The sequence below is a fragment of the Phyllobates terribilis genome, unplaced genomic scaffold (assembly GCF_046119375.1).
Source record: "Phyllobates terribilis strain yellow unplaced genomic scaffold, ASM4611937v1 Scaffold_9__5_contigs__length_417890890, whole genome shotgun sequence".
NCBI lineage: Eukaryota > Metazoa > Chordata > Amphibia > Anura > Dendrobatidae > Phyllobates > Phyllobates terribilis.
The window spans coordinates 385,920,664-386,042,559 of record NW_027362769.1 but is presented as its reverse complement, the minus strand read 5'-3'; the positions used below and the strand labels follow the sequence as shown (position 1 = coordinate 386,042,559).

The following is a 121,896-nucleotide window of genomic DNA, read 5'->3' as shown; positions in this document are numbered from 1 at the left end:
GAAGTCAGATTTCAGCTCTGCAGTGTAACGAACCCATACGTTCTAGATAACTGTTGTCCGAATGCGCATTTTGGCTGACCGCTATCTTTCCGGGTTCGCTCATACACAGGATCGTTCATGCGTTCTCTACAGGGAGAGAGGAGTAAGTCGATGTCTGATTCTGTTTTTGACTTTTTCAAGCAGAATCCGTTTAATTCTCTTCAATTTTGTGGAAATTTTGGAAGAGTTTTTCTTTTCCACCTGATGCGTTCTTTGGAGCCTTTTGATTGGACAGCGCCTGGTTTGGAGAGGAGGTTTTTTTTAGGATCCACTTCACAGAAGTGACGAGAACTTTCTTTTTTTTTCCTCCCAGGTGTTTTGCAGAAATTCGTCAGGTAAAAAATAAAATAAAAAATGTTCAAAAAATTCCTCCTGGAAACTGCTCCAAACTTGTTACATTAAGTCAAAAGGCTTCCAAAAAATACTGAGGAGAAAAAAAACGTACAAAACCCCCCACAAGGCCCACCGTATAGCAGGGAAAAACACTTATAAGAAACAAAACAAAAAAGGAACAAGTCCTTCTAGGAGAAAGAGGTTTCGGAAGGAAAAACTGGCTGATGTTGTGAATAGTCTGAACTCTGCTCTAAATTTGACTTTGACTTTTCTTGAAAAACTCGTTGGCGATTTCTGCGTCCAGAATCCTCGGTTTGTTCTGTTCAGGTGAAATCGCAGAATCCTCCATTACTGACATTACAGGGCGTCCCGAGTACTGCGACCAGCCCACGGCCGGGAGTGATGTCCTGCAGGGTAATGGGTGATGTCCTGCAGGGTGGTGGGGAAATGTCCTGCAGGGTGGTGGGGAAATGTCCTGCAGGGTGGTGGGGAAATGTCCTGCAGGGTGATGGGTGATGTCCTGCAGGGTGGTGGGTGATGTCCAGCAGGGTGGTGGGGAAATGTCCTGCAGGGTGGTGGGGTGATGTCCTGCAGGGTGATGGGTGATGTCCTGCAGGGTGGTGGGGAAATGTCCTGCAGGGTGGTGGGGTGATGTCCTGCAGGGTGATGGGGTGATGTCCTGCAGGGTGATGGGTGATGTCCTGCAGGGTGGTGGGGAAATGTCCTGCAGGGTGGTGGGGAAATGTCCTGCAGGGTGGTGGGGTGATGTCCTGCAGGGTGATGGGTGATGTCCAGCAGGGTGATGGGTGATGTCCTGCAGGGTGATGGGTGATGTCCTGCAGGGTGGTGGGTGATGTCCTGCAGGGTGATGGGTGATGTCCTGCAGGGTGATGGGTGATGTCCTGCAGGGTGGTGGGGAAATGTCCTGCAGGGTGGTGGGGAAATGTCCTGCAGGGTGGTGGGGTGATGTCCAGCAGGGTGATGGGTGATGTCCAGCAGGGTGATGGGTGATGTCCTGCAGGGTGATGGGTGATGTCCTGCAGGGTGGTGGGGAAATGTTCTGTAGGGTAATGGGGTGATGTCCTGCAGGGTGGTGGGGAAATGTCCTGCAGGGTGGTGGGGTGATGTCCTGCAGGGTGGTGGGGAAATGTCCTGCAGGGTGATGGGTGATGTCCTGCAGGGTGATGGGTGATGTCCTGCAGGGTGGTGGGGAAATGTCCTGCAGGGTGGTGGGGTGATGTCCTGCAGGGTGGTGGGGTGATGTCCTGCAGGGTGGTGGGGAAATGTCTTGCAGGGTGGTGGGGAAATGTCCTGCAGGGTGATGGGTGATGTCCTGCAGGGTGGTGGGGTGATGTCCTGCAGGGTGATGGGTGATGTTCTGCAGGGTGATGGGTGATGTCCTTCAGGGTGATGTCCAGCAGGGTGATGGGTGATATTCTGCAGGGTGATGGGGCAATATCATGCAGGGTGATGGGTGATGTTCTGCAGGGAGATGGGTGATGTTCTGCAGGGAGATGGGTGATGTTCTTCAGGGTGACGGGTCAATGTTCTGCAGGGTGACGGGTCAATGTTCTGCAGTGTGATGGTGCGATGTTCTGCAGTGTGATGGTGCGATGTTCTGCAGTGTAATGGTGCAATATTCTGCAGTATGATGGGGCCATGAACTGCAGTGTGATGGGTGATGTTCTGCAGTGTGATGTGGTGATTAGAGATGAGCGGTGTTCGACTAGAACTGTTCGCCAATCTCAAATTCGAGCTGTTTTGGGCGGTGTTCGAGTTGTTCGACGAACCCGAACGATTTGCAAAAAATTCGGCTGTTCGAGGTTATGTTCGATAACTGTTCGTGCACCAAAAGCGTGTCCTGCATGTCTGGCGCTATTTAGAGCACCAATCATGCAGGGATTGTCTGCCACTCACTGTAATGCCACAGCCATGGTGGTTGTGGCATTACAGTGATTGCCCAAATCGATGGGAACAGTGCTCACAGTGAAACATGAAAAGCCGGCAATTCAGCAGCGGCATACACCTGTACCCGACAATTTAGAACCGAAAGAATAGAGCTTCACACATAGATTAGATAGATAGAAACATGTCAGTCACATATATATGAAGTACAGTGACAATGTTGCTTACTGTACTTGTCATTTAGTGTAAAGGATTTATCAAAAAAAATAATAGTGTTTTCATGCACCGTCTCTTTAAAAAAGCCGGCCGGCAATTCAGCAGCGGTACCCGACAATTTAGAATAGAAAGAATAGAGAATCACACATAGATTAGATAGATAGAAACATGTCAGTCACATATATATGAAGTACAGTGATAGTGTTGGTTACTGTACTTGTCATTTAGTATTAAAATAAAGGATTTATTATTAAAAAAATTGGCGTGGGGTTCCCCTTAATTTTAGGCTCTAGCGGAGGTTAAGCAGACGGCTGGGGCAGATGTTTGAAGCCTGGGAAGGGGGTAATACCCACGGAGCTTCCCAGGCTACTAATATCAGCCCCCAGCTGAATACATAGCCTTTACTAGCTATTAAAATGGGGGACCCCCCCAAAAAAATGACGTGGGGTCCCCCCTAATTTAATAGCTAGCAAAGGCTAGGCAGACAGCTGGGGGCTGATATTAATAGCCCAGGAAGGGAGCCATGAATATTGGCCCCCTCCCAGGCTAGAAACACCAGCCGTCAGCCGCCCCAGAAATGGCGCATTCATAGGATGCGCCAATTCTGGCACTTAGCCTCGCTCTTCCACGCTGCCCTGGTGCGGTGGCAGGGGGTAATAGGGCTGGGGTTGATGTCAGCTTATAATGCCAGCTGACATCAAGCCTAGGTTAGTAATGGAGAGGCGTCTATAAGACACCCCCATTACTAACCCCATAGTCAAAGTTAAAAAAAACACAAACACCCAGAATAAAGTCCTTTAATTGAAATAAAGACACAATCCTTTATTGTTCTAAATTAAACCATACTTACCGTCACGCCCATTCCAGCTGAAGCCAACGATCTCCTGCAATAAAAGAAAAATAATAAAGCAACCTCATCCTTACCTTTCCATGGTTCCCACGACAGCTTCAGCTCTGCTACATCGAGATGACAGGCTGGACCGCAGCAGAACGCTGCCATCCAGCCTCTCATCCCGCAGACACTGAGAAGCGCAGGCTTGCTTGCGCTGCTCAGCGTCTCTCTGTGACGACATCCAGATGAGCCGAGTTCATGTCCAATGAACTCGGCTCACCTCATGCACGTCACTGACAGCGTGGGAAAATTCTCACGCTGAAGCGGTGAGTGCAGGAGAATTCTCCCACGCTGTCAGTGACTTGCATAAGGTGAGCTCATGTCCAATGAACTCAGCTCACCTCCTGCACGTCACTGACAGCGTGGGAGAATTCTCCTGCACTCAGCGCTTCAGTGTGAGAATTCTCCCACGCTGAAGCGCTGAGTGCAGGAGAATTTTCCCACGCTGTCAGTGACGTGCATGAGGTGAGCCGAGTTCATTGGACATTAACTCGGCTCATCTGGATGCCCTCACAGAGAGACACTGAGGAGCGCAAGCAAGCCTGCGCTTCTCAGTGTCTGCGGGATGACAGGCTGGATGGCAGCGTTCTGCTGCGGTCCAGCCTGTCATCTCGATGTAGCAGAGCTGAAGCTGTCGTGGGAACCATGGAAAGGTAAGGATGAGGTTGCTTTATTATTTTTCTTTTATTGCAGGAGATCGTTGGCTTCAGCTGGAATGGGCGTGATGGTAAGTATGGTTTAATTTAGAACAATAAAGAATTGTGTGTTTATTTCAATTAAAGGACTTTTTTCTGGGTGTTGTGTTTTTTTTAAATACTTTACTAGAAATTCATGGTGGTCATGTCTAATATTGGCGTGACCCCATGAATTTCGGGCTTAGGGCCAGCTGATAATGCCAAGCTGGCCCTAACCCCTTTATTACCCAGTGAGCCACCGCATCAGGGCCCTGGATGAGTTGGGTACAGCGCCAGAAGATGGCGCTTCTATGAACGCGCCATTTTCTGGGGCGGCTGCGGACTGCAATTTGCAGCGGGGGTGGCCCAGAAAGCTTGGGCCTCCCTGCGCTGCGGATTCCAGCCCCCAGCTGCCTAGTTGTACCTGGCTGGACACAAAAACAGGGCGAAGCCCCACGTCAATTTTCTTTAAATTATTTCATGAAATAATTAAGAAAAAAAGGGCTTCCCTATATTGTTGTGTCCGGCCAGGTACAAATAGGCAGCTGGTGGTTGGGGGCAGCCCGTTCCTGCCTGCTGTACCTGGCTGGACACAAATATAGGGCGAAGCCCCACGTCAATTTTTTTTAAATTATTTCATGAATTTCCTGAAATAATTTAAAAAAATTGAAGTGGGGCTTCGCACTATATTTGTGTCCTGCCAGGTACAGCAGGCAGGAACGGGCTGCCCCCAACCACCAGCTGCCTATTTGTACCTGGCCGGACACAACAATATAGGGAAGGCCTTTTTTTCTTAATTATTTCATGAATTTCATGAAATAATTAAAAAAAAAGTACGTGGAGCTTCGCCCTATTTTTGTGTCCAGCCAGGTACAACTAGGCAGCTGGGGGCTGGAATCTGCAGCGCAGGGAGGCCCAAGCTTTCTGGGCCCCTCCCCGCTACAAATTGCAGTCCGCAGCCACCCCGGAAAATGGAGCGTTCATAGAAGCGCCATCTTCTGGCGCTGTACCCAACTCATCCAGGGCCCTGGTGCGGTGGCTCACTGGGTAATAAAGGGGTTAGGGCCAGCTTGGTATTATCAGCTGGCCCCAAGCCCAAAATTCATGGGGTCACGCCAGTATTAGACATGACCGCCATGAATTTCTAGTAAAGTATTTAAAAAAAACACAACACCCAGAATAAAGTCCTTTAATTGAAATAAAGACACAATTCTTTATTGTTCTAAATTAAACCATACTTACCATCACACCCATTCCAGCTGAAGCCAACGATCTCCTGCAATAAAAGAAAAATAATAAAGCAACATCATCCTTACCTTTCCATGGTTCCCACGACAGCTTCAGCTCTGCTACATCGAGATGACTGGCTGGACCGCAGCAGAACGCTGCCATCCAGTCTGTCATCCCGCAGACACTGAGAAGCGCAGGCATGCTTGCGCTCCTCACTGTCTCGCTGTGACGGCATCCAGATGAGCCGAGGTCATGTCCAATGAACTCGGCTCACCTCATGCACGTCACTGACAGCGTGGGAAAATTCTCACGCTGAAGTGCTGAGTGCAGGAGAATTCTCCCACGCTGTCAGTGATGTGCATGAGGTGAGCTCATGTCCAATGAACTCAGCTCACCTCCTGCACGTCACTGACAGCGTGGGAAAATTCTCCTGCAATCAGCGCTTCAGCGTGAGAATTTTCCCACGCTGTCAGTGACGTGCATGAGGTGAGCCGAGTTCATTGGACATGAACTCGGCTCATCTGGATGTCGTCACAGAGAGACGCTGAGCAGCGCAAGCAAGCCTGCGCTTCTCAGTGTCTGCGGGATGACAGGCTGGATGGCAGCGTTCTGCTGCGGTCCAGCCTGTCATCTCGATGTAGCAGAGCTGGAGCTGTCGTGGGAACCATGGAAAGGTAAGGATGAGGTTGCTTTATTATTTTTCTTTTATTGCAGGAGATCGTTGGCTTCAGCTGGAATGGGCGTGATGGTAAGTATGGTTTAATTTAGAACAATAAAGAATTGTGTCTTTATTTCAATTAAAGGACTTTATTCTGGGTGTTTGTGTTTTTTTTAACTTTGACTATGGGGTTAGTAATGGGGGTGTCTTATAGACGCCTCTCCATTACTAACCTGGGCTTGATGTCAGCTGGCATTATAAGCTGACATCAACCCCAACCCTATTACCCCACTGCCACCGCACCAGGGCAGCGTGGAAGAGCGAGGCTAAGTGCCAGAATTGGCGCATCCTATGAATGCGCCATTTCTGGGGCGGCTGACGGCTGGTGTTTCTAGCCTGGGAGGGGGCCAATATTCATGGCTCCCTTCCTGGGCTATTAATATCAGCCCCCAGCTGTCTGCCTAGCCTTTGCTAGCTATTAAATTAGGGGGGACCCCACGTCATTTTTTTTGGGGGGTCCCCCATTTTAATAGCTAGTAAAGGCTATGTATTCAGCTGGGGGCTGATATTAGTAGCCTGGGAAGCTCCGTGGGTATTACCCCCTTCCCAGGCTTCAAACATCTGCCCCAGCCGTCTGCTTAACCTCCGCTAGAGCCTAAAATTAAGGGGAACCCCACGCCAATTTTTTTAATAATAAATCCTTTATTTTAATACTAAATGACAAGTACAGTAACCAACACTATCACTGTACTTCATATATATGTGACTGACATGTTTCTATCTATCTAATCTATGTGTGAAGCTCTATTCTGTCTGTTATAAATTGTCGGGTACCGCTGCTGAATTGCCGGCCGGCTTTTTTAAAGAGACAGTGCATGAAAACACTATTATTTTTTTAAATAAATCCTTTACACTAAATGACAAGTACAGTAAGCAGCACTTTCACTGTACTTATTATATATGTGACTGACATGTTTCTATCTATCTAATCTATGTGTGAAGCTCTATTCTTTCTGTTCTAAATTGTCGGGTACAGATGCTGAATTGCCGGCCGGCTTTTTTAAAGAGACGGTGCACGAAAACACTAATATTTTTTTTAATAAATCCTTTACACTAAATGACAAATGCAGTAACCAACACTGTCACTGTACTTCTTATATGTGTGACTGACATGTTTCTATCTATCTAATCTATGTGTGAGGCTCTATTCCTTCTTGTCTAAATTGTCGGGTACCGGTGTATGCCGCTGCTGAATTTGCCGGCCGGCTTTTTTAAACAGAGTGTCTTCTGAGCAGTTTGTCAGCTTTTGGACACCTTTGCAGGTGTTTTCTATGTGTTTCTATGTGTTTTTGTTTGCCTGCCATTGGTTTTAACGGTGTTCGACGGTGTTCTAAGGTGTTCGACGAACAGTTCGACGAACAGTTCCTCGAACATCCCGGTGTTCGACGAACCGAACCGAACCCGAACACTACGGGGGTGGCTCAACACTAGTGGTGATGTTCTGCAGGGAGATGGGTGATTCTCTAGTGTGAAGGGGAGATGTTCTGCAGGGTCAGGGGGTGTTATTCTGCGGCCATCGTGTGCCACATAACTTACACAAAAAACAGAATGGACGACGATATGATGTGAGTTCAGTTTTATACTCCAGAGCTGCATTCACAATTCTGCAGACTTCAGAGCTGCATCTCCCAGCGTTCCCTGCTTGTTCAGGTGATGCTCTCTTTACACATTCATGAGATGTAGGATAAACTAAGTGCCCCCCTGCATTGTAGGAGCTGGTGGGTCGGTTCTTTGTGGCGGTTTCGTCTTATCTAGGACGACGTCTGTGCGTGCTGTCACCTGTATGAGGCGCCGGCTGCGCGGGATTACTGCACCACACGGCCCATTATGTGCAGTGAGATTATAAACCGCACATCAATACTGGGATTACACGGCGGCCGCCCGGGTCATGTCATCCGACTCTCCGCACCTTCCGGGCAAGGATTGTCCATAGGAAGAGCCAAGGATCCCGATACCAAGCCGAGTGCTGATTGGCTGCCGCAGACATTCAACCAATCAACATCCACCGGTGAGAATCCTAGAAAAAACACCGGCCGCTTCCTATTAATTTCAGTGGAATTCCCCTTCAAATGTATAAAAAAAAACATCACAATGTCGGTAATTTGTCACTCAATCCCTTATTATGTCAAGATCTCTGCTTGCTGTCAGTGACTGAAAGAATCCAATATATATATATATAGTGGCGCCGGAGGCCTCGTGTCTCCCGATATATACCAGATCGCTTCCATAATTCAGCAGGTCACAAATTACCTAAATGTGACCCCTTATCCATCCTGATTATTAGCCGGGAGTTATATGGGGTGAGATCCATCAACGCTCGCCATCATACATGTTGTCCTGCTGTAGATCGGGCAGAGGCTCCGGCTGCAGACAATCTTCTTACAGCCAGACACAGGATGGTGAGGAGGAGACGTGGTCGATCTCTCATCTCGCAATCGTATTTGCTGCCATTACATGGAGCTAAAAATTCCTATGTCAGTGTCAGTCCTCACTGCCGTCTTGCATTCTCTTCATGAACTAGGAGGCTCAGGATGAACAGCCGGGTGATGGAATTTCCTTTATGGCTGATAATCAGAGTTATGACAGAGATCATTGAGAGTGTGTGACTGTCTGCTGACAGCCCAGCGGTCATATTGAGGCTGTTATAGGGTCTTGGGGTAAGGGGCTGATTCCTGTGTGCAGTGCTGAGTCATAATGACTGTTGGCCGCAGCCCAGGGGCGGGGAGGGGTCTGGGGCTGCAGTATATAATCCGCTGTGCTCTGCTCAGGGCTGTATACCTGCAGAAACACTCCAGTCCACAGCAGCTATGGCTGACAAGAAAGTCATTGTAGTCTTTGGAGCCACAGGTGAGTGTGGGGGAGGGGAGGAAAAGTTCTGAAGGTTGGGGAAAACTTTTCCCTTGCAGGTAGTGGTGATGATCCTGTGACTGTACCTGCTGTATATCCCCCCATAGGTCACCCTGTGTACATGCAGTAGGGCTCTGCTGGACTATAACCCCCTTCATCTATCACTTTCCATGTGATGGGGAAAGCTTTATAAGCCACTTTATTCTTTCTCCTTGTTCTGAAGCGTCCCACCTGTCCGGATCCTCCTGGCTCCTCCGCTGTTAATATGGCAGCCGTCCCACCGTCTTAATGCTGGGGGCAATGTGCATCTCAATGTGGCTGAGTTGCATAACGGAAATATCTGATGTGGAAATTCACCCCTTGTGCTATGGGGAGGGGGTTGTACATGCCACTGTTTAACCCTTTAATTACTTATATAAATGCTTTTCCTGACCTGAGGAATGGTGCTCACCTCCGGAGGGCAAAAAATGCAGCAGGTGTTGGCTGTATACTACAGCTGATGCCCTACTGCACCTGGTACCATTAGTATCAATATGGGTGTTCAAACCCCCCCCCCCATAGATGCTGCAGTCAAACACTGTGGCCTCTGAGGGGTTAACATGGGAAGGGGGCTCCCTCTTTAAACCTGTTGGAGGTACACCACAAACAAAAAATTTTGTAATTTTTCACTTTTTAATCCACATTGTGATAGAGAGAGAGAGATATATAGATATATCTCTAGCTCATCCTGACAGCTGTTCAGCATATTTAAGGAGCTTGGAGGGTGTTTTTATATGGTCACTTTAAATTGCATGTTGCTGCTCCTACTCCTCCCAAAAAAAGTTCTGAAAAACTAAACTTTTTTTTTTTTTTTTTTTTTTTTTTTAAATTCCCCCTTAAGTCACAAATGACCTAGTTGAAAACCTCTGAATGTCAACCGCACCCATAATGGCAGGCGGGGATACAAATAATAATGTTGCTATTCAACTATCTTTACTCCAGAAAAAAAGGTGCTGGAACGCCCTCAGGGGTCCGTTTTGGTAAAGCGGGTTGTCCCAGTAAAATCAGGGCTGATGACTATTTGTAGGGTGGTCATTCACCATTCCCAAACTTCTGGATGGTGAATTTGCCAGCTGTCTGCTTGTGGTCCTAATGTCCGCCATGTCTTGTTCTTTCTCTCCCCAGGAGCTCAGGGCGGATCGGTCTCTGCCGCTCTCCTGGATGATGGCGGCTTTGAGGTCAGGGCAGTGACTCGAGACACCAGCAAACCGGCAGCCGCGAAGCTAAAGGAGGCCGGAGCGGAGGTCGTGTCCGCGGACTTGGACGATGAGAAGAGCCTGGAGGCCGCCCTGAGCGGGGCGTATGGAGTGTTTGTGGTCACCAACTTCTGGGAGCATTTCAGCAAGGAGAAAGAGGTCAAACAGGTAACAGCCCCATTACTAGACTGTCAAATGTAGGATTCATCCTGAGCCTCCTGGTTCATGTATAGGGAATGTAAGGAGCGCTGCTCTGGATCCTGTTAACAAGACTTTTACAAATTTTCTCCAGGGTAAACTGATCGCAGATGTGTCCAAGCGTCTCACTTTGGAGATCGTGGTCTTCAGCGGCCTGGAGGATGTGAAGAAACTGACGGAGGGAAAGCTGGAAGTGCTCCATTTTGATGGAAAAGGAGAAATTGAGGAATATTTCCGGGAGATCGGGGTCCCCATGACCAGCGTGAGGCTTCCCAGTTACTACGAGAACCTGCTGACCTTCTTCAGGCCCCAGAAGAACAAGGCCGGTGATGGCTTCTCACTAGGTACAAGAAATGTTCCATCACTGGTCCCAAATATGGGACCGGTCTACAAAGCTTTATATGGGTGACACCCAAGATGGCAGCTGTCACTGGGCACCAATTATACAAAGCGTATTTAGAGGGTCCCCCCCCCCCCCCCCCCCTGTCTTTTTATCCATTGACCCTACTGATGCGTAAAACATTTGATCTGGGTCCAGTAGTCGGCACTGCAGCCAATCACTGAGCTCAGCGGTTCGTACAGTCTACATTGGCCAAGCTCGGTGAGCTTGGCCAATGTAGACTGTACGAACCGCTGAGCTCAGTGATTGGCTGCAGTGCTGTTGAAATGTCACATCTGCAGCCAAACAGACCAGGGCAGCAGTAGAGTCGGTGCTGGACCCAAGTTGGGTAAGTAGAGGTTAACTCGTTAGGCCTCATTCACACGCTGCAGTGGGTTTCACAGATCTCTCTTGTATCTGATGGTTTATGGGGCCATTCACAAATCTGTGTAAAAATCACAGAAACCTGTGCAACTTTGATTCCCCCACCAATGTGACACTTGTACTTTATGGGAAACCCTCCTCCAACCAAGCAGAGTCCTAGGAAAGCTGGGTACACTCTTGTAATGGCTGCTCAAGAGGTTGGCAGACTCTGCATCCAAACTCCACTCACACCTTCGTGCTTCATTCAGACTTGCACAGGGAATCTCCTTTTTTGCCTGGTCTGTAAATACTTGGCACCAGCAGGGGGCAGTAACTTGCTACCGTGTAGCCTAATTTCCTGCAGGAAATCTTCTGAATGCAGCTCTGGATGTGATTGGAGTATAATTAAACCATTTTTTAAGATATCTGCATGGATGTAACTTCCCACAGCTGAGGCTTTGTTACAGTTGCATCCGGATGATCGGTCGGCTCCAGTTTCACAACTTCCATTGTCTTTTCAGCCGTCCCGATGGGTGACGTGCCCCTGGATGGGATGTCCGTCAAAGATCTGGGCGGCGTGGTGGTGGGCATCCTGAAGTCGCCATCAGAATACATAGGCAAGAACATCGGACTCAGCACGGAGAAGCTGACGGTGGAGCAATATGCCGCCATAATGTCCAAAGTCACCGGCAAGGACATCAAAGACGCCAAGGTGAGATCAGCGGCTTCTCTCGCCCTCAGATATGACATAATGGCCGCCACAATGAAGACTAGGTGTAAAGGCAGCCATCCCATGCCTGATACTTGCTAGACATAGGGTAACATGGACCTGCTCACAACCAGAGCTGCATTTACAATTCTTCTCACTTGACTCCCAGGCAAAGGAGATGTCTTGTAAACTAACATGGTTGATACCAGAGAGCAATAGCTTGTACTGAGGTTCGTGGTCATTGTCTCATGTGTATTTTACCCACAGATCACCCCCGAGGCGTACGAGAAGCTCGGCTTCCCCGGAGCGGAGGAGCTGGCCAACATGTTCCGCTTCTACATCACTAAGCCAGAGCGGGACGTGGCCCTCACCTTAAAGCTCAACCCCAAGGCCAAGACCTTCAAAGCATGGATGGAGGAGAACAAGGAGGCGTTTAAGGACTTGTGAAGTCATTTATGACATGTGGGGGAGAAAACACTGTGAAATACTGAAACATCGGGGCTGCTTTAGAAAAACTAGTGCATGGAGATGGGAAAAGTATTGACCATAGCAACCAATCATAATCCAGCTCTCATTCCTGAGACTGACACTGGAAGATGAAAGCTGTAACCTGATTGGCTGCTATACACTATATCTGTTACTCTAGTTCTGTCGCATCCACTAGATTTCGGGACCATTCCTGTGACGCGCACAAGGCCGCAAGTCTCCAGTTTTCTATGTTTTGTCTAATAAAAAGAAAAATCTAAATTGACATTTGTCTCAATTGCAAGTGGAATAGGGGGGACGTTGGGAAATGCAAGGCCACAACTATGTTGAAAATGAGCATTGGTTGCTATGGGTAACAAGGCCACTCGTGCCCACCCTGGTGTATGGACATCAGAGGGTGAGGTGTACAGACCACATGCTCTAGTGCGTCAGCGCCCCCCAGAGGAGAGAAGTATAGTGATAAGTGAATGGAGTGGTGGTCATTGCACTACGGCGCTATTCACACACGTGCAGTATGTTCTTGCGCCCCTCCCCCTAATACCGTGGACAGACATGAATGAATACAACATACGCAGAGACTTCAGGTCATTACTGGTTTAATGCTTTAACTTTCTATTAAACCATGTTCACAGTTACGAGGATCCGTCACCACAGCTGGCGTGTGGCCTGGGATGAAGTCACATAAGGGTTAAATTGGCAAAATTAGAAGAGATTTAGCAGGAGCTTTAAGAAAATGAAAAGATCCCTTACGCTGCAACGATGGCATCATGTACATCCATGTGACCGCTGCAGCCAATCGTTGGCTTCGGTGCTGAGGCTAGTAGACGTATCTGATGTCATTGCAGCTGACTGGCGGGGACGAATGGCGTCAGCGTAGGATTTATATTTTTATTAAACCCCCCCCCCCCTTAACTTTTTTTTTGACTACCTGTTGAGACGGCTGGTGTTTGTACAAAATGTTAGATTTCCCAAACGGTCACCTCATGGGCCGGCACCGCTGCTGACCATCCTGGGGCTGCGTCTTAACATGGCCGGGGAGATGAGCGGCTGTCGGGTACCTGTGGTGCTACTTTTCTCAGGAAGAACACCAACTTTATTTCTTAATCCTGATAGGGATGGGATCTTTTACGTCCCACAGAACTAAAAATCGTGTTTTATTTACAGCACAGAAACCTCTGCCATCTTTCCTCATTGTTTCAACACCTTTTTATTCCTTCTTCGTCGGTGAACAGGTGCATCAACCCAAAAAAATGTTTGTATTTTCAGTACAGGCCAAATTTTAGTAAATCTGACTTGGACATGGCAGAGGGGATGGTTGAAATTATTTTTTTTAAATATATATATATATTTTTTTTTCTTCCTTGAACCTGTGATAGAGCAAACTGTCGCTCTATCTATACTGGTAGTACATGTAACAGTCTCGCAAGAAGCAATTGCACAACTCATCTGCCGCTGTTAACTGCCATTTTCAATCTCTTTAAGTGGTTAAACAGCAGTGCTGGTGTCAGCTGTATAACACAGCTGGCACCTGCCCTGTAATGAGCAGGCTCAGCTCCAGTACCCGCACCCTCACTAGGATGTACTCTTACATCCCTGGGGCAGATAAGTTCTGCAGGAGGACATAGGATGTGTTTTTGATCACTGACAGCAAGCAGAAAACTTGGGAATAATGAAGGATGGAAACACGGTAAGGAAGGTGTTGTGCAGCAGCTTTTTTTCCGGTGTGAGACTCTGCAGCACACTGGGACGGACAATTGTGTAGGCAACAAGTCCAGCCCTCTGCAGGTACCTGTCTTCCTAGAATAGGACCTGTGCACCATACGCACCAGGGTGCAGCTAAAAGCCACATCTGCAGAGTCTCTCAGCTCCCAGGAAATGAGAGCTGCTGCAGAAGTTTCCATTAAAGCTCAGACTAGACGGCGACACTGCAGGTGAATGGAGTCTCTCTGCAATCCTTAATGTCACCACGAGCAAATTGCAGAAATTCCAACTTTTTCCTACAAGGATAGAGGGTCCCGATGTGACCCCCATTCATCTGCATTGTGTTGGGACGTTTAACCACATCCTGCAGCGAAGCCTAAAGCCAGCCCCCTCCACAATGAACCTATCCGCGGCCCATAATTGGGGAATATTAATTAAATCCTAACTAATCATTATCTCTGCTACCTGTCTTCTGAGTTGTTCAGCAGCAATTACAACTCCTATGCAAAAAAAAATAACCGCCAAAATGCACAAACCTGACACGCGGCTATAGATCGGCAAACCTGAGAAAATTAGAACGCCCGCTCTTACAGACTCACAATATAAAAAAAATGAGACGTGGAAAATTGGACACCCTCCCCCCACCCTCGAGAAACAACCAGATTCTGTACAGGATAACAGGTCACTGAAGCGAGGTGTAATATACACTGCTCAAAAAAACTAAAGGGAACAATCCAATACCCCATCCTAGATCTAAATGAATGAAATATTCTCATTGAATACTTTGTTCTGTACAAAGTTGAATGTGCTGACAACAAAATCACACAAAAATCATCAATGGAAATCAAATGTATTAACCAATGGAGGCCTGGATTTGGAGTCACCCCCAAAATTAAAGTGGAAAAACACACTACAGGCTGATCCAACTTGGTAATGTCCTTAAAACAAGTCAAAATGAGTCTGAGTATTGTGTGTGGCCTCCACGTGCCTGTATGACCTCCCTACAACGCCTGGGCATGCTCCTGATGAGATTGCGGATGGTCTCCTGTGGGATCTCCTCCCAGACCTGGACTAAAGCATCCGCCAACTCCTGGACAGTCTGTGGTGCAACGCGACGTTGGTGGATGGAGCGAGACATGATGTCCCAGATGTGCTCAATCGGATTCAGGTCTGGGGAACGGGCGGGCCAGTCCATAGCTTCAATGCCTTCATCTTGCAGGAACTGCTGACACACTCCAGCCACATGAGGTCTGGCATTGTCCTGCATTAGGAGGAACCCAGGGCCAACCGCACCAGCATATGGTCTCACAAGGGGTCTGAGGATCTCATCTCGGTACCTAATGGCAGTCAGGCTACCTCTGGCGAGCACATGGAGGGCTGTGCGGCCCTCCAAAGAAATGCCACCCCACACCATTACTGACCCACTGCCAAACCGGTCGTGCTGAAGGATGTTTCAGGCAGCAGATCGCTCTCCACGGCGTCTCCAGACTCTGTCACATGTGCTCAGTGTGAACCTGCTTTCATCTGTGAAGAGCACAGGGCGCCAGTGGCCACTTTGCCAATCCTGGTGTTCTGTGGCAAATGCCAAGCGTCCTGCACGGTGTTAGGCTGTGAGCACAACCCCCATCTGTGGACATCGGGCCCTCACACCACCCTCATAGAGTCGGTTTCTAACTGTTTGTGCAGACACATGCACATTTGTGGCCTGCTGGAGGTCATTTTGCAGGGCTCTGGCAGTGCTCCTCCTGTTCCTCCTTTCACAAAGGCGGAGGTAGCGGTCCTGCTGCTGGGTTGTTGCCCTACTACGGCCTCCTCCATCTGGGACATCATGTCTCACTCCATCCACCAACGTCACGTTGCACCACAGACTATCCAGGAGTTGACGGATGCTTTAGTCCAGGTCTGGGAGGAGATCCCACAGGAGACCATCCGCAATCTCATCAGGAGCATGCCCAGGCGTTGTAGGTTGGTCATACAGGCACGTGGAGGCCACACACAATACTCAGCCTCATCAGGAGCATGCCCAGGCGTTGTAGGGAGGTCATACAGGCACGTGGAGGCCACACACAATACTCAGCCTCTTCAGGAGCATGCCCAGGCGTTGTAGGTTGGTCATACAGGCACGTGGAGGCCACACACAATACTCAGCCTCATCAGGAGCATGCCCAGGTGTTGTAGGGAGGTCATACAGGCACGTGGAGGCCACACACAATACTCAGCCTCATCAGGAGCATGCCCAGGCGTTGTAGGGAGGTCATACAGGCACGTGGAGGCCACACACAATACTGAGCCTCATCAGGAGCATGCCCAGGCGTTGTAGGGAGGTCATACAGGCACGTGGAGGCCACACACAATACTCAGCCTCATCAGGAGCATGCCCAGGCGTTGTAGGGAGGTCATACAGACACGTGGAGGCCACACACAATACTCAGCCTCATCAGGAGCATGCCCAGGTGTTGTAGGGAGGTCATACAGGCACGTGGAGGCCACACACAATACTCAGCCTCATCAGGAGCATGCCCAGGCGTTGTAGGGAGGTCATACAGGCACGTGGAGGCCACACACAATACTGAGCCTCATCAGGAGCATGCCCAGGCGTTGTAGGGAGGTCATACAGACACGTGGAGGCCGCACACAATACTCAGCCTCATCAGGAGCATGCCCAGGTGTTGTAGGGAGGTCATACAGGCACGTGGAGGCCACACACAATACTCAGCCTCATCAGGAGCATGCCCAGGCGTTGTAGGGAGGTCATACAGGCACGTGGAGGCCACACACAATACTCAGCCTCATTGTGACTTGTTTTAAGGTCATTACATCAAAGTTGGATCAGCCTGTAGTGTGTTTTTCCACTTTAATTTTGGGGGTGACTCCAAATCCAGGCCTCCATTGGTTAATAAATGTGATTTCCATTGATGATTTTTGTGTGATTTTTTGTCAGCACATTCAACTTTGTACAGAACAAAGTATTCAATGAGAAAAAAAAAAAATAAAAAAATTATATATATATATATATACACACATACACACACATAATGATTACGCTACTCAATGAGATTGGCATGTCACCCCTGTAGGATTCAACACAATGGAACATTCTAAAGAGAGAAGGACAGACCAAGGCAGGAGATGAATGCAGGCCTATTCGGAAAGTGCCATGCACTGCAGGTAGAGGGGGAGGATTTAGGTTTTGTCACTTTAGTTTCTTAGCAAAAAAAAAATATATATATATACAGTACAGACCAAAAGTTTGGACACACCTTCTCATTTAAAGATTTTTCAGTATTTTCATGACTATGAAAATTGTACATTCACACTGAAGGCATAAAAACTATGAATTACCACATGTGGAATTATATACTTAACAAAAAAGTGTGAAACAACTGAAAATATGTCTTATATTCTAGGTTCTTCACAGTAGCCACCTTTTGCTTTGATGACTGCTTTGCACACTCTTGGCATTCTCTTGATGAGCTTCAAGAGGTAGTCACCGGAAATGGTTTTCACTTCACAGGTGTGCCCTGTCAGGTTTAATAAGTGGGATTTCTTGCCTTATAAATGGGGTTGGGACCATCAGTTGTGTTGTGCAGAAGTCTGGTGGATACACAGCTGATAGTCCTACTGAATAGACTGTTAGAATTTGTATTATGGCAAGAAAAAAGCAGCTAAGTAAAGAAAAACGAGTGGCCATCATTACTTTAAGAAATGATGGTCAGTCAGTGCGAAAAATTGGGAAAACTTTGAAAGTGTCCCCAAGTGCAGTTGCAAAAACCATCAAGCACTACAAAGAAACTGTCTCACATGAGGACCGCCCCAGGAAAGGAAGACCAAGAGTCACCTCTGCTTCTGAGGATAAGTTTATCCGAGTCACCAGCCTCAGAAATCGCAGGTTAACAGCAGCTCAGATTAGAGACCAGGTCAATGCCACACAGAGTTCTAGCAGCAGACACATCTCTTCAACAACTGTTAAGAGGAGACTTTGTGCAGCAGACCTTCATGGTAAAATAGCTGCTAGGAAACCACTGCTAAGGACAGGCAACAAGCAGAAGAGACTTGTTTGGGCTAAAGAACCCAAGGAATGGACATTAGACCAGTGGAAATCTGTGCTTTGGTCTGATGAGTCCAAATTTGAGATCTTTGGTTCCAACCACCGTGTCTTTGTGCGACGCAGAAAAGGTGAACGGATGGACTCTACATGCCTGGTTCCCACCGTGAAGCATGGAGGAGGAGGTGTGATGGTGTGGGGGCGCTTTGCTGGTGACACTGTTGGGGATTTATTCAAAATTGAAGGCATACTGAACCAGCATGGCTACCACAGCATCTTGCAGCAGCATGTTATTCCATCCGGTTTGTGTTTAGTTGGACCATCATTTATTTTTCAACAGGACAATGACCCCAAACACACCTCCAGACTGTGTAAGGGCTATTTGACCAAGGAGATGAGTGATGGGGTGCTACGCCAGATGACCTGGCCTCCACAGTCACCAGACCTGAACCCAATCGAGATGGTTTGGGGTGAGATGGACCGCAGAGTGAAGGCAAAAGGGCCAACAAGTGCTAAGCATCTCTGGGAACTCCTTCAAGATTGTTGGAAGACCATTTCCGGTGACTACCTCTTGAAGCTCATCAAGAGAATGCCAAGAGTGTGCAAAGCAGTCATCAAAGCAAAAGGTGGCTACTGTGAAGAACCTAGAATATAAGATATATTTTCAGTTGTTTCACACTTTTTTGTTAAGTATATAATTTCACATGTGGTAATTCATAGTTTTGATGCCTTCAGTGTAAATGTACAATTTTCATAGTCATGAAAATACAGAAAAATCTTTAAATGAGAAGGTGTGTCCAAACTTTTGGTCTGTACTGTATATTATTAGTATTTCCAGTTAAGATACGGACAACCTTCAAGGATAATTTCACCAGGACGGCTCCCTTTGAAGAGGTTCTCCATCCACTCTGATTAATAACACAATTGCAAGATGGGAAAGTTCACAGGGTGGGCTGCTGAAAACCTCCCTGCTAACAGACTGGTCTCTGTGGGTAAATTGTGTAACAACCCGTCTGTCTCAGGTCTGCGGCTCAAGGGGCGACAATCAGACCTGACTTCTTAATTTGCTGCTGTATTAATAGGATTTTGGAGAAAAAAAAAAATTTAAAGGGCTGATCCCATTAAAGTCAGAGAAGTCCACTAAGAAGAAACGCTTCATAAGCAGACAACGATCCGTTCATTGCTGGAGCCTTTTTTTGATTTAAAGAAAGCATCTGTCTTGATGAGACGAGCCCTTTAAGTAGAGAATCCCTTTAAATGTGACTGAGCTTACCCTTTATAGCCCTACAAAGGGTCAATAAGGGGCTGGAACGAAGCCATGAACCCTTGATCATTGCACAAGCCGGACTCCTTAACTAACCAGGAAGAGTCAGGAGGGTGGAGCTTGTTAGATCATAGCACAAGCCGGACTCCTTAACTATCCAGGAAGAGTCAGGAGGGTGGAGCTTGTTAGATCATAGCACAAGCCGGACTCCTTAACTATCCAAGAAGAGTCAGGAGGGTGGAGCCTGTTAGATCATAGCACAAGCCGGACTCCTTAAGTATCCAGGAAGAGTCAGGAGGGTGAAGCCTGTTAGATCATAGCACACGCCGGACTCCTTAAGTATCCAGGAAGAGTCAGGAGGGTGGAGCCTGTTAAATCATAGCACACGCCGGACTCCTTAAGTATCCAGGAAGAGTCAGGAGGGTGAAGCCTGTTAGATCATAGCACACGCCGGACTCCTTAAGTATCCAGGAAGAGTCAGGAGGGTGGAGCCTGTTAGATCATAGCACACGCCGGACTCCTTAACTATCCAGGAAGAGTCAGGAGGGTGAAGCCTGTTAGATCATAGCACACGCCGGACTCCTTAAGTATCCAGGAAGAGTCAGGAGGGTGGAGCCTGTTAGATCATAGCACATGCCGGACTCCTTAAGTATCCAGGAAGAGTCAGGATGGTGGAGCCTGTTAGATCATTGCACAAGCCGGACTCCTTAACTAACCAGGAAGAGTCAGGAGGGTGGAGCCTGTTAGATCATAGCACACGCCGGACTCCTTAAGTATCCAGTAAGAGTCAGGAGTGTGAAGCCTGTTAGATCATAGCACATGCCGGACTCCTTAAGTATCCAGGAAGAGTCAGGAGGGTGGAGCCTGTTAGAATGGAGACTCTTTGGCCCTTTTCCTTACTAGGGCCTCTTCTGTCTATCATGAGATAACAGCTCTTCATAGCAGCTAAATCAACTCCAAGACCACTACATCGAAAGGGACGGCAATGCGTAAATCATAGCGCCACCTTTGATCCTTCACAGACCGGAAAGACTTTATATCTGAGGTAGCCAAAATGGGGCTTGAAAAGTTAACGGATTCACAAACTAAAATCTACAATTTCATTACTGAGCGCGGCAAAGCCTGGCACACATGGGCAGAGAGGCCACGGGGCACGACACATTTTACATGTCATACTCAGTATCGGCCACCAGGGGGAGACACTCTGGGAGCAGCAGTCAGACATGATTCCTTCCTTTATTGTAGCCAGTCCTAGAGTTCACAGCTTCCTCGTGTGGATGTGCGGACGGAGGATGAGATGAGACGGATGGAGATGTGACACCGAGGGGGGATTCTTCATTAGCCCATCCTCCGGTACGTGTAGATGTACGCCTTACAGTTGGGGCAGGTGTGGGTCACGTCTTTAAGGTCATTGATCATAAAGGGGATGAGACAACAGCCCAGGTCACACCTGAAACAGAGACGGAGAAGCGATGATGTAAACTCCCCCCAACAAAATGGCCTCCCCGTCTCATCCAGTCCACCCTGCCCGTTTTCCCCGTCTGGTCCGGTCTGCCCTGACCCAATGGCCGCCCTGTCTCGTCAGCTCCACCTCGCTCATTCGCCCTGTCTGGTCCGGTCTGCCCCGACACAATTGGCGCCCCGTCCAGTCCGCCCCGACACAATTGGCGTCCCGTCCGCACTTACCCTACGAAGCAACAGAAGCAGCACAGCAGGCAGTTCATCAGCCCGATCTCGTGGGTGATTTTGGTAAGGATGGGCTGCTGGCAATGGGGGCACACCGTCTGCACCGGGGATCCCTGAAATATTTCTCCCTGCAGGACGGTGACCGTAGTGGTGGTGGTGGAGGCTGAGCTGGCGCCAGGGGGCACGATGACGGTGGTGCCGTGTGCGCCAGGTGACGGGAACTGCTGAGGATACTGGCAAGTGCTGGGTGGGTAGTAACCCATAGGACCGTAGGGTCCAGGGGGCGGGTAGTAACCTGCAGGAGGACAAAGAGTTAATACCCTTTCTGGGGTAAAAAAAAAAATTGCCCCTGTACCAGCCTCCGTGCCTAGGACCTCATTATTAGGGTCCCCTTTAATCCCCATTGTACAGATATCAAAGACTAAAGGGATAATACTGGAGGGTCTCTGACTCAGAAGTGTAGGGAGACACAGATTTCTTTAACGCATCGCATCATTCCCCTGCAGTTTTGTTTTGGAACATCCCTGGAAAAGACCTCTGGGACCCCCCCTCGATCCTGAGACAGCAGCATGGTAATTGTAGTGATGCCCCCTTTCATTCTCAGGATTGTGGGAGTCCTATCTGATACCTCATCCCAAACCTCACCACAGTCTTCATCCCAACCCTAACCCACCTCTTCAACCTGTCACTAACAGCTGGTGTCTTCCCCTCATGCTTCAAACATGCCTTGATCACACCCATCCTCAAAAAGCCCTTCCATCACCCATCCTCTGTGTCTAGCTATCGCCCCATATCACTTCTTGCTTACGCCTCAAAACTACTAGAACAACGCGTCCACCTTGAACTGTCCTCCCACCTCTCCTCCTGCTCCCTCTTCGACCGCTTACAATCTGGCTTCCGACCGCATCACTCCACTGAAATTGCCCTGACTAAAGTCACCAATCACCTACTGACCGCCAAATCCAAGCGACACTACTCTGTCCTCCTCCTCCTGGACCTGTCCTCCTCCTCCTGGACCTGTCCTCCTCCTCCTGGACCTGTCATCTGCCTTCGACACAGTGGACCATTCCCTCTTACTACAGACTCTCTCATCTCTCGGCATCACAGACTTGGCCCTATCTGGATCTCCTCATACCTAACAGACCGGACATTCAGTGTCTCCCACTCACACACCACCTCCTCATCTCGCCCCCTATCTGTCGGTGTTCCCCAAGGTTCAGTTCTAGGACCCCTGCTCTTCTCCATCTACACCTTCGGCCTGGGACAGCTCATAGTCTCACGGTTTTCACTATCACCTCTATGCTGACGACACTCAGATCTACCTCTCTGGACCTGATATCACCTCCTTACTAACCAAAATCCCACAATGTCTGTCCGCTATCTCATCCTTCTTTGCTAGATTTCTAAAACTTAATATGGATAAAACAGAATTCATCATCTTTCCACCTTCTCATTCATATCCCCCATCTGACCTATCTATCAACGTCAATGACTGCCCACTCTCTCCAGTCCCTCAAGCTCGCTGCCTTGGGGTAACCCTGGACTCTGAACTCTCCTTCAAACCACATATCCAAGCCCTTTCCACTTCCTGCCGACTCCAACTCAAAAACATCTCCCGGATCCGCACATTCCTCAGCAAAGACTCTGCAAAAACCTTAGTGCTCGCCCTCATCATCTCCCGCCTCGACTACTGCAACCTCCTGCTCTGTGGCCTCCCTTCCAACACTCTTGCACCTCTCCAATCTATCCTAAACTCTGCTGCCCAACTAATCCACCTGTCCCCCCGCTATTCCCCGCCCTCTCCCCTATGTCAATCTCTTCACTGGCTCCCCATTGCCCAGAGACTCCAGTTCAAAACCCTAACCATGGCATACAAAGCCATCCACAACCTGTCTCCTCCATATATCTCCGACCTAGTCTCCGGGTACATACCTGCACGCAACCTCCGATCCTCACAAGATCTCCTTCTCTACTCCCCTCTTATCTCCTCTTCCCACAATCGCATACAAGATTTCTCCCGTGCTTCCCTCCTACTCTGGAACTCTCTACCCCAACATACCAGACTCTCGCCAACCATGGAAGCCTTCAAAAGAAACCTGAAGACCCACCTCTTCCGACAAGCCTACAACCTGCAGTAACCCTCGCTGCACCACATTACTGCATGACCAGCTCTACCCTCACCTACTGTATCCTCACCCATCCCCTGTAGACTGTGAGCCCTCGCGGGCAGGGTCCTCGCTCCACCATACCGCTCCACGACCAGCTCTACCCCCACCTACTGTATCCTCACCCATCCCCTGTAGACTGTGAGCCCTCGCGGGCAGGGTCCTCGCTCCACCATACCGCTGCATGACCAGCTCTACCCTCACCTACTGTATCCTCACCCATCCCTTGTAGACTGTGAGCCCTCGCGGGCAGGGTCCTCGCTCCACCATACCGCTGCACGACCAGCTCTACCCTCACCTACAGTATCCTCACCCATCCCTTGTAGACTGTGAGCCCTCGCGGGCAGGGTCCTCGCTCCTCCTGTACCAGTCGTTGACTTGTATTGTTCAAGATTATTGTACTTGTTTTTTTGCCACGTATACCCCAGTTCACATGTAAAGCGCCTTGGAATAAATGGCGCTATAATAATAAATAATAATAATACCTGCAGACAGATCAGCACAGCGCCATACACCGTATAGTGGTTGTTCTCGTAACTGCAGCTCAGGTCATATTCATGTCAGTAGTAGCTGAGCTGCAGTAACGGGAATGGCCACAGCATGGCGCTGTGCTGTAGCAGCTCGATCATAGTGGGAGCTGCGATCATCAGATCATCCCGGACCATATTTTTCACCCTCCGCTCCTCGGGGTCAAGTCTCCCTCTCACCTGGATTGGGGGCGATGTAACCTGGATTTGCATCATACGGCGGGGGTCCTGATTCCGGGACGACAAACGGCACGCTGGGAGAGTAGGCCCCCGGAGGTTGTCTGTTAACCACTAAACAAGAAACACATACGATGTAACAAGCACAGGAAACAGCCAGCGGTCAGTGATAGGAAGGAACCTTCATAATGGAAGCCGTCTGAAATAAGATTCATTTCATCCTAAATCTCTATCTAGATAGGGACAGAGACGGCTCGGGGGCGGCCCGGGGGCGGCCCTGGGGCAGCTCGGGGGCCGAGGCGGCTCGGGGGCAGCTCGGGGGCCGAGGCGGCTCGGGGGCAGCTCGGGGGCCGAGGCGGCTCGGGGGCAGCTCGGGGGCCGAGGCGGCTCGGGGGCAGCTCGGGGGCCGAGGCGGCTCGGGGGCAGCAGCGGCTCAGGGGCCGAGGCAGATTAGGGATAGGGATTAAAGAAGGGATAGATAAATTGATAAGGGATAAATAGATAGGGATTTAGGGTGAACATTAATTTGGATTTCAGACAACCCCTTTACGACATTCCAATCTAATTGATGTCACAGCTGAGGGTGTGTTACAATTTCTTCCTGCCAATCTCTTTTCCAGAGTCATCACAGAGGATACAACTGTAACAAACCCTCAGCTGAGAGAAGCACAAGGTCCGGTGAAGCCTACGATTTACCTTCATTGCTGGGGGATCCATGCTTGTCCTCTAGCAGTGGAGCGGTGGGGCCCCCGGGGTACGGAGGGGGAGGGTCACTCGCCATCGCTAAACTGATCTCTTGCTATGAAAAAATAATAAAAAAGATTAGTGATGTGATGAATGGTCCTGCTCGGTATCTCCAATGGTAGAGGAGCAGTTTGTGCTCCAGAGCTGCTCTTCTACATAGGAAAATATATTTAAAAGGGATTTAGTGACACAGTACACCCCTTCAGCAAACAGACAGTTAAACGGCGGTCAGGTTCCACTTCCTGCCAGCACCAACAGTGTTAATAGCAGAAACTACATCTCCCATAATGCAATGCAGCTGTGGCTACCAAGGGGAGAAAGGTGGGCTCACTGGTCCCAGGGATGGCGGCGACACCAGTCTGGGAACACCGGGCAACACGGAGAAAAAACTGGTAAAACTCGTCACAGCTGAGAGTTTGTTATGGTGACAAGAAGCAAATACAGGAAACGTTATATATAACGGCTACAGAACCATTATATGCCACTGTTATATACACACAGGAGCCCGCCAGAACCAGAGCACGGCCGGTCACAGGCAGCACAACGCAGTCCGGAGCTGCCACTTACCGGCTGCCAGTCACATGGGGTGAGAGAGCCGACAACATCTACCGTCACTGTGTACATACATTACTGATCCAGTACTATACTCCAGAGCTGCACTCACTATTCTGCTGGTGCAGTCACTGTGTACATACATTACATTACTGATCCTGAGTTACATCCTGTATTATACTCCAGAGCTGCACTCACTATTCTGCTGGTGCAGTCACTGTGTACATACATTACTGATCCAGTACTATACTCCAGAGCTGCACTCACTATTCTGACGGTGCAGTCACTGTGTACATACATTACATTACTGATCCTGAGTTACATCCAGTATTATACTTCAGAGCCGCACTCACTATTCTGCTGGCGCAGTCACTGTGTACATACATTACATTGCTGATCCCGAGTTACATCCTGTATTATATTCCAGAGCTGCACTCACTATTCTGCTGGTGCAGTCACTGTGTACATACATTACATTACATTACTGATCCTGAGTTACCTCCTGTATTATACTCCAGAGCTGCACTCACTATTCTGCTGGTGCAGTCACTGTGTACATACATTACATTACTGATCCCGAGTTACATCCTGTATTATACTCCAGAGCTGCACTCCCTATTCTGCTGGTGCAGTCACTGTGTACATACATTACATTACTGACCCTGAGTGACATCCTGTATTATACTCCAGAGCTGCACTCGCTATTCTGCTGGTGCAGTCACTGTGTACATACATTACATTACTGATCCCGAGTTACATCCTGTATTATACTCCAGAGCTGCACTCCCTATTCTGCTGGTGCAGTCACTGTGTACATACATTACATTACTGACCCTGAGTGACATCCTGTATTATACTCCAGAGCTGCACTCGCTATTCTGCTGGTGCAGTCACTGTGTACATACATTACATTACTGATCCTGAGTTACATCCTGTATTATACTCCAGAGCTGCACTCACTATTCTGCTGGTGCAGTCACTGTGTACATACATTACATTACTGACCCTGAGTTACATCCTGTATTATACTCCAGAGCTGCACTCACTATTCTGCTGGTGCAGTCACTGTGTACATACATTACATTACTGACCCTGAGTGACATCCTGTATTATACTCCAGAGCTGCACTCCCTATTCTGCTGGTGCAGTCACTGTGTACATACATTACATTACTGACCCTGAGTTACCTCCTGTATTATACCCCAGAGCTGCACTCACTATTCTGCTGGTGCAGTCACTGTGTACATACATTACATTACTGATCCTGAGTTACCTCCTGTATTATCCTCCAGAGCTGCCCTCACTATTCTGCGGGTGCAGTCACTGTGTACATACATTACATTACTGATCCTGAGTTACATCCTGTATTATACTCCAGAGCTGCACTCACTATTCTGCTGGTGCAGTCACTGTGTACATACATTACATTACTGATCCTGAGTTACATCCTGTATTATACTCCAGAGCTGCACTCACTATTCTGCTGGTGCAGTCACTGTGTACATACATTACATTACTGATCCTGAGTTACATCCTGTATTATACTCCAGAGCTGCACTCACTATTCTGCTGGTGCAGTCACTGTGTACATACATTACATTACTGATCCTGAGTTACATCCTGTATTATACTCCAGAGCTGCACTCACTATTCTGCTGGTGCAGTCACTGTGTACATACATTACATTACTGATCCTGAGTTACATCCTGTATTATACTCCAGAGCTGCACTCACTATTCTGCTGGTGCAGTCACTGTGTACATACATTACATTACTGATCCTGAGTTACCTCCTGTATTATACTCCAGAGCTGCACTCACTATTCTGCTGGTGCAGTCACTGTGTACATACATTACATTACTGATCCTGAGTTACATCCTGTATTATACTCCAGAGCTGCACTCACTATTCTGCTGGTGCAGTCACTGTGTACATACATTACATTACTGATCCTGAGTTACATCCTGTATTATACTCCAGAGCTGCACTCACTATTCTGCTGGTGCAGTCACTGTGTACATACATTACATTACTGACCCTGAGTTACATCCTGTATTATACTCCAGAGCTGCACTCACTATTCTGCTGTGTACATATGCTATGAAATACTAATAGGCTATTCACACTTGCAATCAATGAGCCCCACAATCAGCGCTCGCCTACTTGCTGACAGTTTCCATCTTGCAAATGATTTTTTTTTATATACACAATAAAGAGTAAAGTGGAGAATAAGCCACAATGGCGGATCTGTGTACGATTATACATGTAATAAGGGGCAGACCATGCTGGGAGTTGTAGTGTCTCTGGTTTATTATGTATTGTTCATATATAAATATATAAAAAAAATAATAAATACAAATAGAATATGAAATATATATAAAAACCCTCCAATAACACAACATGTAGAGCTGATCATATCCAGCAGTGTAATAATGATCGGACATATCACCGGCCGCCTCTGCTGCAGATGTGGGCGACATAGAACAACAGCCGCGGAGCCGCACTCACCTCCACTCTCCTGCTACTGCTGCTCCTTCTGCTCCTGTTTACTCGTTGCACTGCACTCTGGGAGCTGTAGTCCCGCCCCTCCATCCAAACACTACAACTCCCGAAGGCCAACGCGAGCACTTCCGCTTATGGTAAACTCCGGCTTATTCGCTAATAATGGCCTTTTTTTTTTATTGAATAACTTTATTGTCCCCTTCTTATGTAACAATACACATAAAGTGTCATTGTAACATAAGGAGTGGACAATAAAGTTATTCAATAAATATTTAAAATTGTATAAAAATATGTCAGTATGTTGAAATATGTCAAAATAATTGTATAACTGCTCAATATTTTAGTTTGACATGGAAATATGTGAGTTGTAGTCTTGTTGCTAAGGGCAACAGCACCTTGTTTACAGTGAGAATGTGGAAATGATGACTATTATTTTCAGAATTTGACATTGTGGGATATTTATACATTTTTATTTTCAACAAAAAGGTGTCGAAAAATACTAAATTGGCTTTAACGATAAAGTGTTATGGTTCCCCCTAGCAACCAATCAGATGGCTGCTTTTATTTTTTAACTTTCCAAAGAGCTGTTTTCTGATTGGCTGCTACGAGTAACGACGCCATTCTGCTGGATTCCTGTAGTCTTTATGTATTATTCCCCCCGCACCATGTAGATGTAATTCGTGTCTCTAAATTCTCCCGCACACTGGAGGTTTTCTCATTTAATAATACAACTTCATCGCTATCCCTTAAACCGGCGTATGATTGGTCGCCTTACAACCAATCACAGCGCAGCTTGCTGACGTTTAAATTTTAACCCCAGAAAATGTAAGAAATTATTAAAAAATTTGGTGTTTTCAGGCGAAAAAAAAATGAGCCCCCCACGCAGTATGGTAAGTATTGTAGGGGGCGGCGCTCAAAAATACACACGGGGGCGCACAGACTTCTGTCATTACTGATCTCTATGGTGACGGATGTCCTGAATTACTTTAACAGACCCCTCAAGTCATGGAACGTAGAAGACTTGGTCTTGGAGCGAGTTTCAGCAGATAAGGAATATTTTAGTCCAATTTTGCACTTCAACATGTTGTCAGGTAGGTAATGACACGGGGGATTGCGGCTGAGCTCTACTGAAACGTATCGGGGTTTAGCTGCAATACCAGACACAACCTGTGGACAGAGGTGGCGCTGTTTTTGGAAGAGACAGAAAAATGTTAAAAAAAACTTGTTAAATCCCTTTTCTCAACAACCCCATTTGGACAGAGTCAAGTGCCCCTGATAGACACTCAGTTGTCGGCTAATCAGTCCAATAGGTGGGTTTGTAGCGCCACCTTGATCAGCTGTGTGAAGGTCTATGGTCAATGGTCCAACTATTGGGACGCTTACCGATCAACCATTGTCCCCAAGCTCCTCCCTCTTTCCTGGTCTGAAGACCACCAAGAAGTGGAGAATGGAGTGGATCCTAGCGCATGTGCCCTGTCTCTTTATGTTAAGCTGAGCGCACCATTTTTGTGGCAAACTAAAAGCTCGTTCACACGCTGCGTTTTTGATGCTTCTTTTCATGCATAAAAACAAGGCATTTTACATTAACAGCAAAATTATTGAGATTTCTAAAGTCTCATGCACATGTCGCATTTGCTTCCTTGAGGTTTTTTTTTTTTTTTTTTACATGTGATGCTTTTTTTAATGCAGATATTTTCAGTGTTTTTGTAGCATTTTTTTTTAACCCATTTAAGATCAACAAAATAAAAAACTGCACCAAACGCGGCATTAACAAAAAGGGATTTTATATAAGGAAAAAATGATGCGGTAAAAATGCTACATGTGAACATACCCTAATGGTGCCCATTCACCTTATTAAAGGGGGTTGTCCACTATTTTTACATTGATGACTTATCCTTTAGATAGGTCATCAATATCAGATCGGTGGGGATGCGACCCCCAGCAACCCATGATTAGCCGTTCTTGGTGGCGGCAGGATATTTTTCGTTGCGGAGCGGAACAGCATAGCGCCATCAATTGTATTGTGGCTACTGCAAGGTACTGCACCTTCGCCATTACTCGAGTGAATAGGAGTGGATCCTAAGTATAGGTCATCAGTATAAAAGTAGAGTACAACCCCTTTAAGTTGACAGTGATGAATGTACATAGGATAAAGGTGAAAAGTGTTTGCAAAATTCACACTGATCCAAATCCAAAGTAAAAAATTGTGTTAAATCTGCAGCAAATACATGTTGTATATGCTGATTTTGCATGTGATTTGCGTCAAATCGGTTGCAAAGTCGTCCGTGGCATCTGTTGCAGATTTTTACAGGCAGATTTGTGGACTGAAAATGTTTCGTATATGGAGGGTGAAAAAAATCTGCAGCGGAAATCGACTTATGTCTCTGATTTTAAATCTGCATTTCACTGCTGATTTATCCCTTTATAATTCTTAGGATGAAATTTGCTGCAAATCTGCCTCAAAATCAGTGACAAATTTCCTATAATTTATGCAGATTTTTATCCTGGATTTGCTTCTGAACTGTGGTTAAATACTCAGGTGGCAAATTGTTTGTGTGAACGTTCCCTTAGGGCTTTTAGCTGCTGCCATCAGGAGCTGCTTCCTACAGTACATGCAGGATCTTTCAGCAAGTATGAAGGCGCCAGTTTGCTTTTAGCCACTGATCCGCCGATTGAGGAGCGATGTATATCTGCTCGCCAGCGGCTGACTGAATGCAGAGGTCCATAGTGCAGGAAACTCAGGGGTTAAGTTACCAGCAGCAGCGGTGGCAACAGGGACATAAACACTAGACAAGAAGAGTCCTCTGCAGATTACCAGGCGTTTCTCTGGTCTCCTAGCAATCGGTGAAAACTTCCCGGCACAATCCGGGACTCAGCAGGCATGGCCGGCTGCGAGGGTTGCTAGGAGGTTTCCCTCTAGGACAGAATGAATTCCAGCATGCACCAGCTGGACTGAAGAGCTTGCACTCTATCCAGAGACACCAGCCGCCTCTGCTTCTTCATAAGGTAAGGTATCGGGAACAAGCTGGTGCTTAAAGGTTATACCGGGAATATTAATAGGATGACATGTCGCGGATATAAACTGGGTTGGATCAGATATTAGTGAGGGTGGATTCCCTAAATCAAGTGATCGGCACCGATCTGGCCACTCTGATATCTCCAGGGGGAAGCTGCAGGCAATAACACTTTTTTTTTCCTTATGTATGAAATGAGTGGACAACCCCTTTAAGGAGGACATGTCACCAGCACAAAAGTCCTTACAATTAATTATCGCTCCTCTCCTGTATATTCCAATTTTTGTCTTTCTTAAATCCGACATACGGTTCCAGAGATATGGGCCTTTTTATTTAGTATTAATTTTATACTTTTTTTTTAATAAGGGGGTGTGTCTTGAGGTTGCGCTGCATTGTGAGCCACGCCCCTTGGTAAACGCCATAAAAGTAAAAAGACCCATATCTCTAGAACAATATGGTGGATTTGAGAGAAAAAAATAAAAAAATACTCCGAGGAACAGCAGGAATAATATAAGGGGCAAAAACTGGATGCGTTTCACCGTGTGACAAGTCCCCTTTAAGTGTCATTTTGCCCATCCCTTAAAGTGTAAAATACCTGAAGAGTATCATTCTTGAGGAACATTGTGGTGTCTACTTCCAACTCCATCCATTTTTATAGGATCTTGTGCAGTGTTTTGCTTCTTTATGTCGCATATTTACTTATTTATGTTGCATTCTCGTCTAGACCCCTCAGCCGCCTCCACCATGCCAGGCTCCGTGTCCTTCAAGGAGCTCCTGAACTTAGCAATAGGTTCTCCAGAACTTGGTGCAGTAAATTTCAATGCGCTCTACTCCCTACTCTACGGGCTCATGGACCACCTGCAGGTGGTGGACGTGCGGAGGAAGTTGTCCCAGGAGGAGAGGGAATTCATACAGCCGGGGCCGATTAACATGGACGACTCAGGGAAACCATCCACGCTGTTCCACCAGCTGCTGGACAAGGTGGCCCAGATGGAGTCCAGGCTCCACCATCTAGATTCTTTGCCAAGCTCCACCAGTCTTTTACAAGCCAGTCAATCCCAAAGGAAACCTGTGGAGGAGATGTGGCAGCTAATGCAGCTCAAGAAGAAGACGGAGATCAACGAAGATGGAGTCCACAAGGTCAGACGTGAACGTGTTCTAGACATGAATGTGAGGGTGAAGACCCAAAAAGCCCCAACAGCTGCTATTGGGTTCATAGAGAGGAACCATAGCTTGGATCGGTCATGGGCAATGAAAACCTATATCACTTTTTAAGAATTGCTCGCAGTCCTACTGCATTGTAGACCCTCAAACCTAAGGGTTTTTGGGCCCCATAAATCAACATGGCCACAGATGTGACTACTACCACTATGCTTGGTATAGGTACACCCTCCACAAGCCATAACTCACCAATCGCATCTCTATTCTAGGCCATGAGCGCCTTCCAGGAGCTACTCAGCACCTTCAACACCCTGAGACAGGCCAACGACTTCATCCAAGAAAGACTAGCATCTCTGGGCAACCAGATAACAAAGGTAAGGCTCCAGGTGGAAATATAAAGTTAGAGTGACAATATTCAGCATAAAAATCATTCATTTTACATGAGGTCGCTCCTTGGGGGCGGACAAACCAAGAAGAGAAAGTACCAATAGGAACCCAGCATGGCTGGTGCATGTTCTCCTCTGAGGAGCCTCGTTGGCAGGATATGTCATATCTTCTTTCTGCTTTACAGATAAATATCCAGGAGGTGGAAAGGAGACTACAAGACCTGGACGGGAGGACGCAACATGTCCCCCTGCTAGAAGACAAGCTGGTGAGCGCTCACGGGACCCTGGACCTTACATATCACACGCATCTTTTGGGATGATTGCTCAAAATATTATGTCCCTCATTCTAAAGATAAGGTTATGGGGGCCATGTGTATGGGGGGCCATCCAAACATATCTTGGGAATGAGCAGGATCATCCAGTCATTTGTTCTCAGGGAAGATAAGCCGAACCCTGAGGAGCTACCCCTCTCCTCATTCAGAACACCTCGATCGAGCGCGTATGGTATATATGGGGTATACTAACTTTATAGGTATATGACATACATGCAAATATATGCTAATTTATTTGAATATAATAAATTTCTTTCCTTCTCATTACAGGAGAATCTGCAGAGAAAGCTGTATTCCTATCCCGAGCCATCTGACCTGGTCACCTGGCCAACTATACATGATGTTCTGGCCGACAAGGTATATAATATATATTTAGAGAACTTCAAATCACTAAAATGTCACTAAAATGTCACTAAAACCTTGCTGCATCATTTTCTTTTACCGAACCTCTCTTATTCCTCCTGGAAACTTAAATGACAACTGAGTGTTACCAATAAGGGGTGAGTCCCTGTCACACGGTCCATTGATCAATCACTTGTCACAGCACTGTCCAATCAGTGCGGGTAGTGTATAGGGACTAACCCCTTTCACAAGGGGAATGGTAATTCCCCAGATTATTCATACATTTCCAAGAGGAATAACAGAGGAACCTGAGCATTCTGAAAAAAAAAAAAGTTTTCGCACGGGATATAAAAGTATTTCTGACCAAAGACGGTCCAGGAGAAGCAGTATTTGAAAGCTAAAATTTCCCTTTTGGGTCACTCCTCAATCCTCCCTTCCGCCCCTTCTCATGTTTTAGTCAGTACTGTTTCTGGTTATAGGAGACTGGATGGCGGTAAAGACCTGATGAGATCACTTTCACTGTTATTAAAGGGATTGTCTGAGCGCAGTGACAACAATCTAAGCAATTAACCTCCATTGACTACAATAGGCAGCGTAACAATAGCGGTATAATGATTACCGCCCCCCAATACAAACAGCTGAGAGATGAATGGAGGTCGTGTTAGGAAGTCATCCATATGAAAAGGGCATTTCCATTGTATATACACATGATTTATATACCGCGTATAATGCTGTACAATGCGCTGAATGTGCGGAGGGGGGTTCTTTTACTCTCGCGCTATCGAATTTCCATAAAAACACTTTATGTGATTTCAACACATACCTATCATTTATGCCGTATCATCACCAGAGCGAAGACTGGACACTAAGCAATGAGACCAAACAGCGCAATGTAAAAAAGATCCTAAACAGTCTGGGGGCATTGCCCGGAAAACACGAGGGTCTGGAGAGACGGGTCCTGGATATAGAACAAGAGCTGAAGAGGCTCGACATAGAGATGGGTGAGAGACAACTGGGCAGGTTACATTACATAACTCCAAAATATAGCCACAGGACAAGAGTGTGGCTGTTCTAATACTGCCCCCTATGTACAAGAGTATAACTACTATAATACTGCCCCTATGTACAAGAATATAACTACTATAATACTGCTCCCTATGTACAAGAATATATCTACTATAATACTGCCCTCTATGTACAAGAATATAACTACTATAATACTGCCCCCTATGTACAAGAATATATCTACTATAATACTGCCCCCTATGTACAGGAATATAACTACTATAATACTGCCCCCTATGTACAAGAATATAACTACTATAATACTGCCCCCTATGTACAAGAATATAACTACTATAATACTGCCCCTATGTACAAGAATATAACTACTATAATACTGCCCCCTATGTACAAGAATATAACTACTATAATACTGCCCCCTATGTACAAGAATATATCTACTATAATACTGCCCCCTATGTACAGGAATATAACTACTATAATACTGCCCCCTATGTACAAGAATATATCTACTATAATACTGCCCTCTATGTACAAGAATATAACTACTATAATACTGCCCCCTATGTACAAGAATATATCTACTATAATACTGCCCCCTATGTACAGGAATATAACTACTATAATACTGCCCCCTATGTACAAGAATATAACTACTATAATACTGCCCCCTATGTACAAGAATATAACTACTATAATACTGCCCCTATGTACAAGAATATAACTACTATAATACTGCCCCCTATGTACAAGAATATAACTACTATAATACTGCTCCTATGTACAAGAATATAACTACTATAATACTGCCCCCTATGTACAAGAATATAACTACTATAATACTGCTCCTATGTACAAGAATATAACTACTATAATACTGCCCCTATGTACAAGAATATAACTACTATAATACTGCCCCCTATGTACAAGAATATAACTACTATAATACTGCTCCTATGTACAAGAATATAACTACTATAATACTGCTCCTATGTACAAGAATATAACTACTATAATACTGCCTCCTATGTACAAGAATATAACTACTATAATACTGCCCCCTATATACAAGAATATAACTACTATAATACTGCTCCCTATGTACAAGAATATAACTACTATAATACTGCTCCTATGTACAAGAATATAACTACTATAATACTGCCCCTATGTAAAAGAATATAACAACTATAATACTGCCCCTATGTACAAGAATATAACTACTATAATACTGCTCCCTATGTACAAGAATATATCTACTATAATACTACCCCTATGTACAAGAATATAACTACTATAATACTGCTCCTATGTACAAGAGTATAACTACTATAATACTGCCCCTATGTACAAGAATATAATTACTATAATACTGCTCCCTATGTACAAGAATATAACTACTATAATACTGCCCCTATGTACAAGAATATAACTACTATAATACTGCCCCCTATGTACAAGAATATAACTACTATAATACTGCTCCTATGTACAAGAATATAACTACTATAATACTGCCCCCTATGTACAAGAATATAACTACTATAATACTGCTCCTATGTACAAGAATATAACTACTATAATACTGCCCCTATGTACAAGAATATAACTACTATAATACTGCCCCCTATGTACAAGAATATAACTACTATAATACTGCTCCTATGTACAAGAATATAACTACTATAATACTGCTCCTATGTACAAGAATATAACTACTATAATACTGCCTCCTATGTACAAGAATATAACTACTATAATACTGCCCCCTATATACAAGAATATAACTACTATAATACTGCTCCCTATGTACAAGAATATAACTACTATAATACTGCTCCTATGTACAAGAATATAACTACTATAATACTGCCCCTATGTAAAAGAATATAACAACTATAATACTGCCCCTATGTACAAGAATATAACTACTATAATACTGCCCCCTATGTACAAGAATATATCTACTATAATACTACCCCTATGTACAAGAATATAACTACTATAATACTGCCCCCTATGTATAAGAATATGACTACTATAATACGGCCCCTATGTACAAGAATATAACTACTATAATACTGCTCCCTATCTACAAGAATATAACTACTATAATACTGCCCCTATGTAAAAGAATATAACTACTATAATACTGCCCCCTATGTACAAGAATATAACTACTATAATACTGCCCCCTATGTACAAGAATATATCTACTATAATACTGCTCCCTATGTACAAGAATATAACTACTATAATACTGCCCCTATGTACAAGAATATAACTACAATAATACTGCCCCCTATGTATAAGAATATGACTACTATAATACTGCCCCTATGTACAAGAATATAACTACTAAAATACTGTCCCCTATGTACAAGAATATAACCACAATAATACTGCCCCTATGTACAAGAATATAACTACTATAATACTGCCCCTATGTACAAGAATATAACTACTATAATACTGTCCCTATGTACAAGAGTATAACTACTATAATACTGCCCCTATGTACAAGAATATAACTACTATAATATTGCCCCTATGTACAAGAATATAACTACTATAATACTGCTCCTATGTACAAGAGTATAACTACTATAATACTGCCCCTATGTACAAGAATATAACTACTATAATATTGCCCCTATGTACAAGAATATAACTACTATAATACTGCTCCTATGTACAAGAGTATAACTACTATAATACTGCCCCTATGTACAAGAATATAACTACTATAATACTGTCCCTATGTACAAGAATATAACTACTATAATACTGCTCCTATGTACAAGAGTATAACTACTATAATACTGCCCCTATGTACAAGAATATAACTACTATAATGCTGCCCCTATGTACAATATAACTACTATAATACTGCCCCTATGAACAAGAATATAACTACTATAATACTGCCCCCTATGTACAAGAATATAAGTAGTATAATACTGCCCCCTATGTACAAGAATATAACTACTATAATACTGCCCCCTATGTACAAGAATATAACTACTATAATACTGCTCCCTATGTACAAGAATATAACTACTATAATACTGCCCCTATGTAAAAGAATATAACAACTATAATACTGCCCCTATGTACAAGAATATAACTACTATAATACTGCCCCCTATGTACAAGAATATATCTACTATAATACTACCCCTATGTACAAGAATATAGCTACTATAATACTGCCCCCTATGTATAAGAATATGACTACTATAATACTGCCCCCTATGTACAAGAATATAACTACTATAATACTGCTCCCTATGTACAAGAATATAACTACTATAACACTGCTCCTATGTACAAGAATATAACTACTATAATACAGCTCCCTATGTACAAGAATATAACTACTATAATACTGCCCCTATGGACAAGAATATAACTACTATAATACTGCTCCTATGTACAAGAATATAACTATAATACTGTTCCTATGTACAAGAATATAACTACTATAATACAGCCCCCTATGTACAAGAATATAACTACTATAATACTGCCCCTATGTAAAAGAATATAACAACTATAATACTGCCCCTATGTACAAGAATATAACTACTATAATACTGCCCACTATGTACAAGAATATAACTTCTATAATACTGCCCCCTATGTACAAGAATATAACTATCATAATACTGCTCCTGTGTACAAGAATATAACTATTATAATACTGCCCCTATGTACAAGAATATAACTACTATAATACTGCCCCCTATGTACAAGAATATATCTACTATAATACTGCTCCCTATGTACAAGAATATAGCTACTATAATACTGCTCCCTATGTACAAGAATACAACTACTATAATACTGCCCCTATGTACAAGAATATAACTACTATAATGCTGCCCCTATGTACAATATAACTACTATAATACTGCCCCTATGAACAAGACTATAACTACTATAATACTGCCCCCTATGTACAAGAATATAAGTATTATAATACTGCCCCCTATGTACAAGAATATAACTACTATAATACTGCCCCATATGTACAAGAATATAACTACTATAATACTGCTCCCTATGTACAAGAATATAACTACTATAATACTGCCCCTATGTAAAAGAATATAACAACTATAATACTGCCCCTATGTACAAGAATATAACTACTATAATACTGCCCCCTATGTACAAGAATATATCTACTATAATACTACCCCTATGTACAAGAATATAACTACTATAATACTGCCCCCTATGTATAAGAATATGACTACTATAATACTGCCCCCTATGTACAAGAATATAACTACTATAATACTGCTCCCTATGTACAAGAATATAACTACTATAATACTGCTCCTATGTACAAGAATATAACTACTATAATACAGCTCCCTATGTACAAGAATATAACTACTATAATACTGCCCCTATGTACAAGAATATAACTACTATAATACTGCTCCTATGTACAAGAATATAACTACTATAATACTGCTCCTATGTACAAGAATATAACTACTATAATACTGCCCCTATGTACAAGAATATAACTACTATAATACTGCTCCTATGTACAAGAATATAACTACTATAATACAGCCCCCTATGTACAAGAATATAACTACTATAATACTGCCCCTATGTAAAAGAATATAACAACTATAATACTGCCCCTATGTACAAGAATATAACTACTATAATACTGCCCCCTATGTACAAGAATATAACTTCTATAATACTGCCCCCTATGTACAAGAATATAACTATTATAATACTGTTCCTGTGTACAAGAATATAACTATTATAATACTGCCCCTATGTACAAGAATATAACTACTATAATACTGCCCCCTATGTACAAGAATATATCTACTATAATACTGCTCCCTATGTACAAGAATATAGCTACTATAATACTGCCCCTATGTACAAGAATATAACTACTATAATACTACTCCTTATGTACAAGAATATAACTACTATAATACTGCCCCCTATATACAAGAATATAACTACTATAATACTGCTCCTATGTACAAGAATATAACTTCTATAATACTGCCCCTATGTACAAGAATATAACTACTATAATACTGCCCCTATGTACAAGAATATAATTACTATAATACTGCACCCTATGTATAAGAATATAACTACTATAATACTGCTCCTATGTACAAGAATATAACTTCTATAATACTGCCCCATGTCCAAGAATATAACTACTATAATACTGCCCCCTATATATAAGATTATGACTACTATAATACTGCCCCTATGTACAAGAATATAACTACTATAATACAGTCCCTATGTACAAGAATATAACTAATAGAATACTGCCCCTATGTACAAGAATATAACTACTATAATACTGCTCCTATGTACAAGAGTATAACTACTATAATACTGCCCCTATGTACAAGAATATAACTACTATAATATTGCCCCTATGTACAAGAATATAACTACTATAATACTGTCCCTATGTACAAGAATATAACTACTATAATACTGCCCTTATGTACAAGAATATAACTACTATAATACTGCCCCTATGTACAAGAATATAACTACTATAATACTGCCACTATGTACAAGAATATGGCTACTATAATACTGCTCACATGTACAAGAATATAACTACTATAATACTGCCTCTATGTACAAGAATATAACCACTATAATACTGCTCCTTTGAACAAGAATATGACTACTATAATACTGCCCCCTATGTATAAGAATATAACTACTATAATAATGCCCCCTATGTATAAGATTATAAGTACTATAATACTGCCCCTATGTACAAGAATATAACTACTATAATACTGCTCCTGTGTACAAGAATATAACTATTATAATACTGCCCCTATGTACAAGAATATAACTACTATAATACTGCCCCCTATGTACAAGAATATATCTACTATAATACTGCTCCCTATGTGCAAGAATATAACTACTATAATACTGCCCCTATGTACAAGAATATAACTACTATAATACTGCCCCCTATGTATAAGAATATGACTACTATAATACTGCCCCTATGTACAAGAATATAACTAATAGAATACTGCCCCTATGTACAAGAATATAACTACTATAATACTGTCCCTATGTACAAGAATATAACTAATAGAATACTGCCCCCTATGTACAAGAATATAACTACTATAATACTGCCCCAATGTACAAGAATATAACTACTATAATACTGCCCCCTATGTACAAGAATATAACTACTATAATACTGCCCCCTATGTACAAGAATATACCTACTATAATACTGCCTCTATGTACAAGAATATAACTACTATAATACTGCTCCTATGTACAAGAATATAACTACTATAATACTGCCCCCTGTGTAAAAGAATGTAACTACTATAATACTGCCCCTATGTACAAGAATATAACTACTATAATACTGCTCCTATGTACAAGAATATAACTACTATAATACTGCCCCCTATGGACAAAAATATAACTACTATAATACTGCCCCGTATGTACAAGAATATAACTACTATAATACTGCTCCTATGTACAAGAATTTAACTTCTATAATTCTGCCTCTATGTACAAGAATATAACTACTATAATACTGCCCCCTATGTACAGGAATATAACTACTATAATACTGCCCCTATGTACAAGAATATAACTACTATAATACTGCTCGTATGTACAGGAATATAACTACTATAATACTGCCCCCTATGTATAAGAATATAACTATTATAATACTGCCCCTATGTACAAGAATATAACTACTATAATACTGCTCCTATGTACAAGAATATAACTACTATAATACTACTCCCTATGTATAAGAATATAACTACTATAATAATGCTCCTATGTACAGGAATATAACTACTATAATACTGCTCCTATGTACAAGAATATAACTACTATAATACTGCTCCTATGTAAAAGAATATAACTACTATAATACTACTCCCTATGTATAAGAATATAACTACTATAATACTGCTCCTACGTACAAGAATATAACTACTATAATACTGCTCCTATGTACAAGAATATAACTACTATAATACTGCCCCCTATGTACAAGAATATAACTACTATAATACTGCCCCCTATGTACAAGAAAATAACTACTATAATACTGCCCCCTATGTACAAGAATATAACTACTATAATACTGCTCCTATGTACAAGAATATAGCTACTATAATACTGCCCCTATGTACAAGAATATAACTACTATAATACTGCTCCTATGTACAAGAATATAACTACTATAATACTGCCCCCTATGTATAAGAATATAACTACTATAATACTGCCCCGTATGTATAAGAATATAACTACTATAATACTGCCCCGTATGTACAAGAATATAACTACTATAATACTGCTCCTAGGTACAAGAATATAACTTCTATAATACTGCCTCTATGTACAAGAATATAACTGCTATAACACTGCTCTTATGTACAAGAATATAACTACTATAATACTGCTCCTATGTACAGGAATATAACTACTATAATACTGCCCCCTATGTATAAGAATATAACTACTATAATACTGCCCCGTATGTACAAGAATATAACTACTATAATACTGCCCCTATGTACAAGAATATAACTACTATAATACTGCCCCTATGTACAAGAATATAACTACTGTAATACCGCTCCTATATACAAGAATATAACTGCTATAATACTGCTCCTATGTACAAGAATATAACTACTGTAATACTGCTCCTATATACAAGAATATAACTACTGTAATACTGCTCCTATGTACAAGAATATAACTACTGTAATACCGCTCCTATGTACAAGAATATAACTACTATAATACTGCTCCTATGTACAAGAATATAACTACTATAATACTGCTCCTATATACAAGAATATAACTACTATAATACTGCCCCCTATGTACAAGAATATAACTACTATAATACTGCACCTATGTACAAGAATATAACTACTAAAATACTGCCCCTATGTACAAGAATATATCTACTGTAATACCGCTCCTATATACAAGAATATAACTACTATAATACTGCTCCTATATACAAGAATATAACTACTATAATACTGCTCCTATATACAAGAATATAACTACTATAATACTGCCCCTATGTACAAGAATATAACTACTATAATACTGCCCCTATGTACAAGAATATAACTACTGTAATACTGCTCCTATATACAAGAATATAACTACTATAATACTGCTCCTATATACAAGAAAATAACTACTATAATACTGCTCCTATGTACAAGAATATAACTACTAAATACTGCTCCTATGTACAAGAATATAACTACTGTAATACCGCTCCTATATACAAGAATATAACTACTATAATACTGCCCCCTATGTACAAGAATATAACTACTATAATACTGCCCCTATGTACAAGAATATAACTACTATAATACTGCCCGTATGTACAAGAATATAACTACTATAATACTGCTCCTATGTACAAGAATATAACTACTATAATACTGCCCCTATGTACAAGAATATAACTACTATAATACTGCCCCTATGTACAAGAATATAACTACTATAATGCTGCCCCTATGTACAATATAACTACTATAATACTGCCCCTATGAACAAGACTATAACTACTATAATACTGCCCCCTATGTACAAGAATATAAGTACTATAATACTGCCCCCTATGTACAAGAATATAACTACTATAATACTGCCCCCTATGTACAAGAATATAACTACTATAATACTGCTCCCTATGTACAAGAATATAACTACTATAATACTGCCCCTATGTAAAAGAATATAACAACTATAATACTGCCCCTATGTACAAGAATATAACTACTATAATACTGCCCCCTATGTACAAGAATATATCTACTATAATACTACCCCTATGTACAAGAATATAACTACTATAATACTGCCCCCTATGTATAAGAATATGACTACTATAATACTGTCCCCTATGTACAAGAATATAACTACTATAATACTGCTCCCTATGTACAAGAATATAACTACTATAATACTGCTCCTATGTACAAGAATATAACTACTATAATACAGCTCCCTATGTACAAGAATATAACTACTATAATACTGCCCCTATGTACAAGAATATAACTACTATAATACTGCTCCTATGTACAAGAATATAACTACTATAATACTGCTCCTATGTACAAGAATATAACTACTATAATACTGCCCCTATGTACAAGAATATAACTACTATAATACTGCTCCTATGTACAAGAATATAACTACTATAATACAGCCCCCTATGTACAAGAATATAACTACTATAATACTGCCCCTATGTAAAAGAATATAACTACTATAATACTGCCCCCTATGTACAAGAATATAACTACTATAATACTGCCCCTATGTACAAGAATATAACTACTATAATACTGCTCCTATGTACAAGAATATAACTACTATAATACAGCCCCCTATGTACAAGAATATAACTACTATAATACTGCCCCTATGTACAAGAATATAACTACTATAATACTGCCCTCTATGTACAAGAATATAACTTCTATAATACTGCCCCCTATGTACAAGAATATAACTATTATAATACTGTTCCTGTGTACAAGAATATAACTATTATAATACTGCCCCTATGTACAAGAATATAACTACTATAATACTGCCCCCTATGTACAAGAATATATCTACTATAATACTGCTCCCTATGTACAAGAATATAGCTACTATAATACTGCCCCTATGTACAAGAATATAACTACTATAATACTACTCCCTATGTACAAGAATATAACTACTATAATACTGCCCCCTATATACAAGAATATAACTACTATAATACTGCTCCTATGTACAAGAATATAACTTCTATAATACTGCCCCTATGTACAAGAATATAACTACTATAATACTGCCCCTATGTACAAGAATATAATTACTATAATACTGCACCCTATGTATAAGAATATAACTACTATAATACTGCTCCTATGTACAAGAATATAACTTCTATAATACTGCCCCATGTCCAAGCATATAACTACTATAATACTGCCCCCTATATATAAGATTATGACTACTATAATACTGCCCCTATGTACAAGAATATAACTACTATAATACAGTCCCTATGTACAAGAATATAACTAATAGAATACTGCCCCTATGTACAAGAATATAACTACTATAATACTGCTCCTATGTACAAGAGTATAACTACTATAATTCTGCCCCTATGTACAAGAATATAACTACTATAATATTGCCCCTATGTACAAGAATATAACTACTATAATACTGTCCCTATGTACAAGAATATAACTACTATAATACTGCTCCTATGTACAAGAGTATAACTACTATAATACTGCCCCTATGTACAAGAGTATAACTACTATAATACTGCCCCTATGTACAAGAATATAACTACTGTAATACTGCTCCTATATACAAGAATATAACTACTGTAATACTGCTCCTATGTACAAGAATATAACTACTGTAATACCGCTCCTATATACAAGAATATAACTACTATAATACTGCTCCTATGTACAAGAATATAACTACTATAATACTGCTCCTATATACAAGAATATAACTACTATAATACTGCCCCCTATGTACAAGAATATAACTACTATAATACTGCCCCTATGTACAAGAATATAACTACTATAATACTGCCCCTATGTACAAGAATATATCTACTGTAATACCGCTCCTATATACAAGAATATAACTACTATAATACTGCTCCTATATACAAGAATATAACTACTATAATACTGCTCCTATATACAAGAATATAACTACTATAATACTGCACCTATGTACAAGAATATAACTACTATAATACTGCCCCTATGTACAAGAATATAACTACTGTAATACCGCTCCTATATACAAGAATATAACTACTATAATACTGCTCCTATATACAAGAAAATAACTACTATAATACTGCTCCTATGTACAAGAATATAACTACTAAATACTGCTCCTATGTACAAGAATATAACTACTGTAATACCGCCCCTATATACAAGAATATAACTACTATAATACTGCCCCCTATGTACAAGAATATAACTACTATAATACTGCCCCTATGTACAAGAATATAACTACTATAATACTGCCCGTATGTACAAGAATATAACTACTATAATACTGCTCTTATGTACAAGAATATAACTACTATAATACTGCCCCTATGTACAAGAATATAACTACTATAATACTGCCCCTATGTACAAGAATATAACTACTATAATACTGCCCCTATGTACAAGAATATAATTACTGTAATACCGCTCCTATATACAAGAATATAACTACTATAATACTGCTCCTATATACAAGAATATAACTACTGTAATTCTGCTCCTATGTTCAAGAATATAACTACTATAATACTGCCCCCTATGTATAGAATATAACTACTGTAATACCGCTCTTATATACAAGAATATAACTACTATAATACTGCCCGTATGTACTAGAATATAACTACTATAATACTGCCCCTATGTACAAGAATATAACTACTATAATACTGCCCCTATGTACAAGAATATAACTACTATAATACTGCTCTTATGTACAAGAATATAACTACTATAATACTGCTCCTACATGCAAGAATATAACTACTATAATACTGCCCCTATGTACAAGAATATAACTACTATAATACTGCCCCCTATGTGCAAGAATATAACTACTATAATACTGCCCGTATGTACAAGAATATAATTACTATAATACTGCCCGTATGTACTAGTATATAACTACTATAATACTGCCCGTATGTACAAGAATATAACTACTATAATACTGCCCCTATGTACAAGAATATAACTACTATAATACTGCCCCCTATGTACAAGAATATAACTACTATAATACTGCCCGTATGTACTAGACTATAACTACTATAATACTGCTGCTATGTACAAGAATATAACTACTATAATACTGCCCGTATGTACAAGAATATAACTACTATAATACTGCTCCTATGTACAAGAATATAACTACTATAATACTGCTCCTATGTACAAGAATATAACTACTATAATACTGCCCGTATGTACTAGAATATAACTACTATAATACTGCCCCTATGTACAAGAATATAACTACTATAATACTGCCCCTATGTACAAGAATATAACTACTATAATACTGCCCCCTATGTGCAAGAATATAACTACTATAATACTGCTCCTATGTACAAGAATATAACTACTATAATACTGCCCGTATGTACAAGAATATAGCTACTATAATACTGCTCCTATGTACAAGAATATAACTACTATAATACTGCCCCTATGTACAAGAATATAACTACTATAATACTGCTCCTATGTACAAGAATATAACTACTATAATACTGCCCCCTATGTATAAGAATATAACTACTATAATACTGCCCCTATGTACAAGAATATAACTACTATAATACTGCCCCTATGTACAAGAATATAACTACTATAATACTGCTCCCTATACGCAAGAATATAACTACTATAATACTGCTCCCTATGTACAAGAATATAACTACTTTAATACTGCCCCCTATGTACAAGAATATAACTACTATAATGCTGCTCCTATGTACAAGAATATAACTACTATAATACTGCCCCTTATGTACAAGAATATAACTACTATAATACTGCTCCTATGTACAAGAATATAACTACTATAATACTGCCCCTATGTACAAGAATATAACTACTATAATACTGCTCCCTATATGCAAGAATATAACTACTATAATACTGCTCCCTATGTACAAGAATATAACTACTTTAATACTGCCCCCTATGTACAAGAATATAACTACTATAATACTGCCCCTATGTACAAGAATATAACCACTATAATACTGCTCCTATGTACAAGAATATAACTACTATAATACTGCTCCCTATGTACAAGAATATAACTACTATAATACTGCTCCCTATGTACAAGAATATAACCACTATAATACTGCTCCTATATACAAGAATATAACTACTATAATACTGCCCCTATGTACAAGAATATAACTACTATAATACTGCCCCTATATACAAGAATATAGCTACTATAATACTGCTCCTATGTACAAGAATATAGCTACTATAATACTGCCCCCTATGTACAAGAATATAACTACTATAATACTGCTCCCTATGTACAAGAATATAACTACTATAATACTGCTCCTATGTACAAGAATATAACTACTATAATACTGCCCCTATGTACAAGAATATAACTACTATAATACTGCCCCCTATATACAAGAATATAACTACTATAATACTGCTCCCTATGTACAAGAATATAACTACTATAATACTGCTCCCTATGTACAAGAATATAACTACTATAATACTGCCCTCTATGTATAAGAATATAACTACTATAATACTGCTCCCTATGTACAAGAATATAACTACTATAATACTGCCCCCTATGTACAAGAATATAACTACTATAATACTGCCCCTATGTACAAGAATATAACTACTATAATACTGCTGCCTATGTACAAGAATATAACTACTATAATACTGCCCCTATGTACAAGAATATAACTACTATAATACTGCTCCTACGTGCAAGAATATAACTACTATAATACTGCCCCTATGTACAAGAATATAACTACTATAATACTGCCCCCTATGTGCAAGAATATAACTACTATAATACTGCCCGTATGTACAAGAATATAATTACTATAATACTGCCCGTATGTACTAGTATATAACTACTATAATACTGCCCGTATGTACAAGAATATAACTACTATAATACTGCCCCTATGTACAAGAATATAACTACTATAATACTGCCCCCTATGTACAAGAATATAACTACTATAATACTGCCCGTATGTACTAGACTATAACTACTATAATACTGCAGCTATGTACAAGAATATAACTACTATAATACTGCCCGTATGTACAAGAATATAACTACTATAATACTGCTCCTATGTACAAGAATATAACTACTATAATACTGCTCCTATGTACAAGAATATAACTACTATAATACTGCCCGTATGTACTAGAATATAACTACTATAATACTGCCCCTATGTACAAGAATATAACTACTATAATACTGCCCCTATGTACAAGAATATAACTACTATAATACTGCCCCTATGTGCAAGAATATAACTACTATAATACTGCTCCTATGTACAAGAATATAACTACTATAATACTGCCCGTATGTACAAGAATATAGCTACTATAATACTGCTCCTATGTACAAGAATATAACTACTATAATACTGCCCCTATGTACAAGAATATAACTACTATAATACTGCTCCTATGTACAAGAATATAACTACTATAATACTGCCCCCTATGTATAAGAATATAACTACTATAATACTGCCCCTATGTACAAGAATATAACTACTATAATACTGCCCCTATGTACAAGAATATAACTACTATAATACTGCTCCCTATACGCAAGAATATAACTACTATAATACTGCTCCCTATGTACAAGAATATAACTACTTTAATACTGCCCCCTATGTACAAGAATATAACTACTATAATGCTGCTCCTATGTACAAGAATATAACTACTATAATACTGCCCCTTATGTACAAGAATATAACTACTATAATACTGCTCCTATGTACAAGAATATAACTACTATAATACTGCCCCTATGTACAAGAATATAACTACTATAATACTGCTCCCTATATGCAAGAATATAACTACTATAATACTGCTCCCTATGTACAAGAATATAACTACTTTAATACTGCCCCCTATGTACAACAATATAACTACTATAATACTGCCCCTATGTACAAGAATATAACTACTATAATACTGCTCCCTATGTACAAGAATATAACTACTATAATACTGCTCCCTATGTACAAGAATATAACCACTATAATACTGCTCCTATATACAAGAATATAACTACTATAATACTGCCCCTATGTACAAGAATATAACTACTATAATACTGCCCCTATATACAAGAATATAGCTACTATAATACTGCTCCTATGTACAAGAATATAGCTACTATAATACTGCCCCCTATGTACAAGAATATAACTACTATAATACTGCTCCCTATGTACAAGAATATAACTACTATAATACTGCTCCTATGTACAAGAATATAACTACTATAATACTGCCCCTATGTACAAGAATATAACTACTATAATACTGCCCCCTATATACAAGAATATAACTACTATAATACTGCTCCCTATGTACAAGAATATAACTACTATAATACTGCTCCCTATGTACAAGAATATAACTACTATAATACTGCCCTCTATGTATAAGAATATAACTACTATAATACTGCTCCCTATGTACAAGAATATAACTACTATAATACTGCCCCCTATGTACAAGAATATAACTACTATAATACTGCCCCTATGTACAAGAATATAACTACTATAATACTGCTCCCTATGTACAAGAATATAACTACTATAATACTGCCCCTATGTACAAGAATATAACTACTATAATACTGCTCCCTATGTACAAGAATATAACTACTATAATACTGCTCCTATATACAAGAATATAACTACTATAATACTGCCCTCTATTTACAAGAATATAACTACTTTAATACTGCCCCCTATGTACAAGAATATAACTACTATAATACTGCTCCTATGTACAAGAATATAACTACTATAATACTGCCCCTTATGTACAAGAATATAACTACTATAATACTGCTCCTATGTACAAGAATATGACTACTATAATACTGCCCCTATGTACAAGAATATAACTACTATAATACTGCTCCCTATATGCAAGAATATAACTACTATAATACTGCTCCCTATGTACAAGAATATAACTACTTTAATACTGCCCCCTATGTACAAGAATATAACTACTATAATACTGCTCCTATGTACAAGAATATAACTACTATAATACTGCCCCTTATGTACAAGAATATAACTACTATAATACTGCCCCCTATGTACAAGAATATAACTACTATAATACTGCCCCTATGTACAAGAATATAACTACTATAATACTGCCCCTATGTACAAGAATATAACTACTATAATACTGCCTCTATATACAAGAATATAACTACTATAATACTGCTCCTATGTACAGGAATATAACTACTATAATACTGCCCCCTATGTACAAGAATTTAACTACTATAATACTGCTCCCTATGTACAAGAATATAACTACTATAATACTGCCCCTATGTACAAGAATATAACTACTATAATACTGCTCCTATATACAAGAATTTATATTACTATAATACTGCCCCCATGTACAAGAATATAACTACTATAATACTGCCCCCTATGTACAAGAATATAATTACTATAATACTGCCCCTATGTACAAGAATATAACTACTATAATACTGCTCCCTATGTACAAGAATATAACTACTATAATACTGCTCCCTATGTACAAGAATATAACTACTATAATACTGCTCCTATATACAAGAATATAAATACTATAATACTGCCCCTATGTACAAGAATATAACTACTATAATACTGCCCCCTATATACAAGAATATAACTACTATAATACTGCTCCCTATGTACAAGAATATAACTACTATAATACTGCTCCCTATGTACAAGAATATAACTACTATAATACTGCCCTCTATGTATAAGAATATAACTACTATAATACTGCTCCCTATGTACAAGAATATAACTACTATAATACTGCCCCCTATGTACAAGAATATAACTACTATAATACTGCCCCTATGTACAAGAATATAACTACTATAATACTGCTCCCTATGTACAAGAATATAACTACTATAATACTGCCCCTATGTACAAGAATATAACTACTATAATACTGCTCCCTATGTACAAGAATATAACTACTATAATACTGCTCCTATATACAAGAATATAACTACTATAATACTGCCCTCTATGTACAAGAATATAACTACTTTAATACTGTCCCCTATGTACAAGAATATAACTACTATAATACTGCTCCTATGTACAAGAATATAACTACTATAATACTGCCCCTTATGTACAAGAATATAACTACTATAATACTGCTCCTATGTACAAGAATATGACTACTATAATACTGCCCCTATGTACAAGAATATAACTACTATAATACTGCTCCCTATGTACAAGAATATAACTACTATAATACTGCTCCTATGTACAAGAATATAACTACTATAATACTGCCCCTATGTACAAGAATATAACTACTATAATACTGCTCCTATGTACAAGAATATAACTACTATAATACTGCTCCTATGTACAAGAATATAACTACTATAATACTGCCCCTATGTACAAGAATATAACTACTATAATACTGCTCCTATGTACAAGAATATAACTACTATAATACAGCCCCCTATGTACAAGAATATAACTACTATAATACTGCCCCTATGTAAAAGAATATAACTACTATAATACTGCCCCCTATGTACAAGAATATAACTACTATAATACTGCCCCTATGTACAAGAATATAACTACTATAATACTGCTCCTATGTACAAGAATGTAACTACTATAATACAGCCCCCTATGTACAAGAATATAACTACTATAATACTGCCCCTATGTACAAGAATATAACTACTATAATACTGCCCTCTATGTACAAGAATATAACTTCTATAATACTGCCCCCTATGTACAAGAATATAACTATTATAATACTGTTCCTGTGTACAAGAATATAACTATTATAATACTGCCCCTATGTACAAGAATATAACTACTATAATACTGCCCCCTATGTACAAGAATATATCTACTATAATACTGCTCCCTATGTACAAGAATATAGCTACTATAATACTGCCCCTATGTACAAGAATATAACTACTATAATACTACTCCCTATGTACAAGAATATAACTACTATAATACTGCCCCCTATATACAAGAATATAACTACTATAATACTGCTCCTATGTACAAGAATATAACTTCTATAATACTGCCCCTATGTACAAGAATATAACTACTATAATACTGCCCCTATGTACAAGAATATAATTACTATAATACTGCACCCTATGTATAAGAATATAACTACTATAATACTGCTCCTATGTACAAGAATATAACTTCTATAATACTGCCCCATGTCCAAGCATATAACTACTATAATACTGCCCCCTATATATAAGATTATGACTACTATAATACTGCCCCTATGTACAAGAATATAACTACTATAATACAGTCCCTATGTACAAGAATATAACTAATAGAATACTGCCCCTATGTACAAGAATATAACTACTATAATACTGCTCCTATGTACAAGAGTATAACTACTATAATTCTGCCCCTATGTACAAGTATATAACTACTATAATATTGCCCCTATGTACAAGAATATAACTACTATAATACTGTCCCTATGTACAAGAATATAACTACTATAATACTGCTCCTATGTACAAGAGTATAACTACTATAATACTGCCCCTATGTACAAGAGTATAACTACTATAATACTGCCCCTATGTACAAGAATATAACTACTGTAATACTGCTCCTATATACAAGAATATAACTACTGTAATACTGCTCCTATGTACAAGAATATAACTACTGTAATACCGCTCCTATATACAAGAATATAACTACTATAATACTGCTCCTATGTACAAGAATATAACTACTATAATACTGCTCCTATATACAAGAATATAACTACTATAATACTGCCCCCTATGTACAAGAATATAACTACTATAATACTGCCCCTATGTACAAGAATATAACTACTATAATACTGCCCCTATGTACAAGAATATATCTACTGTAATACCGCTCCTATATACAAGAATATAACTACTATAATACTGCTCCTATATACAAGAATATAACTACTATAATACTGCTCCTATATACAAGAATATAACTACTATAATACTGCACCTATGTACAAGAATATAACTACTATAATACTGCCCCTATGTACAAGAATATAACTACTATAATACTGCCCCTATGTACAAGAATATAACTACTATAATACTGCCCCTATGTGCAAGAATATAACTACTATAATACTGCTCCTATGTACAAGAATATAACTACTATAATACTGCCCGTATGTACAAGAATATAGCTACTATAATACTGCTCCTATGTACAAGAATATAACTACTATAATACTGCCCCTATGTACAAGAATATAACTACTATAATACTGCTCCTATGTACAAGAATATAACTACTATAATACTGCCCCCTATGTATAAGAATATAACTACTATAATACTGCCCCTATGTACAAGAATATAACTACTATAATACTGCTCCCTATACGCAAGAATATAACTACTATAATACTGCTCCCTATGTACAAGAATATAACTACTTTAATACTGCCCCCTATGTACAAGAATATAACTACTATAATGCTGCTCCTATGTACAAGAATATAACTACTATAATACTGCCCCTTATGTACAAGAATATAACTACTATAATACTGCTCCTATGTACAAGAATATAACTACTATAATACTGCCCCTATGTACAAGAATATAACTACTATAATACTGCTCCCTATATGCAAGAATATAACTACTATAATACTGCTCCCTATGTACAAGAATATAACTACTTTAATACTGCCCCCTATGTACAAGAATATAACTACTATAATACTGCCCCTATGTACAAGAATATAACCACTATAATACTGCTCCTATGTACAAGAATATAACTACTATAATACTGCTCCCTATGTACAAGAATATAACTACTATAATACTGCTCCCTATGTACAAGAATATAACCACTATAATACTGCTCCTATATACAAGAATATAACTACTATAATACTGCCCCTATGTACAAGAATATAACTACTATAATACTGCCCCTATATACAAGAATATAGCTACTATAATACTGCTCCTATGTACAAGAATATAGCTACTATAATACTGCCCCCTATGTACAAGAATATAACTACTATAATACTGCTCCCTATGTACAAGAATATAACTACTATAATACTGCTCCTATGTACAAGAATATAACTACTATAATACTGCCCCTATGTACAAGAATATAACTACTATAATACTGCCCCCTATATACAAGAATATAACTACTATAATACTGCTCCCTATGTACAAGAATATAACTACTATAATACTGCTCCCTATGTACAAGAATATAACTACTATAATACTGCCCTCTATGTATAAGAATATAACTACTATAATACTGCTCCCTATGTACAAGAATATAACTACTATAATACTGCCCCCTATGTACAAGAATATAACTACTATAATACTGCCCCTATGTACAAGAATATAACTACTATAATACTGCTCCCTATGTACAAGAATATAACTACTATAATACTGCCCCTATGTACAAGAATATAACTACTATAATACTGCTCCCTATGTACAAGAATATAACTACTATAATACTGCTCCTATATACAAGAATATAACTACTATAATACTGCCCTCTATTTACAAGAATATAACTACTTTAATACTGCCCCCTATGTACAAGAATATAACTACTATAATACTGCTCCTATGTACAAGAATATAACTACTATAATACTGCCCCTTATGTACAAGAATATAACTACTATAATACTGCTCCTATGTACAAGAATATGACTACTATAATACTGCCCCTATGTACAAGAATATAACTACTATAATACTACTCCCTATATGCAAGAATATAACTACTATAATACTGCTCCCTATGTACAAGAATATAACTACTTTAATACTGCCCCCTATGTACAAGAATATAACTACTATAATACTGCTCCTATGTACAAGAATATAACTACTATAATACTGCCCCTTATGTACAAGAATATAACTACTATAATACTGCCCCCTATGTACAAGAATATAACTACTATAATACTGCCCCTATGTACAAGAATATAACTACTATAATACTGCCCCTATGTACAAGAATATAACTACTATAATACTGCCTCTATATACAAGAATATAACTACTATAATACTGCTCCTATGTACAGGAATATAACTACTATAATACTGCCCCCTATGTACAAGAATTTAACTACTATAATACTGCTCCCTATGTACAAGAATATAACTACTATAATACTGCCCCTATGTACAAGAATATAACTACTATAATACTGCTCCTATATACAAGAATTTATATTACTATAATACTGCCCCCATGTACAAGAATATAACTACTATAATACTGCCCCCTATGTACAAGAATATAATTACTATAATACTGCCCCTATGTACAAGAATATAACTACTATAATACTGCTCCCTATGTACAAGAATATAACTACTATAATACTGCTCCCTATGTACAAGAATATAACCACTATAATACTGCTCCTATATACAAGAATATAACTACTATAATACTGCCCCTATGTACAAGAATATAACTACTATAATACTGCCCCTATATACAAGAATATAGCTACTATAATACTGCTCCTATGTACAAGAATATAGCTACTATAATACTGCCCCCTATGTACAAGAATATAACTACTATAATACTGCTCCCTATGTACAAGAATATAACTACTATAATACTGCTCCTATGTACAAGAATATAAATACTATAATACTGCCCCTATGTACAAGAATATAACTACTATAATACTGCCCCCTATATACAAGAATATAACTACTATAATACTGCTCCCTATGTACAAGAATATAACTACTATAATACTGCTCCCTATGTACAAGAATATAACTACTATAATACTGCCCTCTATGTATAAGAATATAACTACTATAATACTGCTCCCTATGTACAAGAATATAACTACTATAATACTGCCCCCTATGTACAAGAATATAACTACTATAATACTGCCCCTATGTACAAGAATATAACTACTATAATACTGCTCCCTATGTACAAGAATATAACTACTATAATACTGCCCCTATGTACAAGAATATAACTACTATAATACTGCTCCCTATGTACAAGAATATAACTACTATAATACTGCTCCTATATACAAGAATATAACTACTATAATACTGCCCTCTATGTACAAGAATATAACTACTTTAATACTGCCCCCTATGTACAAGAATATAACTACTATAATACTGCTCCTATGTACAAGAATATAACTACTATAATACTGCCCCTTATGTACAAGAATATAACTACTATAATACTGCTCCTATGTACAAGAATATGACTACTATAATACTGCCCCTATGTACAAGAATATAACTACTATAATACTGCTCCCTATGTACAAGAATATAACTACTATAATACTGCTCCTATGTACAAGAATATAACTACTATAATACTGCCCCTATGTACAAGAATATAACTACTATAATACTGCTCCTATGTACAAGAATATAACTACTATAATACTGCTCCTATGTACAAGAATATAACTACTATAATACTGCCCCTATGTACAAGAATATAACTACTATAATACTGCTCCTATGTACAAGAATATAACTACTATAATACAGCCCCCTATGTACAAGAATATAACTACTATAATACTGCCCCTATGTAAAAGAATATAACTACTATAATACTGCCCCCTATGTACAAGAATATAACTACTATAATACTGCCCCTATGTACAAGAATATAACTACTATAATACTGCTCCTATGTACAAGAATATAACTACTATAATACAGCCCCCTATGTACAAGAATATAACTACTATAATACTGCCCCTATGTACAAGAATATAACTACTATAATACTGCCCTCTATGTACAAGAATATAACTTCTATAATACTGCCCCCTATGTACAAGAATATAACTATTATAATACTGTTCCTGTGTACAAGAATATAACTATTATAATACTGCCCCTATGTACAAGAATATAACTACTATAATACTGCCCCCTATGTACAAGAATATATCTACTATAATACTGCTCCCTATGTACAAGAATATAGCTACTATAATACTGCCCCTATGTACAAGAATATAACTACTATAATACTACTCCCTATGTACAAGAATATAACTACTATAATACTGCCCCCTATATACAAGAATATAACTACTATAATACTGCTCCTATGTACAAGAATATAACTTCTATAATACTGCCCCTATGTACAAGAATATAACTACTATAATACTGCCCCTATGTACAAGAATATAATTACTATAATACTGCACCCTATGTATAAGAATATAACTACTATAATACTGCTCCTATGTACAAGAATATAACTTCTATAATACTGCCCCATGTCCAAGCATATAACTACTATAATACTGCCCCCTATATATAAGATTATGACTACTATAATACTGCCCCTATGTACAAGAATATAACTACTATAATACAGTCCCTATGTACAAGAATATAACTAATAGAATACTGCCCCTATGTACAAGAATATAACTACTATAATACTGCTCCTATGTACAAGAGTATAACTACTATAATTCTGCCCCTATGTACAAGAATATAACTACTATAATATTGCCCCTATGTACAAGAATATAACTACTATAATACTGTCCCTATGTACAAGAATATAACTACTATAATACTGCTCCTATGTACAAGAGTATAACTACTATAATACTGCCCCTATGTACAAGAGTATAACTACTATAATACTGCCCCTATGTACAAGAATATAACTACTGTAATACTGCTCCTATATACAAGAATATAACTACTGTAATACTGCTCCTATGTACAAGAATATAACTACTGTAATACCGCTCCTATATACAAGAATATAACTACTATAATACTGCTCCTATGTACAAGAATATAACTACTATAATACTGCTCCTATATACAAGAATATAACTACTATAATACTGCCCCCTATGTACAAGAATATAACTACTATAATACTGCCCCTATGTACAAGAATATAACTACTATAATACTGCCCCTATGTACAAGAATATATCTACTGTAATACCGCTCCTATATACAAGAATATAACTACTATAATACTGCTCCTATATACAAGAATATAACTACTATAATACTGCTCCTATATACAAGAATATAACTACTATAATACTGCACCTATGTACAAGAATATAACTACTATAATACTGCCCCTATGTACAAGAATATAACTACTGTAATACCGCTCCTATATACAAGAATATAACTACTATAATACTGCTCCTATATACAAGAAAATAACTACTATAATACTGCTCCTATGTACAAGAATATAACTACTAAATACTGCTCCTATGTACAAGAATATAACTACTGTAATACCGCCCCTATATACAAGAATATAACTACTATAATACTGCCCCCTATGTACAAGAATATAACTACTATAATACTGCCCCTATGTACAAGAATATAACTACTATAATACTGCCCGTATGTACAAGAATATAACTACTATAATACTGCTCCTATGTACAAGAATATAACTACTATAATACTGCCCCTATGTACAAGAATATAACTACTATAATACTGCCCCTATGTACAAGAATATAACTACTATAATACTGCCCCTATGTACAAGAATATATTTACTGTAATACCGCTCCTATATACAAGAATATAACTACTATAATACTGCTCCTATATACAAGAATATAACTACTATAATTCTGCTCCTATGTTCAAGAATATAACTACTATAATACTGCCCCCTATGTACAGAATATAACTACTGTAATACCGCTCTTATATACAAGAATATAACTACTATAATACTGCCCGTATGTACTAGAATATAACTACTATAATACTGCCCCTATGTACAAGAATATAACTACTATAATACTGCCCCTATGTACAAGAATATAACTACTATAATACTGCTCTTATGTACAAGAATATAACTACTATAATACTGCTCCTACGTGCAAGAATATAACTACTATAATACTGCCCCTATGTACAAGAATATAACTACTATAATACTGCCCCCTATGTGCAAGAATATAACTACTATAATACTGCCCGTATGTACAAGAATATAATTACTATAATACTGCCCGTATGTACTAGTATATAACTACTATAATACTGCCCGTATGTACAAGAATATAACTACTATAATACTGCCCCTATGTACAAGAATATAACTACTATAATACTGCCCCCTATGTACAAGAATATAACTACTATAATACTGCCCGTATGTACTAGACTATAACTACTATAATACTGCAGCTATGTACAAGAATATAACTACTATAATACTGCCCGTATGTACAAGAATATAACTACTATAATACTGCTCCTATGTACAAGAATATAACTACTATAATACTGCTCCTATGTACAAGAATATAACTACTATAATACTGCCCGTATGTACTAGAATATAACTACTATAATACTGCCCCTATGTACAGGAATATAACTACTATAATACTGCTCCTATGTACAAGAATATAACTACTATAATACAGCCCCCTATGTACAAGAATATAACTACTATAATACTGCCCCTATGTACAAGAATATAACTACTATAATACTGCCCTCTATGTACAAGAATATAACTTCTATAATACTGCCCCCTATGTACAAGAATATAACTATTATAATACTGTTCCTGTGTACAAGAATATAACTATTATAATACTGCCCCTATGTACAAGAATATAACTACTATAATACTGCCCCCTATGTACAAGAATATATCTACTATAATACTGCTCCCTATGTACAAGAATATAGCTACTATAATACTGCCCCTATGTACAAGAATATAACTACTATAATACTACTCCCTATGTACAAGAATATAACTACTATAATACTGCCCCCTATATACAAGAATATAACTACTATAATACTGCTCCTATGTACAAGAATATAACTTCTATAATACTGCCCCTATGTACAAGAATATAACTACTATAATACTGCCCCTATGTACAAGAATATAATTACTATAATACTGCACCCTATGTATAAGAATATAACTACTATAATACTGCTCCTATGTACAAGAATATAACTTCTATAATACTGCCCCATGTCCAAGCATATAACTACTATAATACTGCCCCCTATATATAAGATTATGACTACTATAATACTGCCCCTATGTACAAGAATATAACTACTATAATACAGTCCCTATGTACAAGAATATAACTAATAGAATACTGCCCCTATGTACAAGAATATAACTACTATAATACTGCTCCTATGTACAAGAGTATAACTACTATAATTCTGCCCCTATGTACAAGAATATAACTACTATAATATTGCCCCTATGTACAAGAATATAACTACTATAATACTGTCCCTATGTACAAGAATATAACTACTATAATACTGCTCCTATGTACAAGAGTATAACTACTATAATACTGCCCCTATGTACAAGAATATAACTACTGTAATACTGCTCCTATATACAAGAATATAACTACTGTAATACTGCTCCTATGTACAAGAATATAACTACTGTAATACCGCTCCTATATACAAGAATATAACTACTATAATACTGCTCCTATGTACAAGAATATAACTACTATAATACTGCTCCTATATACAAGAATATAACTACTATAATACTGCCCCCTATGTACAAGAATATAACTACTATAATACTGCCCCTATGTACAAGAATATAACTACTATAATACTGCCCCTATGTACAAGAATATATCTACTGTAATACCGCTCCTATATACAAGAATATAACTACTATAATACTGCTCCTATATAAAAGAATATAACTACTATAATACTGCTCCTATATACAAGAATATAACTACTATAATACTGCCCCTATGTACAAGAATATAACTACTGTAATACCGCTCCTATATACAAGAATATAACTACTATAATACTGCTCCTATATACAAGAAAATAACTACTATAATACTGCTCCTATGTACAAGAATATAACTACTAAATACTGCTCCTATGTACAAGAATATAACTACTGTAATACCGCCCCTATATACAAGAATATAACTACTATAATACTGCCCCCTATGTACAAGAATATAACTACTATAATACTGCCCCTATGTACAAGAATATAACTACTATAATACTGCCCGTATGTACAAGAATATAACTACTATAATACTGCTCCTATGTACAAGAATATAACTACTATAATACTGCCCCTATGTACAAGAATATAACTACTATAATACTACCCCTATGTACAAGAATATAACTACTATAATACTGCCCCTATGTACAAGAATATAATTACTGTAATACCGCTCCTATATACAAGAATATAACTACTATAATACTGCTCCTATATACAAGAATATAACTACTATAATTCTGCTCCTATGTTCAAGAATATAACTACTATAATACTGCCCCCTATGTACAGAATATAACTACTGTAATACCGCTCTTATATACAAGAATATAACTACTATAATACTGCCCGTATGTACTAGAATATAACTACTATAATACTGCCCCTATGTACAAGAATATAACTACTATAATACTGCCCCTATGTACAAGAATATAACTACTATAATACTGCTCTTATGTACAAGAATATAACTACTATAATACTGCTCCTACGTGCAAGAATATAACTACTATAATACTGCCCCTATGTACAAGAATATAACTACTATAATACTGCCCCCTATGTGCAAGAATATAACTACTATAATACTGCCCGTATGTACAAGAATATAATTACTATAATACTGCCCGTATGTACTAGTATATAACTACTATAATACTGCCCGTATGTACAAGAATATAACTACTATAATACTGCCCCTATGTACAAGAATATAACTACTATAATACTGCCCCCTATGTACAAGAATATAACTACTATAATACTGCCCGTATGTACTAGACTATAACTACTATAATACTGCAGCTATGTACAAGAATATAACTACTATAATACTGCCCGTATGTACAAGAATATAACTACTATAATACTGCTCCTATGTACAAGAATATAACTACTATAATACTGCTCCTATGTACAAGAATATAACTACTATAATACTGCCCGTATGTACTAGAATATAACTACTATAATACTGCCCCTATGTACAAGAATATAACTACTATAATACTGCCCCTATGTACAAGAATATAACTACTATAATACTGCCCCCTATGTGCAAGAATATAACTACTATAATACTGCTCCTATGTACAAGAATATAACTACTATAATACTGCCCGTATGTACAAGAATATAGCTACTATAATACTGCTCCTATGTACAAGAATATAACTACTATAATACTGCCCCTATGTACAAGAATATAACTACTATAATACTGCTCCTATGTACAAGAATATAACTACTATAATACTGCCCCCTATGTATAAGAATATAACTACTATAATACTGCCCCTATGTACAAGAATATAACTACTATAATACTGCCCCTATGTACAAGAATATAACTACTATAATACTGCTCCCTATACGCAAGAATATAACTACTATAATACTGCTCCCTATGTACAAGAATATAACTACTTTAATACTGCCCCCTATGTACAAGAATATAACTACTATAATGCTGCTCCTATGTACAAGAATATAACTACTATAATACTGCCCCTTATGTAGAAGAATATAACTACTATAATACTGCTCCTATGTACAAGAATATAACTACTATAATACTGCCCCTATGTACAAGAACATAACTACTATAATACTGCTCCCTATATGCAAGAATATAACTACTATAATACTGCTCCCTATGTACAAGAATATAACTACTTTAATACTGCCCCCTATGTACAAGAATATAACTACTATAATACTGCCCCTATGTACAAGAATATAACCACTATAATACTGCTCCTATGTACAAGAATATAACTACTATAATACTGCTCCCTATGTACAAGAATATAACTACTATAATACTGCTCCCTATGTACAAGAATATAACCACTATAATACTGCTCCTATATACAAGAATATAACTACTATAATACTGCCCCTATGTACAAGAATATAACTACTATAATACTGCCCCTATATACAAGAATATAGCTACTATAATACTGCTCCTATGTACAAGAATATAGCTACTATAATACTGCCCCCTATGTACAAGAATATAACTACTTTAATACTGCTCCCTATGTACAAGAATATAACTACTATAATACTGCTCCTATGTACAAGAATATAACTACTATAATACTGCCCCTATGTACAAGAATATAACTACTATAATACTGCCCCCTATATACAAGAATATAACTACTATAATACTGCTCCCTATGTACAAGAATATAACTACTATAATACTGCTCCCTATGTACAAGAATATAACTACTATAATACTGCCCTCTATGTATAAGAATATAACTACTATAATACTGCTCCCTATGTACAAGAATATAACTACTATAATACTGCCCCCTATGTACAAGAATATAACTACTATAATACTTCCCCTATGTACAAGAATATAACTACTATAATACTGCTCCCTATGTACAAGAATATAACTACTATAATACTGCCCCTATGTACAAGAATATAACTACTATAATACTGCTCCCTATGTACAAGAATATAACTACTATAATACTGCTCCTATATACAAGAATATAACTACTATAATACTGCCCTCTATTTACAAGAATATAACTACTTTAATACTGCCCCCTATGTACAAGAATATAACTACTATAATACTGCTCCTATGTACAAGAATATAACTACTATAATACTGCCCCTTATGTACAAGAATATAACTACTATAATACTGCTCCTATGTACAAGAATATGACTACTATAATACTGCCCCTATGTACAAGAATATAACTACTATAATACTGCTCCCTATATGCAAGAATATAACTACTATAATACTGCTCCCTATGTACAAGAATATAACTACTTTAATACTGCCCCCTATGTACAAGAATATAACTACTATAATACTGCTCCTATGTACAAGAATATAACTACTATAATACTGCCCCTTATGTACAAGAATATAACTACTATAATACTGCCCCCTATGTACAAGAATATAACTACTATAATACTGCCCCTATGTACAAGAATATAACTACTATAATACTGCCCCTATGTACAAGAATATAACTACTATAATACTGCCTCTATATACAAGAATATAACTACTATAATACTGCTCCTATGTACAGGAATATAACTACTATAATACTGCCCCCTATGTACAAGAATTTAACTACTATAATACTGCTCCCTATGTACAAGAATATAACTACTATAATACTGCCCCTATGTACAAGAATATAACTACTATAATACTGCTCCTATATACAAGAATTTATATTACTATAATACTGCCCCTATGTACAAGAATATAACTACTATAATACTGCCCCCTATGTACAAGAATATAATTACTATAATACTGCCCCTATGTACAAGAATATAACTACTATAATACTGCTCCTATGTACAAGAATATAACTACTATAATACTGCTCCCTATGTACAAGAATATAACCACTATAATACTGCTCCTATGTACAAGAATATAACTACTATAATACTGCTCCCTATGTACAAGAATATAACTACTATAATACTGCTCCCTATGTACAAGAATATAACCACTATAATACTGCTCCTATATACAAGAATATAACTACTATAATACTACCCCTATGTACAAGAATATAACTACTATAATACTGCCCCTATATACAAGAATATAGCTACTATAATACTGCTCCTATGTACAAGAATATAGCTACTATAATACTGCCCCCTATGTACAAGAATATAACTACTATAATACTGCTCCCTATGTACAAGAATATAACTACTATAATACTGCTCCTATGTACAAGAATATAAATACTATAATACTGCCCCTATGTACAAGAATATAACTACTATAATACTGCCCCCTATATACAAGAATATAACTACTATAATACTGCTCCCTATGTACAAGAATATAACTACTATAATACTGCTCCCTTTGTACAAGAATATAACTACTATAATACTGCCCTCTATGTATAAGAATATAACTACTATAATACTGCTCCCTATGTACAAGAATATAACTACTATAATACTGCCCCCTATGTACAAGAATATAACTACTATAATACTGCCCCTATGTACAAGAATATAACTACTATAATACTGCTCCCTATGTACAAGAATATAACTACTATAATACTGCCCCTATGTACAAGAATATAACTACTATAATACTGCTCCCTATGTACAAGAATATAACTACTATAATACTGCTCCTATATACAAGAATATAACTACTATAATACTGCCCTCTATGTACAAGAATATAACTACTTTAATACTGCCCCCTATGTACAAGAATATAACTACTATAATACTGCTCCTATGTACAAGAATATAACTACTATAATACTGCCCCTTATGTACAAGAATATAACTACTATAATACTGCTCCTATGTACAAGAATATGACTACTATAATACTGCCCCTATGTACAAGAATATAACTACTATAATACTGCTCCCTATATGCAAGAATATAACTACTATAATACTGCTCCCTATGTACAAGAATATAACTACTTTAATACTGCCCCCTATGTACAAGAATATAACTACTATAATACTGCTCCTATGTACAAGAATATAACTACTATAATACTGCCCCTTATGTACAAGAATATAACTACTATAATACTGCCCCCTATGTACAAGAATATAACTACTATAATACTGCCCCTATGTACAAGAATATAACTACTATAATACTGCCCCTATGTACAAGAATATAACTACTATAATACTGCCCCTATATACAAGAATATAACTACTATAATACTGCTCCTATGTACAGGAATATAACTACTATAATACTGCCCCCTATGTACAAGAATTTAACTACTATAATACTGCTCCCTATGTACAAGAATATAACTACTATAATACTGCTCCTATGTACAAGAATATAACTACTATAATACTGCTCCCTATGTACAAGAATATAACCACTATAATACTGCTCCTATGTACAAGAATATAACTACTATAATACTGCTCCCTATGTACAAGAATATAACTACTATAATACTGCTCCCTATGTACAAGAATATAACCACTATAATACTGCTCCTATGTACAAGAATATAACTACTATAATACTGCTCCCTATGTACAAGAATATAACTACTATAATACTGCTCCCTATGTACAAGAATATAACCACTATAATACTGCTCCTATATACAAGAATATAACTACTATAATACTACCCCTATGTACAAGAATATAACTACTATAATACTGCCCCTATATACAAGAATATAGCTACTATAATACTGCTCCTATGTACAAGAATATAGCTACTATAATACTGCCCCCTATGTACAAGAATATAACTACTATAATACTGCTCCCTATGTACAAGAATATAACTACTATAATACTGCTCCTATGTACAAGAATATAAATACTATAATACTGCCCCTATGTACAAGAATATAACTACTATAATACTGCCCCCTATATACAAGAATATAACTACTATAATACTGCTCCCTATGTACAAGAATATAACTACTATAATACTGCTCCCTTTGTACAAGAATATAACTACTATAATACTGCCCTCTATGTATAAGAATATAACTACTATAATACTGCTCCCTATGTACAAGAATATAACTACTATAATACTGCCCCCTATGTACAAGAATATAACTACTATAATACTGCCCCTATGTACAAGAATATAACTACTATAATACTGCTCCCTATGTACAAGAATATAACTACTATAATACTGCCCCTATGTACAAGAATATAACTACTATAATACTGCTCCCTATGTACAAGAATATAACTACTATAATACTGCTCCTATATACAAGAATATAACTACTATAATACTGCCCTCTATGTACAAGAATATAACTACTTTAATACTGCCCCCTATGTACAAGAATATAACTACTATAATACTGCTCCTATGTACAAGAATATAACTACTATAATACTGCCCCTTATGTACAAGAATATAACTACTATAATACTGCTCCTATGTACAAGAATATGACTACTATAATACTGCCCCTATGTACAAGAATATAACTACTATAATACTGCTCCCTATATGCAAGAATATAACTACTATAATACTGCTCCCTATGTACAAGAATATAACTACTTTAATACTGCCCCCTATGTACAAGAATATAACTACTATAATACTGCTCCTATGTACAAGAATATAACTACTATAATACTGCCCCTTATGTACAAGAATATAACTACTATAATACTGCCCCCTATGTACAAGAATATAACTACTATAATACTGCCCCTATGTACAAGAATATAACTACTATAATACTGCCCCTATGTACAAGAATATAACTACTATAATACTGCCCCTATATACAAGAATATAACTACTATAATACTGCTCCTATGTACAGGAATATAACTACTATAATACTGCCCCCTATGTACAAGAATTTAACTACTATAATACTGCTCCCTATGTACAAGAATATAACTACTATAATACTGCTCCTATGTACAAGAATATAACTACTATAATACTGCTCCCTATGTACAAGAATATAACCACTATAATACTGCTCCTATGTACAAGAATATAACTACTATAATACTGCTCCCTATGTACAAGAATATAACTACTATAATACTGCTCCCTATGTACAAGAATATAACCACTATAATACAGCTCCTATATACAAGAATATAACTGCTATAATACTGCCCCTATGTACAAGAATATAACTACTATAATACTGCTCCTATATACAAGAAGATAGCTACTATAATACTGCTCCTATGTACAAGAATATAGCTACTATAATACTGCCCCCTATGTACAAGAATATAACTACTATAATACTGCTCCCTATGTACAAGAATATAACTACTATAATACTGCTCCTATGTACAAGAATATAACTACTATAATACTGCCCCTATGTACAAGAATATAACTACTATAATACTGCCCCCTATATACAAGAATATAACTACTATAATACTGCTCCCTATGTACAAGAATATAACTACTATAATACTGCTCCCTATGTACAAGAATATAACTACTATAATACTGCTCCTATGTACAAGAATATAACTACTATAATACTGCCCCTATGTACAAGAATATAACTACTATAATACTGCCCCTATATACAAGAATATAGCTACTATAATACTGCTCCTATGTACAAGAATATAGCTACTATAATACTGCCCCCTATGTACAAGAATATAACTACTATAATACTGCTCCCTATGTACAAGAATATAACTACTATAATACTGCTCCTATGTACAAGAATATAAATACTATAATACTGCCCCTATGTACAAGAATATAACTACTATAATACTGCCCCCTATATACAAGAATATAACTACTATAATACTGCTCCCTATGTACAAGAATATAACTACTATAATACTGCTCCCTATGTACAAGAATATAACTACTATAATACTGCCCTCTATGTATAAGAATATAACTACTATAATACTGCTCCCTATGTACAAGAATATAACTACTATAATACTGCCCCCTATGTACAAGAATATAACTACTATAATACTGCCCCTATGTACAAGAATATAACTACTATAATACTGCTCCCTATGTACAAGAATATAACTACTATAATACTGCCCCTATGTACAAGAATATAACTACTATAATACTGCTCCCTATGTACAAGAATATAACTACTATAATACTGCTCCTATATACAAGAATATAACTACTATAATACTGCCCTCTATGTACAAGAATATAACTACTTTAATACTGCCCCCTATGTACAAGAATATAACTACTATAATACTGCTCCTATGTACAAGAATATAACTACTATAATACTGCCCCTTATGTACAAGAATATAACTACTATAATACTGCTCCTATGTACAAGAATATGACTACTATAATACTGCCCCTATGTACAAGAATATAACTACTATAATACTGCTCCCTATATGCAAGAATATAACTACTATAATACTGCTCCCTATGTACAAGAATATAACTACTTTAATACTGCCCCCTATGTACAAGAATATAACTACTATAATACTGCTCCTATGTACAAGAATATAACTACTATAATACTGCCCCTTATGTACAAGAATATAACTACTATAATACTGCCCCCTATGTACAAGAATATAACTACTATAATACTGCCCCTATGTACAAGAATATAACTACTATAATACTGCCCCTATGTACAAGAATATAACTACTATAATACTGCCCCTATATACAAGAATATAACTACTATAATACTGCTCCTATGTACAGGAATATAACTACTATAATACTGCCCCCTATGTACAAGAATTTAACTACTATAATACTGCTCCCTATGTACAAGAATATAACTACTATAATACTGCCCCTATGTACAAGAATATAACTACTATAATACTGCTCCTATATACAAGAATTTATATTACTATAATACTGCCCCTATGTACAAGAATATAACTACTATAATACTGCCCCCTATGTACAAGAATATAATTACTATAATACTGCCCCTATGTACAAGAATATAACTACTATAATACTGCTCCTATGTACAAGAATATAACTACTATAATACTGCTCCCTATGTACAAGAATATAACCACTATAATACTGCTCCTATGTACAAGAATATAACTACTATAATACTGCTCCCTATGTACAAGAATATAACTACTATAATACTGCTCCCTATGTACAAGAATATAACCACTATAATACTGCTCCTATATACAAGAATATAACTGCTATAATACTGCCCCTATGTACAAGAATATAACTACTATAATACTGCTCCTATATACAAGAAGATAGCTACTATAATACTGCTCCTATGTACAAGAATATAGCTACTATAATACTGCCCCCTATGTACAAGAATATAACTACTATAATACTGCTCCCTATGTACAAGAATATAACTACTATAATACTGCTCCTATGTACAAGAATATAACTACTATAATACTGCCCCTATGTACAAGAATATAACTACTATAATACTGCCCCCTATATACAAGAATATAACTACTATAATACTGCTCCCTATGTACAAGAATATAACTACTATAATACTGCTCCCTATGTACAAGAATATAACTACTATAATACTGCTCCTATGTACAAGAATATAACTACTATAATACTGCCCCTATGTACAAGAATATAACTACTATAATACTGCCCCTATATACAAGAATATAGCTACTATAATACTGCTCCTATGTACAAGAATATAGCTACTATAATACTGCCCCCTATGTACAAGAATATAACTACTATAATACTGCTCCCTATGTACAAGAATATAACTACTATAATACTGCTCCTATGTACAAGAATATAACTACTATAATACTGCCCCTATGTACAAGAATATAACTACTATAATACTGCCCCCTATATACAAGAATATAACTACTATAATACTGCTCCCTATGTACAAGAATATAACTACTATAATACTGCTCCCTATGTACAAGAATATAACTACTATAATACTGCCCTCTATGTATAAGAATATAACTACTATAATACTGCTCCCTATGTACAAGAATATAACTACTATAATACTGCCCCCTATGTACAAGAATATAACTACTATAATACTGCCCCTATGTACAAGAATATAACTACTATAATACTGCTCCCTATGTACAAGAATATAACTACTATAATACTGCCCCTATGTACAAGAATATAACTACTATAATACTGCTCCCTATGTACAAGAATATAACTACTATAATACTGCTCCTATATACAAGAATATAACTACTATAATACTGCCCTCTATGTACAAGAATATAACTACTTTAATACTGCCCCCTATGTACAAGAATATAACTACTATAATACTGCTCCTATGTACAAGAATATAACTACTATAATACTGCCCCTTATGTACAAGAATATAACTACTATAATACTGCTCCTATGTACAAGAATATAACTACTATAATACTGCCCCTATGTACAAGAATATAACTACTATAATACTGCCCCTATGTACAAGAATATAACTACTATAATACTGCTCCCTATGTACAAGAATATAACTACTATAATACTGCTCCTATGTACAAGAATATAACTACTATAATACTGACCCCAATGTACAAGAATATAACTACTATAATACTGCCCCCTATGTACAAGAATATAACTACTATAATACTGCTCCCTATGTACAAGAATATAACTACTATAATACTGCTCCCTATGTACAAGAATATAACTACTATAATACTGCTCCCTATGTACAAGAATATAACTACTATAATACTGCTCCCTATGTACAAGAATATAACTACTATAATACTGCTCCTATGTACAAGAATATAAATACTATAATACTGCCCCTATGTACAAGAATATAACTACTATAATACTGCCCCCTATATACAAGAATATAACTACTATAATACTGCTCCCTATGTACAAGAATATAACTACTATAATACTGCTCCCTATGTACAAGAATATAACTACTATAATACTGCCCTCTATGTATAAGAATATAACTACTATAATACTGCTCCCTATGTACAAGAATATAACTACTATAATACTGCCCCCTATGTACAAGAATATAACTACTATAATACTGCCCCTATGTACAAGAATATAACTACTATAATACTGCTCCTTATGTACAAGAATATAACTACTATAATACTGCCCCTATGTACAAGAATATAACTACTATAATACTGCTCCCTATGTACAAGAATATAACTACTATAATACTGCTCCTATATACAAGAATATAACTACTATAATACTGCCCTCTATGTACAAGAATATAACTACTTTAATACTGCCCCCTATGTACAAGAATATAACTACTATAATACTGCTCCTATGTACAAGAATATAACTACTATAATACTGCCCCTTATGTACAAGAATATAACTACTATAATACTGCTCCTATGTACAAGAATATGACTACTATAATACTGCCCCTATGTACAAGAATATAACTACTATAATACTGCTCCCTATATGCAAGAATATAACTACTATAATACTGCTCCCTATGTACAAGAATATAACTACTTTAATACTGCCCCCTATGTACAAGAATATAACTACTATAATACTGCTCCTATGTACAAGAATATAACTACTATAATACTGCCCCTTATGTACAAGAATATAACTACTATAATACTGCCCCCTATGTACAAGAATATAACTACTATAATACTGCCCCTATGTACAAGAATATAACTACTATAATACTGCCCCTATGTACAAGAATATAACTACTATAATACTGCCCCTATATACAAGAATATAACTACTATAATACTGCTCCTATGTACAGGAATATAACTACTATAATACTGCCCCCTATGTACAAGAATTTAACTACTATAATACTGCTCCCTATGTACAAGAATATAACTACTATAATACTGCCCCTATGTACAAGAATATAACTACTATAATACTGCTCCTATATACAAGAATTTATATTACTATAATACTGCCCCTATGTACAAGAATATAACTACTATAATACTGCCCCCTATGTACAAGAATATAATTACTATAATACTGCCCCTATGTACAAGAATATAACTACTATAATACTGCTCCTATGTACAAGAATATAACTACTATAATACTGCTCCCTATGTACAAGAATATAACCACTATAATACTGCTCCTATGTACAAGAATATAACTACTATAATACTGCTCCCTATGTACAAGAATATAACTACTATAATACTGCTCCCTATGTACAAGAATATAACCACTATAATACTGCTCCTATATACAAGAATATAACTGCTATAATACTGCCCCTATGTACAAGAATATAACTACTATAATACTGCTCCTATATACAAGAAGATAGCTACTATAATACTGCTCCTATGTACAAGAATATAGCTACTATAATACTGCCCCCTATGTACAAGAATATAACTACTATAATACTGCTCCCTATGTACAAGAATATAACTACTATAATACTGCTCCTATGTACAAGAATATAACTACTATAATACTGCCCCTATGTACAAGAATATAACTACTATAATACTGCCCCCTATATACAAGAATATAACTACTATAATACTGCTCCCTATGTACAAGAATATAACTACTATAATACTGCTCCCTATGTACAAGAATATAACTACTATAATACTGCTCCTATGTACAAGAATATAACTACTATAATACTGCCCCTATGTACAAGAATATAACTACTATAATACTGCCCCTATATACAAGAATATAGCTACTATAATACTGCTCCTATGTACAAGAATATAGCTACTATAATACTGCCCCCTATGTACAAGAATATAACTACTATAATACTGCTCCCTATGTACAAGAATATAACTACTATAATACTGCTCCTATGTACAAGAATATAACTACTATAATACTGCCCCTATGTACAAGAATATAACTACTATAATACTGCCCCCTATATACAAGAATATAACTACTATAATACTGCTCCCTATGTACAAGAATATAACTACTATAATACTGCTCCCTATGTACAAGAATATAACTACTATAATACTGCCCTCTATGTATAAGAATATAACTACTATAATACTGCTCCCTATGTACAAGAATATAACTACTATAATACTGCCCCCTATGTACAAGAATATAACTACTATAATACTGCCCCTATGTACAAGAATATAACTACTATAATACTGCTCCCTATGTACAAGAATATAACTACTATAATACTGCCCCTATGTACAAGAATATAACTACTATAATACTGCTCCCTATGTACAAGAATATAACTACTATAATACTGCTCCTATATACAAGAATATAACTACTATAATACTGCCCTCTATGTACAAGAATATAACTACTTTAATACTGCCCCCTATGTACAAGAATATAACTACTATAATACTGCTCCTATGTACAAGAATATAACTACTATAATACTGCCCCTTATGTACAAGAATATAACTACTATAATACTGCTCCTATGTACAAGAATATAACTACTATAATACTGCCCCTATGTACAAGAATATAACTACTATAATACTGCCCCTATGTACAAGAATATAACTACTATAATACTGCTCCCTATGTACAAGAATATAACTACTATAATACTGCTCCTATGTACAAGAATATAACTACTATAATACTGACCCCAATGTACAAGAATATAACTACTATAATACTGCCCCCTATGTACAAGAATATAACTACTATAATACTGCTCCCTATGTACAAGAATATAACTACTATAATACTGCTCCCTATGTACAAGAATATAACTACTATAATACTGCTCCCTATGTACAAGAATATAACTACTATAATACTGCTCCCTATGTACAAGAATATAACTACTATAATACTGCTCCTATGTACAAGAATATAAATACTATAATACTGCCCCTATGTACAAGAATATAACTACTATAATACTGCCCCCTATATACAAGAATATAACTACTATAATACTGCTCCCTATGTACAAGAATATAACTACTATAATACTGCTCCCTATGTACAAGAATATAACTACTATAATACTGCCCTCTATGTATAAGAATATAACTACTATAATACTGCTCCCTATGTACAAGAATATAACTACTATAATACTGCCCCCTATGTACAAGAATATAACTACTATAATACTGCCCCTATGTACAAGAATATAACTACTATAATACTGCTCCTTATGTACAAGAATATAACTACTATAATACTGCCCCTATGTACAAGAATATAACTACTATAATACTGCTCCCTATGTACAAGAATATAACTACTATAATACTGCTCCTATATACAAGAATATAACTACTATAATACTGCCCTCTATGTACAAGAATATAACTACTTTAATACTGCCCCCTATGTACAAGAATATAACTACTATAATACTGCTCCTATGTACAAGAATATAACTACTATAATACTGCCCCTTATGTACAAGAATATAACTACTATAATACTGCTCCTATGTACAAGAATATGACTACTATAATACTGCCCCTATGTACAAGAATATAACTACTATAATACTGCTCCCTATATGCAAGAATATAACTACTATAATACTGCTCCCTATGTACAAGAATATAACTACTTTAATACTGCCCCCTATGTACAAGAATATAACTACTATAATACTGCTCCTATGTACAAGAATATAACTACTATAATACTGCCCCTTATGTACAAGAATATAACTACTATAATACTGCCCCCTATGTACAAGAATATAACTACTATAATACTGCCCCTATGTACAAGAATATAACTACTATAATACTGCCCCTATGTACAAGAATATAACTACTATAATACTGCCCCTATATACAAGAATATAACTACTATAATACTGCTCCTATGTACAGGAATATAACTACTATAATACTGCCCCCTATGTACAAGAATTTAACTACTATAATACTGCTCCCTATGTACAAGAATATAACTACTATAATACTGCCCCTATGTACAAGAATATAACTACTATAATACTGCTCCTATATACAAGAATTTATATTACTATAATACTGCCCCTATGTACAAGAATATAACTACTATAATACTGCCCCCTATGTACAAGAATATAATTACTATAATACTGCCCCTATGTACAAGAATATAACTACTATAATACTGCTCCTATGTACAAGAATATAACTACTATAATACTGCTCCCTATGTACAAGAATATAACCACTATAATACTGCTCCTATGTACAAGAATATAACTACTATAATACTGCTCCCTATGTACAAGAATATAACTACTATAATACTGCTCCCTATGTACAAGAATATAACCACTATAATACTGCTCCTATATACAAGAATATAACTGCTATAATACTGCCCCTATGTACAAGAATATAACTACTATAATACTGCTCCTATATACAAGAAGATAGCTACTATAATACTGCTCCTATGTACAAGAATATAGCTACTATAATACTGCCCCCTATGTACAAGAATATAACTACTATAATACTGCTCCCTATGTACAAGAATATAACTACTATAATACTGCTCCTATGTACAAGAATATAACTACTATAATACTGCCCCTATGTACAAGAATATAACTACTATAATACTGCCCCCTATATACAAGAATATAACTACTATAATACTGCTCCCTATGTACAAGAATATAACTACTATAATACTGCTCCCTATGTACAAGAATATAACTACTATAATACTGCTCCTATGTACAAGAATATAACTACTATAATACTGCCCCTATGTACAAGAATATAACTACTATAATACTGCCCCTATATACAAGAATATAGCTACTATAATACTGCTCCTATGTACAAGAATATAGCTACTATAATACTGCCCCCTATGTACAAGAATATAACTACTATAATACTGCTCCCTATGTACAAGAATATAACTACTATAATACTGCTCCTATGTACAAGAATATAACTACTATAATACTGCCCCTATGTACAAGAATATAACTACTATAATACTGCCCCCTATATACAAGAATATAACTACTATAATACTGCTCCCTATGTACAAGAATATAACTACTATAATACTGCTCCCTATGTACAAGAATATAACTACTATAATACTGCCCTCTATGTATAAGAATATAACTACTATAATACTGCTCCCTATGTACAAGAATATAACTACTATAATACTGCCCCCTATGTACAAGAATATAACTACTATAATACTGCCCCTATGTACAAGAATATAACTACTATAATACTGCTCCCTATGTACAAGAATATAACTACTATAATACTGCCCCTATGTACAAGAATATAACTACTATAATACTGCTCCCTATGTACAAGAATATAACTACTATAATACTGCTCCTATATACAAGAATATAACTACTATAATACTGCCCTCTATGTACAAGAATATAACTACTTTAATACTGCCCCCTATGTACAAGAATATAACTACTATAATACTGCTCCTATGTACAAGAATATAACTACTATAATACTGCCCCTTATGTACAAGAATATAACTACTATAATACTGCTCCTATGTACAAGAATATAACTACTATAATACTGCCCCTATGTACAAGAATATAACTACTATAATACTGCCCCTATGTACAAGAATATAACTACTATAATACTGCTCCCTATGTACAAGAATATAACTACTATAATACTGCTCCTATGTACAAGAATATAACTACTATAATACTGACCCCAATGTACAAGAATATAACTACTATAATACTGCCCCCTATGTACAAGAATATAACTACTATAATACTGCTCCCTATGTACAAGAATATAACTACTATAATACTGCTCCCTATGTACAAGAATATAACTACTATAATACTGCTCCCTATGTACAAGAATATAACTACTATAATACTGCTCCCTATGTACAAGAATATAACCACTATAATACTGCCCCCTATGTACAAGAATATAACTACTATAATACTGCCCCCTATGTACAAGAATATAACTACTATAATACTGCCCCCTATACTCTGATTGCAGGTAAGAACCGTATTCCTGAGGATTTGCTCCAGCAGTTGCGCAGTGTCCGGCAGGATGTGGAGAGTCTGTTCGCTGAGAATCGGAAGGTAGCGTCTCGTGAGAGCTCGTCAGTGATGTTTCCTCTGCGGCTCGATCGTTCTTATATTTTCCTCACTTTTAGGACAAGGTTGACTTGAGCGCTCTGAAGAGTGGACTCCATGATCTGAATATGGCGCTACAACAACTGGACAGCAAGACCGACAAGCTGGCAGCAGATCTGTCCGAGACCGCGGTGAGGGAGCGGAGCGTACGGTGTTATTAATGGTTGTGGGATGTGAGGGAAAAATGTCTGCTGAGCCGTGTATCTAATCCCATCACGTGTGATACCTCTTCTTGCAGACCCTTCAGAGTCAGATTGATGAGCTGCAGAAGAAGAAGTTGGATCAGGGGGATTTCATGTTGGAGCTGAATCTGGTACGTGTGTATCTATCACAGGGGCCCCGGATTATACATGGGACGTGCAGCGAGGGGCCCCGGTGCAGACATTATGTTGGGCCCCAGGTTCAGCACACATTTCCTCTGATGCTCCAGTCACATCCAGAGCTTCGAGACGTCGCTCACCTCCGGGGTCTTGTTTACAGAAGGCGGACAGACGGGCGTTGGAGGCCCTGGTGGGCCGCGCGGATCTGGAGGCCGCCGTCAGCGAGGTTAATGCTGTGCTGGAGGCTCTGATCAAAAAACTGGCAGCGCAGGAGTCCGAGTGGCAGAACATGCTGGCCAAGCTGCTGGCAGGGCTAGAGGCCAAGGTAAGAGTGTACACAGCTCCTGTGCGCAGCAATGTGGTGCATTGTGGGAGATTAACAGAGCCGCCATGACATCACATAAACAATTGACCCCTTACAATATACATTATTGAGAAGCTGCCGGGTGGCGCCCTGTTCTCTCACCGGCGTCCTGTCCCCTCGCCGGCGCCCTATGCTCTCACCGGTGTTGTCCCCTCACCGGCGCCCTGTGCTCTCACCGGCACCCTGTCCCCTCACCAGCGACCTGTGCTCTCACCGGCACCCTGTCCCCTCACCAGCGCCCTGTGCCCTCACCAGCGACCTGTGCTCTCACCGGCACCCTGTCCCCTCACCAGCGCCCTGTGCCCTCACCAGCGACCTGTGCTCTCACCGGCGCCCTGTCCCCTCACCAGCGCCCTGTGCCCTCACCGGCACCCTGTCCCCTCACCAGCGCCCTGTGCCCTCACCGGCACCCTGTGCTCTCACCGGCGCCCTGTGCTCTCACCGGCGCCCTGTCACCTCACCAGCGCCCTGTTCCCTCACCAGCGCCCTGTGCCCTCACCAGCGCCCTGTGCTCTCACCGGCGCCCTGTGCTCTCACCGGCGCCCTGTCCCCTCACCAGCGCCCTGTGCCCTCACCAGCACCCTGTGCTCTCACCGGCGCCCTGTGCTCTCACCGGCGCCCTGTCCCCTCACCAGCGCCCTGTGCTCTCACCGGCGCCCTGTCCCCTCACCGGCGCCCTGTGCCCTCACCAGTGCCCTGTGCCCTCACCAGCGCCCTGTGCCCTCACCGGCGCCCTGTGCTCGCACCGGCGCCCTGTCCCCTCACCGGCGTCCTGTCATCCTCTCACCGGCGTCCTGTCCTCTTCTCACCGGAGCCCTGTCCCCTCACCGGCGTCCTGTCCTCCTCTCACCAGCGCCCTGTCCTCTTCTCACCGGAGCCCTGTCCCCTCACCGGCGCTCTGTCCTCTCACCGGCGCCCTGTCCTCCTGTCACCGGAGCCCTGTCCTCCTGTCACCGGAGCCCTGTCCTCTTCTCACCGGAGCCCTGTCCTCCTCTCACCGGAGCCCTGTCCTCTTCGCACCGGAGCCCTGTCCCCTCACCGGCGCTCTGTCCTCTCACCGGCGCCCTGTCCTCCTGTCACCGGAGCCCTGTCCTCTTCTCACCGGAGCCCTGTCCTCTTCTCACCGGAGCCCTGTCCTCCTCTCACCGGAGCCCTGTCCTCTTCTCACCGGAGCCCTGTCCTCCTGTCACCGGAGCCCTGTCCTCTTCTCACCGGCGCCCTGTCCTCTTCTCACCGGAGCCCTGTCCCCTTCTCACCGGAGCCCTGTCCCCTCACCGGCGCCCTGTCCTCCCGTCACTGGCGCCCTGTGCTCTCAGACCTTTGTTCCCGGCTGAGCAAACTTCATCTCTAGGAAACGCTGGATGCCGTCATCAGGCCGCCGGGGATAGAGGCAAACATTGTTATCTCTAACACACTCCTCTTCTAAAATACTCTGTGCTGCTGGCAGTTCTGCTCCTTCCATTAAATGACTCTCAGTGTATGACTGCACACTTGTCTCCATATCCCTCCGTAACATCATCATGAGTGGCGGACAACTACACCTGTCATTGACACATTCCTCTCCTAAAATACTCTGTGCTGCTGTGCAGCCTGTTCCTTTGTCACATCTCCGCACCTTCTGCATCTTCTAGTTGAGCCGCTCGGACTTGGACTCCGTTCACAAGGACCTGGAGGAGCTCTGGAAATTCCTGAAGAAGCATCTCAGCTCCAGCCAGACCTTCGATCCAGACGGGGCGGCGGGCTTCAGGAAGTGAGTGGTGTGCGCACGTAGGGGGCGTAGTGGGGGCACGGGTGATGCTCTTCAATGACTGAGAGCAGAACTGCCGTAAAGTAGAATTATATTCACAGCCCCCTTTCCTATAGGGGGCGCCATGTAACTGTTCATTCCCAACAGGAAGGTAATTTTAATATTACAGTAAAGACTGACACCGGGTGTATATGAAGTCAGGGGCTGCGGCGAAACTGCCGCATACAGACCTGCCAAAATCCTAAGATTTGTGATAGACCGTGCCGGGAGCTTTATATTGTGACGGTGTGCACTTATCAAACATTGTGTATTCACAGGAAACTGTTCGAGAGAGTAAAGTGCATCTCATGTGACCGTCCTGTAACCATGGGAACCGCACCGTGAGTACCCAACCTCTGACCGAACCTATTACTCAATCTAGTACCCAACATGGTACTGAACCTAGTACCAAACCTAGTGCCCAAAGTAGTACCCAACCTATGACCGAACCTAGTACGGAACATGGTACTGAACCTAATACTGACTCTATGACGGAACCTAGTACTCAACCTAATGTTCAACCTACTACTCAACGTGGTACTGAAACGAGTAGGCAACATAGTACCCAACCTAGCACTGAATCTATGACGGAACCTAGTACTAAACCTGTGACCGAACCTAGTACGGAACATGGTACTGAACCTAATACTGACTATGACTGAACATAGTACTCAACCTAATGTTCAACCTACTACCCAACGTGGTACTGAACCTAGTAGGCAACATCGTATCCATTTGTGATTCTCTCTCTTTTGCAGACATCTGGTTACAGTGCGCTCTCTGAACCCCCGAAGCAGAGATTACAAGACCCCCGGGTATGTGCGTCTGCTATCAGCACTGTACACATGGTTATGGGGGAGTATGGACAAATTTCTATACATTCACAGGAGGATGGTTGTCAGTCTCCTTAGGGGACTGACAATCTGCCTGGTGTAGATCACCAGATCTGTCCTACCTGTGTGTATAGGACTATGGACCACTTTCACCATGAGTCGTATTAACCCAGTGTTCACATGGACTCGTCTTTTCAGAGATCCCACCCAGATGTCAGACCCCGAGCTCCAGTACAGCGAGTCCCCGAGACCCCACAGCGCCTACTCAATCCACCGAAAATCATCGTGCAACCAAAACCTCAGCACAGTGTTCCCGTACGGAGACCCCGGGCAAATCCAGTACAAGAACGTAAGCATGGACATCACAGACAGATACACTGGTGCTTAAAAGTTTGTGAACCCTTCAGTATTTTCCTTATTTCTGTATAATTTATAGCTAAAACTACATCTGATTTTATCTAAAAAAAAGTCACAGTGTTGCCCGGGCCAAAAGGGTCACATACTTTTACAATTCACAGACATACAGTTGTGCTCAAAAGTTTACATACCCGGCAGAATTTTTCCTTTCTTGGCCTTGTTTCAGAGAATATGAATGATAACAAAAAACCTTTTTCTCCACTCATGGTTATTGGTTGGGTGAAGCCATTTATTGTCAAACTACTGTGTTTTCTCTTTTTAAATCATAATGACAACCAAAACATCCAAATGACCCTGATCAAAAGTTCACATACCCGGGTGATTTTGGCCTGATAACATGTACAGAATTTGACACAAATGGGTTTGAATGGCTACTAAAGGTACCATTCTTACCTGTGACCTGTTTACTTATCAGTGTGTGCATAAAAGCTGAGTGAGTTTCTGGGATCCAGACAGACTCTTGCATCTTTCTTCCAGCCGCTTGCTTTCCCCATGCCTCACAATCCAGAAACGTCAAAGAATTGTCAATGGATCTACGGGAAAAGGTAGTTGAACAGTATAACACAGGAAAGGGATACAAAAAGATATCCAAGGAATTGATAATGCCAGTCAGTAGGGTTCAAACTGTGATTAACAAATGGATAATCAGGGGCTCTGTAAAAATCAAACCACAGTCAGGTAGACCAACAAAAATTTCGGCCACAACTGCTAGGAAAATTGGTTTGGGATGCAAAGAAAACCCCATGAATAACATCAGCTGAAATTCAGAACTCTCTAAAAACTAGTGGTGTGGCTGTATCAAGATGCACAATAAGGAGGCACTTGAAGAAAAATGGGCTGAATGGTCAAGTCGCCAGAAGAAAGCCATTACTGCGCAAATGCCACAAAGTATCTCGCCTACAATACGCCAAACAGCACAGAGACAAGCCTCAAAACTTCTGGAACAAGGTAATTTGGCGTGATGAGACCAAAATTGAACTTTTTGGCCACAACCCTAAACGTTACTTTTGGAGAGAGGTCAACAAGGCCTATGATGAAAGGAACACCATTCCTACAGTAAAGCATGGAGGTGGATCGCTGATGTTTTGGAGATGCGCGAGCTACAAAGACACAGGAACTTGGTAAAAGTTGAAGGAAAGATGAATGCAGCACGTTATCAGCAAATACTGGAGGCAAATTTGCACTCATCAGCCCGGAAGCTGCACATGGGACGTACTTGGACGTTCCAACATGACAACGATCCAAAACACAAGGCCAAGTCGACCTGTCATTGGCTACAGCAGAACAAAGTGAAGGTTCTGGAGTGGCCATCTCAGTCTCCTGACCTCAATATCATTGAGCCACTGTGGGGAGATCTCAAGCGCACAGTTCATGAGAGACAACCCAGGAATTTACAGGAACTGGAGGCTTTTTGCCAAGAAGAATGGGCAGCTTTACCATCTGAGAAAATAAAGAACCTCATCCACAACTACCACAAAAGACTTTGATGTTAGAGGGGGCAATACACAGTATTAAGAACTGGAGTATGTGAACTTGTGATCAGGGTCATTTGGATGTTTTTGGTTGTCATTAAGATTGTGTTCTCTTTTTCACAGTAGTTTGACAATAAATGGCTTCACCCAACCAATAACCATGAGTGGAGAAAAAGTTTTTTTTTGTTGTCATTCATATTCTCTGAAACAAGGCCAAGAAAGGAAAAATTCTGTCGGGGTATGTAAACTTTTGAGCACAACTGTATGCCATTAGATCATTTTACTCAAGTCAAAAATATTGCTTTTCTTATCTAACTTTTAAGACGAGTGAAAAATCAGATGTGGTTTTAGGTGAAATATAGGCAGAAATAAGGACAATTCTGAAAGGTTCACAAGCTTTATGGATATGACAGACTTTTCACCCTCTGCTCCACAGACGGAGTTTGACCTGATGGGGATTGATGGTGTAATGTACAAGGGACGGTTGGACAAGAGTCACGCGGCTTACATTGCTGAGCGGGACAGCCCCGGTGAGTGTCAGCCCATCTTTTTCTTTTGCATTGTTGACTCTGGTCTCACTGGTGACTTCTCCCCCAGCAGTGAAGACCCCACAGCCACCATACAGGATCCCAGTGGAACGAGCACGCTCTGCTACCCCACACTGCAGGAGTTCCAGCACCCACACCTCACGTAAGCCACGCAGCTTAAAAGGGCCACTAACCCTAATAGGGCACAGGCATTAGAAGTACTGTATCTACCCCTCTCTGTCCACCAGGGCCTGCGAGTCATTCTGCGCGATCGTCCCGCTCCGCACTACAGTCGTCATCTGCCACAAACTCCACGCAGCCCATGTTTTATGTGCCCTCGGCCATGGATGGCACGAACATGCTACAGCAACCAATCAACCCTGAGGAGCAGGCGGTCTGACCAAGGAAGAAACCTTCACCCCCCACAACACCATCCCTGCTGCCACCCGCTGCTGGGCCTCAACTTGCATATGTGTCACTCCTGGACTTTATAACGGGAGTTTTTATTTTTCTCATGTATGAAATAAACCTGAAATCACCTGTCACGTAATAAATGTGCAATACAAGAGTCATGAACAGGCACTGACTGATGAGCAAGTCACGTACAGGTACTTCCTACTGATGGACAAATTACGTACAGGCATCGATGGACGGACAAGAAGGTCACCGACGACAAGGGGGCAGATGGGTAGGCTCTGTTACGGGGGTAGATGAGCAGGTCCTGTCCAGGCATAGACGGGCAGCTAAGCAGGTCACATACGGCCATTGATCGCAGATGAGCAGGGCACGTAGGACAGTGACCAGAAGGGCAAGGTCATGTACAGGGGGTAGGTGAACAGGTCATGTGGGGCCACCAGTGGGTGGATGAGAAGGTCACATATGGGCACGTAAATCAGATCACGTATGGCACTGATCACAGGCAGGACGCAGACTGGCAGCTCAGGTATGGGCCGATGCTCAGGTTATGTACGGCACTGAGTACAGGCAGGTCAGGTCATGTACAGCACTGATCAGGCCGGCCATGTATGAGCAGGGTACATGTGGCACTGATCATAGACAGGTCACAAATAAGTACATGAGCTGGTTACATATGACAGACGGGTATGTCAGGTATGGGTAGATTGTCAGGTTATGCATGGCACCGATCACAGGCAGGCAGTGTATGGGCAGATGCATGGCACCGAGCACAGGCAGGCAGTGTATTGGCAGATGCATGGCACCGAGCACAGGCAGGTCACATGACAGACCACAGATGGGCGGGTCAGGTTCTGTACAGCACTGATTAGACAGGCCGACCATGTACGAGTAGGTTACGTGTGGCACTGATCACAGACAGGCATGTCATGTACGTGGGAAGCGTCTGTCCCTTCAGTTTGCCAGCTCCAGCCTGACCCCAAACCCAGTACTAAAAGGCTTTAAAATTTCACACAAGAAAAAGTCAGCCACAATTCTGTTCAGCAGTTTACTACTTCTATTTTTCTAGTTGATGACCAACATGGCCACTAATCTCCACAGTATCAGACACCATGACAGCCCCTGTGGGCGATATGGCCACAATTACACAGAAAAAGTTCTAAAAAAGGAAAATGGCCTTAGCTGCCCATAACAACCAATCACAGAACAGCTTTCATTTAACCAGAACAGATTAATAGACTAAAGCTGCGCTGTGATTGGTTGCCATGGACAACAAAGACCATATAAACAAGGCCTAGGCTTTGTCTTTTTCCTGCAGGCCCGAATGACAAATCTACCTTGTAAGTGGGAGGATTTGTCAGTCAGGACTCCGGAAAGCTGTGTGAAATCACCTACAGGCAGCCATATTTTTTGTGATCATCATCGGGCATAATTTGGACCATGAGCCTGAATTCGTCCAAATTCTTCCCTTTGGGTCTAAGATGTCTCCCCGCCACCCTAAATTTACACAATTGAAAGACAAACCATAACGTGAAACCCTTTTTCTATATCTGACATCTAGGCCTAGTTATACTCCAGTTACAGGCCTGAGGCTGCACCACTGAGTCAGATTCCTGCCAGGTGCGGTGTTGCTATGGAAACCTTGCATGGAGAGAGACCACCACTCACACCTGGCGTAGTCAGCTCCAGCAGGTTATAGCCATCACCTCTCAGTAGTGCAGCCTCAGGCCATGGAGGCCGACACTCCAATTTATGATACCTTGGCCTAGAAGAAAGACACTAAAGTTATTTTTTTGACATATTTTGCAGATTCCTCCCTCCTCAGATCCAGGCTACAGGTGCATAGAAGATTAAAGTGTTTATTTTTTATCAACTTCTGAAAACCGCTACAGGAATATCTGTAGTAAATGACATCAAAGGGTTAAAGGACATCCCAAAAAAACAACCCATAAACCCGACACCGTGAGCTCCGCGTGCTGAGGCCCGGAAACGCTCAAATGCAGTATGAGGTATGGCTGGCGGCTCTGCCATGTGGTAATCGTGCAGAGCATCTTTCTAGTGGTGCAACGCTCTGCAGGCAAGTGAGGTAACGAGTGCATCAGAAAGAAGATGGCTGCCGCATTGCTGAGGTGGCAATACTTGGAAGGTGCAGGCAGCTGATTAAAGTCTTCACACCACCCTCCTCCATCCTGCCTCCTTGAGGTCAGTCAGTACTTGGCGCCTCATCGCTCGGCTTCGGCTATGGGGTTGGCGTCCGCTCCTCTCGTGTTGGAGCGCTGCGCCCCTCCAGGGAAGGAGACGCTCGTACCCGGCTGCTGCTGGCTCCGGGGGTCGTGAGGAAAATGGCTGCTGCCGCCTCCTTGCTGGTGCGGTGGGGACGTGGCCATGGAGGAGAGGTACCCAGTCTCAGAGGCTTTGAGGCGGGAAAACATGGTGAGGGCATCCGGGAAGTTAGGAGGGGTGGCAGGGGTGTTGGCAGGAGTCCCCATCTGTAGAGGAAGAAGAAAGTGGTCAGTGATGTGGTGGTGGGCATAATGCCCACATTATATATAAAAAAGAACAAAATGGGGCTCATCAGGTTTGAAACTAAAGTTCCCAGAATGCCCTTACAGCTCCAGCTGACAAGGCATGGTGGGAGTTGTAGTTTTGCAACAGCTGAAAAGCAAACTGCGAGGGCGAGTCAAAATATTTTTTGCTGCACGGTCTTCTCAGCACTTTCCGTACGAGGTCGCCGTCTCCCCGCCGTGCAGGATTGAACATGTTAAATTAGTTCATTTATGACGGCTGTGCGAGAAACAAATGGCCGCCCCACTTGTGATTTGCACGAGAAGAGCAGCTGCGCCAATTAGTTTTGCTGTTTAGGATCTATCAAAGAGTGCGGGTTTTTTTTGACTCACCCTCGTACTTGACTATACAAAATATCACACATTGTCCTCCTTCTCCGCATGCTGTCAAGGACTGGAGCGTTTACCTACAACCAGACTGACCTAATACTTCTAACAGCTGAGGGTTTGTTACAATTAAGTGAAAAAAAAAGGGGAAGCCTGTGCTTTACTCAACCTCCCCAAGTCAAAGGCCGCTGCTTCTGGTGCGTGTTATAGTCTACAGCGCTGCAGACAATCAGTGATCTCAGCTGCAGTAGACGGCACAAGCTTCTCATAGCTGAGGCGGTTTAACTCAGCGTAGGCTGGATACAATTGTAACAAACCTTCAGCTGTGAGCATTAAATCTGTACAGGCTTTGAGCCTCTGGAAATATTGAAGAATGGTTTCATTCAATGACAGCAAGCAAAATCTTTCCCAATTCCCTGCCCATTTTTCCTCTAACTGGATGTTTTATACTCCAGTCACATTCAGAGCTGCATTCACAATTCTGCTGCATTCCTGGAGGTGCAGCATTTAGAGAAGTAAAAACAAGATACATCTCCAAGAACAAAAGCAAATAAAATAAATAAAAGATATTTGCTGATAGGAGCCCCTCCCCCATTCTCACAGCCCATTATCTCCAACTTACCATCTGCTGGTGCGGGATGTGCGGCAGATTTGTCTCCTGGAAGAAAGCGCTAAGGGCGGTCTGCGGAGAGGGGAGAAAGTAAAAGCAAAACAAAGCATAAAGTCAGTTAAGCGACAACCAACCTGCCCTCTAGATCGTCCACAGGAGTGGTCACCCAGCTTTCCCAGCCTCCTCAATGGAGGACACTGACATGGTAGACGCAACGGTGGCCATACTGGTTGTCACTCAGCTTTCCCAGCCTCCTGAAGGGCTGACATAACCGTCTCTGGTAAAGTTGGGTGACAGATACAGGAGACATAATGGCAGCCATATTTGTTTTCACCCAGCTTCCCCAGCCTCCTGAATGACCAACATAACTATCTGGCTCTGGCTGCTGGCAAAGTTAAGTGACACCTATACAAGAGACGCAACAGCGGCCATATTGGTTATAACTCAGCTTTCCCAGCCTCCTGAAAGGCTGACGTAACCGTCTCTAGGAAAGTTCAGTGACACCAAAACAGGAGACATAACAGCGGCCATACTGATTGTCACCCAGCTTTCCCAGCCTCCTGAAAGGCTGACATAATTATCTGTGACCAGGAAAGTTGGGCGACACAGATAAGGGAGACGTAACAACAGCCATATTGGTTGTCACCCAGCTTTCCCAGGATCGGATATTACTGTATGATTTGTTAAACTGGACAGGGGGGGGGGGATGTTGAGAGTTACTGAAGCACGGGGCGTACCGGCCGCCCTCACCTCATACTGCCAGTGTGCGGCCCGCAGGAGCTGCTCCGCCTGGTCGGTGGCACATCCGGCCGCCAGCACGAACTGCGACACCAGGAGCTGCTGCTTCAACTGCTCAATGTCACCGGACATCCCGCCGGGCACCACCAATGCCGTCACAGGTCACTGCACCGCTCTGCGGATACAAAACCAGAAATAAAGGATAAGAGTGGTAGGGAGCCCCCTGCACTAGGACCACCATGAGAGGCACACACCGGTACACACATCTATATACACAACACACCGCACTCACCGCCTCCCTGCAGCTGCGCATCAGCCAGATACACCCAGAGGAGGCGGAGACCAGCACAGCCTGATGGGAGCTGTAGTTTTATACGCTGCTGAGTGCGGCTGCAGATTTCTAGGAGTTTGCACACACGGCTCCCCTCATACAAGCACATGGTACGACCCGAGCTCACCGATCGCCCTCGATCACTCGAATTAGTCGCTTTCTGCTGATCTGGGACGTCACGTCTGATGAATAGTCTTATGGTCACCACAGAATGACGTCATAAATAACACACCACTTTGTAGCCACAAACCACAATAACATTTGCTCTCATCCATACAAAATGCAGATAAATAATAATATTATATGTCACGTGACTGACTACGTGTATAATGCATGAATGGATAAGTAATGGTGTGCTTACACCTGTGTGCAGTCACCTGAGGGGAGTTGTACTGGGCAATGCTGGGAAAGTCGTCCCACCTACACATGGTATCTTCCGGCAGGAACTACAAGTCCCGGCATGCTGCGCTTTGTTTGTGTAGTGACATCACCAGGAGGCGTCGCCTCTCAGCCAATAGGAGCGTTCGCTGTGGCAGTGGCAGACCATATACGGTAATCATCCCGCTCACCAATAGAAGGAGAGGACCCGGCGGAGTGGGCGTGGTCTGGCAGTGATGGACAGCTCGGGCCAGTCGGTGTGTTGTGTACCAGGGTTTCCTGGGTTGGCTGATGACGTCAGTCTGACACTGACCTCAGTGACCTCCCTGCTGCTGCAACAATCACTGTTTACAGTATGACGTCACAGGAAGCTGAGCTGTGAGGAGCTGAGTGCAGTGTGAGGTGTAGAGTACAGCAGCTAACACAGCACAAACAGGGCTACACAGTACTGGAAACCGTCAGCAAGGCGCCTGACATCAAATGACCTGTACCAAAGCACAAATGCACCAGCAGAATGGGGAGTGCAGCTCTGGAGTATAATGCAGGAGGTAACTCAGGATCAGTAATGTAATATATGTACACAGTGACTGCACCAGCAGAATAGTGAGTGCAGCTCTGGAGTATAATACAGGATGTAACTCAGGATCAGCAATGTAATGTATGTACACAGTGACTGCACCAGCAGAATAGTGAGTGCAGCTCTGGAGTATAATACAGGATGTAACTCAGGATCAGCAATGTAATGTATGTACACAGTGACTGCACCAGCAGAATAGTGAGTGCAGCTCTGGAGTATAATACAGGATGTAACTCAGGATCAGTAATGTAATGTATGTACACAGTGACTGCACCAGCAGAATAGTGAGTGCAGCTCTGGAGTATAATACAGGATGTAACTCAGGATCAGTAATGTAATGTATGTACACAGTGACTGCACCAGCAGAATAGTGAGTGCAGCTCTGGGGTATAATACAGGATGTAACTCAGGATCAGTAATGTAATGTATGTACACAGTGACTGCACCCGCAGAATAGTGAGTGCAGCTCTGGGGTATAATACAGGATGTAACTCAGGATCAGTAATGTAATGTATGTACACAGTGACTGCACCAGCAGAATAGTGAATGCAGCTCTGGGGTATAATACAGGATGTAACTCAGGATCAGTAATGTAATGTATGTACACAGTGACTGCACCAGCAGAATAGTGAATGCAGCTCTGGGGTATAATACAGGATGTAACACAGGATCTGTAATGCAATGTATGTACACAGTGACTGCACCAGCAGAATAGTGAGCGCAGCTCTGGAGTATAATACAGGATGTAACTCAGGATCAGTAATGTAATGTATGTACACAGTGACTGTACCAGCAGAATAGTGAGTGCAGCTCTGGAGTATAATACAGGATGTAACTCAGGATCAGTAATGTAATGTATGTACACAGTGACTGCACCCGCAGAATAGTGAGTGCAGCTCTGGGGTATAATACAGGATGTAACTCAGGATCAGTAATGTAATGAATGTACACAGTGACTGTACCAGCAGAATAGTGAGTGCAGCTCTGGAGTATAATACAGGATGTAACTCAGGATCAGTAATGTAATGTATGTACACAGTGACTGCACCCGCAGAATAGTGAGCGCAGCTCTGGAGTATAATACAGGATGTAACTCAGGATCAGTAATGTAATGTATGTACACAGTGACTGCACCCGCAGAATAGTGAGCGCAGCTCTGGAGTATAATACAGGATGTAACTCAGGATCAGTAATATATGTACACAGTGACTGCACCCGCAGAATAGTGAGTGCAGCTCTGGGGTATAATACAGGATGTAACTCAGGATCAGTAATGTAATGTATGTACACAGTGACTGCACCAGCAGAATAGTGAGTGCAGCTCTGGGGTATAATACAGGATGTAACTCAGGATCAGTAATGTAATATATGTACACAGTGACTGCACCAGCAGAATAGTGAGTGCAGCTCTGGAGTATAATACAGGATGTAACTCAGGATCAGTAATGTAATGTATGTACGCAGTGACTGCACCAGCAGAATAGTGAGTGCAGCTCTGGGGTATAATACAGGATGTAACTCAGGATCAGTAATGTAATGTATGTACACAGTGACTGCACCAGCAGAATAGTGAGTGCAGCTCTGGAGTATAATGCAGGATGTAACTCAGGATCAGTAATGTAATGTATGTGCACAGTGACTGCACCAGCAGAATAGTGAGTGCAGCTCTGGAGTATAATACAGGATGTAACTCAGGATCAGTAATGTAATATATGTACACAGTGACTCCACCAGCAGAATAGTGAGTGCTGCTCTGGAGTATAATACAGGATGTAACTCAGGATCAGTAAGTTAATGTATGTACACAGTGACTGCACCAGCAAAATAGGGAGTGCAGCTCTGGAGTATAATACAGGATGTAACTCAGGATCAGTAATGTAATGTATGTACACAGTGACTGCACCAGCAGAATAGTGAGCGCAGCTCTGGAGTATAATACAGGATGTAACTCAGGATCAGTAATGTATGTACACAGTGACTGCACCAGCAGAATAGTGAGTGCAGCTCTGGAGTATAATACAGGATGTAACTCAGGATCAGTAATGTAATGTATGTACACAGTGACTGCAGCAGCAGAATAGTGAGTGCAGCTCTGGAGTATAGTACAGGATGTAATTCAGGATCAGTAATGTAATGTATGTACACAGTGACTCCACCAGCAGAATAGTGAGTGCAGCTCTGGAGTATAATACAGGATGTAACTCAGGATCAGTAATGTAATGTATGTGCACAGTGACTGCACCAGCAGAATAGTGAGTGCAGCTCTGAAGTATAATACAGGAGGTAACTGAGGATCAGTAATGTAATGTATGTATACAGTGACTGCACCAGCAGAATAGTGAGTGCAGCTCTGGAGTATAATACAGGAGGTAACTCAGGATCAGTAATGTAATGTATGTACACAGTGACTGCACCAGCAGAATAGTGAGTGCAGCTCTGGGGTATAATACAGGATGTAACTCAGGATCAGTAATGTAATGTATGTACACAGTGACTGCACCAGCAGAATAGGGAGTGCAGCTCTGGAGTATAATACAGAATGTAACTCAGGATCAGTAATGTATGTACACAGTGACTGTACCAGCAGAATAGTGAGTGCAGCTCTGGAGTATAATACAGGATGTAACTCAGGATCAGTAATGTATGTACACAGTGACTGTACCAGCAGAATAGTGAGTGCAGCTCTGGAGTATAATACAGGTTGTAACTCAGGATCAGTAATGTAATGTATGTACACAGTGACTGCACCAGCAGAATAGTGAGCGCAGCTCTGGAGTATAATACAGGATGTAACTCAGGATCAGTAATGTATGTACACAGTGACTGCACCAGCAGAATAGGGAGTGCAGCTCTGGAGTATAATACAGGATGTAACTCAGGATCAGTAATGTAATGTATGTACACAGTGACTGCACCAGCAGAATAGTGAGTGCAGCTCTGGAGTATAATACAGGATGTAACTCAGGATCAGTAATGTATGTACACAGTGACTGTACCAGCAGAATAGTGAGTGCAGCTCTGGAGTATAATACAGGTTGTAACTCAGGATCAGTAATGTAATGTATGTACACAGTGACTGCACCAGCAGAATAGTGAGTGCAGCTCTGGAGTATAATACAGGATGTAACTCAGGATCAGTAATGTATGTACACAGTGACTGTACCAGCAGAATAGTGAGTGTAGCTCTTGGGTATAATACAGGATGTAACTCAGGATCAGTAATGTAATGTATGTACACAGTGACTGCACCAGCAGAATAGGGAGTGCAGCTCTGGAGTATAATACAGGATGTAACTCAGGATCAGTAATGTATGTACACAGTGACTGTACCAGCAGAATAGTGAGTGCAGCTCTGGAGTATAATACAGGATGTAACTCAGGATCAGTAATGTAATGTATGTACACAGTGACTGCACCAGCAGAATAGTGAGTGCAGCTCTGGAGTATAATACAGGATGTAACTCAGGATCAGTAATGTATGTACACAGTGACTGCACCAGCAGAATAGTGAGTGCAGCTCTGGAGTATAATACAGGATGTAACTCAGGATCAGTAATGTAATCTATGTACACAGTGACTGCACCAGCAGAATAGTGAGTGCAGCTCTAGAGTATGATACAGGATGTAACTCGGGATCAGCAATGTAATGTATGTACACAGTGACTGCGCCAGCAGAATAGTGAGTGCAGCTCTGGAGTATAATACTGGATGTAACTCAGGATCAGCAATGTAATGTATGTACACAGTGACTGCGCCAGCAGAATAGTGAGTGCAGCTCTGGAGTATAATACTGGATGTAACTCAGGATCAGCAATGTAATGTATGTACACAGTGACTCCACCAGCAGAATAGTGAGTGCAGCTCTGGAGTATAATACTGGATGTAACTCAGGATCAGCAATGTAATGTATGTACACAGTGACTCCACCAGCAGAATAGAGAGTGCGACTCTGGAGTATAATACAGGATGTAACTCAGGATCAGTAATGTAATGTATGTACACAGTGACTGCACCAGCAGAATAGTGAGTGCAGCTCTGGAGTATAATACAGGATGTAACTCAGGATCAGTAATGTAATGTATGTACACAGTGACTGCACCCGCAGAATAGTGAGTGCAGCTCTGGGGTATAATACAGGATATAACTCAGGATCAGTAATGTATGTACACAGTGACTGCACCAGCAGAATAGTGAGTGCAGCTCTGGAGTATAATACAGGATGTAACTCAGGATCAGTAATGTAATCTATGTACACAGTGACTGCGCCAGCAGAATAGTGAGTGCAGCTCTGGAGTATAATACAGGATGTAACTCGGGATCAGTAATGTATGTACACAGTGACTGCACCAGCAGAATAGTGAGTGCAGCTCTGGGGTATAATACAGGATGTAACTCAGGATCAGTAATGTAATGTATGTACACAGTGACTGCACCAGCAGAATAGTGAGTGCAGCTCTGGAGTATAATACAGGATGTAACTCAGGATCAGTAATGTAATCTATGTACACAGTGACTGCGCCAGCAGAATAGTGAGTGCAGCTCTGGAGTATAATACAGGATGTAACTCGGGATCAGTAATGTATGTACACAGTGACTGCACCAGCAGAATAGTGAGTGCAGCTCTGGGGTATAATACAGGATGTAACTCAGGATCAGTAATGTAATGTATGTACACAGTGACTGCACCAGCAGAATAGTGAGTGCAGCTCTGGAGTATAATGCAGGATGTAACTCAGGACCAGTAATGTATGTACACAGTGACTGCACCAGCAGAATAGTGAGTGCAGCTCTGGAGTATAATACAGGATGTAACTCAGGATCAGTAATGTAATGTATGTACACAGTGACTGCACCAGCAGAATAGTGAGTGCAGCTCTGGGGTATAATACAGGATGTAACCCAGGATCTGTAATGTATGTACGCAGTGACTGCACCAGCAGAATAGTGAGTGCAGCTCTGGAGTATAATACAGGATATAACTCAGGATCAGTAATGTAATGTATGTACACAGTGACTGCACCAGCAGAATAGTGAGTGCAGCTCTGGGGAATAATACAGGATGTAACTCAGGATCAGTAATGTAATGTATGTACACAGTGACTGCACCAGCAGATTAGTGAGTGCAGCTCTGGAGTATAATACAGGATGTAACTCAGGATCAGTAATGTAATATATGTACACAGTGACTCCACCAGCAGAATAGTGAGTGCAGCTCTGGAGTATAAATACAGGATGTAACTCAGGATCAGTAATGTAATGTATGTACACAGTGACTGCACCAGCAGAATAGTGAGTGCAGCTCTGGAGTATAATACAGGATGTAACTCAGGATCAGTAATGTATGTACACAGTGACTGCACCAGCAGAATAGTGAGTGCAGCTCTGGAGTATAATACAGGATGTAACTCAGGATCAGTAATGTAATATATGTACACAGTGACTCCACCAGCAGAATAGTGAGTGCAGCTCTGGAGTATAATACAGGATGTAACTCAGGATCAGTAATGTAATGTATGTACACAGTGACTCCACCAGCAGAATAGTGAGTGCAGCTCTGGGGTATAATACAGGATGTAACTCAGGATCAGTAATGTAATGTATGTACACAGTGACTCCACCAGCAGAATAGTGAGTGCAGCTCTGGAGTATAATACAGGATGTAACTCAGGATCAGTAATGTAATGTATGTACACAGTGACTCCACCAGCAGAATAGTGAGTGCAGCTCTGGAGTATAATACAGGATGTAACTCAGGATCAGTAATGTAATGTATGTACACAGTGACTGCACCAGCAGGATAGTGAGTGCAGCTCTGGAGTATAATACAGGATGTAACTCAGGATCAGTAATGTAATGTATGTACAGAGTGACTGCACCAGCAGAATAGTGAGTGCAGCTCTGGAGTATAATACAGGATGTAACTCAGGATCAGTAATGTAAGTACACAGTGACTCCACCAGCAGAATAGTGAGTGCAGCTCTGGAGTATAATACAGGATGTAACTCAGGATCAGTAATGTAATGTATGTACACAGTGACTCCACCAGCAGAATAGTGAGTGCAGCTCTGGAGTATAATACAGGAGGTAACTCAGGATCAGTAATGTAATGTATGTACACAGTGACTGCACCAGCAGAATAGTGAGTGCAGCTCTGGAGTATAATACAGGAGGTAACTCAGGATCAGTAATGTAATGTATGTACACAGTGACTGCACCAGCAGAATAGTGAGTGCAGCTCTGGAGTATAATACAGGATGTAACTCAGGATCAGTAATGTAATGTATGTACACAGTGACTCCACCAGCAGAATAGTGAGTGCAGCTCCGGAGTATAATATAGGAGGTAACTCAGGATCAGTAATGTAATGTATGTACACAGTGACTCCAGCAGCAGAATAGTGAGTGCAGCTCCGGAGTATAATACAGGATGTAACTCAGGATCAGTAATGTAATGTATGTACACAGTGACTCCACCAGCAGAATAGTGAGTGCAGCTCTGGAGTATAATACAGGAGGTAACTCAGGATCAGTAATGTAATGTATGTACACAGTGACTGCACCAGCAGAATAGTGAGTGCAGCTCTGGAGTATAATACAGGATGTAACTCAGGATCAGTAATGTAATGTATGTACACAGTGACTGCACCAGCAGAATAGTGAGTGCAGCTCTGGAGTATAATACAGGAGGTAACTCAGGATCAGTAATGTAATGTATGTACACAGTGACTGCACCAGCAGAATAGTGAGTGCAGCTCTGGAGTATAATACAGGAGGTAACTCAGGATCAGTAATGTAATGTATGTACACAGTGACTCCACCAGCAGAATAGTGAGTGCAGCTCCGGAGTATAATATAGGATACACCTCGGGCTCACACAGTATATAACGCAGCAGAGAACCTTATTCTTTGTAGCTGTACACAGGACACTGTCTATAATGACAACAGAACATAGAACATGTTCCACCATTTCCTACAAACACCAAGATACCGGGATGTACCACTGCTCTGCTCTCTCCCCTCACAGTGTGCGCTCTTGGTACAGTCTGGGTATTGTTTTCTTTGGTGACGCTAGTCAGCTGTAGAAATGCCGCGGTGCATCGCGGGAGTGGTAGTTCTTTTGCTCCTTCTTGCAGAGCACGTTACCAATGACGTCAGATGCTAAGAACTACAACTCCCGACTGTCATTGCGGCTTAGCGGTGGAATCTCGGGGATTTCTGGAGAAAGGAGGCCCAGGAACCGAAAACAAGAGGAGCCGTAGGTAGGAGAGTGCGGGCTGTGCGGCCCTGTTGTGGTGATGGGGGCAGGCACTGTAGTACCATAAGTCCCAGAATGGCCCTCCAGTGAGGTTGTGTCAGTCAGTGTGAGCAAGTTGTTTTTGTAGTGGAGACTGACACACAGTAACGCACCCTCAGCTGTGAGAAGTGATAGGGCTGTGGGGGTTTTCTGTTTCCTGGATGTTTCCTTTCTCTGACATGCAGCAGAGCTGGGACATTTCTTCAGTCATGACTGCAGTGTTATTTAAAGGGGAAGTGTCCCTGTGGGGGGCGCTCACCTGTGTCTTGTGCCTTTCTCCTAGGTCATGGGGGCCGTCTGGGGTCGGAGGATCGCGGGGGTGGAGGACATCGACATCCAGGCTAATTCTGCCTACCGCTACCCCCCTAAATCTGGTGAGAGACCCCCCTGGATGGGGGGCGGGGGTCGGGAGCTGGAATCGGGCATTTCCTCAATATCATCAATTTATTTTTCAGGAAACTACTTTGCCAGCCATTTCTTTATGGGGGGAGAGAAGTTTGAGACCCCGCACCCGGAGGGTTATCTATTCGGGGAGAACAGCGACCTCAACTTCCTGGGAAACCGTCCTGTCCAGGTACGCGGTACACGCCCACGTCCTGCCGGTGGCGCCACGTTCTTAACCCCTTCCTGACCTGGCGATTTTTCGTTTTCGTGTTTTCCTCCCCTTCTTCCCAGAGCCATAACTTTTTTTTTATTTCTCCATCCCCATAGCTGTGGGAGAGCTTGTTTTTTGTGGGACGAGTTGTACTTTTGAACTGATTTTACCATATCGTGTACTGGAAAAAAAAAATTCCAATTGGGGTGAAATTGCTTAAAAAAAAAGTGCAATTCCACAATTTGTTTTTTGAGATTTTTTATTTACCATATTCACTATATGGGAAATCTGACCTGGCGATATGATTCTTGAGGTCATTACGAGTTCACAGATACCAAACATGTATAGGTTATTTTTATTTAAGTGATGACAATTTTTTGGGAAATTTGTAAAAATAAATAAATAAAAAATAAATTTTCCTTTCGTCACCATTTTCCGAGACCTGTAGCGTCTCCATTTTTCGGGATCTGGGGGTGGTGAGGGCTTATTTTTTGCGCGCTGAGCTGATGTTTTTATTGATACCATTTTGGGGTAGATCCGATGTTTTGATCGTCCTTTATTGCAATGTTGAAGCTCCAAAAAAAACATAATTTTGGCGTTTTAATTTTTTTTTTCTTTCTTTACGCTGTTTACGATCATATTAATTTATTTTATATTTGGATAGATCGAGCGTTTCTGAACTCGGCAATACCAAATATGTGTAATTTTATTTTTAATTTTTTTAATTGTTTTATTTTTGATGAAGCAAAAGTTGTTTTTTATTTATTTTATTTTTTTATATATATATTTTTTTTTCACTTTTTACTGTGTTTAATAGTTTCCTTAGAGGAGTTGAGGCTGTGATCATCTGATCACTTGCGCACAGTCCGGCTTTCACAGCAGGATTGTAATGAGAGGCACGGGGTCTTCAGCAGACCCCCGGCTGTCATGACAACCCATCAGCACCCCGCAAACACGTCACGGGCCGATGGGAGTGAGGCGCATGCCCCTTAATGAATCAGGCGAGGCATGCTCCACCATGTTCACCTCTCCACAATTCTTACTCAGGTCTCTGGCGTAGACCGACAAAAGTCTTATGAACTTTATCTCAGAATTCTGCAACTTTTCAAAACTTTTTTTTTTACAACAGAAAACCGGCATAAAAGCTTAAATAAATCTGGTCCTAAGTGAAGCATGAACTCCTTGGAGCTGATTCATCAAACTTTTTACACCACAAAAGCTTTGAAAAGTTGCAAAATTTTTGTGCAGCAAACTAAAACAAAACTCATTCAGTGACAGCAAGCAGATGTCCTGCAGACATCGAGAAAGTAAAAGTTTGTTAGAAAGTTGCAGAACTTTTTAAAAGTTTTCTTCTTGATGTAAAACTTTTTACATAAACCCTCCAGAGCACGACATGAAGGGTTATACTCCCTTGCGTGTGTTTTTCTGGTATGTGGAGGAGTTCAGGCTGCTGTTGGTGGCGGTCTGTGTTACGCAGTTATCTGTACTTCTCTTTCCAGTTCCCGTACCTAACTCCGGCCCCCCACGAGCCGGTGAAGACGCTGCGCAGTCTGGTGAACATTCGCAAGGATTCGCTGCGTCTCATCAGGTAATGATCGCCCCCTCCGGCGTCGCCCCCCTGACGCTGTTACACTAGTGTCGCCCCCCGATGGTTACGCTCTGTATCTCTAGATACAAGGAAGGAGCGGACAGTCCGCTGGAAGATGGAGGAAAGCCGCGCGTCCTGTACGGGCTGGAGTTCACCTTTGATGCGGACGCCCGTGTGGCCATCACGGTTTACACCCAGGCCGGCGAGGAGTTTATCGGGGGGATGGCTGTGTAAGTAGCACCGTGCTGCCCTCCACAGGCGGAGTGACGGTACTGAACGCCTCACTGTGCTCATGTCCTACAGGTACAGTCCCCGCAGTGCTGCACTACAGTCCCAGACTGTCTATTACAAGCGAGGACTCAGCCAGCACTTTTCCATGCCGGCGTTCAAAATCGACTTCAACGACTGGAAAGACGATGAGGTGAGCGCCCCCCCGAATCCCTACAGAGCACGAGATGTCCCCCCGACTGCTGCTCCCAGCCTGGGAAAAAATAACATGGCTGCTCTCCTTCACAAACAGCGCCACCTCCTGACCATGTGGTGTGTCTGGTATGGCAATTCTGGCGCCATTGGATGTGAATGGAGCTGCAATACCACACACAACCTATAGTTAGGGGCTGGCGCTGTGGGACTTAATATGAATAACATTTACATTTTTTCTAAAAGCATAAAAATGTAAAGAAATTTTTGAAATGACTCACTTCATATATATATATATATATATATATATATATATATATATATATATATATGAAATTAATCATATATATATATATATATATGAAATTAATCATATATGATATATATGAAATTAATTTCATATATATCATATATATATATATGAAATTAATTTTTATTTTTTTTAATTACCAGCTGAACTTCGACCTTGATAAGGGGGTGATTCCTCTGGTGATCCAGGCTGTGGTATCCGAGGGCGGAGGTGAGGATGGGTGTAGTCTCTGTGCAGTTGATCGCCCCTTTAAATAGAAGGGAGTGAGCTTATAATAAATGGATGATTCCTCTCTCCTTTCTGCAGAGGGATCGGGACACGCTCACGTACTCTTGGCGGCATTCGAGAAGGTGAGGCTCCATAACCTTCAGCCATCACTGCCTGTGTATCTGAGGGAGGGTGCAGTTCCGCTCTCTTCCACCTGAGGGTGCTGTCTGACGCCTGGCACGTGTGCTGGGATAGCCGCATAGCTGCTGGGTGTCAGACAAAGCCGCGGCAGAGTGCTGCAGCGCCTCCCCACCGGCCGTGTGTTGTGTGCAGCTGCAGTCTCCCCTCTCCTCCTCCTCTGATGCTTTCCTCCTCTCTGCAGCACGTCGATGGCAGTTTCTCGGTGAAACCTCTGAAGCAGAAGCAGATAGTGAGTACAGAGACTATTGTTCTGTCTGACGTGTCCGTGGATTTAGCACCAGTGGAAATAAGCGTCACGAGTGGTGACCGGCAGCTGCTTATCTCCAGTAATGTTGTATTACAGGTGGATCGTGTCAGTTATCTGCTGCAGGAAATCTATGGCATCGAGAATAAGAACAATCAGGAAACTAAGGTGAGTGCTCGCTCCGGCGTAGTAAAGGGGCTCGGGACAGTGAGCGGACCCCGGTAAGGGTGTTGGTGTCACACTTGATCTCACGCCCATGGATGGTGTAGGGTCATGATTTCGCACCCCTTATGTTGTGATTTCTCCTCTGGGGGTCTTCTTATTGTGCCCCTCGGTTTCTCCGCAGCCCTCCGAAGACGAGAACAGTGACAACAGTAACGAGTGCGTGGTGTGTCTCTCCGACCTGCGGGACACGCTGATCCTGCCCTGCCGACACCTCTGTCTGTGCAACTCCTGCGCCGACACCCTGCGCTACCAGGCCAACAACTGCCCCATCTGCCGACTGCGTGAGTCATCTCTGCTCGGGGGCTTCTCACTCGTGCGTCCCCCCCCCCCCCCCCCATACCTCGGCTCTTTCATCTCACACGTTGTCTTCTCGCAGCTTTCCGTGCCTTGCTGCAGATCCGTGCCGTGCGGAGGAAGCCGGGACCCCTGCCGCCCATCTCCTTCAGCCCCGTCCTGGCCCAGACTCTGGACCACGATGACAACTCTGTAAGTGGCCGGGCTCGTGGGTATGTGTCTGCTTTGAAGGGGCCGCGTCGTAAGGAGCCGCCATTGTGTTGCTTTCTTATAGGGGGCAGATAATATCCCTCCTGGGTTTGAGCCCATCTCTCTGCTGGAGGCGCTGAATGGCCTGCGGTCCCCCCCGTCCAGTGCCCCTCTATATGAGGAGATTCCTTACAGCGAGGGTCTGCCCGCTCGGGCCGCTCCAGACAACTCCCATCACAAAAGCAAGCACACAAAGACCCCGGACAGGTGAGGACATGGTGGTCTCACTTCTGTCACCCCCACCAATCAGCTGTTAGATGTACCCAGAACGGCACAGCTCTGTGTAGTGGCCACTCTCGGTACTGCAGCTCAGCTGCTATTGAAGTGAATGTGATCTGCAGCACCAAGAATGGCCACTAGTAGTGTGTGGATATGTTCTTGCTCTGTACAAAGGATCTGATAATGGCTGGTTAGTGGGGTCGCCCCTTTAACCCTTTCTCTTACATGGTCTGACAGTGGTCTGCGGTCTCCCTCCTCTCCCATCCATGAAGAGGATGAAGAAGTAACAGGAGCTGGCGACGGCGAGAGGCCGGCGTTACTGGGATCGATTAGCAGAGACTCCTCGCAGATAGAGGTGGGTAATAACGGCAGATGCAAAATGACTTAAAGGGATTGTCCAACTTAAAATAATGAAAAAAAAAAGTTTTCTCAGCTCCTCTAGTGCCCTCCCTACCCCGTCGCTTCAGCATTGGCGGCTCCGGTGGTCTTCACCAAGGCAGGAAGCAATGACGTTATGACCACTGAGGCCTGTGATTGGCTGCAGTGGTCAGGTGTCCTGTACTACATATTGTTTCAGGCACCTGACCACTGCAGCCAATCGCAGGTCGAGTGATCAAAGTACAGGACGTCATTGTTTCGTATCCCGTCAGAGATCACCGGAGTAGCCGCTGAATAACTCTGCCTTTGTCTTATAGAACATCTCTGATGACACTCCAGAGATCGTATCGGCACATCGCGGTAAGAAGCCTCCATCGTTTCGCTCATGTGGGGTCCTCCAGCGCCGCTCGCCTCCCGATGCAGCAGTGAGCAGCCTCGGAAGACCCCTTTAACTTATATCATTTCAGGGCATTTGCTTCTTTACCCAACGATATTAAACAGGTCCTCACTTCTCCGCTATAGGATCACAGTCGCAGATTGATGAGCCGATTGACAGCCCAGAGCCCCAGGAGCTGAAAGAGGATGACGCCCAGGACGTGTCAGGTGAGAGAAACCGCTAGATTAGGAGCCGCCATATTGTAGTGTGTATGGGGTACAGTCATTGTACAGAGCAAGACCAGACGTGAATAGAAGCTGAGCTCTCCTCCCCGGTCACAGCAGGAAGTCCCAGCACCGAGTAACCTTTTATGTATCTGCTTGCTGTAATTTATTGTACATTGTGCCGATACGGAGCTGTTATATACGACGCTATACTGATCTGTGTCCTTACAGCGCTGGGGCCGGATTCCTGTTCTATCGGGATCGATGAGTGACGAAGGGTGAGTGGATCCTTATACATTTATATAGTGTACTGTATGTACACAGTGACTGCACCAGCAGAATAGTGAGTGCAGCTCTGGAGTATAATACAGGATGTAACTCAGGATCAGTAATGTAATGTATGTACACAGTGACTGCACCAGCAGAATAGTGAGTGCAGCTCTGGAGTATAATACAGGATGTAACTCAGGATCAGTAATGTAATGTATGTACACAGTGACTGCACCAGCAGAATAGTGAGTGCAGCTCTGGAGTATAATACAGGAGGTAACTCAGGATCAGTACAGGATAAGTAATGTAGTGTATGAACATGCCTCGATCACACCCATCCTCAAAAAGCCCTCCCTTGACCCATCTTCTCTGTCTAGCTATTGCCCCTATGCCTCAAAACTACTGGATCATCACGTCCATTCTGAGCTGTCCTCCCACCTCTCCTCCTGCTCTCTCTTAAACCGCTTGCAATATGGCTTTTACAGCACCATTCTACTGAAACTGCCCTGACTAAAGTCACCAACGACCTACTAACCGCCAAATCCAAGCAACTTTGTCCTCCTCCTCATCCTGGACCTGCCATCTGCCTTTGACACAGTGGACCATTCCCTCTTACTACAGACTCTCTCATCTCTTGGCATCACAGACTTGGCCCTATCTGGATCTCCTCATACCTAACAGACAGGACATTCAGCGTCTCCCACTCACACACCACCTCCTCATCTCGCCCCCTATCTGTCGGTGTCCCCCAAGGTTCAGTCCTAGGACCTCTGCTCTTCTCCATCTACACCTTCGGCCTGGGACAGCTCATAGAGTCTCACGGCTTTCAGTATCACCTCTATGCTGATGACACACAGATCTACCTCTCTGGACCTGATATCACCTCCTTACTAACCAGAATCCCACAATGTCTGTCCGCTATCTCATCCTTCTTCTCCGCTTGATTTGTAAAACTTAACATGGACAAAACCAAATTCATCATCTTTCCACCATCTCATTCAACCCCCCCCATCTGACCTATCCATCATAGTCAATGGCTGCCCACTCTCTCCAGTCCCTCAAGCTCGCTGCCTTGGGGTAACCCTGGACTCTGAACTCTCCTTCAAACCACATATCCAAGCCCTTTCCACTTCCTGCCGACTCCAACTCAAAAATATCTCCCAGATCCGCACATTCCTCAGCAAAGACTCTGCCAAAACACTAGTGCACGCCCTCATCATCTCCCGCCTCGACTACTGCAACCTCCTGCTCTGTGGCCTCCCTTCTAACACTCTCGCACCCCTCCAATCTATCCTAAACTCTGCTGCCCGACTAATCCACCTGTCCCCCCGCTATTCCCCGGCCTCTCCTCTCTGTCAATCTCTTCACTGGCTCCCCATTGCCCAGAGACTCCAGTTCAAAACCCTAACCATGGCATACAAAGCCATCCACAACCTGTCTCCCCCCATACATCTCTGACCTAGTCTCCCGTTACATACCTGCACGCAACCTCCGATCCTCACAAGATCTCCTTCTCTACTCCCCTCTTATCTCCTCCTCCCACAACCGTATACAAGATTTCTCCCGTGCTTCCCCCCCTACTCTGGAACTCTCTACCCCAACGTATCAGACTCTCGCCGACCGTGGAAACCTTCAAAAGGAGCCTGAAGACCCACCTCTTCCGACAAGCCTACAACCTGCAGTAACCGCCGCTCCACCACATCACTGCATGACCAGCTCTACCCTCACCTACTGTATCCTCACCCATCCCTTGTAGACTGTGAGCCCTCGCGGGCAGGGTCCTCACTCCTCCTGTACCAGTCACTGACTCGTTTTTGTTTAAGACTATTGTAATTGTTTTTGCTATGTATACCCCTTTTTCACATGTGCATGGAATAAATGCCGCTATAATAATAAATAATAATAACTCAGGATCAGTACAGGATCAGTAATGTAATGTATGTACACAGTGACTCCAGAGCTGCACTCGCTCTTCTGCTGGTGAAGTATAATACAGGATGTGACTCATGATCAGTATAGGGCCAGTAATATTAATTAATAATAAATATATATAATATAATTATTTTTTTTCTAGATCTGACTTCCAGCCGTGCAATTGACCCCGTTCCTTCTTGCTGCCTCCTCATACGGTTCTCTGCACTTGAGTGATCCGGGTTGGGGCTCGATCTCTTCTCCAATCATCTACATTCCAGAGGGGCTGCTCGATGCCCCCCACGTTATATCTCAATCTGTAGCTGTCTGTTTGGCAATCTACTACACTATTTGCCGGACTATATATAAATGTCAGTTTAGTGCCCGCTTGATGTGCCATGTGACGGAGTATGTTGTACCTGTGCCAGCCTTGTGTGTGCAGCCGTGAGCGTGGCACGACGGGTGCCGGCCTGCATGTTTGCATTGGTAGCAGGGGCTCGTGGCTAAGCTGACAGCTGATCCCCTTTTCTACACTTTGACGTTGGCTAATCACCATGGTGGCCGCTTTGAAAGTCTCCCTGCGGCCCCGGACCCTGTAAAAGCGAAGGTCCCCTCTATATAGTGGAATGTACCCAATAGACCGGGAGCTTCAGGGTTCAGCCGCCGTCTTTTAAGCGCACATTAATCAGAATATTGATTTTTGGGGGCGTAAAATTGTTCTTGACTCGTCGTCTTCTGCCATTCAGCTGTTTCTTTGGGAAAGCTGGGTGAAATCTAAAAAATGGCCAGATATTCAGAGATATATTGCTGCTTAATTGGACGATTGGCATTTTACGGTTTTCCGGGGAGCTGGCTGACAACTTCTGTGGCTTCAATAATGGTGTCCATATTAGTTGTCACCTAATTTCCCCCCCGAAAAAAAGGATCAACAATGAAACTGTCGGATGTGGAGCTGTTAGATGGAAGGAATTCTTTATACATCAGGGTTCGATAATGGTTGCGCCGTCGGCTCGGTCTCCACGATGTCACGGTGCTGCCCGCAAGTCTTTCGGAAATTTACTACAATACTAAAATTTTCTGCTGTGATTTCCTATAAGGAACCATTGTTGTCTAAAGCGAGTTGCGGAGCGATGACGAAGTGGACCTAGCCTTAGAGAGAACACTAACCCCAGCGGCTACTAACCCTTTAGGCTGCTTGGTTGAATGTTTGTCCGTGATGGGATTTTACCCAATTTGCCGACCACAAAGAGGGGCGGTTAGTGCTGCAACTCCGGAAAATGACGTTTTTTTTTTTTTTTTTAAAAATAATGATTTTTGTTCATTTGATGAGAATCTGATGTAAAAGAGAGGAATAAATTTAATGAAAAAAAAACAGTTTGATATCCTGCTGAGTTTTTTTGTTTTTTAAAGTTTTGTGTTAATTAATTTTACCTCTAAGCTAAGAAAATAAAGAATTATCCTGACTTATGTGTGGCCATAAGGATAATGGTTTGCTTTACACCACACATGTCAAACTCTGGTCCGTGGGCCAAATCTGGCCCGCAGGGTGGTTTTATTTGGCCCGTGACACCAGAACCACCACCGCTATGTGGGGCCCATTATTCTGTATGGAGGACTATGTGGGGTCATTATACTGTATGGAGCACTATGTGGGGCCATTATACTGTATGGAGCACTATGTGGGGTCATTATACTGTATGGAGCACTATGTGGGGTCATTATACTGTATGGAGCACTATGTGGGGTCATTATACTGTATGGAGCACTATGTGGGCCCATTATACTGTATGGAGCACTATGTGGGGCCATTATACTGTATGGAGCACTATGTGGGGTCATTATACTGTATGGAGCACTATGTGGGGTCATTATACTGTATGGAGCACTATGTGGGGTCATTATACTGTATGGAGCACTATGTGGGGCCATTATACTGTATGGAGGACTATGTGGGGCCATTATACTGTATGGAGGACTATGTGGGGCCATTATACTGTATGGAGGACTATGTGGGGTCCATTATTCTTTATGGAGGACTATGTGGGGCCATTATACTGTATGGAGGACTATGTGGGGCCCATTCTGTATGGAGGAGTATGTGGGGCCCATTATTCTGTATGGAAGGCTATGTGGGGTCATTATACTGTATGGAGCACTATGTGGGGCCATTATACTGTATGGAGCACTATGTGGGGCCATTATACTGTATGGAGCACTATGTGGGGCCATTATACTGTATGGAGCACTATGTGGGGCCCATTATTCTGTATGGAGGACTATGTGGGGCCCATTATTCTGTATGGAGGACTATGTGGGGCCCATTATTCTGTATGGAGGACTATGTGGGGCCCATTATTCTGTATGGAGGACTATGTGGGGCCCATTATTCTGTATGGAGGACTATGTGGGGCCCATTATTCTGTATGGAGGACTATGTGGGGCCCATTATTCTGTATGGAGGACTATGTGGGGCCCATTATTCTGTATGGAGGACTATGTGGGGCCCATTATTCTGTATGGAGGACTATGTGGGGCCCATTATTCTGTATGGAGGACTATGTGGGGCCCATTATTCTGTATGGAGGACTATGTGGGGCCCATTATTCTGTATGGAGGACTATGTGGGGCCCATTATTCTGTATGGAGGACTATGTGGGGCCCATTATTCTGTATGGAGGACTATGTGGGGCCCATTATTCTGTATGGAGGACTATGTGGGGCCCATTATTCTGTATGGAGGACTATGTGGGGCCCATTATTCTGTATGGAGGACTATGTGGGGCCCATTATTCTGTATGGAGGACTATGTGGGGCCCATTATTCTGTATGGAGGACTATGTGGGGCCCATTATTCTGTATGGAGGACTATGTGGGGCCCATTATTCTGTATGGAGGACTATGTGGGGCCCATTATTGTGTATGGAGGGCTATGTGGGGCCCATTATTGTGTATGGAGGGCTATGTGGGGCCCATTATTCTGTATGGAGGACTATGTGGGGCCCATTATTCTGTATGGAGGACTATGTGGGGCCATTATACTGTATGGAGGACTATGTGGGGCCCATTATACTGTATGGAGGACTATGTGGGGCCCATTATTCTGTATGGAGGACTATGTGGGGCCCATTGTTCTGTATGGAGGGCTATGTGGGGCCCATTGTTCTGTATGGAGGGCTATGTGGGGCCCATTGTTCTGTATGGAGGGCTATGTGGGGCCCATTGTTCTGTATGGAGGGCTATGTGGGGCCCATTATTCTGTATGGAGGGCTATGTGGGGCCCATTATACTGTATGTAGGGCCCATTATTCTGTATGGAGGACTATGTGGGGCCATTATTCTGTATGGAAGACTATGTGGGGCCATTATCTTGTATGGAGGACTATGTGGGGCCCATTATTCTGTATGGAGGACTATGTGGGGCGCATTATTCTGTATGGAGGGCTATGTGGGGCCCATTGTTCTGTATGGAGGGCTATGTGGGGCCCATTATTCTGTATGGAGGGCTATGTGGGGCCCATTATACTGTATGTAGGGCCCATTATTCTGTATGGAGGACTATGTGGGGCCATTATTCTGTATGGAAGACTATGTGGGGCCATTATCTTGTATGGAGGACTATGTGGGGCCCATTATTCTGTATGGAGGACTATGTGGGGCGCATTATTCTGTATGGAGGGCTATGTGGGGCCCATGAAAAAAAAGTTGAAGAAACCAGCTTCCAAAAGTGCAAATATTTATTGAAGCAAATCCACACAATTTAAAAATTTCCAAATTACATCGGGGAATCTCACATGGAAAAAACGCAACGCGTTTCGAACACAGAGCTGTGTTCTTTGTCAAAGCTAACATGCATATGACACTCTATAGTATTATATCCAATAACAACCAATCAGATCGATATGCTTGGTCACATGAGAGTGTGAATAGGGTGCATAATTAGTGTGAGCCAATCACATAAAATGGAAAAAACAATAAAACCATTATGGAGAGAGAGAACAAAAAAAGAGATAAAATTCATTTGAACATAGATTGTTACATGAAATAAATAAAATAAACTGACAGAAACATGAAGTAGAATCAATAATGAAACATGATTTCATGGCGTGCATTGAGTCCGTCTGGGAAGCGAGATCCAAGGTTGTAGATCCAGAATGCTTCTCTGGTGAGTAAACGGTGTCTGGAATCTCCTCCTCGATGTGCAGGTTTAACCCTCTCTATACCAATGACCTGGAGAGAACTGCACGATCTCTGGTGAAATTGAATAAAATGCCTAGAGGGATGTGAAATAACACAGCTCTGTGTTCGAAACGCGTTGCGTTTTTTTCCATGCGAGATTCCCCGATGTAATTTGGAAATTTTTACACTGCGTGGATTAGCTTCAATAAATATTTGCACTTTTGGAAGCTGGTTTCTTCAACTTTTTTTTCATGCAAACACGTGAGGCCACAGGTACCCGTGCTTCCTTCCAAAGCCTACAGCAATCAGGTGAGCTGAATCTACTTTCCTCTTTTTTTCACTTTGAATGGTCACATTTTCGTGCTCACAATTCCACTATAATATTTTTTTCATATTGATCCATATTAGGACTAATGAAGATAGCAAATATTGTGGAATCATTTGCTTAAGGCTATATACTTAGATTTTTTGGTGCATAAAAATCAGATGCCACACTCTCAATCTGAACGCCTACGTAAGGCGGAGAGTGTTTTTTCTGTGGACTCTATTAACCCCTCAGATGTGAATGACATGAGCGCTTTATTTAAGCAATTGGAAAAACTCATGCTAAATGAAACCAAAGTCTGGTGGGATCAGACTACTCTGTCGAATTACATGCACAAAAATATGATCCCTAGAGGTTTAAGAATCAAAAAAATACCCACAACTATTTACTCTGAGGAATTTGTTGTGAACTGGAATCAGCTCCTTTCAGACGGCTCCTTGAATCTGATGAGGCTCATTATCAAACATGAGGAGTCAAAACTCACTGAATTAGAAAAAGAGATTGAAGCCACACACAATAAATTGGAGCAATACAAAATTAACCCTGATTATCAGACTTATAATGATCGCATACAACAAGCAGTTTCCAGATTAGAAACCACTATTATGACACGGAAAAAGTCTAAATTCCAAAGGGATCAAATGGATTATTCACAAAAACAGGTGTATGATTGGGGTAGGTGGGCACGCACCTCCCAATCACCTAAGTCCATTCTAAAAAAGAAAAATAATCAGTCTAATACGCCATCTGATTTCCACGTCCGTTTTAGTTCCTCTGACCAAGAGTCAATAGACAGTAATGTCACAGACATAGAAACTCGGGAGAATCTCACTTATCGCAAGCCCAAATATTACAAGAGCCACAAACAGACAAAAAACGGAAAAGGAGGGGAGGACGCGAACACAGCAAACCCCCCCAGGCATGACAACTCGCCGAAAGAAATATTTCTAACATCACATAAATCCAATGTTCTGAATTTGTCAAAACAAGTTTTAACTCAGAAACAAGATGACGTTCTTTCACTTGGCTTGAATTTTGTACCAGACCGTAATTTCAACCTTTTCTGCACTCTATTGGATCTGAATAGATTCATACGGAATCTTACTATAAAAAAACACTTTACAACAGAGGATAATGAGCAACCTGAACTCCCTCGAATTACTGTCAATGAATACAGAGACTTGAATTTCAAGGAACAGATGTCTTTATTGCATTTGCAGGATCTTCAGAATCCTTTGGAACCGGCTTCTATTCAAACCTCGATGTCTACTTCGTTCAAAACCAGAAATCCTTCTTTTTATCCCTTACAAACACGGGTGGACTGTATGGATCGCTTCCAGGACACAATGGAAAGAGAGCTCAAATCACTGGCACAGGATGTCAAGCATCATGGTTCCCACCATAACTTATCATCTTTACACTATCAAGCATTGCAGGAATTGAGAAATATGCCACATATTGTTATACGTATGGCTGATAAGGGGGGCTTAGTAGTTGTGCTGGACACTGACACATATAGATCCCAGGTTGCATCTTTATTGGAGGACTCATCCACATATCGTAAATTAAGGTGTGATCCGATTGTAGATATTAAAAAACAAACCTATGAAATTGTAAGTGACGGTTATATGTTGGGTGTATTATCTAAAAACCAAAGAGATTACCTTTTGGTAGATTTTCCAATCACCCCTATTATGCATGCATTGCCCAAAGTACATAAGGGAGTCAGCCCACCCCCTATGAGGCCCATCATCTCGGGCATAGGATCAGTCACTGAATGATTAAGTGAGTGGGTTGACTCGCTTTTGCAACCATTATCACAACGAACAGCTGGTTTTCTCAAAGATACTGGAGATGTATTGGGACAACTTTCTAATATAGTTTGGAGACAAGATTTTGCATGGATTGCTTGTGACGTAACGGCATTATATACCTCAATCCCCCGAGAAATTGCAGTGGAAGCACTCTCATATCATCTGAAAAAATATAGTGATTATACGGAAGACCTCTGTACATTTATTATACAAGTGGTCAATTTTCTTATGACATGTAATTATTTTTCTTTTGATGGCCAATATTATTTACAATCGAGAGGCGTGTCAATGGGTGCTAAACACTCTCCATCATTAGCCAATGGCCTATTGGGAGGAAGGTTATCTTTACACTACTGATAATCCTTTTACCAAACACCTGGTCTGGTATGGCAGGTACATAGATGACCTACTGTTCGTTTGGTCGGGCGATGTGTCTGCCATACCCGACTTTGTGCAATATTTAGATGTCAATCATTGCAATCTGACATTTACGCATAGGGTTGAAATTTCTGCCATTTCATTTCTGGATTTGAATTTGCGGGGCATTCCAGATCAACACATATTGACTAGTACTTACTGTAAACCACAGTCTGGAAATACTATTTTGCATGCAAGTAGTAGTCATCCGCCCCACACTATCAAAGCATTACCTGTGGGTGAATTTACACGTGTTGCAAGGAACTGCAATGATGAAAACACTCTATCTACAGAACTTACACATACATGGTCCAAACTTTCGGAAAGGGGGTATCCTAAATGGACCCTGAGCAGAGCCAAACATATAATCAAACACAAGAGACACCAAAATTTGGGACCACGTATTGTTCACAATAATTCTAATAGACTAGTCCTGTCATTGCAGTATAGCCCTCAGTTTAATATAATCAAATCTATTTTTTTCAAACACATATCCATTTTGTAGGAGGATGCAACTTTATCTAAAATTTTACAATCCAATTGCTCTGTAGTAGCAAGGAGAGGTGTCACCATTGGTAACATCGTTTCACCGTCTTTTTTCTCCTCTAATAATTTAAAAAGTAATACTTGGCTAAATTACTCTGGTTTCTATAAGTGCGGCCAAAATAGATGTCGGACATGCAAACATACATCAGCTACTAAAGAATTTTTCAATTATAACCACACAGAAACTTTCAAAATCAAAGGACACATAAATTGTAACAGCACGAATGTGGTTTATATAATTCTATGCAAAATTTGTGATCTTATATATGTTGGTTGCACAACAAGAAATCTTAAAGTTCGCATTTCAGAACATTTAACTGATATATCTTCTCTTTCTGGTACCAACCGTAATATTTCACATCCCTCTAGGCATTTTATTCAATTTCACCAGAGATCGTGCAGTTCTCTACAGGTCATTGGTATAGAGAGGGTTAAACCTGCACATCGAGGAGGAGATTCCAGACACCGTTTACTCACCAGAGAAGCATTCTGGATTTACAACCTTGGATCCCGCTTCCCAGACGGACTCAATGCACGCCGTGAAATCATGTTTCATTATTGATTCTACTTCATGTTTCTGTCAGTTTATTTTATTTATTTCATGTAACATTCTATGTTAAAATGAATTTTATCTCTTTTTTTGTTCTTTCTCTCCATAATGGTTTTATTGTTTTTTCCATTTTATGTGATTGGCTCACACTAATTATGCACCCTATTCACACTCTCATGTGACCAAGCATATCGATCTGATTGGTTGTTATTGGATATAATACTATAGAGTGTCATATGCATGTTAGCTTTGACAAAGAACACAGCTCTGTGTTCGAAACGCGTTGCGTTTTTTCCATGTGAGATTCCCTGATGTAATTTGGAAATTTTTAAACTGCGTGGATTTGCTTCAATAAATATTTGCACTTTTGGAAGCTGGTTTCTTCAACTTTTTTTTCATGCAAACACGTGAGGCCACACGTACCCGTGCTTCCTTCCAAAGCCTACAGCAATCAGGTGAGCTAAATCTACTTTCCTCTTTTTTCACTATGTGGGGCCCATGACTTTGTCCAAGTTTTTAATTTTGGCCCTCTGTGTGTTTTGAGTTTGACATCCTTGCTTTAGAGTGACTCTCCAGACAACTACTGCTGCCACGCTATGTAGGGCTTTTGAGTAACAAATGAGCATTGGGATAGGCAGTGGACAAGGTCCGGTTTTCCATCTCACCAGATACTACGCCTCTAATTGAGCACAAGTATCAGAGCGTAATTCTGGCACCTTCACTTGTTCCTTACTGAGAGCGTTATGGCTCCCCCGTGCTACTCAGCGACAGCCAACCTGACATACCCAGCTCTGTAGCCTCCAGCAGGAGATCGGCGTGAAGAACACACCAAGATTTCTCACTCATCTAACAGGTCCACCATTGCCACACGGGGTCTATCACCAGATAGTTGCACCCCTTCTAGTATCACTTTCCAATTTATAAGTTTCTCTTATTTCCTACTTTGAGGCCCGTCATTGTGGCTCTCCATGGATAAAGCTAGTATGTCTGATAAAGGCCAAGAGGGTAAGCTAATCCATAACTTCTCCGATAAAACCCTCTGATATTCTTGACTCTACGACTCTGCAAGTTACAGCAAAAAGCATATCTGACATTTTATTGTCCTCCATTGAAACATGAATAATGTCCTTCCAATCCTCTCTGGATAAAGTTGTAAATCTTGTGTCTGGACAATCCGAAAGAATTCTGGAGGCAGAAAAGATCCCAAGTCTAGAGGAAAACGGACATTCTTGTAATATCTGGCTAGACGATGCTGAAAATATCCTGAAAGCCCGATAAGTAAAGATCAATGACCTTGAAAAACGACGTTTAAAAAATAACCTACAGAATATTGGCGTACCGGAACCTACAGTACTCTTCTTTTCTATGAGACTGGTTACCATAGGCCTTACAACTATCTACCACTAAGCCTCTGCCTATTGAGCAAGCTCACAGGATCAGAGCCTTGTCAAAAGAAAAAGTTGATCATATTCCAAGATCTCTCTGTTGGGTGACCTCCGAGTGATCATCTTTTCCACCCGCTTGACAAACCCTCTGAGAAAGGCAAATTCAATTTGCTTTGTTGTACCTTTACTTCCATCCCAATGGGAAACTCCAAATATTTGGGGTACGTGATGCAGCTTTGGACATTTTATAACCATCTCCCACCACCTTTTCACCGACAGTCTCAACACCAGCAATGGCCTTTTGATTCCGTATTCTTCTGAGGTTTCAACCTGTTCATTGGGATGGGTTGGTGCCCTCCTTTTATTTAACTTTGTGTTTCAAACATATCAGATGGAATTAGTTGTCTTCTTCTTAACACCACCAATACATGGATGAAATGCTGCTTGTGGATTGTAATATTCCGGAAAACTGTGAGCAATTATTTGTTAGAACAATCCTTTGCCAATTTTAGGCTGGTGTAAACATGAGAAAAATGATTGTTCTTGAGGGACAAGAAAGAAGGCGCAAGAAATAAAAGTGAAAGTGATCGGAGCCTGTCTTGTCTACTCCCCAGGTTAGGACCACTTAAAGAGGATCTTTTGCGCATATTAAACTGGCCACATCATGAAAAAGTTGCTACACAGCTGAGTAAAATCCTAGTTTTTGTCTTTAATTTTTCATTTTTGGGAGATATTGGCTTGTAAAGTTTAGGTTAGTGCATAAGAAGTACACACCCCCAAGGAACAATATCTGGTAATGCCCCCAAGGAACAATATCTGGTAACACCCCCAAGGACCAATATCTGGTAACGCCCCCAAGGAACTATCTGGTAATGCCCCCAAGGAACAATATCTGGTAATGCCCCCAAGAAACAATATCTGGTAACGCCCCCAAGGAACTATCTGGTAACGCCCCCAAGGAACAATATCTGGTAACGCCCCCAAGGAACTATCTGGTAACGCCCCCAAGGAACAATATCTGGTAACGCCCCAAGGAACTATCTGGTAACGCCCCCAAGGAGCAATATCTGGTAACGCCCCCAAGGAACTATCTGGTAATGCCCCCAAGGAACAATATCTGGTAACGCCCCCAAGGAACGGAGAGGAGAATTTTTTTTTTTAAAAAGTGTTTCTTCAGCTCTGTAGTCACTATTCCATGAAGTGGCCAGTTTAACAAGGTCAAAGGTGGTGAAATATCCTCGTCAAAATGCAAAGGTAGCATCGAAGGGGTAAAATAACAATGTCTGAGCTGGGTATGGAGGATTTCATTAATATTTTTATGTTTACTCTCTGCCTATATCTTGATGATAATATATTTGGTATTGAAGACAGTGCTGTGCAGACATCTCGTGCACTTATCAGCAGGGAATGCAAGTGCTTTCTAAAAGAGTGCAATAACAGTATCGCTCATAACTTTCTGGAAATGTTGTAAACTTAATGACTCGTATTGATGCCAAGGATACTTTGACCAGAAAAAAAAAAAAATACTGACCCAAAAAGAAAACAAAAATGCTATATATATATATATAGGGCAATAAACCCAGCAAACTGTTCAATGTAACCGACCTAACCATTCAGGAAGCTACAAAAATGTATATAGGCTCCTAATAATCTCTGAAGATGTTGTAGTATCTGAACCCAATCTAATCGTTTGGTTACTATATGGTGGTATTATATTGTCACTGTATGGTGGGGTTTGGTTACTACATGGTGCTATAGGGTGTCTTCATGATTTGACTCCGTTACTGAATGGAGGAATATGGCCACTGTATGGTGGGATTTGGTTACTAGATGGTGGTATTATATGATCATTGATGACCCCCCTGTAATTTCAGGTGTTCTTTCAGGTGGGCAGCACGATGGCGCAGTGGTTAGAACTGCAGCCTGGCAGCACTGGGGTCCTGGGTTCAAATCCCACCAAGGACAACATCTGCAAGGAGATTGTATATTCTCTCTGTGTTTGCGTGGGTTTCCTCCAGGTTCTCCAGTTTCCTCCCACACTCCAAAGACATACTGATAGGGAATTTAGATTGTGAGCCCCGATGGGGACAGTGCCCAAAATGTCTGTAAATTGTCTGAATTGTAAAGCGCTGTGCAATATGTTGGCGCTATATAAATGAAAAGATTATTATTATTATTCCTTGATGAGTGGTGTATTGCGTGTAGGAAATGTCAACTTTTTATGAAAAAAAAAAAATAGTTTTAGGGAAGAGAAATGTTCTTGATGTTCTGACGTCCATGTTATACAGCCGGCTCCCGACTAACCACAGTAATTGGAGATAGCTCCGGCTGCTCCTGTTTACCTGTTAACAGCTAAAAAACGAACAGTTTGTTATTTTATTCTACCTCTTCCCCTCAGTATTAAATTCTGCATTGCGGTTCTAGAAATATGGGCCTTTTTGTTGCCAATTATTTTTATGGTACAAGGGGGCATGGCTTACAGGGTAATTATGCAGAGCAGCCTAAAGACACCCCCTCCAGAGGATCCTGTAAGCGCTGCTTCTTTAGAGCAAAATCTTTTGGTCTTTACTAAATAAAAAGGCTCATAACTCGGGGACCGTAGGGTGGATTTTTTTTTTTTTTTTTAAATGGAATACTCTGGAACAATGGGAATAAAAGGAGCAAAAAATCTCTGACAGAGGCATGTAAGTGGCATGATAAAATAACGTGATGCACTTGGCCTACCACCCGGAGTCCAAATCACCTGATGCCGGTAGGTTGCCATGGCAATGGGGGACTTACTGTGGTCACCATCTTTGTATTCCCAAGAAGCTTAGCCACAGACTGGGCTATATAAGAGACCATCACTTCTGTGTTATTGCAGTGTATATGTGGTATCCCACAAAGTGGCCATTTCTATGGGATGCCGCATATATAGTGTGTTTCATATAAATGCTGTTTTTTTTGTGTCAATACATTGTGAGACCTGCTGACAGGCAGCACAAAAAAAGGGTTAAACGTCCTCTCTTAGCCTTGATCATGTGACCCAGCTCTGATTAATATGCAGAAGCTTCTGGAACAAACGCCTCTGGGCAGTCAGCCAATGACTGCAGCTCTAACAGTCACATGGGAGTGGGAGTAGCTAAATCCTGTGAGGTAGTTAAGGATTGAAGAGGCAGTTGGTGGTCAGACATTTTGAGAAGAGGAAGCCATTTTGTAGGTGAAGGAGTTACCGACCTTTCCCCTGACTGCTGTGCTTAAAAAGGGGTGAACACAATAAGGGGAGCGAATAGTCTTCATATTTAGGAAGCATTACCTCAGGGCAGAACCAGAGCATAGTGCTGAGGAAGAACTATTCAGATTTGATGAAAGCAGTGGTTACCAGCATCTGCAAGTACATAGCAGTCTTCAGCCGTGAGCGTCATCCTGTACCTCACTTCCCTATACCGTTTGTGAATAAGAATTTGCCCCATTATCCTCAGTAAAGAGACTTCTGTTTAAGTTCTTAAGGCTTCTTTATGACTGTGGCTCGGGTGCACAGACTACTACCACCATCATCACCCTCTACCTGGAGGCATTTACTGAAAAAAAACATTATATTGTAGAGTTTCATGTGGGTGTTTAATTTGAGAAGAGAGGACTCTTCTCCTGACAGAAAACTGGCCACAGCGAGATATATTGTATATTGGGAGGAGTACAGCACCCTGCCATACACCACATGAGATTACCACATATAGAAAAAGTGATTCTTGGTTGAAGAGGACAAGCCTCCATTGCCGTCTTGCTCTGCACCATGATGGCCTTTGAGAGCAGGACGATGGACACCTCTAGATGGATGTCTGTCTTGAAACCTAATGTCATGCAAAAGCCTTCCCATTGTTTGTGTAGACCCTGTTTGATGCCTTACGCTTGGTATGTGATATCTAATTTCTCTGCGCGCTATTTTTCAAATCTGACGAGACCATGTGGTCAACACTATGAAGGGGCCTTCATGAGGTAATATCAAATCCGTCGTACTCCCGGGATTATGATGTGGGGCTGCATCACGTACGGTAGTTGGACCCCTCTAGTCTTCATTCCAGGTACACTAATACCTTGGCGTTACATTGATTTACTTGTGAAACCAGTGATCTGGCCCATTCTCCAAAGTGTCTTGGAAGAGGTTTTTTCAATGCCAGGCCGCATGTTGCTTGTGCTACGATCAGCAGCCTGTTTGGCTAAAAAGTGCTCCAATGGCTGCAGTGTCTCCAGACTTGTCTCCATCGGGGACATCTTTGGTAGGTGATTACACAGGAGCTGCCAGCAGTGGATCTAATGATATGCCCGTGCTTCGGGGCGGCCTGTGTGGGGGTGCTCTATCTGGTGCTCTGCTTACATATTCATCTGTGTGCTCTTATAACAGCTCACTGATCGTTCACTGACCTGCCTCCTATTTTACCTAGCCCCGCACTACTAGATGCATTATGTAAAATAGGAGGCCGGTCAGGGAAGGCACAGTGAGTTGTCATAAGAGTATACAGATGAATATGTAAGCAGAGCATCAGATTGAGCGCTCCCCACAGGCCTCCCCAAAGCACATTATCTCCAAACGTAAAGATTACACAAGAACCACAGGATGGATTTCATCAACCAAGGTATCAATTTAATCAGTATAATGTCGCCCACTTGACATTATATGTGGTTTACTAAGCACAATCCTGCTGACAGGTGCGTTTTAATTAATTTCACCTCTAAGCTAAGAAAATAAAGAATTATCCTGACTTGTGTGTGGCCATAAGGATAATGTTTTTGCTTTAGAGCGATTCTCCGGATAACTACTGCTGCCCTGCCTGGCTATACAGGGCTCTTGAATGACAACTGAACATCGGGATAGGCGGCGGACAAGGTCTGGTTTTCCGTCTTCCCAGATACTACACCTCTAATTGAGCACAAGTATCAGCGTAATTCTGGATCCTTCATTTGTTCTTTACCGAGAGCGTTGCAACTCCCTCGTAAAGCGCTACTCAGCCGCAGCCCCCCTGACATACCCAGCTCTGTAGCCTCCAGCAGGAGATCGGCATGAAGAACACACCAAGATTTCTCACTCATCTAACAGGTCCACCATTACCACACGGGGCCTATCACCAGATAGTTGCACCCCTTCTAGTGTGACGTTCCAATTTCTAAGTTTCTCTTATTTCCTTCTTTGAGGCCCGTCATTGCGGCTATAATGGAGCTATTCATGGATAAAGCCATGGCGTGTGATAAAGGCCAAGAGACTAAGCCAATCCATAACTTCTCAGGTAAAACCCTCTGATATTCTTGACGCTACTACTCTGCAGGCTACAGCAAAAGCCATATCTGACATTTTATTGTCCTCCATTGAAACATGAATAATGTCCTTCCAATCCTCTCTGGATAAAGTTGTAAATCTTGTCTCTGGACAATCCAAAAGAATTCTGGAGGCAGAAAACATCCCAAGTCTAGAAGAAAATGTCCATTCTTGTAATATCTGGCTAGACGATTCTGAAAATATTCTGAAAGCCTTATAAGTAAAGATTGATGACCTCGAAAAAAGGACGCTTAAGAAATAACCTACAGAATATTGGCGTACCGAAAGCTGCAGATCTCTTTTTTTCTTTTCCATGTGACTGGTTACCATAGACCTTGCAACTATCTACCACTAAGCCTCTGGCTATTGAGCAAGCTCACAGGATCGGAGCCTTGTCAAATAATAATAATATTTATTTTTATATAGCGCTAACATATTCTGCAATGCTTTATAATTCAGCCAATTTACACACATTATGGGCACTGTCCCCATTGGTGCTCAATCTAGATTCCCTATCAGTATGTCTTTGGAGTGTGGAAGGAAACTGGAGAACCTGGAAGAAACCCATGCAAACATGGGGAGAACATACAAACTCCTTGCAGGTTTTGTCCTTGGTGGGATTTGAACCCAGGACCCCAGTACTGCAAGGCTGCAGTGCTAACCACTGAGCCACCATGCTGCCCTCAAAAAGAAAAAGTTGATCATATTCCAAGATGTCTCTGTTGGGTTACCTCCGAGTGATCATCTTTTCCGCCCGCGTGACAAATTTTCTAAAAAAGGCAAATTCAATATGCTTTGGTCAAACCTGACTTCCATCTCAACTGGAAACTTGTGGTGTGAGATGCAGATTTAGGCATTTTGCATTCATCTTCCACCACTTTTTTCACCAAGAGTCTCAACACCAGGAATGGCCTTTTGTCCTCTTGATTCAATTTTCTTCTGAAGTTTACATCTGTTTGCTGGGACAAGATGGTGCCCTCCTTTTTATTTAATTTTGTGTTTCAGATGGAATTAATTGTCGTCTTTTTCTCATGAGACAGTTCAGCGGTCTACCACTCAAGGAGAATATGGTCAGCAAGGTAGATGGTAATATTAAAATATAACTTTTATTTCTTTTCTTTTAAACATCTTTTTATTGAGTTTTATAAAAAGGTATAACAGTTGAACACAGAAATGTCACATAGATTGTAAAACAGTACATCAGAAAGGTCACATTGAATGTGAAACATTTCAATGAAAGGTTATCGCTTACAGTATAGGCAGAGATTAAACAGATTAAACCGACTACATTAGCTCCGGACCGTCAGTGACAAGTTTCAGAAAAGACAATTGTATAAAGAGGAGAGCGATTAGGCTCTCGTGATCATGTCAAAGTCCAAAACTGTGGTCACAAAATAAGCTTACATTTTCAAGGATATTTGATATGATAACCTAAGAATAAACTTTAGAAGAATAACATGAAATGAAAGATAGCTAGAGGGGGGGGGGATAAAGAGGAGGGGGAAGTTTCAAGGGATGAGGATGAGGGGGGGGGGGGGGACTGACGATCTATGGTTTTTGGTCCAACATTGAACGGTCTGTAATATAACTGCGCCAAGAACGCCATATCACCGAGAATTGTCTATGCTTTTTTTCATCTCAGCTAACTAGTTCCTCAAGTCTATATATTTGCTCTACTTTATTTACCCAGAGTGAGATATTCGGAGTTTTGTCAGATTTCCATAGAGAGGTCACTAGGATTTTGGCTGAGAAGTTGTCTAAGAAGAGTTAGTTTTAATTTCGGGATGTTGTCTGGAAATAGAAACAGAAGACAAATTTCCGGTGAGATCGAAAGTTGTAAGTTTAAAATTTTGTTTACCGTTTGAATTATTTTTCTCCAGAAGGATTTGATCTTTTGACAATTCCACCACATGTGGAGCATGGTGCCCACTTCAGAAGAGCATCTCCAGCAGTTGGGGTCTAGCTCTTTGTAAAATTTATGAAGTTTTAGTGGGGTCATATACCACCTGGAGAGAACCTTATAGCCATTTTCTTGTATTCTGACACATCTAGAGGAAGCTTTGGGTGTTAGAAGTATTCTTTTAATTTCAGAGGGGGTAAAGGATCTATTCAGATCTTGTTCCCATTTCGTTACATAAGACAATTTCTTAGGGATCTTGGTTGTGCATAGTTGTTTTTGTAGAACGGATAATATTATTTTTTTAGGGTTCTTTACCGCTATGAGTGTTTCGAAGTTGGTCATATCTCTATTAAAATCTGGAGTCTTAAAGACTAATTTTAGGTTGGTGACAAATTTCTGGTACATGAAAGGGTGGAATAAGGTTGTGTCTAGTGTTTGATTAAGCTCAGCCATGGAGGGTATGACTTCCTTGTCTATAACTGTTTGGAGTGATGTTGTCGAATAGATGGTTACGAATAGAGCTATGTATTGTGGTATTATGAGCAGGAGAGCAGGAGAGAACAAGGTCTCTAACCTGTAGTAGGGGAGAAGGAAAAGGGGAGCTTATTTGTCTGATATGAGGGTTCGACCAAATTTTATAAGTTGTGGTGGTGAATGGGTTTTTGATTGATGTATGGTTAATGCACTTTGGAGCTGAGAGGATGAGTTGTCTAAGGGGGAATTTAAGATTTGTTTCTTCTATTTTGATCCATTGCTTCTGTGGTGGGAGCCTAATCCAGTCCACGACTCTTTGAAGATGAGTGGCTTGTTGGAGTATTTTTAGATCTGGTAGGTCGATACCACCTTCAGAGTGCGGAAGGGATAATATTTGTGAAGGAAGTCTTGGTTTTTGGTTTTGCCACAGAAAACAGCTGAGGAGTCTCTGTGTGTCAGTGAAAAAAGTATTAGGTAGGTGAATTGGAAGAGCTTGTATTAGATAAGTTATTTTAGGCCATATCATACATTTAAGTAAGTTTTTCCTGCCCAGCCATGAGATGTATGAGATGTTCCATTTAGGGGTAAGTTTCTGGATTTTCTGTAGTAGCGGTGGGAAGTTTAGCTTAAAGAGTTCTTGTAGGTTTGAAGAGATCTCAATTCCCAAGAATCGTATTGATGAGAGGGCCCAACTAAAGGGGGACCCAGTTGCCATTTGTGTTTTTTGTAACTCTGGGATATTTATATTTAGG

The 121,896-nt window shown here is 40.8% G+C and overlaps 5 protein-coding genes across 19 annotated transcripts; 3 read left to right on the top strand and 2 right to left on the bottom strand.

The window, feature by feature from the left end:
• The first annotated feature begins 8,702 nt into the window (after nt 1-8,702).
• On the top strand, nt 8,703-12,489 carry LOC141162462 (nmrA-like family domain-containing protein 1). Its single transcript, XM_073648602.1, has 5 exons — nt 8,703-8,854; nt 10,019-10,257; nt 10,382-10,631; nt 11,551-11,741; nt 12,006-12,489. The coding sequence occupies exons 1-5, from the start codon at nt 8,815-8,817 to the stop codon at nt 12,183-12,185; spliced, it is 900 nt and encodes a 299-aa protein (XP_073504703.1). The 5' UTR covers nt 8,703-8,814; the 3' UTR covers nt 12,186-12,489.
• A 6,859-nt stretch (nt 12,490-19,348) lies between these two features.
• Nucleotides 19,349-79,626, bottom strand: CDIP1 (cell death inducing p53 target 1). 7 transcript variants are annotated; one of them, XM_073648609.1, is made up of 5 exons: nt 79,565-79,626; nt 24,486-24,588; nt 23,793-23,903; nt 20,921-21,215; nt 19,349-20,684 (listed from the first exon to the last, which is right to left on the bottom strand). In XM_073648609.1, exons 2-5 carry the CDS (start codon nt 24,568-24,570, stop codon nt 20,573-20,575), a joined length of 603 nt encoding a protein of 200 aa, XP_073504710.1. In that variant the 5' UTR covers nt 24,571-24,588; nt 79,565-79,626; the 3' UTR covers nt 19,349-20,572. The 7 variants fall into 7 exon arrangements, with proteins under 7 accessions (XP_073504710.1, XP_073504712.1, XP_073504714.1 ...); XM_073648611.1 differs by lacking the exon at nt 79,565-79,626 and adding an exon at nt 79,502-79,523; XM_073648613.1 differs by lacking the exon at nt 79,565-79,626 and adding an exon at nt 79,436-79,456.
• CUNH16orf96 (chromosome unknown C16orf96 homolog) lies at nt 30,205-83,896 on the top strand. 2 transcript variants are annotated; one of them, XM_073648593.1, is made up of 17 exons: nt 30,205-30,593; nt 31,326-31,741; nt 32,032-32,136; nt 32,334-32,414; nt 32,751-32,837; nt 33,673-33,823; nt 77,466-77,551; nt 77,626-77,736; nt 77,844-77,918; nt 78,086-78,250; nt 79,921-80,039; nt 80,354-80,416; nt 80,834-80,890; nt 81,107-81,257; nt 83,234-83,327; nt 83,398-83,487; nt 83,573-83,896. In XM_073648593.1, exons 2-17 carry the CDS (start codon nt 31,346-31,348, stop codon nt 83,722-83,724), a joined length of 1,983 nt encoding a protein of 660 aa, XP_073504694.1. In that variant the 5' UTR covers nt 30,205-30,593; nt 31,326-31,345; the 3' UTR covers nt 83,725-83,896. The 2 variants fall into 2 exon arrangements, with proteins under 2 accessions (XP_073504694.1, XP_073504693.1); XM_073648592.1 differs by having other exon boundaries at nt 83,395-83,487.
• Nucleotides 83,897-85,581: 1,685 nt separating this feature from the next.
• On the bottom strand, nt 85,582-88,783 carry LOC141162466 (UBA-like domain-containing protein 1). 6 transcript variants are annotated; one of them, XM_073648618.1, is made up of 4 exons: nt 88,686-88,783; nt 87,990-88,152; nt 87,252-87,311; nt 85,582-86,227 (listed from the first exon to the last, which is right to left on the bottom strand). In XM_073648618.1, the coding sequence occupies exons 2-4, from the start codon at nt 88,107-88,109 to the stop codon at nt 85,961-85,963; spliced, it is 447 nt and encodes a 148-aa protein (XP_073504719.1). In that variant the 5' UTR covers nt 88,110-88,152; nt 88,686-88,783; the 3' UTR covers nt 85,582-85,960. The 6 variants fall into 6 exon arrangements, with proteins under 6 accessions (XP_073504719.1, XP_073504720.1, XP_073504716.1 ...); XM_073648619.1 differs by having other exon boundaries at nt 88,670-88,688; XM_073648615.1 differs by lacking the exon at nt 88,686-88,783 and adding an exon at nt 88,270-88,421.
• Nucleotides 88,784-89,026: 243 nt separating this feature from the next.
• MGRN1 (mahogunin ring finger 1) lies at nt 89,027-104,774 on the top strand. Of its 3 annotated transcripts, none has more exons than XM_073648594.1 (18): nt 89,028-89,234; nt 96,840-96,930; nt 97,012-97,130; nt 98,651-98,739; nt 98,823-98,969; nt 99,043-99,160; nt 99,613-99,679; nt 99,776-99,819; nt 100,059-100,106; nt 100,221-100,289; nt 100,468-100,627; nt 100,723-100,832; nt 100,915-101,096; nt 101,346-101,463; nt 101,804-101,846; nt 102,009-102,089; nt 102,318-102,364; nt 104,431-104,774. In XM_073648594.1, the coding sequence occupies exons 1-17, from the start codon at nt 89,226-89,228 to the stop codon at nt 102,356-102,358; spliced, it is 1,536 nt and encodes a 511-aa protein (XP_073504695.1). In that variant the 5' UTR covers nt 89,028-89,225; the 3' UTR covers nt 102,359-102,364; nt 104,431-104,774. The 3 variants fall into 3 exon arrangements, 2 of the variants coding, with proteins under 2 accessions (XP_073504695.1, XP_073504696.1); XM_073648595.1 differs by lacking the exon at nt 89,028-89,234 and adding an exon at nt 96,390-96,521; XR_012250782.1 differs by lacking the exon at nt 101,804-101,846 and having other exon boundaries at nt 89,027-89,234.
• Nucleotides 104,775-121,896: the final 17,122 nt, after the last annotated feature.

What these genes read in the sequence shown, in the direction of transcription:
- LOC141162466 (XM_073648618.1), bottom strand. Translation starts at nt 88,109, where the DNA reads ATGTCCGGTGACATTGAGCAGTTGAAGCAGCAGCTCCTGGTGTCGCAG. An exon ending in CCGCACACTGGCAGTATGAG is followed by an intron (nt 87,312 to 87,989) that starts GTGAGGGCGGCC and finishes CCCTCTCCGCAG; the next exon opens with ACCGCCCTTAGCGCTTTCTT. An exon ending in ACATCCCGCACCAGCAGATG is followed by an intron (nt 86,228 to 87,251) that starts GTAAGTTGGAGA and finishes CTTCCTCTACAG; the next exon opens with ATGGGGACTCCTGCCAACAC.
- LOC141162462 (XM_073648602.1), top strand. Translation starts at nt 8,815, where the DNA reads ATGGCTGACAAGAAAGTCATTGTAGTCTTTGGAGCCACAG. An exon ending in TGTAGTCTTTGGAGCCACAG is followed by an intron (nt 8,855 to 10,018) that starts GTGAGTGTGGGG and finishes TTCTCTCCCCAG; the next exon opens with GAGCTCAGGGCGGATCGGTC. An exon ending in AGGACATCAAAGACGCCAAG is followed by an intron (nt 11,742 to 12,005) that starts GTGAGATCAGCG and finishes TTTTACCCACAG; the next exon opens with ATCACCCCCGAGGCGTACGA.
- CUNH16orf96 (XM_073648592.1), top strand. Translation starts at nt 31,346, where the DNA reads ATGCCAGGCTCCGTGTCCTTCAAGGAGCTCCTGAACTTAGCAATAGGT. An exon ending in TGTTCGCTGAGAATCGGAAG is followed by an intron (nt 77,552 to 77,625) that starts GTAGCGTCTCGT and finishes CCTCACTTTTAG; the next exon opens with GACAAGGTTGACTTGAGCGC. An exon ending in TGGCAGGGCTAGAGGCCAAG is followed by an intron (nt 78,251 to 79,920) that starts GTAAGAGTGTAC and finishes TGCATCTTCTAG; the next exon opens with TTGAGCCGCTCGGACTTGGA.
- CDIP1 (XM_073648606.1), bottom strand. Translation starts at nt 27,677, where the DNA reads ATGGAGGGGCGGGACTACAGCTCCCAGAGTGCAGTGCAACGAGTAAAC. An exon ending in TTACATCGCCCCCAATCCAG is followed by an intron (nt 21,216 to 23,792) that starts GTGAGAGGGAGA and finishes GTCCTCCTGCAG; the next exon opens with GTTACTACCCGCCCCCTGGA. An exon ending in TGCTTCTGTTGCTTCGTAGG is followed by an intron (nt 20,685 to 20,920) that starts GTAAGTGCGGAC and finishes TCTCTGTTTCAG; the next exon opens with GTGTGACCTGGGCTGTTGTC.
- MGRN1 (XM_073648594.1), top strand. An exon ending in CTCTGAAGCAGAAGCAGATA is followed by an intron (nt 100,107 to 100,220) that starts GTGAGTACAGAG and finishes GTTGTATTACAG; the next exon opens with GTGGATCGTGTCAGTTATCT. An exon ending in CACACAAAGACCCCGGACAG is followed by an intron (nt 101,097 to 101,345) that starts GTGAGGACATGG and finishes ATGGTCTGACAG; the next exon opens with TGGTCTGCGGTCTCCCTCCT.